The sequence below is a fragment of the Martes martes genome (assembly GCF_963455335.1).
Source record: "Martes martes genome assembly, chromosome: 9".
Taxonomy (NCBI): domain Eukaryota; kingdom Metazoa; phylum Chordata; class Mammalia; order Carnivora; family Mustelidae; genus Martes; species Martes martes.
The window spans coordinates 19,742,513-19,864,408 of record NC_137896.1 but is presented as its reverse complement, the minus strand read 5'-3'; the positions used below and the strand labels follow the sequence as shown (position 1 = coordinate 19,864,408).

The following is a 121,896-nucleotide window of genomic DNA, read 5'->3' as shown; positions in this document are numbered from 1 at the left end:
TTTGGGATGCATCATCTCCGCGAGGCCGCAAACCTGCCCAGGCCATGCTGCTGGAAAGACCACCTTGAACCCTCACACACCACACTAAAAAAGTCTTGAGAACCGCTCCCTTTTTCCCAATATGGCGGGGCCGATCACGTGGGTCAGCGGGCCGGGCCGGAGCGCTCCTGGAAACCTGCCGTAGGTCACGTGGATTGGGGGGGGCGGTGGAGACCACGGGGGCGTGGCCGTAACTCCGCCGGAACCGCCGGGGCCGAGACTCCCCGCGGGCCACGCCCCCCGGCCCCTCCGGGGGCTCACGCTCAACGGAGGGGTGGAGTCAACCTCGTGACCTTTCACCCCAGCATGGCTGCGCCCGTGGGACCGGTGAAGTTCTGGCGACCCGGTAAGGCCCTTGGAGAAACGCTGGGCAGATGCGGCGGCCTGACTTTGATCTTGGCCCCGCAGCCGGCGCCCTGGAGCCTGCGGACCTGCTCGCAGGCCTGACCTCGGCGGGCTGGCCACCGCCGCCTCAGAGCTGGTAGGCTCTGCGGCTCGGGCGCCCACCGTGGTCCCGACAGATTCGGGCGTCCGCCCCCAGCCTGGGCAGAAACTCTCTGTGTGACCTTGTTCGAGTCTCAGCTTCCCCGGGCCTCGTTTTCCTCACGCGTGATGCCTGCCTTGCCCAACGCTGGGGAAGCGCTGGAGCGCCCACGCGTGTCCTGTTACCGCCCCGGGCTGCGCTGTGGCTGGGCGAGCCATGCTGCTCAGGGCTTAGGAGCTCAAGTGTGGAGTCGGGTTACCTGGGTTCGACTTCTCGGCTGTGCCCTATAGTAGCAGAGTTCCTTTGGGCAAGTCACTTAATTTTTCTGAGTCCTAGCCTCCTCCTGTGAAATGGGTAGAGTAATAACTGTCCTGTGGGCTTGAATGACGAGCACAATGCCTTGTCTGACCCAGAGTAAGTGCTCATAGAAAAGGGAAAGCGGCTTATTTTGTTTTAGGGTAATTCTTGCCCATCTTGAGTGCCTACCAGAAAGTGACCGCCCTCCTTCGTATTGGCTGTCACCCACTTTCCCTCTCTCAGGCAAACAGGAATGTGAGTCACAGAATGCTTTGCCTGATGCGTTTTCGTTTCCTTATTAATCAGGATTTTATTGAATGTGTACGTGCCAGATCCTGCTAGATGCCTTCCTCTCCTTCCATCAGTTTCTTGTGAAAAACGAAAGTTTCTTATCAGTTAACCAGCTTGCCTTTTTCCACCACTTGCACTTCTGCAGGTGTGGGTGTGCAAAGTATATTGCAGCAAAAATGAAATGAGATGGAGAAGGTAATACAGGGAAAGCTTTTAAAGGGTATTTTAGAGTGGTGCCCTGAGATGCCAACCATGCATATATGTGATGTGGGAGATAAGACCAAGTAAGGGATGTTAATTCTTTTTAAAAATCTGTAGTTTGTCCCTTAGTGACAGTTTTATTCAGTATTTCAAATCATTAGCCAGTTATCCGTTCTGAATTTTATTTTCAGCCAGAACTAAGATTTCATTAGGTAATGAGATACCTTCTATTTTATTTACTCAAGCCTTTAATAACGGGCCGAAGCGTTAAGTATAATAAAGGCGTGAATGAATTGTTGCAAATCAGAACAGAATACTATTTTGGCTAAAGAACATGGGGTTGCTGGAAGACTTCTGTTCCGTTTTTCAGTTCGTTTGTTCAGAGTATACGTACTGAACACCTAACCGAGTGATCAGGAGGCAAATACAGATGACCAGACCGCTGCTCTGCTCTCAATATTTATTCTCTCTCTCTCTCTCAAGTTATGATGTGAAGTTAGATGTCCTTTAGAAGAGGTATTAAAGTGATGCAGAAAGAAGTGGTGGTAAGGGAGATAAGTTCTATGAGTCAGACTGTAAAGCTATCCTTGATTGCCACTTGCTAACCTGGTGACTTGGCAAACTCACTTAAGTGTGCAGAGTCTCAGTGACCTTATCTGTAAATTGGGCATAACAGCACCTACCCAAAGGATTGTTTTGAGGATTAAATGAGAATGCATGTAAAGCTCTTAGTACTAGATACATGGTAACTATTTTAATTACATTGAGGCATAGAAGAGAGGGAAAGATTCAATGTGTGGATAAGAAATACTTCATAAAGATAGTGATATTTTTGAGGTGAACAGTGAAACACAAATAAGATTTGTTCCTTGGAAAGGTAGGAGTGTGGAGCTCTGGGCAAAGGATGCAGCATGACCAAGGCAAAGTGTGATGTGGGTATGCCTCAGGAATGTCCAAAAAACCAAAGTAATTGAGTAGCGAGATGGTGTTGAGTAATAGGATATATTTTGGGGTAAAGCAAGAGATAACGCTGTTCTGTTTCCAGTTAATTATTTTTAGAAAAAATGCTGTTTGTGACCCCTCTACATTCATTCCATAACCCACTAATGGGGCATCACTCAAATTGAAAAACTGAAATGAAAAAATTGAAAGGTGAGGGAATGCTCTGTGGGGGTGGTTGGGGGCTGCTGTTTCCAGCCTTGTTTTGTAGATGGAGAAATGAAGTCATTTGTGCTTTGCGGGATTATGAACTTGTTACTCCCTTAAGTATAGAGAATGCTCCCGAGGGAAGCATCAGAATGGACTGTGGGATGTACATAGAGGGGAGGCAGTCCTCACTTGGCTGAATGAAGTCTTTTGTGAGGAGGAGACACACTCCTTATTGATTGATAGTAGCTCTTGTAAAAACATCTCATGACAGAATATACTGAGGAGGACTTGGCTGTAGGGGAGAGCCAGGAGGGGTAGTGAAGAAGACCCTTGGGTCAATTAAACCCTGGTGTGGGAGCAAGGAAGAGACCTTGCAGGAGCGATGCTAACATGGCTTTAAGACAGCCTGGAAAGGTTTAAAACGTGTTTTAAAATGGAGGGAATTTGTGACAAAAGCAGCGGATGAGGATGAGGTATTCTTTGCAGTAGTTTTCTTGGGGAAAGGTTATAAGAAGTTATTTAGATGTGGCGATAATAAGGGAAGAAAGGAAACCTGCCTCTTTGAGCACAGGCTTTGTTCCAGGTCCTGTTCTATCTTTTATCTTGTTGAAAGGAAGGTCAGCATTTTGGCAAAAACAATACGGCAGTGCCCCACTTACACGATTTTTGGCAATCTTGGACCTCTGGAACACAACTATGTTCCTAGAAATAAATAGAGAAGGGATTAGAGATCTGTGACAGTGACTCTAAACTTAGCTCTAGGGGGTTTACGGACCATGAGCATTTTCTATCCTGATACATTACATTCAGGTGTATTTTTCAGGAGAGGGAGTCCATAGCCTTTATTAGATTGTTGAGGGGATTTGGGACCTGCAAAAAATGTAAAAATAAATCACTGGGACAAAGGTGCTTCTCATAAAGCCCCTGTACTTTCACATGGCATCAGATTCTGAGTTCAGAAGTCCTGGGAGATGATGGTTTTGGATAATCACCCCTTTAGTGCCCCCATGTTTGATCTTCCAGGGATGGTTTTTATGATTCACAGAGGCATTACACCTCAGTGCTCAAAACTCTAGCCTTTGAAAATAGCTTCCTGTGTCGCGTTGAATTCCAAACCCTGTGTCACTTACTACTCTGAGTTCTGTCCAAGGGGTACACACACAAATCGGCACGAAAAGTTCTAGAAACCGATCATGAAAATTGAACCCATGTTCCTCTTAAGGCATTTTCCTTCAAAGGCTAAAATCCATGGTACCTTTAAGAGTTTTACATGATGGGATATGGCCATTTTTCACCATCCTGAGCACCAGTTTGTCATTGTTCTTACCAAGCAGCCATCGTGGAAAGCTGTCATTTAATCTACTCGGCACAGTGGTTTCTTGGAATGGTACTTCACGCCCAACCACTCCAGGTCTGTGGTTCAAAATGGGGGGTGCTGTCTCCTGCATCCCATTCCACTGGCCATGGTTGGTTGCATCAGGCTGGGTACTGGACCTGCGCTGGGGGAAGAGGACCCTTCCCCCGCCTCCAGACCCCACATACCAGGGACTCCCAGCCCCCCTCGCTGAGTCTTTTACTTTCTCCTTAGCATGTGTTACCACCTCCTGCACGAAGCTGTGTTCTGGGAGGAGGAGTAAAAGAAGCAAGTAAGCTGCTTGAGGGTAGGGGCTAGCATCGGGAGTGTTCCCTGTGGTATCTCTTGCACTTCAGTCCTTGTGGAGTGAGTGAGTGGATGGCCCGGAGTTGTGAGCCTGAGCGGCCTTGATTCCAGCTCCGACCCAGAAGCCAAGCTGAGGGATCGAAAGGAGCTGGTGGAGAGGTGCTGAGACGAGAGAAGGAGCAAGCCCCGGCAGCATTTGCGTGCCTGGTTCCTGTTGTCCCTCGTCCTTGCCGCCCCCCCCCTGCAGCAGCAGCACTCTTCCTGCGCCTCAGCCAGCTCCCACTGGGTTTCTGTCGCTTGTATGAGTAGTAATTGGTAGTAACCGGAAAACATTGTCTTCCGGAATACAGTTATGTGTGGCCAATTTGGAGCCCAGTGGGACTCTTCCTCTCAGTTCTTGATGCTTCGGTGAAGCTTTTTAGGGAAGATTTTTGTATTCTCTCAGTCCTTCCTAGATGCTTTCCTGAAGCTAAAGTCGAGTATCTTCTAGTGGTTTAAGGTCAAAGGCGTTGCTTGTGTTGTACCTTGCCTTTGAATTTGTAATGTCTGCACATTTTTCTGTCCATTGGTTGCATCAGAGAATCTGAAAAAAGCATTTCTCTTACAGGTACCGAGGGACCAGGTGTCAGCATCTCTGAGGAGAGACAGAGTCTAGCTGAAAACTCTGCAACAACCGTTGTCTACAATCCCTACGCTGCCCTTTCTATCGAGCAGCAGAGGCAGAAGCTGCCCGTGTTCAAGGTACACCGAATAAGCATGCGCAGTCGGTCGGCCCGAAGCAGTGTGCAGTGGCCTCAGACTTGGTACCGAAGTGAATCATGTCCTCTCACTCTTAGCGATTCTTTGTAGGACTCAGTGAGCTTGGAGCCACTCTTATCTGAGAGGATGAAGCTCAGAATACATGTGTGTTACTTAACCATATAAATCTTGAAAGTCCTTAATTTTTTTTTTGTTAGATATTGTTACAAAATGAAAAACTCGAAGAGATGGAACGACATTCTTTTTCCCCTTCTTTGCTTTCAATTACGGACAAATTCAGACATATGGGAGAGTAGAGAAAGCAGAACAATGAACTGCTATGCCTCCAGCTTCAACAGATTACTAGCCTATGGCCAATGTTAGCTTTCTTTTTAAAGGCGAATTTCTTTAAACAAGACTCATTGGATATATGAGGAGGTTTCTGTGGAAGAAGTTAACTCCCACTGACACAGGGATGGGATTTGGGTGGATATTATGTACTGTGTGCACATCTAGCACTTGATTTTATTGGTCTTACGAAATGGACGTATGTTCATTTCACAAGGGACCAAAGCATAAGCTAGAATTCAGAATACGTTTGTTTATAGCCATAGTTCTCCAGTGCAGACACACATGGTCCATGGGCTTGCTTTCTCCCTGTTGCCAGGACCACATGGGAAGCCAGATTGTAATCAGCAAGGGAGCTGTAGACCAAGGGCCATTTAGATAGAGCTGAAGAATGTTTCGTATAGCCCCCGAGGAAGGGCGATGTGCTCTTGAAGCCTCACATGATGCCCCTGGAATGACTCGAGTAGGTGTGGCCACTAGCACCCCTGGCTCCCTATCTCCTTCTCTTGGACAGTGCGGGGTTGGGGGGCGGGGGGAAGCTCCTAAGTTTTCACACCAAGGGTGTCCCTTTGTCCAGACAATGTTAATCATTCCTTTTCTCTTAATATGGGCTTTCTCCAAATTGATTTGAAACAGAATCCTTCTTAACTTAGCCAAGTCACCTAGATTAGAGTTTTATGTGGCCCTGAACATTTTAGTCACTCAGTGACCTTTCTGGGTTTCTCTCTCAGGTGATTAACTTCATATGTGAAGGTAAACCAGTTTGCCCATCAGAAGATAAGATTATAGGTTCACTGTTGCTGCCTTACTGTTGAGGGATGTAGTTTGAGCTCTGGTGATATATCAGGATTCTGGAGCTAGACTTTAGAGCTCAAACCCAAGCTTCTTTGTTTTTGTGCTGTTCTCGCAGCACAAAACACCATCTGAGCTTCTGTGTTGGTATCTGTAATATGGGACTAATAGCACCTCCCTCACAGGATCATTATGAGGCCCAGATGAGATAATCCACACAGAGCATTTAGCAAGGTCTCTGACATATTGTGAGTGTTCAAGTACACAGATAATTATTGTTTACCAAGTATTTAATTTTGGCCTTTTCTTGAGTGTTCTTCATCCTCCAACTGAACTTACAAGAAACTATAAATAAAACAAATGAAAAAGTAATCAAGGTTTAACATATTGATGGAAATTAAAATCGTACGGGTTGTTGGTAAAAAGCAAAACAGAAGTTAAGCATAGTTAGGTTCTCATGAGATGTTAAAGATAAATCTAGAAGATGAAAAGGGTAAAAGGGACCCATTCACCAACCCCTCCCCCATTAAAACTAAAAGTAGCTTTAAAAACAGAAATTGGAACTATAAGGGGCAATACCTATAAAGTTACTCCCTTTTCCCTGCTGCCATTACAAGGCAGCCTTCTGACCGCCTTCTGTAGGCTGGTGTTCTTGCTGGGGCCTGGACACGGCTATGCGAGGTGGTCCTCTCACTCCCTTACACGCCGCCTCCCTGAAGCTCTGTCCCCTCCTCCGCACCAGCCCTTGTGCATTTCTCTCCTTGCGCCCGTGGGTGCTGCTGTCATTTTTGCAGTCTCCAGACTGGAAATCTTGTCATGTCTCTCTCGAATGTCACACGTTGGACCTTCTCCATGTGCAGCCCTTCTTATCTAGTATGTGAAGTGTGAGTTACGGCCTTCAGTTTTCTCCGGCTTGGTCTCATCCGGTAGGGCACTGACAGCCCAGCCAGTGCCCCAGGGAAGGTCCAGACCCTAGCTCTGCTAGGGAAGCCGGCACTACCTGTCTTGTAACTCATTTCCCGACCACACCTCGAGCCTTTTGTGGGCTCTTGATGATGCCCCTGGAACAGAGTTTGTATAGTTTGCTTGTTTCCATCTTTTCCCTTTTTCTGATGTTATTTCCCTTTCCTGGAATGCCTTGTCTGTTTCTGTCTGTATTCAGATTGTCTTTCAAGTTTTCCTTGACCATCCACCATCCATCCATCTATCCATCCACCCACCCACTGGTTGGATCTACTATTCACAAAGTACCTGCAAAGATCCCAAACCTTTCGCCTTCCCCTACCCAAAATGAAAGAAAGCCCCAAGTCCAGGCAACTGACAAAAAATGTTTAGATTAATCAAGAGAAACCACCTGTAACAGGATCTGCAATGTGGGGTTGAAAAATGCAGATTCCTGGGCCCCACCCTACTCCTACTGAGTCAGAAAGCCTAGGAATAGGGCTAGGAATCTTCATTTTTAACAAATATCCTAAGTGGATTTTACACTAAAATGTGAGAACTATATACTTAGACCCCAAAGAATGCCAAATTAAAAAACCCCAAGCAGCCAGTACTTTAGTGAGGCAGTTAGGCAGCATGTTCACTCTCCCAGTCCTCACCACGTTGTCGGGGCCCAGTCAGACAGGCTGAGCAGTAAGGGTGGGGGTCTCGGCAGGGTTCGCGGCATTCCAGACCAGGGATTTACGGAATACCTTCATGACTTTCTAGGCTGTCAGCTGTGTCTCTTAGCACATGTGGGTACAAAAATACACTCAGAGCCTAAGTGGATAGGATGTTGGAATCATCTCTTCCGTTTTCTGCTCACAGTGAATGGGTAAAGAAAGGCTCAGTTGAAATACGGGTGTAGCTTTATTACGAACTTGGATTTAGAGGTAGAGGTGAAAGCATATTCTTTTTGTCTTCCCCCCCCGCCCCAGTTAATAAATGAAAGAATTTGTAACTAGATAATACATCACTTGTAGGAAATGTAAAGCTCTCCTTCACACCCTTGCTCCCTGGCCACCCTCTTCTGCTGGAGATGGTACAATGACCAGTTTTTTATTTTGTATTATTTCCTGCCAGGATAGCTTGTCATAGCATGTGTGTATCCTTTCTTTAAAAACACAAATAGTAGAGTATTATTTATACCGTTTTGCACCTTGAGTTGCTCCCTTAACATATCCTGTTGGCCGTTCCTTATCAGTGCAAATAGACATTTGTTCTTTTTTAAAACTTATTTATTTTTATTTATTTTTAAAGATTTTTTTAAATTTATTTGACAGACAGAGATCACAAGTAGGCAGAGAGGCAGGCGGCGGGGGGGAAGCAGGCTCCCTTCTGAGCGGAGAGCCCGATGTGGGGCTCGATCCTAGGACCCTGAGATCATGACCCGAGCTGAAGGCAGAGGCTTAATCCACTAAGCCACCCAGGCGCCCCTCTTTTTTTTTTAAATTCAGTTAATTAACATATGGTGGATTACTAGTTTCAGAGGTAGAGTTCAGTGATTCATCAGTCTTATATAACACCCAGTGCTCATTACATCACATGCCCTCCTTAATGTCCATCACCCAGTTACCCCATCCGCCTGCACCCCTCCCCTCCAGCAACCCTCATTTTGTTTCCAATAGACATTTGTTCTTTTTAGCACCCAAGGATATTCGATTGTTGGAGTGTTTCATAACTAATTTAACCCTGTTGATGAACATTTAGACTGAATTTTTGGGTATTATAAACAACACTTTAGTGAGTATGCTTGTATATGTACCTCTTCGTTCATATGTAGTGTTAGTATGTGTAGTATAACTTCTTGTAAGTGAAAAATCTTGAGTTAAAGGGTATCCGCATTGTATACTTTGTTAAGTTACTGCTCTCAGTTGCACTTGTTTCAACATGTATGGTCACCAGCACTGCAAACTGGGAATCTATTTTGATAGTTTTTTTTAAGACTTACTTTCCTTTGGCAAACAGTTCAAACAGCTCATTTAAACATTTGTAATGTTTAAATATGTTTGTTTAGGTCTTTAAAGAAAATGTATGGCTCTTTACAATGTATGTTTCTATTTTTCAGCTTAGGAATCATATATTATACTTGGTAGAAAACTATCAGACAGTGGTGATTGTTGGAGAGACGGGATGTGGGAAAAGCACGCAGATCCCACAAGTGAGTATATGCTCATATGTGTCTTTGCACTTATATTTGGCTGGAAGGGTTTTATAACTTGAGAACTCTCTTTACTATAATTTGCTTTTTAAGATCTTCTGTCAGAGAGAAAATATTCAACCCAACTAGATATTTTTTTTTTTTTTTTTTAAAGATTTTATTTATTTATTTGACAGACAGATCACAAGTAGGCAGAGAGGCAGGCAGAGAGAGAAGGGAGGAAGCAGGCTCCCTGCCGAGCAGAGAGCCCGATGCGGGGCTCGATCCCAGGACGCTGGGATCATGACCTGAGCCGAAGGCAGCGGCTTTAACCACTGAGCCACCCAGGCGCCCCCAACTAGATATTTTTTATTCAGCTTTTGGCTCTTGTGATTGATGACCATCGAAGTAACAGCTGTCTTTGATTTATTGTAATTCCAAAATAATGACTGAATAGCCATACTCTGAAAGGAACGTTAGGAACTCCCTCAAAGGGGTATAATGCCTGGGTTTTTGTCCTCAACTAGTTACAGTTGAAGAGGAGGGTGAAATGAATGAATACTGCTCTAGTTGTAAATAAAATGGACTACCAAAGAATTTCATGGTGCTGTGGAAGGAGCCCCTGTTACGAGGCAAGCCGCTGTCTGGTGTGGACAGAAGTGGACAGAAGGATCGGGAAAGGCTTTGTAAAAGAAATGACATTTGAAGTAGACTTTGAACGACCCATGGCCAAGAAGATGTTCTTATCCAGGAAATATTGTGGCAGAGATACTGGGGTGTGAGAAGTGTCTGGGACTCAGCAAGAGTGGAAAGACAGGGTGAGGTCAAAGTGTGTCTTACAGCCGTGACTTGGAGGGTGAAGAATGATACGTCAGTGGTTAAGGATGACAGTCACTGCAGGCTGTTCTTCCCTTTTTAATGTAGATTTTTATTGAAGTATAAAACAAGGTACTTATATCACAAGGTACTTATATCATAATTGTACAGCTTGATACACTTTCACAAGTGAATACACATGTGTTACCAGCACCCAGATCAAGAAGCAGAAGAGAACATTACCAGAGTCCCGGAAGTCCTCTGTGTCCCCTTCTGGTCTCCTGCCCTCTCTTCCTGGGGAACACACAAGGGTATCTCTCATTCTGGCTTCTAACACCACAGATTAGTTCTGTTTTTCAACTTACAGAAAGAGATAATACAGCTTCTTTTGCCCAAACCAATAATAGATTTAGGCTGTGGCCCAGACATAGGTATTTCTTAAAAGGTCCCTGGGTGATCTCATGGGCAGCTAGGGACAGGTAAGTGGAAGGGAACGGACAGCAGTAGAGAAGGGACAACAGTACATGGTGGCCTCCAGGCAAAAGAAGCTGTATTATCTCATAAAGGTTTATTTCTTCGTCCTACTCTGTGGTCTTCTTGGGTTGATGACCCAGGATGGGAGATGACCCAAGATGGGGCCTGGGAGTCTTGGGGTACGTGGCAGGATTAAGAGATGGCTTAGGTTTTAGAACTTGTGACTGGAAGTGGCACTTCTGCTCACGTTTCATTGGACAAGGCAGGTTTCATGACCGGGTAGTGGTCGGGTGGCGGTACGTGTAATCCTCCCTCGGTGGGGGGTGGCAGGTATTTGGATCCGCGATACAGTAGGGCACAGTGATCTGGTCATTTCTCCCAGCAGGGCTTAACTGCCGGGGAACAGAGAGGCCCTGCTGAGGGGCAAGTGCAGGGAAAGAATGGCCTGGAGGCAGAAGAGCAGGGTCTGAGGATCCGGCCTGGGCAATGTGGAGAACTAAGGAAACTTTTTTCTTGAATTTTGGAGAATTATTTAATAGGTTCACGTGGTTTACAATTTAAGAGATGTGAAAGGACATAAGAAGATCTCTCCTCTGCCCTGCCCTCTGATGCTCAGTTCCTGTATGCGGATACAACTGATGTCATTAGTTTCTCAGAGATTTTCTTACTGCATTTACAGAGAACTATGTGTGTGTGTATATCCCCTCTTTTTAAAACACAAATAGGTAGCATCTGTCCGTGCTTTTAAGGTACCTTGTTTTTTTTCCCCCTTAATGTATCATTTTTCATTTGCGTAGATCGCACATAATTTATTTTACCAATTCCCAGCTGAGAGGCATTTAGGTTGTTTCCAGCTTTGTATTATCACAGTGATACAGTGAGTCAGTTTGCATGTAATTTAGCACATGTGTGGGTATACTTACAGAATAAATATAGTAGTTAGGGAGTTGCTGGATCAGAGGGCAATTAATTAATTAATTGCTTTTAAGGAACTGTGTTTTCTTGCAAGCACTGTGTTTCTTGAATACATTCCCATGGTGCAGAATTCAGAAAGCACAGAGAATAAATGATGAGGAGTGACTCTCCGAAACTTTGCTGGTGAAATTGATGAATGGGTCATTGTGTGGTAGTTGATTATATTATTGGTCCGGATACCTGCCACCCGTCGTTGTGGAAGGACCATCCCTCTTCCCCGCACCACGCGGTTCTTCCCTGAGACCGCCACAACTCCTGGGGACGCTAATTTGAGTTACGGCCTAGGAAAATTGGACAGGCTGAGGAGCTGAAGGTCACAGCGAGAATGTGGAGCAGGTTTTTCTCAACGCACCGTCTTGCTGGATTTATATAATGTCTTTCCTTGGAAAAGTACCACATGCTAAAGCACCAAGCACCCGTTTGAAATTTCACAAACTATTTGTGGAACCTAGATGATTTTTTTCCCCCCAGAGCTCTGTCAAAACAATGGACAATGAAAACAAGTTCTTTGCTACACTTTTTGTTAGTCTGTTTTTGATGGAGTGCTTCCTTATCCCACTCCTTAATGAGAACACCAGATTTGGTGACCCTTAAAAAGAGCGAAGATGGAATTCAGCGTGACATCCACTTCCTTTTGATAGCAACATTCTTCCTGCTTTTGCAGCATCTTTAAATTTCCATCTGTCAGCAGTCATAAGCATGTGGGAGTCTGAATCACAGGTGTATCGAGGAGAATGGCTTCATGGGCAGGTTGTTTATTATTAAGGAAATTACTTTTCTTTTGCTTAACACTGTTACTAAGAGATTGACCACAAGTATGTGTGTTTTATTTCGGGTGGTAGAGTCGTGTCCTGGTTATGTGGCACGGCCGTGATTTGCCGAGCTTAAATCCCAGTTCTTAGATTTTTATCCAGGTCCTTGGACAAGTTATATGATCTCTTTGTTTACTTATCTCTAAATTGTTGATGATGCCATTATCTTCCTCATAGATTTGTTGTGAGGTTTGAACGGGCTTATGCATGCGAAGTGCTCAGCACAGTGTCTGGCACCTAATAATGTAGTCCATGAATCTTAGCTATTATTTCTTGTAGTTTTGTTTTTGCCTTTGTGTTGATTGGTGTGGTTGGTAGTGTTTTGCTTATGCGTTTAATATAAGAGAGAGAAACTTTACAGTTTTTATAGCAAAAACCTACATTATCTAAAACATGTTGTTCCTTACAGTCATTTTTTAAAAACTATTATTTCTAGCTAATTTTGGACTGACAGAACAGTTGCAAAAATAGCACAGAATTCCCTTAAACCTCTCCCACCACTTCCCCGGGTGCAGTAACCAAAAGCAGGCATCGCCATGGGTACAGCGCAGCCGTTGGGCTACAGATCTTAGGCATCTCTTTAGTGTTCTCACTGGTGTCCTTTTCTAGCTCCAAGGTCCAGGACCTCACTTTGCAGTGAGTTGCTATGTCTCCCTGTCTTCTCTGGGTTGGGACAGTTTCCGCAGTCTGTCCTCCTCATCCTTCAGGACCTTGACAGTTCTGAAGTGTGCTGGGCATTTATGTGATAGAACACCTCTCAGTTTGGATTTGTATGATGTTTTTCTCATGGTTAGAATGAGGTGGTGCATTTGGGGAAAGAATACCATAGAAATGGTGTGTCCTCCTCACTGCATTGTATCACGGGGTTTGAGATGCTGATATTTGATCACTGGCCAAGGTTAACCTTGGTTCAGGTGCCAGGTTTTGCCTCTTAAGTTACTGTCTTGCCCTTTGGTAGTTGGTAAATATCTTGGGGGGAGATATTTTCAGACCGCAGATACTCTCCTTCCCTTCAAGCTTTTGCCTCCTAATTTTAGCATCCCTTAGTGGATCTTGTCTGAGCACTTACTCAGGCGTTTGCTTGATGCTTTTCTCTTTCCCCTTTTCCTTCATTAAATGGAATCTTCTCTAAGGAAGAACTGTCCTTTCTCCCTCATTTATCTATTCAGTTGTTTCTGTACATCAGTGTGGATTCATGGAGATATATTTTGTTCTGTGGCCTAAAATCCAATACTGTCTTTTTTAGTTTGTTACTGTGATCATTCAGAGCTCCTTTAGTTAGACCCTATGTTCTTTCCTAAAGCCTCTGTCCTTTTTTTTGAACCTTTCCTTACTTTCTAGTACTACAGGGCATTTCAGGCTTGTCTTCTATTTTCCCTGCACTAGCCCTGGGATCAAACACTTCTCCAGGGAGCCCTGGTTCCCTTATTGGAGAATGGTGTTTAGAAATCAAGAATTGGGAGCTAGGTGCTCGTTGCTCTGAGGTGTCATTGCTATAAGTCTCAGTGGGCCGATTTAGGAAATATAGATGGGACTGCTAATCCCCACACATGAAAACATCTGTATATCTGTATCAATCTGTATATGTATTAAAAACCATGAATTTATGCTGATACTTCTGATTGTAATCCATTGCCATGGGGCTCATTTTAGCCTTTCCTTGTTTGTAAATTTCTCCCACAGTGAGAAACTCATTCCTCATTATTTTCAATATGTTAACTTATTTGTTGAATTCTAATGTAAACATAAAGTAATTCGAGAATTACTAACCCATACCCCCATTTGGTTGTTTACCCACATTGACTAACTAGATCACCGTTCTCTGTCTTTGGCTTTACAGCATCCAGGCCAGACGGTGTTTTCCAGTTACTTAGGTTGTGTCTTCTCTGCCCCCTTCGGGGTGATCCTGTAATTCATTTGTACTACAGGAAGGGCCATTTGTTAGTGGATTTCCTCCTGGTTTCCCTTCATGTACATCTTGGTTGGTTTTGTTTATGTTTTGGACACTTGAAGAGCACGTGGAACATGCCTGGGTCTGAGTCAGAGCTCCCCAGAAACATCGACTCAGCGCATCATCATTCCCTCTTCATTCCCTGCTGCCTGTTTCCAGTTCTCCTCCTTCCTTCCCAATCCTCCGTTGATAGCCATTCTCTTCAGCTTCTTCCCTTGTTTCTTTTGAACAAGTGAGCAGATTACATGTAGTAGGATTTTTAATTTTTGTCCTACTGTAAAATATATATTCATTGTGAAACAATTTAGACATTATAAAAATATGTAACTGATAACAGCTGTTACCCACTTTGGAGTTTAAAAATGTATACAATCAAATGGTTATATAACAAATGAATATATACATATATATAGTAAATAAATACATAAATAAATCAGATAAATATATACCATTGAATTTTATGTGTACTGATATAATGGCCTATATACACATGTACAAAATCTAGTTATTTTATTTAATTAATTTATTTTTTAAAGATTTTATTTATTTATTTGACAGAGAAAGACACAGCTAGAGAGGGAATACAAGCAGGGGAATGGGTGAGGGAGAAGCAGGCTTCCTGCTGAGCAAGGAGCCCAATGTGGGGCTTGATCCCAGGACGCAGGGATCGTAACCTTAGCTGAAGCCAGATGCTTAATGACTGAGCTACCCAGGCGCCTTAGTTGTTTTTATTTAATCTGACTAAAATGTTTTGTATAGTTGATATTTACATTGAGATGTCTCTGTGTGTACTTTAAAATTCTTTGTTCTATAGATTTAGCACTGTTCTGTGTGGCCTGTGGATAGAAGTTTATTCCTTCAGGCAGCTCTGGTACTTGGAAATTTGAAACACTGGGGAGTCAGAATGTTGAACTTGGGCCTAGGTTCTTCTGATTATCAGCTCTGGTGTGAGTGTAAGCAAGTTACTTAAGATTGCCAAGCCTCCGATCCCTCATTTGCAAAATAATTTCCAAAGTGTCTACCGGGATAAGAACCATCTGTTACTAACTTTCTCAGTGATTTTAATACAATATAGGGTTATTTTGGGAGAAGTTGTTTCTGGAGGAGTGGTGTCAGATGCATACTTAGGTGTGGTTTTATTTGCAGTACCTTGCAGAAGCTGGCTGGACCGCGGAAGGAAGAGTGGTGGGAGTGACCCAGCCTCGAAGAGTGGCTGCCGTTACAGTGAGTTTCTTTTCCATGTTGTAAAAACTCCATCTGCGTCTTCTGTTTCAGTGACTTCTTTTTTTCTTGTTTCCTCAAAGCCCCAAAATGAATATGGGGTGGCTCTTGAGTGTTTAATTCTTTGGTTGAGAAAGAACTACGAGCTGCTTGTTTTTGTAAATTGATACCTGTACATTACAAATTTTTAAGTAGTAATAAAGTACACGGGAAGTCAAAACAAAAAATAATTAAAATAAATAAGAATGTCACCACCCAGTGAAAACCTTGTGAACATCTGTGGACATCATTCTGAGCTTTGTGCTTCCGTTCACACGAAGATGAGTGGTAGCGTTGGATGGATAGAAGTAATTCTCCAAAAATGGGATGCCAGCTCTACCTTTGCTTTTGTTGAATTTCACAAAAGGGGAAACCGAAGTGAAATAGGTGTAGTTACTGAACTTTGGAGTAATATTTGTTCACCACATGAGAACGTGTGGAAGTTTGAAAACCAAGAAATGAGATTACAGAAAGCTTTACCGTTACTTCTTTTTGAAACCATTCCAGGTAGTTTTCTGTTACAAAAGAGCAGAGGCCCACTTATTCTTTCTGTATTTTCTCCCCTCTTTGTTATAGATGCAGCGCTATGACTTTCATTTCAAGGGTATAAATACATGTTCTTTTCTGTAATCATAACTCCCACAGCTGACTAGCTTTATTTCTAGTTTAAAGAGAGCCATTGTTCATCACTAATTCTTTGCCATGGTTTTGCTGACCTTGAATGGCTCATTTTGCCTTATTTCTTGATTGGCTGAGTTGTACATGCCTGAGAATGTTTGGTTGTGGTCTTTGTTATGAAACTCTTGCTTCGCCCAGTCTTTCCCTGGGAACTGTGCAGACGTCACTCACTGCCTTTTGACAAGAGGATCGCTGTGCAGAAGGCTGAGTTTCAGCGGGCTTTTCCCCTCCTTCCTTTCTGGCTCACTTTTTCCTGCTTGGATGCTTGTAAGCTTGTTTTTGTGCCAGGACATATATCGATGTTGATTGTTTGGTCTCATTTTTTCTTAATACCGAAGAACTTTGAGTCTTCAGGTTCAAATCTCAGGTTTTCTTCTGTTCTGTCTTGGCATATATATTCTTTTTTCTAAGGGCATCAATTAAGTGTGTATTAGATCTCCTTTGTCTGTTTTGAGTGTTTATCACCGTCTCTGGAATCATCTGCTCTTTTCCAGTTTCTTTTGTAAGATGTCTCCAAACCTGTCCACAATATCCATGATTGTTTTTAGTCAGATGTATTCTGTTTTGGTTCCTTTATCTCTCTTCCTGGGTCTCATAATCACTTCTTTGAATTTTTTTTTTTCTTTAAAAGAGAAGTGAGTATCTAGAATGGAAGGAGATAATTGCAATACGTTACAGATTAAAAAAGCTGATAATATTACAAACATTAAAAAAAATCCAGAAAAATAATGGAACATTTTTATTAACTGCTGACACATTGCCTTTTTTTTTTTTTAAAAGAGAGAATGCGTGCACGGGGGTACATAGAGAGAATCTTAAACAGGCGCGATGCTCAGTGCAGAGCCCAGTGTGGGCCTTGATCTCATGGCCCCGAAATGACCTGAGTCTAAACCAAGAGTCAGCTGTTTAACCTATTGAGTCTCCCAGTTACCCCCTGCCTGGCACGTTTCTGTAAATCTTTTTTTTCCTGCAGTTGTTGGCTACATTCCCCTGGGTCATGTCTTCACATGAGAATGATTTTCTGTTCTTTTCTTATGGACGGAGTAGAGCAGTATTTTAGTGTTTCCCTGGCATAGTTGATTCAGATTTGCTTTTTATTATTGCCACAGTGGAAAAGTTTCTTCAACTTTCTAACAGTTCTTTGTAGCATTATATAAATTTGGGGATTATTCTCAAATTTGAGAAAAGTCTCTCAGGTGCCCGTCATGCCCGAGCTGGCAGATTTGGGGGACCTCTGCAGACTGGCTTCTGACCTGTGCATTTCAGACCTTGTTTCTCCTTGACCCTCCTTTGACTTTGTCTTTCTGCCTTAAGCTGTTTTTAGCTCAAGCTTATGATTTCTTCGAAACTGGATTCCTTTAGCTGATTTCTACTTCTTTCTTTGGAAAATACTTTTAAAGTTTCTTTTTAAACTGCAGTTTACTTCTGTTCCTGTCTTTCTTTCCTTCTTGGTCGGCTTTACTGCAGTGGGCTGACGTTAGGATTTTGATGATAATAACTCATCTTTGAGTTGGACTGCAGATGGCTGCAGAGTCGTGAGGTTGTGCTGGTCTGGTTAGTGCACGGCCTCCCACCGAATCTCTTCGCCTCTTTTGCCAGGGCAGGATGAGGATCTGGAGGTGCTCTCTGTAGTGATTGCAGAGGTCTGTAATGGCTTATGATAAAATTCTGTGGGCTCTCTGATTTAGGGCTTGATTACTTGCTGCCTGCCTGCCTGCCTCTCTGTTAAATCTCACTCCCTGGTGATTGTTTGCTATCAGAATGGGTCTCTGTGGAAACATTTCCCGTGTCTTCTGGGCCTGAACACACTGCTGCTTCTTGTCTTCCTAAAGTGAGTGTTGTCCGCCCTGCCTCTTAGGGTGGTGACACCTACATTAAGAGAGAGCCAGTAATATGCTGGGCTTGGGAGCAGGCTGGAGCCTCACTTCTGGAGTCAGACCTCACAGTATTTGGCAGCCGTGCTTCCTAGTTTGTGTGGGCTTGTGTCTGGCTGTTTCCTTCTTTCATCGAAGATGTAGGGTTTGGTTGCTGATATTTTTTATTTCTTGCTTTAAATGAGCTCTCAGAGGAGATGGGGGATGCCTTTATTTTGTCATCCTTACCCGGATGAGAAGTTAATTCTTTGCCTGCAGTTACTTTTGCTCAGTACTGAGTTTTCGTTATTATGTAATCCTTTCCCCCAGAGTTCACTTTCTAATTGTCTTCAAGGTAGAAATTATTGATAGGCATTTTCTGAGTCTCGTGTGTGTAAGTAAATATAGAGATAACAGTTGGGAAACTACACTATAGTGTTTAGACTTAACCTTTTATATCACGGAAAGATGACTCAGTTGCTTAGGAATTAGAACAGTTTTTTCTCTTTGTAGTTGGGAATCTTAGCTCTTAATCACTTTGCATTTAGCTCCAAATGTTACTGTGGATAATTTCCATGAAACGCCGTGCCTTCTCTGGAAAGAGCAAAGAGTGTATACATTAACGGTGGAGTATTAATAGAGCTGTCAAGTTTGAAATGCTATATCTCAGAGAGTACTTTGTGTGCAGCCTAAACTCTGAAAACAGTCTTAGAGCCCAAGAACAGATGGCGTGAGCCATTGCTTGATCTCCATGAGAGACACCTACTAGCGAGCATGTTCACTGGGCTCAGAGAGTCGGGGTTTGTCTTCCAGACCAGGCCGTGCCTTGACCTGTGACTCAGGACAAGCTCTCAACCTTTCTTATTTCAGTTTCTTTCTTTGTACCAACGAGGGTCTCTTGCCCGCCTCATAGGCTGCATGCATATTTAGTGAGATACAGTTTGTGAAAACTTAGAACCTGCAGGCAGAAGTGCTCAGTGAGTGGCTTCTCTTTTTCTCTTGACCTCCCTTTCTCTGTGTTTATTTGCCTCTTTCAAATAGATAGTATTTATCCAGTCCAACTGAAGAAGTTATGGGAGTAAAACTTAAATAGTAGAGGTAAAAATATGTTAGAAAGCCGATAGAATATGACCTTTCAAATGTCCAGTGGTGCGATCATACATGAAAGAATAAAAGAGTTTTAAAATAAAATATATTTTATAGCAAATGTATACAGTGAAATTGTAAGAATAAATATGTTTGGCTTTTACCTTCAAGACCCATAAAATGATCATATTTTTATAGCGAGGGTTGGTCCATTTATGCTCATTGTTACAAGCTTGTTTTCCCATGAGCACATTTTCTATCTGTACCGTTTTCTGAGATTTATAGTATAATCTGTGGAGTTGGAATTGAAATAATAACAAATTTTTTGCCGTGAAATCCTGGTTGGCAGGAAGTAGAACCTGCAGAGGTAGAGTAATAATGTAGGATGGATTTCTGATTTCATAAGGTGGTTTCAGAGACTGCGTGGCGTGGACCAGCTACGGAATGATGGATTCTTTTGGCCTACTAGATCTGTAATTCCGAGTCATGAGGTCGAGCCCCTTCCAATCCTCATCTGTTCTTCAGTTTCTTAAACACCGATGGCCACATGATGCCTAGAAAGCTGAGTGCAGGAAAGCCTTGGGCTCCTGACCCTGGGGCTGTCACACCAAGGCGGGAGTGGAAAGTGCCTCAGGACACCTCCTGTGCCAGCCCACGTTTCAGACTCAGGACTCAGAGTCCATGGAGAGGTGGCCTCACCTGTGGAAGGGGGGAATTAAGTTTATATCATGAATATTCAACTCTTTAGTTTCTTTTTATTGCTCTTCCACTTTGATTTATTCATTGTTCAAATATTTTGTGTTACTAAGTTGATAACTTTTGAATAGCCTTCTAGGGGTAGTAGTAGATCATGCTTTTGGGTTTTATTTTCACTTTCCTCTGTTCATCTTTTGTCATGTATATATCTGTAGTTTGTGGTCTTTGTAATATATTATTATGTATTTTGTTTTCTGCTTTTACTTCATTATGTTAACTTGGATCCTTTATTTACCTTCTCATCCTCTTTTCTGCCCCTTTTCATTGCTTCATTTTCTTTATTTCCCCTTTCAGTGCTTTCGGTAGCTGGGGCACTGTTGCGATTGTTTTAGGTTATCTGGCTCAGGTTAAACATTATTTTGCCTCCAAATAGAAGATGACCTTGGCCCTATTCTCCGCCTTCATGGTCCATTGGAAGTTGCTTTATTTCGAGGCACAAAGATGTGAGAATTTTTCCCCAGCTGGTGTGTTAAAAAAGCTTTACTGTGGTGAGTTTTGTCCTTTCTTCCACTTTTTGCTTCGGCTGCCAGGAAATGTTGTGCTGAATTTGTGGCTCACCTGAAATAATTTTGGCATATCTGTGTTTTAAAATTTTCTCCTTAGCTTTTATCTGCCGTTTCTTTGGTCCTGATCTGTAACATCTTTGTTTGATTTCCATTCATGTTGCTTATTGTTATATGATACTTAATTATAAGTTGCCCCATGTTGGTTGTAGAAGGAGTGACACAGAGTAAATAAATCATGCTTCTTCTCTAATGACCTCCCCCTTTTCTTCTCATTCTCCACTGTGTTCACATACTTATTTTTTAAAAAAATACTAGATTTTCCATAGTATGTGCTCTGTGCAGTAATTTCTGTGTCTCTATTTTTAGCATGATCTTTCTTCCCAAAGGTTGCAGGGAGAGTAGCTGAGGAAAGGGGTGCGGTGCTGGGCCACGAGGTGGGCTACTGCATCCGCTTTGATGACTGCACCGACCCGCTGGCCACGAGAATCAAGGTGATGTGCTCACACTGCTTTTCCTGCTTCAAACCGGGAAGAAGATTCTCTGGGGGCGGAATTAAAAACATGCAGCATCACTGCTGACTGGGACCCTGTGATACGAGGGCAGAAAGTGTATGAAATCACCTTGTCTTGAGGGAGTTTAGTCTGTGGGGAGGTGTGGAGCTCTCTCAGAGAGTCCCTGAACCGTGGCCAGAAGGGAACCTCAAAAAGAAGGTTGAGTCCTTGGTTCTACAGATGAAGAGCTTGAGGGCCCAGGAGGTTGAATGACTTGCCTGACGTATGTGCCCATTGGTGACAGAATCAGGACTCGAGGCTGTCCTTTCTTGTATGTCAATCCGCATAGCTGTCAAAATGTAGAAACCTGCCTCTAAAAGACTGAAAAACAGGGACAGGGTAGTATAAATTGATAAAGTGTAGAATTGACAAATATTATTTTCACAGGTTAGAACTTTTTCATGTTCACGTGATCATGGATTTTACTTGCACATTCTTTGACCTAGTTGTTACTGTTGAACTAATTTGCGTCCGTAGTTATCGGTGTTTGTCGCCGAGCGTCTGCCCTGTGGCGCGGGGCTGCAGTCCTGCTCATCAGGACTCTGCAGAACAGTGCGATGGAAATTGCTTGATGAGAATCTCAGTTTCCTCTCAATTTCCACAGAGGAAATTTGAAAGTAATCAGATGAACCAGACAAGGTAGTGATTTGTAAAAATAGAGATCTTATTTTCTAAATTTTTGTACTTTGTTACCTTTGAGGTTCATTTTGCTGGGCAATGAGAATATTCTTCTGTACCACCAAATATATTTGAAGTAGGTAATTTTGAGTGGGTTACAGAACCAAATGGTCATTTTTGACTCTTTCACGAGAAGTGTTTGTATTCCATTTGGTCATCATTTTAGGTGCTCTGCTCGTAACTGGTGCCTGTCATCAGTGGCATGTCCTCCTTCCCACTGCTGTATGTGTGGCAACTGGTACCGGGCCCAAGAAAACTGAAGGAAACATATCCTATAAAAACACTTAAGCTACAGTGTATGGGGCAGATGGTTACCCTTGTTCAAGTCCTGAGTTATTTTGGATGGCAGTAATAACTACTGCATATTTCTGAAGCATTTTATAAATATTCATTAACCGTAAATACTAATAGCTAATACTCTTTTTTTTAAAAGATTTATTTTAGAGAAAGAGAGGGAGAGGATGACAGGAGAGGGAGAGAGAGACTCTTAGGCAGACTTCGTGCCCAGCATGAGGCCTGACATGGGGCTTGATCCCATGACCCTGAGATTATGACCTGAGCAGAAATCAAGAGTTGGCCGCTTAGCGGACTGTGCCACCCAGGTACCTCCCGATACTCTGGAACCCTGTGTGCCAGGTCCTGTGCTGAACGCTTCCCCTGTACTGTCTCTCTGAAGTCCCGCAGTAACCCTCTGAGGCAAATACTTTATTATTATTTCCATTTTACAAATGAGGACTTAGGCTCAGAGAAAGTAGGTAACTTGCCCAGGCTTCACACAGCTAGTCAAGGCAGAATGAGGATCAGGGCTCCCAGCCCACTGACACCGCAGCCTCTGTTTTTAACCACAGCCCTATCCAGCCTCTCTAAGGTAAAAGCAGTCGAAGCTGAGGTTTAGTAACCTTAAGAGCCGCAGGTCTGCTGTCTTTGGGACATTTTAAGAACAATGATCTGAGACTTGTGGCCTTCCTTTGTGCAGACAAGGTATGTCTTCACTGCCTGTTCGTCCACAGTACCAGCAGCGCAGGCCCAGAGGAAATGGGGCTGGGCCAATGTTCAGATAGTAAATGCCAGGTTGAATTCTGCTGGAAGATTTGCAGGCCCCGGCTGAAGACCCTATGATTAAAGTCTTGTTTGTGTCCAGTTCCATTGCTTGATTGCTAAAGCGTTGGGGCATTTCCTCATGGTCCTTTGTGGGAATTGTTTTGTACACACACTGGTGAAGACATTGTATGCATTTGGTTACACTTGAACTTTTTTTCTTTTTTTACACTTGAACTTTTTGAAAAAATCATTAATGTACAATGTAAATGAATTATTTCTAAAACTTTGTGTTTTTGTTTTTTAGTTCCTGACTGATGGAATGTTGGTCAGGGAAATGATGGTTGATCCATTGTTAACAAAATATAGGTAAATGTGCTTTCCCTATGATAACTTCCCCGAAGTTTTAAAAAGCACCCAAGTAGTTGTGTTAATAGCTGGGACTTAATGACTGCCTTCAGCCTGCCCCAAAGCTTTTTTCTTTACCTGGGCTGTTGTGACCTTTGGTGCTTTCTCAGAAGTTACTAACAGTAAAAAATGGGCACATTAAAATCCCTGTCATTTTTGAATAATCTGTCGACTTGTCCTACTGCTCTTGGCCCTGTTATGACCCAGAACTGATAGTGACTGCAGATCACAGCACAGAACTGGGCAGTGTTTTGTGTCACGTGATATGCAGAGTCCAGATAGTTAGTTACACTGTCTCCCTCTTTGTGTGTCTTTGTCCGTTACTCATGGCATTAACTTTGTGCTACATAGGCTCTATGGTATTTTGGGGAACGGCATTAAATTTGAGTCCTGGGCACACACACAGGACACAGCTGTGATCACGTGTCTTTCTGCTGTTCTCTGCAGCTTGAGTCTTCGCGTGGTGGGGCCTTGCTCCGATTTTTGTGTGCTCTGTGGAGTTATGTGTTATATTGTAATTTGAAATCAGATATTAGGTCCTATTAGAATCCACTATGGGTTATAAAGCTCTTTAAAGATAGCAATACATATACTGTTTCCTTCACCAAGATATGTTGGTGTCACCGTTTTTATTAGCTTAATAGTTCCCTCCTTTTCGAGGGGGAGTTACTTAGCTCAACTTTTGATAGAAGGTGATTGCACGGGGACTGGACACACAAACGTCCCTTTGATGATCTGGGTGGGATTATGTGGGTGGTTTGATTGATGCTTACCAGGGCCTTCCCTTTGCTTCTTAGTGCCATCATGCTGGATGAAGCCCACGAGAGGACCTTGTACACAGACATTGCCATTGGCTTGCTGAAAAAGGTGTGACTTTGACGCCAGACTTTTGTTTCTGTGTTTTTGTTTTGTTTTATTGCTTGATTAGGAAAGTCATTGTAGAAGTTTGGAAAATCCAATCAAATATGAAGGAAAAAAATTAAAATGATCTGTAATTGTACCCATCCAGAGAAAATCACTGGTGGAATGTTGCTATGTTTCTTCTTTTTTTGTGTGTGTCTGTGTGTGTGATGTGCATCTGTTTTGGCATAAGAGGGATTGGACTGTATGCACTAATTTGTATCTTGCGTGTTTCTCTTAATATTACATCAAAATCATTTTTCTGTGTCATTAAATATTCCTTGAAGACACTGTATTTAATAATGTCTGTACAATCATATGTCTCTACCATAAAGTATTTGACTCTTCCCTTATTCTTAGGCATTTATATGGCTTCCAGATTTGAAGTATTTTATTTTTTTTATTTATTTTTAAAGATTTTATTTATTTATTTGATGGAGAGAGACAGACACAGAGAGAGCACAAACAGGGGGAGCAGCAGAGGGAGAAGAAGAAGCATGCTCTCTGCTGAGCAGGGAACCTGGTGTGGGGCTTGATCCCAAGACCCTGAAATCCTGACCTGAGCCAAAGGCAGATGCTTAACAACTGTGCCATTCAGGCACCCCTGAAGTATTTTAAATAATATTGCACCGAGCAACACCTTTATAATGAAATCTGTTGCTTTTTTTTTTTTTTTAAGTTTTTATTCATACTACAGAATTAGAGAAGGGTCTAATGACCCCTCTATGCCCATTATCTGGGTTCAGCTGTTACAACTCATGGCCAGTCTTATTTTAGTCTTACCTCTCCTCCCTTCCTCTATTTTCTAATTGTCTTCTTTGGACATATTCCCAGTCACAGGACTCTAGAAAGAGAGGGTAGACCGAGGTGATTAAAAGCATAGGCTCTGGGTCAGACTGCCTGGGTTCAGATTCTGACTGCTGAGTTTACTCATCTCTGAAACGGGGATCATTGAAGTTTCTACCTCTTTGCTAGTACATTTCCCTCTATGGCAGCCGCTAGCCACCTGCAGCAGTCAGTGAATTAAAATAGAATAAAATTAAAAGTACAGTTCCTCTATCACATTGGCCAAATTTCAGGAGCTCTGTCACCACACATGGCTGGTGGCTAGTGCATCGGACAGGACCTCTCTGTCAGAGCTGCTCTAGGTCATCATTTATTGTGAGACTTAAATAAGATCGTGTGAAGTTCTTTGGATGGTGCCTGGCACAGGGTCACAAATAGACTGAAGTCCCACCTATGTACAGATTAGAGCAAGATGCCCACACTCAGAGGCTGTCCACAGCTTGGGGAAGGGAGGATGTTCTGGACTTCAGATCCCCCTAACCTCCTCAGCCAGGCATCTCTGTGCAGTGTATATACTGCATGGCTGTGTGCATAGACCCAGGAATAGCCCATCACTTAATGCGTGTTAGTTGCCATTCTTTTTGTTTTCATGATGTTATTCTTTGGCCAAAGATTTATACTTTTGATACTGATTAGGGATTATCCCACCTGCTTATTATTCTCTGGGGAGCAGTATAATAAGAGGCTTATTTCGCTAAATCTTTGCCAGCCCCGAGTATTAGCCTTAAATAAGTCTTTGGCAGTGCAGTAGATGAAAAAGTAGTATCATGTTGTTATATATTTTTCCTATCCTTTATATGATCATTTCTTCTCTGCCTGTCAATCATTTCTTTCTTTGAATAGCTGTTAAGATCTTTTGTCCGTATTTCCGTCTCAGTGTTATCATTCATTGTTTGTTCGCTTTTAATGTACTTCAACTGGGGATACATAGATTCTGACTATCCAGAGATCCAGGTGTTGGGAAGAAGTGGTTTTACCTTTGGTAAATTCAAATTCAGTTTCTAAAGCTCCTTTAAACTTTCAATAAACATTTTTTTATCTTTTTATTTTGGAAAGTTTTACTGTTTAAACAATTAGGAAGAATAGTATAACGAACCACCTTTTTACCTATGACTTTAATAGTTACCAACTTGTGGTCAGTCTTATTTCATCTATAGGCTTGACTCCCCAGAAATACACACTGATTTATGCTGAAGTAAATTGCAGGTACCAGAACATGTCATCTCTACTTATCATGCTGTTTCATTGTTTCCTAATGCCTTCTTTTTTAGATTCAGAGAAAGCGAGGGGATCTTCGATTAATTGTAGCTTCAGCCACTCTGGATGCAGAGGTACGAACATTTCCCTCCTCACCTTGCTGTCCCCTGTAAGCACGGGGATTGTTGGACATGTCCTTGGGAAGTTACCTTTAGCGAGAGCCTATCTTTGACAGAATGGCCTACCTTCCTTATGGGGCCATCTAATGTCCTAGATTCCAGGTGATTGGAGGATACTCCTTTTTAGCTTGTGGGTGGAAATTAGCCAGTAATTAACCGAGTTCATAATTACATACTTGTCTTGTTTCTCTACATACTCTGTTTCTCCCCACATAGGCAGTTTCCTTTTATTACTTTTTTCAGTTATGAGGTTATATTTCTGAAATTTATTTATGATTGTAGCATTTAGGTTTAGATGTTTTGTGTCAATTGAAGTTTTCCCTGTGCATTTAATAATTTATCTTGTAATTTTTATGGCTCAGTTTATACTATTTTTCTCTCTTACCTTTAATATTTTAATTCAAAACAACAGCTCAACTCAAATAATATTGACCATTTATTATATAGAAATATATATATGGAAATACATAAATGTAAATATAAATATATAAATATATATACACATGCTCGGCGTGGTGCTGGCTACAGGTGCCTCGTAACCCTCCTTGACTTCTTGGGAAGCAGACACAAAAAATAGATCAGTATGTCAAGGAGCTGAGACAGCCAGAGAGGGGCTGCTTAAGGCTAGCTGGCTGGAGAACATCCAGAAGCTTTCACAGAGGTGAGGCATCTAATTTGGTTTCAAAAGATGCATAAAAGTCTGCCGGATGGGCAGGTGTGGGGAAGGGTGCCCTAAACATGCACAGAACCCCAGGGGCGTGAGACCATGTGTCCGAGGGGCTGGGAGGCAAGTGGACGTGGGGGTCTTACTTTGCCTGTAGGGCCTTGTGGGGAGCAGTCTCTGCCCCCCAGTCACCTCTCTTGTCACCTCTCTGACTTCATTTCTGTCCATTCTCTCCCATTCTCCTTACACTCCGGCCTCACTTTGCTGTTCCTCAGAAAAACCCAGGTACGCTTCTACTCCGGGGAGACCCTCTTTCTAGACCATTCTTAACCCACATATTCTCACGGCTCTTTGCTCATTTCGGTTCAGTCTTGACCACATATTATCCTCTCAGAGAGGCCTTTCCTGACCACCCTGATGGAAACAGCACCCTGCTGCTCTCCGTTGTCTTACTCTGTTAGTTTTTCTGTTTAACACTAGTTTCTACCTAGCGTTACGTGCATAGCCAAGTGTTTTTTTTTTTTTTTAAAGATTTTATTTATTTATTTGACAGACAGAGATCACAAGTAGGCAGAAAGGCAGGCAGAAAGCGAGAGGAGGAAGCAGGCTTCCCACTGAGCAGAGAGCCCGATGCGGAGCTCGATCCCAGGGCCCTGGGACCATGACCTGAGCCGAAGGCAGAGGCTTTAATCCACTGAGTCACCCAGGCACCCTGCCAAGTGTTTGTTTATTGTGTGTCTTCTGTTAGTGAAATATAAGCTCCATGAAGATGGGGACTTTGAATGTCTTACTCATTATTTTACACTTTCACCTAAAACAGTGTCTGGCACAGAGTAGATGCCCTAGGTTCAGTGATTTTTGAAAGAATGGGAAGCAGTGGGGAATTAAAATGGAGATGCTGGTAGGCAGCAGGTGATGGAGGGCCTTACAGGCCAAGCAAAGGAGGAAGGATCTGCCCTACACCTGGTTGGGAGCCCTGGGATGGTGTGAGGTGTGGCAGTGACTTGATCATATTTGAGTTCTAGAAAGATCACTCTGGGTGCTGTGTAGAAGAGGCAAGAGTAGTTGTGGAGATACCAGTCAGCGGGCCAGTTCTGTCATCCAGCTGAGATCTGAAAAGGGCCTTGGCTTCTGGCTCCTGGTCTCCATGTGGCTTCAGGGATGCAGAGCAAGTTGAAGAGAAAAAAAAACTCAGCGTGGCTGAGAGAGGTGTCTGCGTGTGTAGCTTGGCTGGTTTCTCGGACCTTCTCACAGGCTGTAGGAGCGTGTTATCTTCAGTCTGTGCATGATGACCTTTGGGTCAAAGCTCTTTGTTGTCCTCTTGAATTACTTTGCGCCCCCCCCCCCAAGCCATGGCACCCACTGGAACGCCGGTTTGAGGGCCACATCCAGTCTTAGGTCCCGCCATCTCCTCCATGCCCATGTGGCCCAGAATGCCTTCCTGAGTTTTACTTTTTACCTTTGTCACCCCCTGCAACAGTTTTTACTGTGTCTGAAAATTACCATGTCCGATTCTTAGAATTGTTAACATCTGTTGCTTCCAATATCCTTTGTCTTTTGTTGTGGCACAGAGACTTAAAAAAAGAGTTTCTTTCCATTATGCCTGCAACAGTTGGTCTAGATAGACCTTCTGGATTAGTTTTTTCAAGTGGGAAAGTGGAGTGTGGGAAACTTGGCATGGCCTGGGGGTGCTCTGACGCAGGGCATGCTGGGCCTTCAGCAGCCATCAGCTGGGCCTTTGGTGGCTGGGGCCTTTACTCCTTCACCCATCCTTGCCCAGCGTGCATGTATGAGGTGGGACCTGGCGGGTAGAGTCCTTCCTGTGTGACTGAGGGCCTGCAGGCATGGGAGTCCTCATGTGAGAGTAAGAGGATAAGGAGAGAAAGCAGGGGGCTAAGTGGGGCATGAGGGGAGAGTGGAGATGGCAGGGTATGGTTTTGGGCAACATTGGACCTGGAGGCCCGAGTGTGCCAAACCCCCTCTCTGGTGCCCCAGCTGCCAGGTCTGTGGGTGACAGACTAATTCCAAGCCCTGCTGCTTGCAGGGATAGATGCCCTCTACTCTGCTTTTGCTCGGGGCCCAGGGTGACCCAGGCTGGCGGTGAAGACACCAGTGACAGTGGCTGGGAGGCAGAGGTGGAGTATGATGGGGGCTGATCACATCGTTGCCTCGATTGAGTTAGCTGCTTCGTTAATGTAAGCCTAACTACATGAGCAGTTATAGAACATGACCAGGTATAATTATGAAGTATTCATTTTTTTTCAAGATTTTATTTATCTATTTGACAGAGAGTGCACGCAAGCAGGGGGAGCATCAGGCAGAGGGAGAGGGAGAAGCAGGCTCCCTGCTGAGCAAGAAGCCTGATGCAGGGCTCGATCCCAGGATCCTGGTATCATGACCTGAGCCGATAGCAGACACCCAGGTGCCCCTAACTATGAAGTATTACTTGGCCGTTGCATCACAGGCTGTTGTTTTTCTTTTATTTGCTTCCATCCACATGGCAGAAATAGGGTTGCTGACAACTGGAGAGAGACTAATTTCTCTTTTCAGATTCCTAGAGAAGGAACTGGGGATCAGCTGGGGTCAGGTACCTGCTCTGGACCAATCTGTGTGGATCAAGGGCTGTTGGCCCAGGGTGGGTGTGTTATGTAGACATGGCTGCTGGGAGCCCACTTCTGTGGGTCAGGTTTGAGCAGCTACCAGGGAAGGAAGATGGCAAATGTCCACATCATTTACATTCTGCTTCATAGACTGTCCTCTTGCTTTTTGTCATTTTACGTTCCTTGCCGTGTGTCTGTCGGTGTGATTCCACCTGTTTAAAACCTGACTCACTCTCCTTTTCCCGGTGAAATGAACTCGTGTTCACCTCACTCTTGCCTTTCCTTCACTGTCTCATCAGGCGTCTGCTGTTGATACTAGATTTATTTGCTCGTTAGCCTGTAATTTTCTGTATGTGCGTGTTTTATATTTCTAGGTAAAGATAAAAGATAAATATCTTCAGGATACAGATCTCATGCTTTCTCAGTAAATGCTGAATTTTATTTCCTGAAAGAGTAACTTCCGATCGTTCTGTTCAGCACCACATCTTCAGAAATGAGGCGTAGCCATCCTACCTGTTCTGCCTGCCTACTTGGTAACATTCAGCTCCGTTCAACAAGTTGTTCTTAAAATCTTTCTTCTCTATCTGCCACTTTAGGATACCGCAGTTCTCCCCTCTCTCCTGCTTCCCCAAGGCTTCCTCTTCAGACTCCTTTGCTGGCTCCTCTTCCTTCTTAAGGCTGCCCACCATGGGCCCCAGTTCAGTCGATGCTTTGTGCTTGTGGCCATCCTGACTGTGTTCCTGTGCTCCAGCTGGAGTTGTTAGCAGCTGGCTTGTCACCAGCCTCCTAAATTCACAGACTTGTAACTTGCCCTGTGACTGTTGGCTTTTCTCTCGCAGTCCCTCTCTCATCGTGGTCATTCGGGCTCGAGACTTCCTTTGCTTTAGGAAGTATTCTCCCTGGCTGAGAAGTAATCCACTCCTCCCCAGCATGCACTTGCAGGCGCTCTCAGTCTCCGACTGCCAGGCCCGGTGGCTCATACCTCTGGCACGCTTTGCTTTCACCCGGCCCCTGCCCAGTGTTTGCCTTCATTCTCTCCTCTGAGCTAGTCCAGTACCTTCCTGAATTAGCTTCCCTCCAATCTCCTATTGCCCTGGCCCTCCTCCAAAATGGCCACCTGAGCCAGGCATCCACAACACAGGTCTGATGATGTCATGCCTGTGTTCATTGCCCTTGTCTTGCCCATCAAATGAAGTGCCTGTGAAGCGTGACATTTGGGCCCCTTCAGAGTGATAATACGATCACTTACTAGGTACACATTCTAAGTCAGACTGGTGCTGACTGCACTCGCACCCAGGGTAGATGGCAGTGTGTCCTTTTGTAGAAGAGAGGACTAACTCGGAAGACGGGGGCCTGCCCTAGACCTTGGGCTCTCTCCTTTGTCGGTGGTCCCTTTATGTCTTAGTCTACACTCTGCTCTCAACCTGGGACTGGTTGTCCCGTCTCCTTCCAGGCAGGAATAGTTGTCCTCATCCATTCAGGCTTCACCAGGGGGCACTGCTGCCTCCATAGAGCCTTCCTGAAAGCCATTCAGTGCTGACCTTTTCTTTCTGAGTAACTTGTGGCTTTTTTCTGGTCATGTGGTCATTCTGCCTTGGTTTGTGTTGGGATTGGTTCTTGGTGTGCCCGTCCCCCCTGGATTATTCACTCTTTTGGGGTGCGGGGAAAACTGTCTCTTCTCACTTGTTTGCATCACTTGTAGCGTGCCTGTGCTGTGCACACCATGGGACACAGGAGGGCTGAGGTCACTTGAACCAAACTGAGCCAAAGGGGAAGTAAAGAGTGGTGCCGGGGCTTCCTCAGAGCACAGCATGGTTCTTTTGTTGGCATGAGGCACTTTTGCATCTGTGCTTACTCCTTACAACTTTGAGGTCAGTGTATCGCATCCCATTGTTCTGTAGGTCAGTCCAGTCGACTCTTACAGAAGTCCGTTTAGTGTACTCGATGCAGCCCTCAGTGCAGCCCAGGCTTCCGGTGTCCAGGAGCGGGCACCAGCATGTTTGTGAAGCTACACGGGGAAGTAAAGGAGGCAGGACTGTGGTCACATAGCCAGACCTCCCAGGATAGTAGGAAGCGATGCCCAGCCAGGCCTGTAGGGGACTGGAGTATCACTGGTGGGACTCAGAAGATGTATTCCACCCGGCAGGATTTCCATGTCCCTCCGCCACTGACACAGCAGCTTCCCCCCGGTGCTCACTCCCCTGCCAGCCCCTCTGTGTATCTGGGGTCCATTCCCTGAGAGGCAGTCTTTTTAGTGGACTCTCCCTGCCCTGTCTTTGGCCAGAGCTCTTGTGCCAGGCCTCCCTGTAGACTGCCAGTTTGGTGGCCAAGTGCCACTGAAGAGGACGTAGCCACCTTCCCTGGAGGAGACGCCAGGAGCTCCTTCTCTGCTCAGGGTACTAGGGGAGTGCCGGAGAAGTGTGTAATGCATGGCCTACCCTGTACGAGATGTTGTGCTAACTCCCACAGGGCATGGGAAGTTGGGGAAGACACTGTCCCTACCTACAGCCTGGGGAGCTTATAGTAAATATATAACTGTGACACTAGGACCATACGTAAGTGTTCCCAGAGATAAGAGCTTTTTAAATAAATTGATAACCTTGTATGATCAGATTTGTGCTTTTCAGATTAGAATCACACACCAACCTGATTTAATCTGTATTTAATTTGAATCACACCTTTTGGACCCAATTTGCTATTAAAATACAGGAGATAAAAATAAGTAATACCACAGCTACATGTTGACCCAGATGCATTAGTAATAATATGGTTTTAAAATCTAACCTTCATTATTTTTTTATTAAACCTTAGTGAAGAGTCTGGCATTGAAATGTGATTCCTCAAAATGGTAATAATAAAAACAGGATTTTTAATAGCTCTTTTGCAACTGCTAATCTGTGTTATATATATCGAGACTCTGCTACCCACCCCCTGTTCTGCCAGTTTTACATTATTTTCTTTCTTTCAATGAGTTACCATGAACCTTATTTTTTTTTTTTTTGAGAGAGAAATGAAGTATTATTTTTCTTTTTTTTTAATAGAAATTTCGGGATTTCTTTAATCAGAATGAAACGAATGACCCAACGAGGGATACTTGTGTGATCCTTACGGTAGAAGGGCGAACATTCCCAGTGGATATCTTTTATCTACAAAGGTTTGATGATACTTGGATTTGTGTGTGTGGTGTGTGGGGGTGTGTGTGTGTGTGTTTTTTCACCTGAATAGTCAGGGAATTTTCGCCTATTTTATTTAGGTTTTCATTTTTTCAAGTTCCAACCAGCAGCTTAATACAATTGGAAACCAATAAGCACTGCTCTACGCCAAAGAAATAGGATCGTTCAGATTTACTCCATAAAAGTATGCAGCCCTTAAGGATCTTACGTTTTTAATGATGGTGATTAGCAAACTGGGCCTGAGTTACAGAATGAGAAGCCCCGAGGGCAGTATCCCAGGCTGCTGAGAAGAGCATGTTTTGTGTCTCCTGTCATCGATGGGATGTTCCGGAACCCTGCTCAGTATCACTGCTGAAGGCAGTTGAAAATCTTGAACACTGATGTGCAAATTTCTATGAGTCTGTGGTCAGTAGCTCAGTTGGAAAGAGCAAAATGGTAACAAGATTACAATGAGGAGGCTTTTGATAATCTTCAGAACTGGGCTTTACAAGACTGCCTGTCTGGGAGGGCAGCGGTGATGGTTTGAATCATTTGGTTCTTAGCTCTCTACATCTTAGCGAGAAGGCCTGGTTGACATGGTTGGGAGGAGTCCCCTAAGAGAGGAAGAGACCATCCTAATTCCTCTACCTAGTCACTGGACAAAGACCAGGAATCTGGTACAGTGCTTGATAAATCCGAAGAGTTGTGGGTGTGACTCATGAGTTTTTCTTGCTGGAGAGTGTATCCATTAGCTCTGAAGAGCCGACTCAGACATGCTGTCCGTGGTCAGGAGGGAAAGGGGAAAGGGGGTGGGATCTAGCACCGGGACCGCCACAACCGATTTTCATCAACCAGGCATCTTCGCATGCTGAAGATAGCACCTTTGTTTGCATGAGTTTTTATTTCTTTGCAAATAAAGCTAAGAATCATGGTATACATGTAATTATGGATTACTTTTGAATGCTGCCTTTAAAAAAAAAAGGGGGGGAGGGAATGTTTGTTTTGTTTATTCATATACTGTTTATCTACCAGGCAGGCCCAAACTAACTTGCATGAAGCTTTTCTCCCAGATCATTAGGGTAATTAATCTCTAATTAATGAGCATGTCCTAGTGATGATTTTATCTCATACATCTTTTCAGTCCTGTTCCAGATTATATCAAATCAACTGTAGAAACTGTGATGAAAATTCACCAGACAGAGGGAGATGGAGACATACTAGCATTTCTGACTGGCCAGGTAATTCCACTGGAATTTTCTCTCATGAACAGACACGTTAAGACAGCACCAAAATTAAACAGGGGCCTGTTCCTTTACTTAGCCATTCATTTCATGTTTTATTGTATTTTGTGTTTACTTAATTGCGTAAAAAATTGTTTGGATTGATGTCATTCATCATTGACCAGGTTGTCAGGGAATCATTAGTTCCCACCTGTTGTATCTGCAGAGCGTTCAATATATTTTAAATTTATTAGTTGAGTCCAAAGTAAATGATGTAGTCACTGGGCTGTTTTATTTACCATGATGACATATTGCGTTAGGCACATTTTGTGCATGTGTTTGCTCCTGCAAGCCTCTTTCCCAGTGATAACCGCCCGTCCTGGAGGTGGTAAGTGGGCCCATCTCTGGAAGGACAACTGAACAAGCCCAAGAGCGCTTTTCAGAACCACCCTCCAGCCGTAATCTTTTCCACTGTCAACACTTTCCATGATACCGTAATCTCTTCTAGGGAAAGCTTCTAGCGATTTCTTATGTTACGGCTTGTCCATATATATGTATGACATACTTTGTTTGCCGCAGTACCTGAAGTCTGAGCAGGATAGGCTTGGGTTTTGTTTATCAGGAGCTCTTTTATTCACTGCAGATAGTACAGATTTCAGTAATGAATCTGACACTTGCAAATTTTCACCCCCGAGGCACCGCTGTTCAGTAGCGTTTGATTAAAAACCACCCCCAAGCGGAATGTGGTCACACTAGAGATCATGAACCTGGCCATAATTAAAACTTTGATCCCGACTTTCGTTTTCTTTCAAGTCTGATAAAATGACATGCTTCAGGTTGATCTCGGTTTCTTTGGTTCCTGGTTGGATGTTTTTAGGAAGAGGTGGAAACTGTCGTGTCTATGCTGATCGAGCAGGCTCGGGCGCTAGGTCGAACTGGGATGAAGAGACACCTCCGGGTTCTCCCCATGTATGCAGGACTACCTTCCTTTGAGCAAATGAAGGTGTTTGAAAGAGTGTCCCGCAGCGTCCGAAAGGTGAGACTAACCTGATGGTCAGGGCTGTTTGCAGCCGGCTGTGGTCATGCTGGTGCCCCTTCTAGGCACTGGGAAGATTTTTTTTTTAATTGAAGTGAAACTTGCTAAACTGGGAGGTTTCTTTAAGACCTTAAGGTCCGTGTTTCTGTGCGGTAGATCTAAAAGCACACAATAAATAGTACGTTGTAGAGATTTCTAAACCTGCCTCTCAGAGGGGTCACTGACAGTAATTCTCAGAGCAAGTGACTTTCCCTTTGCCTTTTTTCTGCCTGCCCAGTGTTTCCCCACGGCACAAAACCAGCTTGGCCTAAACGTCTCGGTGGTTGTGATCAGTCAGGAACAATAGATAAGTTACTCCAAGTGGTTTCTAAACCATTTGTTTCAGGCATCAGTTAACCTGTAGAGCCAGATTTAAATCAATTAATTCAGGGTGGGGCTTGAAAATATTTAGCCTTGAAAATGGCGTGGGAAAGGATGTGAAAAACACTGGTTGGAAGGAACCAGCCTGCAGCCAATCTGCATCCTGCTCATCACCCCCTGGGCCTTACTTGGCTTTCCTTCCCATTGGATGAGGAAGGCACAGAACTGGCCTGAAGCTGGCTTGTTGTAGCTGTTTATCAGCAAATGGCAGAGAGGACAGTAGGTGAGGAATGGTCTGAGGGTCCACTCCCAATTCAGACCACTTGGAAGAAGGTGCTCAGCCTCATGGCCATCGGGATGGGGCAACTCGAGTCGGCCCCGTCAGACTGTGGCCACCCAGTCAGGAGGCCTGGATTCTGTGCCTGAGGTACTCTGTGCCTGGGTGAGTTGCTCAGCCTCAAGCCTCGTTTTTTCAGCTGCGAAACATAAATAAGAACCTTTGAATCAGTGGTTCTCTGGTATAAAATCTTAAATGTCTATCATATAAAAAGGGTAGGAATATTTTTTTTTTTAAGATTTTATTTATTTATTTGACAGAGAGATCCCAAGTAGGCAGAGAGTCAGGGGGAAGCAGGCTCCCTGCTGAGCAGAGAGCCCGATGCGGGGCTCGATCCCAGGACCCTGAGATCATGACCTGAGCCGAAGGCAGCTGCTTAATCCACTGAACCACCCAGGCACCCTGGTAGGAAGATTTTTATAAGATGATAGATGTTAAAGTACTCTTAAAAAGTTCTGAGTGCTGTCTATCTACGTGTGTTCCTTGCTTCTCGAAACCTTCTGGGGCAGCACTCCGTGTACTTGAAATAAAATGTAAATACCTCACGGTGGCCCAGAGACAGCACGTGCTCTGGCCCTTGCTGTCCTCCAGCCTCATCTCGTCCTTCCTCGGGATTATGGCCTCCCTGGATGTTTCTCCTTTCTGTGAGCTGTCTCTTCTGCCTGGATCTCTAGGGCATTGCCTGCCTTTTGTTACTCAGCTCAAAATTTTCTTTTTAGCCATCCAAAGTAACGCAGCCCACTATTGAAACGTAATGCACAAGGAATGTTTTAAATATTACGTTATGTTCTTTTAGTGCTCTGTTGCATTTTATTTCAACTATTTGTCACTCTGAGGTTTTCTGCTTATTTAATTTCACCACTTCTCCACCCAAACACTTACACTCGAATGCAGACTCTGGGAGAATGGGGGCCGTGGGTTCCTTGTTCACCATACATCCCCAGCACTTTGAATGGTGCCTGCAAAGCCTGACTTCAGAAAATAGTTCAAATGTAAGTGAATGAATGAACATGTTCAAGGTGGTGATTTCCTTTAGTTGTGCAGAAGGCAGAAACTAACATTTGTTGAGTATTTATTATGGACCCAACACCAGGCTCTAATTGCTTTATGGACATTTCATGTTTGATGACCCCCACAACCCAGGAGGGGGTGAAATTCTATATAAACTGCCTCTTACAGATTCTGCACTGTCGGAAATATCTTTAATTAATCTGTTAGGATTTTGAGTAGTTTCTTAAAAGTGAAAAGAACTAAATAACTTTTCTTTCTACTTTTCTTGCTGTACGGACCTAGGTGATAGTGGCCACCAATGTGGCTGAAACGTCCATTACAATCAGTGGGATTGTGTATGTGATCGACTGTGGCTTCGTGAAACTCCGAGCCTACAATCCCAGGACGGCCATTGAGTGCTTGGTGGTGGTCCCGGTGTCCCAGGCATCAGCCAACCAACGTGCAGGACGTGGTGGCCGCAGCCGCTCTGGAAAGTGTTACCGCCTTTATACAGGTTAGTATGGCGTTCCATCAGGGCTTTTGACTTTCTTGTAGCTAGCCTGAGCACTGGAGAGGATCACAGGTGTTTCCTCCCTTGGGCAGAACTTCACATACAATCCAGACCCCGTCACCAGGCCCTTTGTCTCTTGGCCCCTGCTGCTTTCTTCAGGCTGAATGGAGCACTGCTTTGCTGCTGCTCCCTTTGGCTGAGGATGGCCCATGAGTCCCCAGTTACTGCCATCCCCGTTCCAGCCTAAAGTCTGGGTGTAGACCCTCCATGTAGCCTGGGCCACGTGTCTTGGGTCCTTTCTTTCTTACCTTTCCCTCAGCTTAATTTGCTGCTTTCTTGTTCTGGGAGGAATCCCGATTCCTCTGAGGCCTTGCAGTGAGTTCCATCTTTGCCTCTGGTTGAGAGCATCTTGTAGTGTGAAAATGGCAGGCTTTGTCCCGAGACCACTAATAGAAAGCAAATAGTTGTTCAGCTCCTGCTCTTTGCCACGCACTGTACTAGGCTTTGAAGGAGCAAGATAAAATTCTGATAAAGACTATCCCAGCCCTTCAGGAACTTTCTTGCAGCTTGAAGGCAGCCTTGCCTTCGACAGTGATATGTCCAGAGTGTCTCTCTCTCTCCGCACCCCCCCCCCAATGCCTCTCTTTGGTAGGTGATGGCCCCAAGATTTCTCCTCAGTTGTCCAGACTTAATTTTCACATCATTTTTGATCCTCTCCTCTGTCCAGCATCCATCTGTGCTCACTTCCCAGATTCGGGGGCTTTGTTTTTTGCCTCTCTTTTCCTGCTGGTAACCATCATCCTTGTTCAGTCCCTGATGCTTTTCTTTCTTGTAGTGAATGTGTTGGGGTTTGGGCATCTCAGGCTAGGTGAGCGTGGTCGGTGGAGGCAGCCCCACAAACAGGTCGGCATGTTACGGTATGATAGAGTTGCCATATCAGAGTGAGCCTTGGAAGCAGAGAGCAGGGAGTTATCCCAGCAGGGAGGGCTTCACAACTGAGCATTTGTGCCTGATCTAACTGGCCATCCATGGTTATCCAGGGGAAGGGATAGCACCAGACAGAGGGCATAGACTTTACAGGTGCGTGGTGGGGAGGAAGTGGGTCAGGGAAGTGTCAGCGGCAGGGAGACGGCAGAGCCTGAGGCCAGAGTGGTAAGCATCTTCCACCACTGAAGGCGCTAAGGAGGAAAGATGGGAGAGTAAAGAGAGAACTGAGGTTAAAAGGCATCTGGAAATTTAGGAGAAGAATAACTTTCAGGATACTTGAAAACAAATGTATTGGGGTGGAATTCATATCATATAAAGTTAACCATTTTATTTTAATTTTTTAAAGATTATTTATTTATTTATTTGACAGACAGAGATCACAAGTAGAGAGGCAGGCAGAGAGAGAGGGGGAAGCAGGCTCCCCGCTGAGCAGAGAGCCCGATGCGGGGCTCGATCCCAGGACCCTGGGACCATGACCTGAGCCGAAGGCAGAGGCTTTAACCCACTGAGCCACCCAGGCGCCCCAGAGTTAACCATTTTAAATCAAACTGTTCAGTGGGATTTAATTACGTCCACAGTGTGCATTACTGCCTGTCTAGTTTCATAATATTTCCCTCACTCTTTATCCATTAAGCAGTTTCTCCACACGCCTGCCTGCCTCCTGGCAACCACCAGTCTGTTCTGTCTCCGTGGGTTTATCCGTTTGGGATATTTCATATAAATGGGATCATATAATTTGTGACCTTGTGTGTCTGGCTTCTTTCATTTAGCATAATGAATGCTAAATGTTTTCCTGGTTTATCTCTGTTGTATTAGTACTTCATTCTTTTTGGGGGGGCGGGGATAGGGACAGAAGGAGAGAGAGAATCTCCAGCAGGCTCCCTGTCCAGCACAGAGCCCGACATGGAGCTCGATCTCACGACCCTGAGATCATGACCTGAGCTGAAATCAAGAGTTGGATGCTCAACCGACTGAGCCACCCAGGGGCCCCAGGACTTCATTCTTTTTTATGGCTGAATAATATTCCATGGATGGATATACCACAACTTATCTCTACATCAATTGATTATATTTACCTTTTGGCTTTTGTGAATAGCTGCTGCTATGAAAATGTGTGTTTCGAATGCGTGTTTTTAATTGTTTTGAGCAGATACCTGGCAGTGGAATTGTGGGGTCATACAGTAATTCTGTGTTGAACTTTTTGAGAAAGTCAGGCTATTTTTAAAGAGGAAATAGCCAGGGTTACCTCGTGTTCCAAAGAAACAAAGTCACAGAATGCAGACTAAAAACAGGCAGGTCGATTTGGTTGAAAGGTCACTGGCCTCCTTAGCAGGAGCAGTTTAGTGGAGTGGGGTTGGGTAGGGTCCCCCTGACAGTGATGGGGTGCACTAGCATCCAGCCCGTAGGCTTTCTTGGCTGACTGGCTTCCACGTGAGCTTTCACAGAATGGAATCCTGAGCAGGATGCCACCTGCTCAGACCCTGGGCTGTTTCTCAAAACCCTGCAGGACTTTTCCTGGCTTATGTTACCCCACTGTCCACATACATGCCCTACACCCCATCCCAGCTACACTCTGCCCTTCCTGAACTTACTTTTCTGTTTTTCCACATCTCGTATCTTTGATACATCTCCTTGGGCTATTCCCTCTGCCCAGCAGATCCCCCTTATCCTTCAGATCCTCTCTCAGATGACAACTCCCTCTTGAAGTGACCTCACATGCCTTTTTGCAGTGACTGCTTCCTCATTCCCTGAGCCTCCATCCTCCTTCAGGAGGACTGTTCACTGGGACCCAGCCTTGGGGGGGACTGTTTTTGGTCGTGGTCCCAGACCCTTTCATATCACTGAAGCTTCTGGAGGCTGCTCCTGCCACTCCTGGCCCAGGGCCTCACATACTTGGTCTTCAGTAGAGTTTAATTGAACGTCACTAACTCTTGAGCAGCACCTGCTTCCTGTGAGTGGCTTCTTAGCAGGCTTGTCCTGGTATCCCAGAACTTTGCTTCTCCCTCTGTCAGCAGTGTGCTTGGAAAATGTGGCTATTCTACTAAAAAGCCATCCCCAAGATGCTCTTGCAACTCAAGAAACTTCAGGAACTTCTGCTGCTGCCTGTTCTTCAGCACCTCCCAGTTAGACCCGTGCCTGTGGTCATTTCTGTCAGTCCATCCTCACAACACGGTTGTCTGTTCGCTCACAACCTTTTTGAAAAAATTCTTCAGTGATAAGTGCTATTTCTTCATGACAGCTTTTTTTGTTGTTTCCTTTCTCTAGTTAACGAAAGCCTTACGATCTACATGGAGGTTGGGCCAGCCTCGTCTTGAGGAGGGTGTGCGCAGTTAAAATATTGACTGACGTGAGAGGGATTTTGTGGGTGGAGCATTCTCTGTCTAATCCATAAGCTTTCTGAATATATACAAAAGTGATTTAATCCCTTCTTCCCTCTCCCTGTCTCTCCCCCCCCCGCCCCCCACCAAACCGCCCTGTTTGTCAGGCTTTTATGAAAAGGCCTCCAAGGTCTCTTCCTCCCTATCCCCTTTTCTGCCTCTCCCATCTTGGCACTTCTGTGCCTCGTGCTTTTTTCTGTGGGAGGTCACCTGTTGTTCCTGAGGGGGCCCATGAACATTTTCGTTGATCTGTTTGGGGCAGCATCAGATTCTGAACGTGTTGTGGGCCTGGCTCGTTGGTTTTAAAAAAGTTAGATTTGGACAATATTTGCTCTTTATAAGATTGGCTCGTTTGTTATATTCTGGTTACCATTTTGGTGATTTACTTGAGACTGTTCTTTGCTTATAGGTACGGTTCTTGCCTTCTAGACTTGCCGCAGCCCCAAGCTGAGGTCGTGGGACCTGGTGCTGGTCGTGATCCAGCACATACCTGTGACTTTGATTTCATGTTCTCACAAAAAGCATGTTAAAAAAGCATCCTAAAGTAAAAGAACAGACTTCTGTAAAGATATGTTGTTCATAAAGATAGAAACTGCTAAGGTTAAGGTACTTTTTAAATGGAACGGTCTTTTCGAAATATGAAACAACTTCGCGTCGTGGTATCTGCTCCTAGAGTCTTCGAGCCTCTCACTAGAGAAGTAAAACTGTCCTGTGGGCATAATGATTGCGTTTGATTGTGGCATTTGACCCCAAGCAGTTTTGATTTCTTATCCTCAGAGGAAGCCTTTGACAAGCTGCCTCAGAGTACCGTCCCTGAGATGCAGCGTAGCAATCTGGCACCTGTCATCCTCCAGCTGAAAGCGCTCGGGATCGACAACGTCCTCAGGTTCCACTTTATGTCGGTAAGTCCCGCTTCTGTCCGGAATGCCCACGGGCGAATGTCGGGACATTAGCTAGAATGCATCACTTTCTAAAAAAAATTTTTTTATTTCCACTTAGCTCATGTGTCATGTGCCTGCTTTGCACCAGGCCCCGTGAAGGGTATGGGGATGCAGGGCCAGACAGGGCAGACACAGTTCCTGTTCTTGCCTGCCGGGGGGTGACAAGTAAGTGGGTAATTGCCGTGGGTGGGTCCACTGCTCTGAGGGACAAAGGAAGGGCCCCCAGCCCGGCTGGTCTTGGGTGGAGTGAGACCTGAAACCCAAGTAGGATTTCACCAGGTCAGGAGGTGGGGAGATCCGGGATGGCGAGTGTGCGGAGGACTACGTGAGGGAGTGTCACTGCTGGGGGTGCCAGGAGGGCTGCGGCAGAGCTGCGGGGGACGTCCTCAGGGCTGATCACCTTTCTGCTTATTTCCTGAGGCTCATTCCTGGGAGGGGAATTACTGGGTCAAACAGCCATAGTCGTTTTGGACATCCTTGATGTGTGGCCAAACCACTGTAAGCTTCAGCAGCACACTCTGCCCCATGCACTGTGCCCCCGTCATGCCCTGTTACTTTCTTTAGAGGTTTGCTAATTTGATTGATGTCAGGAAAGGAAGGGAGGACAAATATCTGTACCTTATTATTTGATTTCTCGAAGGACAGTTAAAAAAACCCCATTTATTGTCCACTTTATATTTCTTCCGAATTGTGAAGCCATTTATCTGTTAGAATTAGTGTTTATTGTGATTTTTAAGAGTCCTTTAATTAATTAGACATTAACCTTTGTCTGTAGTATTTTTTGGAAATGCTTTTCTAGTTTTTTGTATTTTACTATTTATTTATTTATTTTAATGCGCAGACATTATAAGTATTTCCATGGTGAAATCTTCCTGTCTCTGTTTCTGTGATTTGTTCTGTTACTCCTGTCCTTATGAAGCACTTCCCCACCTCTAGGTCAGTTAGTAAACATTCAGTCTTACTTTCTTCTTGAATTTTTATGATTTGAAGATTAGTGTTTTAATTCTTGTTCTCTCCCAGTTGCATTGTTACATGGTGTGATGAGCCTGGGTTCTCAGATAATAAAGTCCCTCATGTCATATATGTCATTACGAACTAGGTGAATGAAGGAATAGAAAATGCCAGTCTCTCTCCCAACGAAAACAACTGTGTGTTTATCATAAGTATGGAAAAAACATACTCTTTGATTATTGGTGTATGCAAGAAATTATAGAGAAGATAAACAGTATATACAAATTAAAAGCTTAGGAAAAGCCTCCCATCTAAGATGAAAGGAAAACATATAATGGCAAAAATGACATATCAGCATCTTGAAAAATGCAGTTTTTCACGCATCATTTGGAATAAATATCCACTGGAAGAAAGAGCCAAAGGAAAGGAAGCAGCCAAAATAGTAAACAAACATTGGAACATGTTTGGCTTCTCCAGAAGAGAAATGAGTGTAGATTGAAATAGCTGAAAGGTACCACTTCGCATCAGTTAAGGGATCAAACATGAAAAAAAAGGAGAAAGTCCAAAGCCGACATAGTTTGGGAAAGTGGTTTTGTACTCTGCTTCAGTTCCGGATGGCTTTCTGACATTATTTTATGAGGTGTAGGAACTCCTGGTATTTCTTAGGGAAATTTCTCCTGAAAAAATAATTCAAAAGAAGAAAAGAACATACATAGCGTGATCATGTTTATAGTATCATTGTATATTAAATTTTTAAATAGAATATAGAATAGTGAAAATCATAAACTTTTGGACAACTGAAGAGTGAGGAAAATATGTACAAATTCATCTTCATATATTCCCTTCATGTCATTTTCTCCCTGAAACTGTGTGTTTTTTTTTTCTTTTTTTTTACAGTTGAATCAGAGACCACATATAATTTTGTTTATTTAGCAGCATTAGTTCAAGTAGCAAAGAACTGAAAAGGACTGTGTATTTTACGGAGTGTGACCTCGTTGAACTATTATGCAGCCATCCCAAGTAATCACTGTGAAGTTCCTCTGGGCTTAAAAAACCCAAAAAAGCCCCCCAGAAAACCATACAGAAAAACAAACTAAAACTATACATATGCAGTCCTTCCAATTGTGTTAAAACAGTGTTCACATATGGTCCCAAATCAGATGAGGCCAGGGAGACATACTAGTCAGTGTGTGTTTAGGTGAAAATACTGGAGCTGTGATTTGGACCAGATAATCACACTGAAGGTCACAGTAGCAGCTTTGCTTAACTAATGTCAGATTGCCTAGCATTCTCTCTCTTCAGAATTCAGATTCCGTGCGTGTCAGTTGCCCCCTGTGGGGGAAGGCCTGGCACCGGGCTCTGGGCGGTGCAGTGTTACCCACCAGGGTTGCTGGAATAGAAGGTTGAAGGATAAAGTCAGAAGTGTCTGATGAGAGTGTAGGAAAACAGGGAGGTTGTTCAAAGTAGGGACCCATCACTTCTGGTGGAGGGGAGCATAAGGGAGGGCTCCAAGGGGCAGAGTTTAATCAAGCTGAGATTGAAGACCCAGTAGCAGTAAGGATGCTATGAAGGAGAGGAAGGCCATTGCAAGGGCACCAACGTGAATACAAGCACGGAGGCTGGGATGTATGGGGAGACATAAGAGGGAAGAGTGATTTGAGCAGGAAATCGTCACATTTCATGTCTGTTACCTGGAGAAATTACTTCAGGAGGATTCTTATGTTTTTACAGCCACCCCCAGCCCAGTCGATGGTTCAAGCGTTGGAGTTACTCTATGCTCTGGGAGGTATGCCTGTCTCTTACATGTTCTCTCATCTGCTTACTATAGATGATACTGGTTTGGTTGTATTCACGGTCGGGCTCTTAGTATCTTCAGGGATGGGACTGCTTCTCCCCATATATATAATCCTCTTAACAACCCTTAAGCTTCATGGATGTAAAAAGGTGGGACCATAATTAGATTAATAGTACATGAAGTCCAGTTATGGCAATGAACTTATAAAGCATGTTGGTACATCAGGAGCTGTTAGAGCCTCACTCCTGAAAGACATCTTGAAGATTCCCTACCAGTATTTTGGATGTTACCTCTTCAGGCCTGTTTCTCAGTCTCTCCACCCCATCCTGAAATCTCTGGCTCAGCATTCTCTTCCTGTCCCCGCTCATTCCATTCTTGGAGTTCCCTGTGGAGAATTGGGTCGATAACTAGCCCATGGAGTTCTTTGGGGCAAGGAAACACTGTGTTTTGGAAGAACCTTTATTCTATTGTTTAAAAATGTACTGTTTTCTCTAAGATAGAGAAAACTGTAGCCTTGAATTCACCTGCTCAGGAAGTACCTGCCTTCTGTGAATATTGCCCCAAACGAACATATTGTCTGGTTTGGTAGTAAGTTTAGGTAGAGGTTTTGTCCTTTAAGATTGTTTTGTTTGTTTTTAACATCTTTGTTGAGGCATAATTCATATGCCATGCAATTTACCCATTTAAAGTGTACAGTTCAGCGGTATTTAGTATATTCACAGGGTTATATGACCATCACCCCAAAATTAGAACGGTTTTATCACCTAAGAAAGAAACCCTGTACCCATGAGTGCTCCTTCCTTACTCCCTTTCCCCTGCTTCTCTCAACTCCAGGCAACTAGTGATCTCATATATCTCTATAGACTCGCCTATTATGGACATCTCTCATAAACAGAGTTATATCATCTGTGGTCTTTTGGCCTTCTCTCCTTCAGCCAATGTTTTCAAGGTTCATCCATGTTGTAGATGTGTTGATATTTCATTCCTTTTTATTGAATAATACAGCATTTCTTGGATTGGATATGCCACATAGTATCCTTATCCATTTTGGAGTTAAGTTTTTTATATGGGGTCCATCTTCATTCATTACATTTGTGATACTTCCCCCCAAAGGAATAGCCAATTACTGATTTAAAAGATGGATTTAGAAGGCCTTTATGTGGGTCTGAGTCAGGTCAGCCCAGAGTGAGTGTATGCCGAACAGGTTCCCATCCCTGTTCTCAGGTATGTCGTAGGACCCTGAAAGCAAGGTTTCCTGGGGTTGTCTGTAATGAGTATGAGAGAACATTGACAACAGAGAAGTTTTTCATTTGGATTGATTTACCTCTAATGCAACAGAAAGTTAAAATATTTTCTATTTCTTTACTGCCCTAAGTAAGCCGGAGAAGGCAAGCGGAACCACCCAGCTTAATTTCCAGCTACAAGCTGAATTATCACCTTCCAAGAGATGATTATATGGGAACTGAAGAGAAATTACCTTTCCCGTCTTACTCTGAGCTCTGCAGCATGTATTTTAATGGCATGCCTTGGGAACAGTCTGCATGGCAGCAGCTCCGGGATCCCATACCTGAATACTGGCCAGTGGCACAGGGGCAAGGAGGGACATGGGGAATTGGAGTCCACCCAGTTCATTGAACTGCCCAGGGGGTAGCTGGATGAATAGTTCTGGTGCTGGCACCCAGGAGAGGTCTGGGCAGACATTGAGATTTGTAGTCGCTGGCCTTGTAATTGCTCTTGTAATGTGCGAGGAGCGGAGGGTGCGGGATGCCCTTCTGGGACATCTGCACTTGCACTTGGAAGGAGCAGTCTCTGGGGTGGGGGAGGGGAGTGGGGAGCAGGAGGAGGCTGCAGGGCTGTTTCCTGGGAATGAAGTCCTTGAATAGAAGCTATGCGAAGTGTCAGTTTTTCAAAATTGGCTTTTCAGGAGCTCAGAGTGGGTCTTTTCTTCTTTTAATGTAAGAGCATTCTGATGTAAGATTGAGTTTGGTAGCGAGATTCATCTTTTGGACACCTTTTCATAGCGTCCATCGTCGCTTATCCTCCTGGTACCCGTATATCTTCCAACGGAAGGTACACGCCTTCTGATTTCTGTTGTTGTTCTTACGGCAGGTCTGGACAAAGACTGTCGCCTAACTGAACCTCTTGGCATGAGAATCGCAGAGTTTCCTTTGAACCCCATGTTTGCAAAAATGCTGCTTGAATCAGGTAGGTGGAGACCAGTAATTCTCACTGATTCTGTCAGGATTAGCTGTTTGAATTTTGTGCACCCTGGGGAAGAGGGCATGATATATTCTGTGTAGTGAAGGAGCTTTCCTCTAACGCTGTCTGACTTGGGGCATGTTGTTAACTGGGGAATCTGTGTAAATCACCATTAATTCATTCAGGAGACACTTTGTGTTTGTTTTCCTGGGGGCCTAGAACGGACGCCTGATTTTTTTTTTTTTTAAACAGGGAAGTTTTGTTTTTTTTTTTAAATTATGATAAAAAATACATGAAGTATACCATTTTAAACATTTTTAAGTGTACAGTTCTGAGGCATTAAGTACACTCACACTGTCAGTCAGCCTTTATCACCATCCATTTCCAGAACTTTTGCATCTTTTCACACTGAAACTCTGTCCCCATTAAACATCAACTCCCCATTCCCTCCTCCCACCGGCCTTACAGCCACCCTCCTACTCTGTCTTCATGAATTTGATGATTCTGGGAACCTCCCTTCAGCGGAATCCTATAATATTTGCCCTTTTGTGAGAGATTTAGTTCATTTGACGTACTGTCTTCGAAGGTTCACTCGTGGTGTAGCCTGTGTCAGAATGCCCCCTTTTAAGGCTGACTAGTATTTCCCTGTGTGTGCCGTTCACCTGCCGATGGACACTAGTGAATATAAAAGTTGCTTCCACCTTCCAGCTGTTGTGAATAAGACTGCTGTGAGCACTGGCGTAGAAGCGTCTGTTGGAATCCCTGCTTTCCCTTCTTTTGGGTGTGTGCTTCCAGTGGAATTGCTGAATCATCCAATAATTCTATGTTTAACTTTTGGAGGCCTCACCGTACTATTTTCCCGAGGTCACACCCCTTTCTACTCCCACCACCAGCACGCAAGGGGCCCAGCTTCCCTGATGCCTTCAGATGTCTGTGAGGATGGGAGTAAGGGGCTAAAGTTCTGAAGTTAGAGGTCAAGTCAGAATCATCTACCCACCACCTCGACCAGGAAAGGCAATTAGGATTTTTTCTTGCTTTTGGCTAACTTTTATATTCACTAGCAATTTACAGAGCTGTATTTCAGACTAAGCGTGGTGAGAGGTTGCTTTAGTTTTGAAACACCCGGATGACCTCAGGCTTAATTGAGAAATGGGACTCTTCAGTTTGGGGTGGGGACGCGCGTCAGTCACAAGGCTGGAAGCTGTGGGGAGGAGGACGGACGGGACAGTTCGCTGTCACCGTCCAGTGTGCCCTGGATGCTGATGGCTGCAGACCCTGTTCCAGGTGTGAGCAGCCACTGCCCGAGGAGGGCTGCCCTGGTTTAGGTGTGCCTGGGGCTTGCCAGGTCAGGTGAGCCCTGAGAATGGTCCAGGAAGAGAGATACTGCAGAAGGGACACAACCCATATACTCTCTGCATCCCTCCCCACTCCCCCTCGGATTTTGGCCAGGATCCTAGCTGTTCCATTGAGAGTAGGAAACAGGTGTGGAGTGAACCCGCCCTTAGTGACGCAGCTCCTCTGGCCCCACCATGGTGCATAGCCGGAGTTCTCAGAACCCTCCTGGGCCTCTGTTCATCTGGGCCCACACGTGGGACATTACATTCAGAAGGGTAAAGTGTTGATATGTTACAAACTTAAACAATCAAACTGTATATACATATATGACTTTAGTTTGTAGTATGGTATAAGGAAAGTAACGAAATGTCTTTCACTTCTCATTGATAGTACATGTTTGAACTCAACATGCTTTTTGTTTTATAGGAAATTTTGGCTGTTCTCAGGAAATTCTAAGCATTGCAGCCATGATGCAAATCCAGAATATCTTTGTGGTCCCCTCAAACCAGAAGTCTCAGGCAGTAAGTCTAGCCTTTTCCCCCAGCCATTCATACCAGTCTCTTCGACTGTGGCTTCCCTTGTTGAAACTCTCCGGGAACTGCTGACGACAGGGCTGTGCAGATGGGACCCACTTGCATTCTGAGTGTTTGCCATGTGCCTGACATTGTGCCAGGCATTTTATGTGTGTCATGTTCCCCTGTGTCTTCACCATAATCCTGGGAGGTAAACACTATTCTCATCATCTTTAGAGGTGGAGGTGCAGAAAGGTTATGTAACTCACGTTCGTGATTGCACAACCGTGGGGCAGTTGCCTTTCATAGTCTGGAGCCCCCGGTCATAACTGTGACCTGCTGATCTCCGCATAAGGGAAACAGGCCTTCATGCCCCTCTGGTAGCAAGCTGGGTGGTGCACTAGTGATGTAAGAAGCAGTGCCTGGGCACGGCAGGCTGATTTTGGTGGCAGAGGAGGGGTACTCCAGAGAAATCAGGCTACGGAGAGCACCCTGGAGGCGAGGCGCACTGACAGAGGCAGGCCAGGGTGGAATCGGCTGGTTCCTGCTGGAGGAGTGGGAAGCGGCAGCCTTGCACACTCAGGAGTGGAACTTGGACCTGTGGTGGGGAGAGAGACTTTCTTATGGGTGGTTGTCTTCTTCCCTGACAGTTGTAACATGATAGATTACATTTTCCAGCCTCTGTGCCTGGTGTTATGTCCATTTTTTCCCTTTTTTGTTTGGTTTTCTGTTAAGCTTTCTGACAGTCCTCCCTCAGAGTAGGCAGCCTTGTTTTCAAGATGAGGAACCTGAGGTCCTGACCACTGTCTGGAATTATAGTGTTTCCCCTCCCCGGTCTGGCCTCTCCTCTGCTGTGTTCTCCCCTAGGCCTTCCTCCCACCTGCTGTACCATATTTGGCTTGTTGGCTTGTTTGGTTTTTGCTCCCACCGCTGCTTCATTCACTGCTATATCCCAAATGCTTAGAACAGCCCCTGGCCTCTGGTAGTGTCCCGGGAATACCTGTTAACGAAGGAACGGACGGAAGGCAGGAAGGTGGGTAGGTAGGCTTTAATTATGTGATATTTGATGCAAAGAGAAAATTCTAGAGATACTAAGTAAATTTGTTTGCTTACTTATGTATTGTATGTGCTGAGTTCTCGTACTTGTGAGGAGAGGATGGTGTTGCCCAGGATCATATAGAAAGGAAAACTGAGGGATGGGGTCTGAAAGGATTGTGTGGGTGGTGGTCGCCTCTGAACACAAAGTTGTCTCCCACGTGCCAGACAGCTGGCCACTTGCCCTCCCGGAACATGCATTCTTCTAGGGGCTGCGGTGTGGGGGGTGGGTGGAGGTTCTTCTGAAAGAGATGGTATGGACTGGGTAGAGGAGGAGAGAGATAAGAACACTGACACTTCCCTAATACCTCTGGCAGGTGTGAGAGTAAATCCTCTTAATCCCGCAGCAGTCTTGATAGGTTTAATAATCCTGATTTTACAGATAAGGAAGCTAAGGCCAAGAAAGGGTATATTACCAGTCTGAGGTTTTGGGGAGCTGGTGGAGTCAAACCGGGTACAGACCGGGTACAGACCGGGTACAGACCAGGTGTTTCTGACTCTGCAAGCCATGAGCTCTTCTGCTTGTAGTGTTACCACCCAGTACCAGAGGCTCACGGGAGTTGACTTCTAAATGTTGCTTTGTTCTTTCCAGATTCGAGTGCACCGAAAATTTGCTGTGGAAGAGGGTGATCATCTCACGATGCTCAACGTGTATGAAGCGTTTATCAAAGTAAGTACAGCTGCCACTCAAAAGGCCCCTTCACCCAACTCAGGGTGATCTAGGAGTGAGGGTTCCAGATCAGTTTATAAAGCGATGGCCGGGAGACCTCGGCATTTCTCTGTTAGATTATTGCCAGTACTTGTAACCCACGGGTGGGGCCCCTGCTTCGGTTTGTGATATGATTTTGCCTGGAAGAACATAGGAGTTGCTCCTTGCTGTCCCCTGCCTGGAGATGTGGCTGGCCAGCAGCACGCTGATGGCTCGGCCTGCCCCCTCTCCCTACCGTCTCACGCCCACCAGTGCTGCTGGACAGCACTGGCAGACATCTGAGTAGCAAGTCCTGTTCTATTTTCTGCCAAATAAGTTGAGGCCAAGAGTGTGTGGTGTGGAGTTGAATTCTTCAAAGCAGTCTCTTTGAGATTGTGTCAGCCGCCACACCTCCAGCGGGGACCCGCCGTGAGGGACGTGTGGTAAGGACCGCATCTGTTCACTCACCCTACCCGGATTTAGCCATAGACAGTGTTAATTTTTATTGTGTTTTTCTGTAACATTTTTAACATTTTGTAAAACTAAGCAAATAATACAGCTTAAGAGTCTTACCAAAAATTGCTGAAAAAGAGTTCTAAAGATGAAAACTGTAAGAAAACTCTTATGTAGAGGAAAGGGTGGGAGGGGGAATTAAATATTTCTGATTTTAGGAATCTTGTATTTGTTTCTTAAATACTTCTAGAAGAGGAGAACTACTAGGTTTTTGTTTCACCGGAGATCTAAGGGAGATGATTCAGCTAATGAACAGTCTTCAGAAAAGCCTGATCTCTTACTGAGATCATGAGTTATGAGTTACAGGAGGTAAAATTCATTTGTACGAGCGCAGCTTGCCCTCTGCACTCTGAAGCTCGCTCTGCCGGTGGAAGGCAGGCGCACGTCTATACCACATTAGTGTATAGTCGCCTTCTTGGGAAATCTGTGGATGACATTTTCTTATTCAAAATGCTTTCCTTTTTGGCTGGGAGTAGAATTTCAGAGATACATCCCCACAGCAGTAATTTAGTCTAAGACATAATAATCCTACTTAAGAATGTCAAATAAAATTAAGTACTATTGATAGAAAAATTAAATGTTGGGGATAAATAGTAGTCATTTGCAAATTATTTCTAAATTGGCAAGTGTCATTGCGCACCTGTAGTCTCCTACAATGATGAACTCACAGAAAGTTGATTTACAAAGTTAATTTATAAGGACCCACAGGGAGGTGGTTCTTTCTGATAACTCGCCACTTGGGTGGGTATTTCAGATTGAAAGTAACTGTCAGGAAGTTCTCCTTTGCCCTTTGGCACGGGAAGCTAGACAAAAGAGCAGTCAGATGGTATGTGTGGCGGTCAGCATCTGTTGAGGAGCACGGGGCAGAACGGGGCCAGGACGGGAAGGTCTTGTCCCACTGAGTAAGCAAAGGGGGACAGAGGAAACAGTGCACTTTGCAGTGTAGCCGTGGTCGAGAACTTGTCTGCGTTTCTCTCACTCCTCCTCTGTCTGGGTTGCCCTGTAGCACAATAAAAACTCTCAGTGGTGTCAGGAACATTTCCTGAATTACAAGGGTCTTGTCAGAGCGGCGACAGTACGAGAGCAGTTGAAGAAGCTTCTTGTCAAGTTTCAAGTGCCCAAGAAATCTAGCGAAGGTAAGAGCAAACTTTCACACCTCTCACACCCGGCGACACCCCGTTCTGTGCTGTTGATATGTGTTCGCAGATGGTCCGTGCGAGGCTGGTGCGAGGGCATGGCATGCTCCATACCTCCTTTGGGCACATATGGAATTGCCTGTGTCGGTGCAAAGCTGAGCGTATAAAAAGTAACTTGTTTTTTCCAGGGAGGTCCATTTGTATTTCTTAGGGCTATTCTTAGTGGAGAAGAAAAAATTGACAAGCCCTGACAAGACTTCAGGATCATTAGCATTCACATCATTGCATGTTACGTAGTTATTAATTTCTGCATGTAGGCTTTGCAAGAAAAGTTGCTTTTAAGTGCACAGTATTTAGGGCTCTACCATATAAATTAGATTTTACATTCAAATGCAGACATGACTCATGAAGTCTGTGTGTTGAGCCTCAGTAGTACTTAGGATAAGACAGGAGTGCTGCGTAAGCCGTGGTCGCTGGCTTCTGGCTGTGACCGTGACTGCCATTAACTGAGGACATGCTTGGTTACACCACGGCAGGTGTGGTGTCACAGGGACACTTTGTGTGGTGTGGGTGATACTCTCCTTACCTTACAGATGGGTTGTAAAGTCCTAGGGAGAAATTTGTTGCATTCAGGACAGCACAGCTGCTTCAGCTGATCCAGTTCTGTGTGGCTTATAACCTGTGCTCTTGAAGGGTGACCCCTCTGCTCATTCACTTGGCCGTTGCCCATCGAGGGCCAGCCACATGCCTGGCGCCCTGCCACCCTTGACACTATGAGTGCCTGCTAGCGTTCCCCAAGTGCCGAGAGCAGGCCAGCCGTGTGCTGAGCGTGTCCGCTGTGAGTTCATTTAGTGCTCACACCGATCCAGTGACTAGGTGCCTCTCGTATCCCTGTTGATAGATGAGATCAGTGGGCGAAGAGGCAAAGAGAAACTTGCTAAAGGTCACACGCCGAGTGTGTGGTGGAATCAGAAGTTGGACTCGGGCAGTTTCATTCCTGCCACTTCAACCTTATTTTTGCCTCTCTCCTAACAGCACGTGATTACAAAATGGCCAAGACATGGTTCTGACTCTCAGAAAACAGTGCAGGAAAGGGAGAGACTGATGCGGGTAGACTGAGTCCTACGGTGTGAGGTCTTCAGTTCCCTTTGAAGTTAGAGGAGTAGACCCATCAGTGCTTGAGGCAGATGAGTGCGGATGTGATAGGAATGCAGGGAGGCGGGAGCCCAGCGGGGCTGGGCCTGGGAGGTCGCACAGCAGGCCTTGAGTGGGGGTCAGGTTCAGTCCAGCAGCAGGGTTGCCCTAGCAAGCACAGGGCAGGGAAGCTGTGGAGACAGGTGCTCGGGGTGAGGGGCATATTAGATGCTCAGAATTCTGACGAGTGAAGATGCTCCCAGGAGAGGGGAGAGTTGAAATTGGGTGATTGGGTAAAGTTGTTGTCATTGATAGAAATGGGAAGCTTCCAAAGGCGGCTGATTGGGGGAGAAGTTGATTTAGTGCTTGTCACCTAGCAGATGACAGCCTTATTTCTCCATCTGTGTTTCTTAACCTGTTTTGCATTATCAGCCTCTCACTCAGGAGAAAAGTGACATTAAATTTAAATTCTTCCAAATGAGAGAAATTAAACATGAGGGAAAATAAGATTTTGTAAGGCAGGTTTGGGCCTTGCTGGGCCACAGCCATTGCAGTATCTAAGATCTGCCCCTTCCCTGCCCAAGAGCCAGTTTTCATCCCTTTGGAAGCAGTGTTACCCTAATAAGAATGTGTGTTCTACATAGAAGTTTCTTTTAGGTAGCAGTTAGAGAGAAGAGACTGAATCTTGGATCAGACCTTGGTTAGAAATGTAGATTTGAGATTTATCAGTTCTTTGCTGAGAAACAATAGAGAAAATCGTGGAAACAGTAAATTATGTACAAATTTAAAATTTCTTTTCCCTTTTTTTTTTTTTTTAAGATTTTATTTATTTATTTGACAGACAGAGATCACAAGTAGGCAGAGGCAGGCAGAGAGAGAGGGGGAAGCAGGCTCCCCACCGAGCAGAGAGCCCGATGCGAGTCTCAATCCCAGGACCCTGAGATCATGACCTGAGCTGAAGGCAGATGCTTAACGACTGAGCCACCCAGGCGCCCCCAAATTTGAAATTTCTAAGATGTTAAAGAAAAAGCAAATAGTAAAAGTATTTTTAGCAGACATAAGAGATGAAAAATTAAAAACTCTATTATAGAATGAGTTCATTTAGCATGCTTACAAAAAATACTGGTTTCAAAAAAAAAAAAAGAAAAAGCACACATAGTCATTGATAAATGTGCAGTAGAAGGGGTACCTTTTAGCCAAAACATTGCCAGTAAGAATGTGGTGACACTGACATTCTTGTGTACTGTTGATGGCTTAATAAATTATACTGCCTTTTGGAAACTTATTTACCAAGATACTGTATTTCATTGGCTCTAAGATGCCATCATTCGTAAGGCACACCATTATTTTGTGTACCACTAGGAAAAAAGTATTGCCGTTTATAATTACAAAATGCTGTCCTGATTTCAGTAACTTAAAGGGGGAAAAAAAGGGTAAGTCTTAGAATTGATGGAATGTCCTATGTTGTAAGCCACACACATGGCATTATTCTTTGCATAATCACTTAGAATGTTTCCTGCGAAAATCATCTAACATATGGTTGGGCTCTATCCTTTGAAGATGTTTACTGTAGCAATACAGACACACCAATTAAAATGGGACATTTGAAAAATTGTAAAGAATTACGTGCTATAGCTTATTACAACAGAAATAATGTTGTAATGTTGTGTCTTATGGAAAAAACACTAAGGTTTTTTCCTAAAAAAGTTCTTGGGGTCCTGGCCACTTGTGGTGTGCTGTCTTGGGTTCTGGTGCCTGACCTTGGTCCTGTCACCCTGTGGCCAGGTGGGGTTGGGGCATCCCGAGTTGAAGGAACAATCTGGTATGCTTCCTTCTACAGCCATAGATGTTGCCAGGGCCAGCATCCAGCATCAGGAGGTGTGGGACTGGTGGGGCTGGTTCAGGGGAAGTTTGCGGCTTGATGCAGCCTGGGCTGGAGCCTCACAGCACCGGCCTGAGCATGCAGAACGTAGGGCAGGCCAGGGGCTCACCCATCACTCTGTTTGCCGCCTCGTGCAGGTGATCCAGATCCAGTCCTGAGGTGCATTGTTTCAGGATTCTTTGCGAATGCAGCAAGATTTCATTCTACTGGAGCTTATAGGTAATGCAATACTTTGTGAAGTCCTTTGCCAAAAGAGAAATCTTAAAAATGATCCAAACCCCATAGAAAGCTGATGTGCTGGGAAAGTACAGAAATTAAGTTAAATAGGTTTTCTTTATCTCCTGCCTCCTTGCAAAGATGAGTTGAGGTTAACTACATAGCTTTCAGCATAATATCTTAAGTTGATGGGAATGATTCTCAAATATTCAGCTCATCCGTAGGTTGTGGAAGGATGATAATTATAAGCCTGGAGGCTGGAAATATTTCCATTCTAGTAATGGAAGAAGAGAAATGGAAAGGACCGTTAGAGATGCTCTTTCCTGGAGAAACAACCCCGGCTGTTGGCATTTCATTGTTTCTAGAGACCTGTAGGACATTGTGGCCATAGTTGCTCTCTGGATGTTGGGAAGTGTTTCTTCATGTGCTGGATGTGCCGCCTGCCACAGACCGAAGCCTGTTTCATCCAGTTCCACTTTCTGAGCAGAAAATCCCTGGTCATCCATGCCCTCCTAATAACCTCAGGACTGTGCCTTGTTCTGGTCCAGAGTGTCACCCGAGCCTGTTTAAAAATGCATCTGTTCTTTTCATATGGAAGCTGTCCAAAGGCTTCCTCCCCAGCTTTTCTTTGCATTTCCTCCATATATTATTTTGTCATGAGCCTTTTCCCCTCCAAGAATAATACATTCCTGTTTTCGGAGGGGAAGTCGGCTTCATGGTCAGTCAGTCCCTTTGAGGCAGAAGTTCAGTGTTGATCAGTTCAGGCCAGCCTGGCGTAGCCAGGACCCTGGGGTGCTGGTCTATCACAGAGCTGGAGATGAGCTCGATCTTGGTGCTCGAGGCGCTTCCCTAATGCACCCACAGCAACACCCCATAATTAGGGTTTGGGCAGCAGCATCCTAATCTGTTGCTGCTCTCTTGTGATCTGAGCTTACCAGTAGTTGTGTGCTGGGTAATTACTTTTTGATTTAAATTGAATCAAATCTGAGTCGACATTTGGAATATTATCTTAGAGAAATGGATAGTCCAATACGGAGCTTTCTTTTTCCCCTATTATTATATCCCCCGTAGCCTTTATCTTTACTATTTAATTTTGTTTAATAGGAAAGTTTGTACAGGTAACCTTATGTATTATTTCTGTCCCTAAGGAGATTGGTTTTTTTTTTCTTAATTTTTTAAAAAATTTATTTATTTGACAGAGATCACAAGTAGGCAGAGGCAGGAAGAGAGAGAGGAAGGGAAGCAGGCTCCCTGCTGAGCAGAGAGCCCAATGTGGGGCCCGATCCCAGGACCCTGGGATCATGATCTGAGCCGAAGGCAGAGGCTTTAACCCACTGAGCCACCCAGGCACCCCTAAGGAGATAGTTTTGAAAGAGAGTGTATGGAAGATAAACATGAACATGGGCAGAGCAGTATATATTTTCCATGTTTTTTTTCCTGAATAGCCACATGCTGTTTTTTTGTATGATTTGTTCTTGACTTTGGGGTGGCAGTGGGTGAGGGGACATTCAGGGCACTAGAGAAGATGGAGAGAATAGTTTGTTCGATTGAAGTACCACCTGCATGCAGTTTTTGATAATATGAAACACATCTGTGGGAGAGTCCCACGCCAAGTATTTCAGACTGACTGCGGATAAAATTCTTCTCTTTGCAAGGACTATCCGTGACGATCATGAATTACATATCCACCCTGCCTCGGTCCTCTACGCAGAGAAGCCGCCTCGCTGGTAAGGCACCGCCTGCTTCTGAGCCTTGTAACTGCTCAGAAGGCAAGGCCTGGTTCTTGTTCATCCCTGGGTCCTCAGGCCTGGCATGCAGCTGGCATACATGTTTGTCGACTTTGTTATGCTGAGTCATCTACAGAATTTCTGCTCTTACCAGATTTCCTTATGCAAATGGTGATAACTCCTGTCCTCACTCATGTACTCAACAACTTCCATCTTCACCCACAGACTAGGTGCTAAACCCTACACTGGGCACAGCGATGTGGAGGCGGATTGGGGTTCCGGGCCACAGGCCTGATGGAGACACAGATGCAGACACATTCCAGCAGCTCAGGAGAAGGGCCTGCTGGGGGGGTGGGCGGGTGTAAGGCACAGGGCCTGCTGTGTCACCTGCCAGGGAGAGTCAGCGGTGGCTTCGTGGACGAGATGACATTTGCTCGGGGGCCTGCAGACAGGACTTTTCAATCAGAAAAGGAGGTGCAGGGAGTACACACTTCGCGGAAGCGAAGCCGCGGGAAGATGAGGGAACCTCCTGGCTGGGAAGTGGGGAGTCCCTGGTGCGGCGGGCGCAGGCCAGCCCGAGGTGGTGGGTGATGGGGGGTGAGTCTGGGACTGTGCCTGTGAGGGAAGAGAGGTGCACACAAGAGGAGGCATTTAGACCTTTAATAGCACCTCTGTTGGTTAAGTTTTTGTCTGTCCAATTTGATAAAAAATTGGAGCCTGCCTTTTGTCTGTCTTCTTAGAATCTCATTTTTTCTAGCAATTCATTTGTATTGTGTTTTAGAAAGGTACTGCTCTCACAGTGGTTTGGAAAACTTAAAAACAATAACTGGTTCTTCCCCACAGATTGGTGGAGAAGGCGGAGGAGAGCGAACGGGCCTGGGAGGGAAGATAATGGTAGAAGCAAGAGAGGCAGAAGGGTCCGCTGGGAGGTCCTTGGCACCCTGGAGTAGTGGTTTCCAGAGTGTGGACTCTAGGCGAGCGTCAGCATCACCTGGAAGCCCATTAGAAATGCAGATGTCCAGGCCAGGGCCCAGCCCTTCTGAATTCAGAAACTGGGAGTGGGGTCCCGTCTTAACAAGCCCTCCAGGTGGCTCTGATGGGTGGTAAAGTTTGAGACCCTTTCCCCGAGACAAGGGATTAGACTTTATCCTGTAACGCCTGCAGATCCAGAAGCTGCTTAGCTGGGCGAGACGTGGTCAGTCAGTTCTGGGTTTAGAAATGTTGCCCTGTGTCCATCAGCATGCCGAGTGATTGGAAGAGGGAAGCAAACCTCGGTTCTAGATCCTTTCCCAAGGGTTGGCCGACTTTGGGTTGACTAATTCGGAAGTTGCATAAGTGGGGAGACTTCTTTTTCCTGCCTCATTCCTAACGAGCCCTGAAGGGCAAAGAGAGCGTGGCGGAATAGAGCCAGTCCTGAAGCAGCCCCATCACCTCAGGGTGCCAAGGGAGCACCCTTCCCCTCCGGCCTCTGCAGAGGGCCCCTCCCTCTCATTCGGTCTGACCTTCAGCAGCTGATCATTTGCTGGCTTCGAGGAGGGCACAGTGGCAGTGTGACCGGGTGTTTATCGTTATTAGGGAAGCCCTGTGTCAGCACTTCAGATAGCTCAGAAACCGATGACTGTCTACTGTGTGCCCTCAAAAATCTGGGGATTTGACACTATCTTCTTGGCTTTTTGGTGTCTTTTACCTCAGCTTCAGGCAAGGCCCCCACCTCTCCTGTTTTCCCATAAGTAGTGGTATAATTCGTGTACAGTGAGAGTGTTGACAGCTGTGTATGCCCATGTCACCCGCTCTCCAAGTAAGATGTAGAATATTTCCAACTCTCTAAAAAGTTCCTAGTGTCTCTTTGCAGTTAATTTCCATCCCTTTTCAGAATCAGGCAAACCTTCGCTTCTCTTTCTACATTTTGTAATAAAGTCATTGCTCTGTTGAGAGTTCTGTAAATACAGACTGAGAATCCAGAAGGGTCCTGCACCGAGAAGTGAGATGTTCTGGAAGTGATGTCAGGCTGATCTCCCCTGTAAAGTGAGCACGTTACCCACCAGTCAGGTCACGAGGCGAAAGTGCTTTTGGTACACACAGGAGGTCTCCGGGAAAGGGGAAAACTTGCCAGCTCTGCTTGCTGTGGTTCTGGGTTCTCACCATAAGGTATAGGAAATTCCTGTTTTCTCCTGCTTTTAGGGTTATCTACAATGAAGTTATACAGACCTCCAAGTATTACATGAGAGACGTGACTGCTATCGAATCCGCTTGGCTGTTGGAGCTGGCTCCCCACTTCTATCAACAAGGAACGGTAGGATCAAGAGACTATCCCTCAAAACACCTGTTAGCTGCCTCTTTGTATTTTTAAGTACACATCGATTCTCCAGTTTCATGCCCTCAATTTCGTCCCCCCAATAGTGCGTGGGGTGGAAAGGCCGCTCCCATATCTCTCCCCCATTCTGGGTGAAAGCCCTATACCATTTGCTCATAGAGAAGTGCATTTAGAAATATATCCCTCCGGGGCGCCTGGGTGGCTCAGTGGGTTAAAGCCGCTGCCTTCAGCTCAGGTCATGATCCCAGCGTCCTGGGATCGAGCCCCACATCGGGCTCTCTGCTCAGCAGGGAGCCTGCTTCCTCTCGTCTCTCTCTGCTTACCTCTCTGCCTACTTGTGATCTGTCAAATAAATAAATAAAATCTTTAAAAAAAAAAAAAAAAAGAAATATATCCCTCCAACTTAAAAGACAAAAAGAAGAATGTATCTTTGGCTCTTCCTCTCCCCCTCTGCTTTTTCTTTCTTCAAAAGAAATTCTGTCACACTTTGGACTATGTTCACACGGAGTGGCACAGATATTCTCTGATGAAGATGGCCTCACCAAGAACGTAAGCTGGTGTGCAAGCTTACGCCTGAGGTGGTTTGCACCTTGGTGGGTGCTGCCGAGCGTCAGCGTTCTGTGCATACTCTTCAGTGGCAGGCCTTCGTGGGGGACCAGCAGGGTAGTGAGCCTTATGGAGGGAACGCATAGTTTGGTTTTCTTCGTTTTCACAGAAAAAATTGTTCCTTGGGATGGGCGGGGAAAGCCATACATTGTTCTGACAAGATCTTTAATGGAGTGGTGGTTATATTTGGAAGGCTGGCGTGAGAACAGGTAAATCAGGACTCACAAACTTCCATTGACTCATTCCGTTTGGTCTGCATCATGTTTTTAATTGGGGTGCTTAGTGCAATCACTCCTAATGCAATTATTGATACGGTCAGATTGAAGTCTGCCACGTTGCTGGTTGTGTCCTGTAGTCTGAATTAGTTCTTTTTTCTTTTTTTACTGCCTGTGCTGTATAATGCCCAGTGCTGGAAAACAGTTGCTTCAGCTACTTTGTTCAGTTTTACGACTATTTACCCCAGAAAGGGGAGTCCAAACCTCTTCCTTCATCAGGGCTTGTAACCAGACTGCAGTGTTTTCAACCCAAAACTTGGATTGATGGGTGCGTTTAAAAATTGAGAGATTTCACAGGAAATACGGATTTCAGGTTTCTCTCAAAAGAAATGGTAAGTCTGCCAGCACTAGGGGCGCCTGGGTGGTTCAGTCTGTTAAGCGGCTGACTTCTGCTCACATCCTCTTCTCTGGGATCCTGGGTTTGAGTCCTGCATCGGGCTCCCTGCTCAGTGAGAGGACTGCGTGTCCCTCTGCCCCTCCCCCTGCTCCGGCTGTGTCTCTCTCTCTCAAATAAATAAATAAATAAATAAAAATCTTTTTTTTTAAAGAAAGTCTGCCAGGACTGGGCCCACCTTACTGCTTGGCAGCCATTAGCGGGGGCCGGGGAATGGCTGCTCACTGTGAGTGACGCTGTCTGGGTGCCGCAGCCCTTTGATTTGTTAGCTCCTAGAAACATTTGAGTCATGACCCCCTAAATGGAAGGCTCTTCTCGTCCCTCCAATGTTAGGGGAAATTGTCCTTTTAAAACCGTCTCAAAGTATTTAAATCGTATCCAATCAAATGAAAAGTATTTCAAGCCTGTATGGTTCTTCACATATCCTCATACAGACGCTTCAGCTGGAAACCAGGTCAGTCGCAGGCACGGAGTCACATTCCGAGCGTGTCGTCTGTGCGGCGTTGAGCTGACAAGACCACAGCCCAAGTGAGAGAGTGTCTTTCCCCCAGAACCTCTCAGGTGGGAAGCAGCGGACTTCCGAAGTCCAGGAGGAGTGAGGGGAACCGCCAGCTAGAAGCCGAGAGACGCTGGTGGTTCAGGCCGGAGGATGCAAGCATTCAAGGGGGGGTGAACCCGAAGTTGTCCTGCATCCATTTAGACTCTTGGAGAACAGGATTAACCTAGAGGCTGAGTCATTTTCCCTTCTCATCTCAAAACCGCAGTTCAGGCCCACCAAGTTAGAGCAAATAGCCCCGGGAATCCGAAGAAAATGACAATCCTAGATTTCTGCATTGGTCTCTTCTCTCCAGATGTCTGTTGTTCCGCTCATGATGCATTCCGATCACAGCCTGTGATCAGAGTATTTTTAGAGATGCCAGGATCTTACAAGTCATCTGGTGCCACGGCTTCACAGGGCGAGGGCCCTGAACCCCCTCAAGAACCTTGGCCCCTTCTTACCTAAACAGTCCAAAGGTACTTGTACTGTTAACTTGTCTGGAATGAATGGAGTTCCCCAAGAGCCCTGCAGGTCTACGCTGGCCACCCATGTATGGTAGACGCTCCTTTGTTCAACCCATGGTCTCCCCATCCCTCCCCCCCCCCACCCACAGAGGGTCCCTGGCGCTGTTCCTGGGACTGTGGGTGACTTTCCATTGCTATTGTTTTCTGAGTATCACTCTCTCCCTGTATGGAGGCCTGAAATGGTCCAGAGTCGGCTGTGTTTATACTCTGGATTCTTCTAAGAAACGAATACCAAAAATGGCCCTGTGCACAGGCACGATGACATCAGCCCCATGCTCAGGCGAGGGCTGGGAGTGCCTAATGGTAGCTGGAGGGGTCCTCTCGGGTAAAGTGCAGGGAGGAGAGAAATGACGGAAATGCCGCAAGACTCCCAGCTGGAGGGAACAGGGTGGCCTGCTCAGGGAGTCACCTTCTAGTCCTTAATTTTGTGTCCTGATTCTCAGAGGTGTCCTTGGGATCTAGACAAAACCCTCTTAACTGGGGCCTTTGCAAGAACCTGTACTGGTTGTTTCTCCCCCACACGCGGTTAGAAAGGGACTTCCTGCAGCTCATCGAGACACCTGTCCCATTCCCTCCGTCATTGGGTACAGGTTCTGGACAGTGTGTTATGTCTCCTGCACCCTGTGTCCTTCCAGGGCCCATGGTTCCCCATCAGCAGTGGCCTTGCTGTCTCAGCCCATGTGGGTGTGCAGGTTTTGGGCACCGAGCATGTTAGGGACCAGCAGGCAGCTTGGGAGGCCCTCATGTGGCAATTCCGCTGCATGCTAGGGTGTCTCTTGGTTGTTTGCTTATGATTATGAGGGGGTACTCGGTATACCTCAGTCAGTGAACAGAGGTCCGTTATTAAAAGCTTCTGTTTACATACTCTGCCTTAAACTAGTGCTTTAGGATTACTAGCACTTCTGGGATTATTTTAGAACATAAAGTATATTTGTATCCCCAAGTGGCTGTTATCTGATGCCCGTGATTATAAGGTTATGCATCCTGTGTTCTTTATACTGGCGGGGGAGTGGTGTTTCTGAAGGGAAAGGGTGGCACTAGGACGTGTTCTTTTCCTGTGTGTCTTCCCTCACGTGCATTTGCCAGTGGTTTGTGGGGACCAGGGCCCCGAGCACATGTGCCTGCACACGGAGGTGCTTGGTGAAATGATGGGTCTCCTTGTTCCTATGGGGAGGGTACCTTTCCTTGACCATTTGCAAGAAATTCGTAGAAACATGAGGTGATGTCCAGCCTGAGCCTAGTCCCCTGAGCTCAGGGGTTTGGCTCTGATGCTGTCCTAGGGGCTGGCGCAGAGGGAGAGCGTGTCCCACCAACACCTTCCCACAGAGCCCTGGGTGACCAGGGTCGGCCATGCCAGGCTGGGCCTTGGGCTGCTGGGCCTTACTGAATGCCCATCGTCTTTGTTGGTTCCTTGGGCTTTTCCTCTCCACATTGCTTTCTGAGGGGCACGGCATCTGCCGACAATACGTGAACCAGAGGGCTGTGCTGGCGTGGTCATTGATGTGGGGGTCCTGCTGAAGTCCAGTCTGTCTGTCTGAGCGACCCCTAATGCTGATGGTTTCTCTTCTCTTGCAGCACCTGTCCCTCAAAGCCAAAAGGGCCAAGGTCCAGGACCAGTGAGCAGAGCTCGGCTGCATCCACAGGGGACTTGGCGCCCTCTCCTCCACACTGTGGTCTCCCGGCCCTGGGCGGCGAGCTAGCCCCGGCTCACGTGGAGTCTCCCGCTGCTCTGAAGTGGGCCTCAGCCCGTTCGTTAGCCCCTTCCTTCCCGCTCCCCTCGGCATCTGCGCTCCTTGCTGGGAGCCCGGGGAGATTGCACAGGGGCAGGCCCCCCGCCACACTGCACCCAGGCAGAGCGGGGACAGGCAGGGCCATGCTGTCTGTTCATGCAGTGCTCCTGCCGACCTAGCATGCCACTTCTGCCCGGCGCTCGGTTCTGGCCCAGCTTCGTGGGGCACGGGGAGGAAAGCTGGCCGCTGTGGCCTGGAGCGTGTGCGGGGTGTGCGGGGGTTGTGCGGGGCTGCCTTCGCTCGCCCTGGCGGGGCCCCAGCTGTGATGCCGGGTGGAATGAGCAGGAGGCTCACAAGGTTTGGTGACTGACAGGCGGGACTCATGTGCACTGTTCTCGGTTAGCGAAGGATTTCTGTCTCACAAGCAGGCTTCGCTTTCTCCGCGTATGACACCGCATCCCGACGCCGCCACTAGCTGAACGCTGGTGAGCTCTTCTGCTCACCCCCGGCGGGAGCCTTCTGCCGCAGGAATTCACAACCGTTTAGAAGCTCTAAGCTTCTGTAGCTCAGGAACATAAATTGTCTATTTGTTTTTTGTTTCTTTGCTTGGGTTCGGCGAGAACCCAGACGCCCTCTCAGCAGGCACTAGTTCCATCGTTGCCCCTAGGTGTCCTCATGGGGATGATATTTGTATTTCAGCACATGAGTGATGCAGGTTTCTCCCCTGTTTCAGTGAGCTTTATTTCAAAAACACGTGGCTTGAAACTTTATTTTTGTACTGATCTTAGTTTGGATGTGCCACTTTTGGCACCAAACATGTATGTCATTTTTATTTCCATTTTGTAAACATGTAAATAATAATAGTGATAACTTGTTAATAGTAAACCTTTGTACCTCAAGTAAATGTGTTCCCTCCCACCCATGGTACTTGTGGTCTGTATTTTAAGATGGTCCAGTGACTTCTGCGAGTGGGCCTGATGTTAGCTAAGAAGCCTCATGTTCCAGTGCCACGGCAGCTTTTGAGGCTCCGTGGACAAGACCAGCGGCCGTCCGCCCTTGGGAGCTCATGGAGCAAACCATGGGATGCCGTTTAAATAAAGGCCTAAAGAGGTGCTAATTTTTGCCGGTTTCTGATTGGGATCTTAACGTAGAGAGGTCCGAAACACTTACTTTTGTGAAGTGTGAATTTAGAACCAGGGCTGATTGTGATAAGCTGCTGTGGGAGTGGGAGAAGGAAAAGGTACGGGGGTCCACACCCTCTGCAGTGAGACTGGAGATCCCCAACGGGAGAGCCAACAGCTGGGGCTGGGCGAGGGGGGCTGCGCGCAGACGGGAGGGAGCATGGTGTCACCTCTGCCCCAGAGCCTGGATCCTGCCCAGCACATTGGCCCCGGCGCCTCCGCCTCCTGCGGGCAGCCCTTCCGGGTGGAGAGGGGTCTTCACTCTCAGAGGCTGCAGCCTCACAGCCCCGGCCTGGCTGAGGCCCCCTTCCTGTGTGTGAACAAGTGCACAGCCTCGTCAGCCAGCCACGTCCTGGCCTGGTTCCACAGGGCCAGATCGCCTGGCTCCCCAGAGTCTCCCTGCAGAGCTCCGCCAGACCACTTGCCTCAGGCTCCTCGTTGGTTTTCAGGTGTTTTTAGTGAAACTCCGACAGCATTGGGATGCCTTCGTTTGAAGCCGGTGGGAGAGTGGAGAGGAGCTGGTGTGAAAGCACGGGGGGAGGGGAAGGTGGTGGTGTCCCGCAGGCCTGAGATGGAACTTTCTCTGCCAGTAGCTCTTTCCTGTAGCTGGTCTCCCGAGGGTGGGCCAGTGCTGCCCACTCAGTCCGTCAGCAAATGCTTGGGCGCCCGACCTGTCTGCTGCTGACATGTGACCGCACAGGCAGATAAGAACCACCCAGCAGGAGGGACCGCAGAGGCCAAGGTGGTGTTGGAGGCCAGGGCAGCACCCAGAAGAGGCTTCCCCACAACAAGACCCTTTCCTAGTGGATGTAGATCGTGCTCATGTTCTGCTCCCTCTGTCCTGTAGCTGCTGAATGTTTCTCTTTGGCTGTGAACTTGGCGGGATGCATGACCCCAGCTCTGTGCTCGTCTGTTGAGGTCCCATGTTAGCACTGCATGTGCTGGGTGCTACTTTCCCTCAGTCTAGGGTCCCCTTGCCTTCTAGCTTGTTCTCAGCTGTGCTTTGCAGGGCCCAGTGCTGATGGGCTGGTCAGTGAGTTCATGGGGGTCATGTGGTGGTGGTGGTGGTGGGGGCACCACAGCTTACCTGACTGCCCTTCCAAGATGAGGAACATGCAGTAGTGAGCATTTCGGAAAGCTTAAGTTAGACTGTCAAAGTCTTTCCTTGGGTTTAGTTTTTTTTTTTTTTTTCCTCCCTGGTGCTAAACTTTCTTTCTTTTGGAAAATGGTGATGATAATTAGATGGTACCTTGGAAATGTTTTCCCTGGAAAAATATAATTCCAATAATCCTACAGTAGTCTCCCCATTAAAAACTAATCCAAAACAAAAATGAAAACCGGTTGACGAAATCACCAAGGCGGGGAGCCCCCGGGTTGTGGGCCACACAGACTGGGGCCCTGCTGGTGACAGGAGCACCACGCAGCACAGCTCCCAGTGAGGTGGGGGGCCGTGTGCATCTGCCTTGCCAAGCAGCTGACTTTCTAGTGAACTCTGCAGCAGCTGGGAGACTACCCACATTTACATAGTTGGAAGGATTCAAGTTAGCGGGTCTCGGCCCCCACATCCCTTACCTCACCTTTAGATAAGATCAGATATTTTCCACTCTCCAGTGACTCATCTGGATTTTTCCTCAGCCTTCCAACTCATGCTGAAACAGGGTGTGGAACTCTGGATTCCCTGTCAGTTTCATCTTTCTGCCATTGAACCTGGAAATAGCCAATTCAGTCGTTTCACATACAGCTGGCCACTTGGGGTGAGTAGCCGGAGTGTGCACGGCAGGGCTTGCCCCTGTGTCCTCGTGGTCATTGCTCCCTACGGCAAGCCAGGGTGACGTTCCGCTAGCTGGTGAATCACGGAGCTGTTACCCTGTGCCCTCTTGGGTGGTACTGTGCTTGTTCAAACAGGCTGTCTCCCTGCTTGAAGAAGAGATCCCAGGGCAGCACTTTTCCCAGGCCCCGGGGCAGACATGGCTTCAGCCCCTACCTGGGTTCTATGGAAGGCAGTGAGCAAGCCAGGGAGGCCGGGATGTTCACGAGGGAGTCAGTGTGGTGGCAGGGTCCCAGCGGTGGTGCCCCAGAATCTCCAGAGCTGGGCAAAGGCCCTGCGTGGCTCTGCCCAGAGCTGGTCCACTGACCGTGGCCCGGACAGTGGCTCTGAATGCGGATGTCCAGACCAGGCTCCTCACTGGCCCCAGACTCATGGGACGAACATTTACATGATCTAAAAGTAGCTCCGGTTGCCTGCCTCCTGCCCTTCCCTCTGGACCCCAGGGGCACTGAGGGCAGGATCGACTATGGACTTACCATTCTGCCTTCAGCTGGCTTATTTTAGCCTTTTCTTTAATTCCTGCTTCTTTCTGTTTTGGAATCCAGTGAGGTTTTCTCAGTATCTGGCGTTACTGGGCTTACTCTCAGCTCTTGTTGCTTTGTTTCCCCTCGTGCATATACTTTGTCCTTTCAATCTCTATCTCTCTGACTTCTGCATTTTTTGCCCTTTTTACCATGAAATTGGAAAAAGAATACACACATGTTGGATCTGCTTCATTTTCATACTCTTTTTAAGAAGTGTTTTTACCTTAATCCTGATTTTAACTTCTCGATCTTTTATGTTTTACTGCTTTGTTTCTAGCTTTTATTTTGTACTTTCAGGTATAAAAAGGAATCTCAGGTTTTCGGTTTTGTCCTGTAAATATTTTCTTCCATTATTTTTCTGATTTTAATATTATTCACTTTAAACTCACCCAGACAGTTTGCGTCCCACTTCATTTCCTGTCCATTACCCACCTTCTGTTGTATCTTAGTCTGCTTAATTTGTTTTCGTGGTTGGCAGGAGGCTTACCTGTAGGTGTGGGAGCTGAGAGAAGGTGTGTGCAGTGGTTGATACCAAAGGATTAGCTGCCAAGAATATACAAGGAGCTCCTACAGATAACAATAGAAAGACAAGTCCAGTAGAAAAAAATGGGTAAAGGGAATGAGCAGTTTATAAAAGCAGGCCCCAGAGTCTACCAAGTGTGTGAGGAGCTGTTCAAACTCAGGCATCAGAGGAATGAAAACTAAAGGAACAATTAGAGAACGTTTTGCACTTGTCAGCGTCAGATTAGCAAAAAGTGCAAAGGCGGGTCTTGCCAGGTGTTGGCAGAGATGTGGGGACTCAGTGCAGTGTTGGTGGAAAACCACAGGGCACCGCTCATTAAATGAAGTCTGTGCATGCCCCACAGTCCAGAAATTACACGTCTGGGTGAATGTTCCCAACCAGATGATCGCCTGGGTCCGCAAGCAGGCATGTGTGAGGGTGCTCCCGCCGTGCGAATGTGGTGGGAGGGGTAGCAGTGATGGGGGTTGGGGTGGAGTGTTCAGGGAAAGGTCCGAGGCTGACACAGGCATCAGAGTACTACAGAGCCGGTTTCCAGCCACAGACAACACACTGACAGGGACCTTAAAAATAACTGAGTGAAGAAAGAAATAGATGCAACAGTATCTTACATACATTAAAGATAAGTACGCACAAGAAACAGGACAACGTTTGCAAAACTGTGTACAGATGCGCCTTAAAAGGGTTGCCTGTGGGGGTGGGGGGATGGGAGTGAGGAATGGGGGTAAAAGAAAATTAACAAGTGAAACAGGGTAGCGTGGAAGAGGGAGCCTCACGTGTTCCCTCTTCCAGAGCCCTGGATCTGAGGTCACGCGTCCCTTCGTAGTCAAGGTCGGAGGCAGGTTTACCTGTGGCCCAGACAGGCGGGGGGGTTATGTGAGGTTGGCCACACTTAAGTGTGTTCATCTCAGCGAGCCTGCTGCGGGCTTCCCAGCGTTATCCCTGCAGGAGCCGCTTCTGTCCCGGATGTGATGCTCTGATGAACACCACGATATATGTTGTTGTTGCGATGCCCATTTAACTGATCCCCTGCCTCCCCTGCGGTGTGCTCGCTGGCAGTCGGAAGGCAGCAGCAGTAGCCGGCCTTGTATGACCACTGAGGAGTGGGAGGCATGCAGCCCCGTGGTCCCTTTCAGTAGCGGCAAATGAAGCTGCTGGAAAAGCCCTCCCCAGACTTACGCATAGACAGACCACTGGGATGGATGGTGGCTTGTGTGATTTATCTGGGCAGAGTTCATCCATGTCTCTGAGACAGGAACTCGTGGGACAGATTGCATCATTGGGACGCCTCCCTACTGGGCAGCATCCTTAAGATGAAATGTATGCTTTCAACCCATGGGGACTGTTGTCCCTTCGTTGCAGCTCTTGGCACTCTGCTTCCAGAACCTTCCTGCTCTCAGAGCTGGCCTGGTTCATTATGAGGCTAAAAAGAATAGGATATGCCAAGGCTTTGGAAAAATCCCTTGATGATCTTTTATCATCCAAGGAGTGTGTAAACTTCAGCTGTGTTTGCTGCCCTGAGGTGTGGCTCTTCTCTCCTGACCGTTGGCTTGCTCGGTCATTTAGAACCAGTTTCATTAGCGCTGGTGTCTGGTTTTCTAAGAATTGCCTTGTAGGGTGTTGGGGAGGAGAAATGTGGGCCAGGTTAGGGAGGCACAATGCAAATTCAAAGAGGCCACTAGGGATCTTATTAAATTTAAGTCTCATTCTAAACTTTTTATGGCTTGGGGAACGGGTGTTATAAATCATCCTGGCTTGGGCTGCAGATCCAGAAGGAGGGCAGATTCCGGAACAGTGACCTGTCCCAGCAGTGAGTGGGGTCATGGGGACCCAGCTTCTAGGGAAACAGGGCAGGTCTCCTGTTCTCAGATTTATAAATCAAGGTCAGCTCTCCCGAACTGTGACGATGCCTTGCCCAGTTCTGAGTGGGTCCAGGTGGAGTACAATGTTTACGTTTGGTTTTTGCCAATCGATGAGTATATCATTCCAGCCAGAGTTGGGATTAAAGGCCCTGCCTCCCAGTGTCCTTTTCTGGCTGCTCTCCTGCCTCCCGTGCAGGTGGGACTTGGACAGCCCCTGGGTCTGGGGATGATTCTTGCAGGAATCACACACCAGTGACAGCACCATTGGGTGTCTCCTGAGTGGTGGGGGCGAGAGAGCCGTGAAATCTGAGTCACAAGACCTGGATTTAAAAAGCAATGACCAGGGGCGCCTGGGTGGCTCAGTGGGTTAAGCTGCTGCCTTCGGCTCGGGTCATGATCCCGGGGTCCTGGGATCGAGCCCCGCATCAGGCTCCTTGCTCAGTGGGGAGCCTGCTTCCTCCTCTCTCTCTGCCTGCCTCTCTGCCTGCTTGTGCTCTCTGTCTCTCTGTCAAATAAATAAATAAAATCTTAAAAAAAAAAAAAGCAACGACCAAAAACCTTTATCGAAGTATAATTTACATAGGATGAGTGCACTCATTTTAATTGGATATTTCAGTGAATTTTGACCAATACATGTACCCCGAATGACTGCCTAAATTGAATATAGAACATTTCCATCCAAAAACCTTCCTTATGATCCATCGATGATCTCCTTTCATCCCCTCTACCCCCACTGCAGCCCCCAGCCTCAGGCATTGCTATTCTGCTTTCTTTTCTTTCTTTCTTTTTTTTTCTTTTTGGCTATTCTGCTTTCTGTTAATATGAATGACTTTTGCTTTTTCTAGAATTTCCTATCAGTGGAGTCATTTGTGTCTGGAGCAGACCAGGTTTAAGCCCTGGCCCCACAAAAAAAATAACTAGGGGACCCTTGACAAGACACAGTTACCCTCTTCACCTCAGTTTCCTTGTCTGTAAATTGAGGATAATAGTAACTTACAGCATTCACTCAATCACGTGTACCCTGGCTCCGGGCTTAGCTCCGTGTGGTGGTGGGGCCACGGCCCCTCAGTGATAGGGCTTCAGCTCTTCAGTCCCACTATGTCCTAGAGGGCCCCTTGCTGCCGATCCTGCCACACCTGTCCTAGCCTCCCTTGATCTCAGGTCCTGCACACCTTTCAAGAACTCCTTTTATTTAAATGAGAGGTACTAAGACACCCCAGGAAGACTGGGATGAAGTAATGAGGTTCCCCCCTGCCCGGTTGAGAAGAGGCAGTCTGAACCTGAGCACCTATAAGGAGGTGTTCACAGAGGCCTGGACTGGGGGCTTCCTGGCCTTGGCGCTGGGGCCCTGAGGACACTGGGGCCTCCCCAGAAGAGAGTGTGAGCAAAGGCATGCATGCGGGTCTGCAGGACATTTCCAGGTGAGCGGTGATACCGGGGACAGATCCACACACTCAGATCCAACAGGAGCATACCTGGTGGACCCCCCCAGACCCTACATGATAAGGCACACACTCATCTCTGGCACACCCAGGAAAACTTTCAGATCAGACAACTGCACACACACAGGCAGAGCCAACATTCAAATGTGTATTATTGATCATTTGCATCCCAGGCTCTGGGAGGTGCATTCCTGAACACAACCAGGCCCCTGCTCCCCTGAAGCTCACATTGCTAGAAAATGATCTCACATTTACGATGTTCCCCATCCTTAGCCAGGGGTATGGAGGGTCCTCAGTGTGGCCCTGAATTCCATCAGGAGACACAGACCCACTCATCTGCTCTGCTTCTGATGCCTCAGAATGTGCCTGCACCGCCCTCTGCTGGCCGTATGGTGGCAGTGACACCCCAGACCAGCGGTCCCTGTTAAGGTGAAGGGAGGAGGTGCTCTTGGTCCCTTGCTTCTGGGAAGCTGGCATAGCAAATATGGAGGGGCAGGGACAGTGTGACGAACTCTTCCCCTGCACTCTTTGTAATTTCCTGCGTTCACCTTCCTCTTACCTATCAGTACTGTAGCCAGGGCACTGGGGTGTGGGAGCACCTGGCTCTGGGGGACCCAAACAGACCAGGTTTGGCCACTCCCTGCTGACCAAATCCAAAGGCAGAGAAATGAGTGGTAGCAAAACAAAAAAGGAATTTATTTCAGTGAGGCCAACACTGTGAAGACGAGGACTAGTGTCTCAAAGATTGTGTCTGAAGTGCTGAAAATACTTTCAGGTTTATATGAAGAAAACGCGGGACAGACATCTGTGGGTACCGACAGATGGTGAGTGAAGGTCAAGCCCGTCATTGTCTTGGGGTCAGTCCTGCTGGGTCTTGCTGGCCCTGGGCAGACCTTCGCTCGAGGGGGTAGTTTCGGTTCCCACGATGGGACACTTAGCCTGCGGGGTCTTTTGCGTGAGTTAAAAGACAAGCTGGAAAGGAAAACTTAATCAATGAGAAAGTTTGAGGTCAGAATGGAGGTAGTCCAAGTCCTCTTTCAGTATTTGGGTTTGAAAAAAGTTGATCCGAGTCACGATGGTTTTTGAGCTGTCTCCTGCAACAGCCCCTTCCCACGGCACCATCCTCACGGCCCCCAGCTCTTGCATTTGGTTCGGAGACTCCTTTCTCAGCCATCTTCCATCCGGCAGCGATGGAGGGACCCACATCTTGAATTTGGAGGTGAAATCCAGCTGACCACTCATGGAGGCCAACTCTCTGAGGTCTGGTGCTGGAGGGGTCCAGCCAGTAGGCCAGGGAGCCTGGCCTCAGCCATCCCAGTCTGGGGCAAGGATGCATGTGAGATGTCATCTTGAAGGGGATGCTCCAATGTGAAATCGTCCAGGCCCCAGCCTTTCAAATCATCTGAGCTCAGCTGAGGCCCCAAGCCATCCCCACTGTGCGCTGTCCAAATTCCGGGACCGTGAAATCTGTGGGCATTCTTGTGCCACCGAGTTTCGGGGTGGATTATTCTGCAGCACCGTGCCAGCCGGCCACTTACCACCCGGGCTGCAATACCCAGGCCGCGACAGACTACACAGGCTTCTGAAGCCGGAGCTGGAAATGAAACCCACTTTGGTAATGCTGTTTCTTCGGAAGAATGACCTCCTCCACCTATTCTAGCTAACCGTCTTGGAGGTCTGGGGGCCTCCATCCCCTGTGATTGCTAGGGAGTTCGTGACATTGACTTGGTCTCTCTGTGTTCCTTCAATTTGGACTGGCCAGGCCCCTGTTTATTCTAACGGGAAAGCAATGTTTTATGCAACAACCATTTTGCCTGCAGGGTCTGAAGCAGAGGAGTTGGCACATGGGGACTTGGAACTGCACAGAGTCAGGCACATGGGGTGGGATAGTAGTGGGATTGGAAGTGGACCCCGAGGGAAGGCAGGGACACTGTCGAGGATGACGTTGTGGGGACATGGAGGCTCAAAAGGCCGTGGGCCTTGCCCAAGGAGGATACAGCTTGCTGGGTCCACGCCCAGAGGCTTGCCTGTGTGCTCAGGGCAGCCAAGTCCTGGCGGGGGTTGAAGGAGCGCTGTGTCCCGCTGCTGAGCGCGGTAGCCGGCAGGGGGCGCTGGTGCTCTGTGTTTGTGCCACCAGGATAAACCTGTCCAGCTCAGGGCTCCTGTGTGAGGCTAGTGCCCAGAGCCCACCAGACCCTCCGGCACTCGTTTGCCACCTGTCCACCAGGCGTGCTCCCAGCTGCCCTGGCCCTGGTCTGGGCACCTCGGAATGGAAGGAGTCTCCCTGCACCGCCCATGACAGCCCCTTCGTATGCCCACTGTGCTCAGGGCTGGGCAAGACCCATCAGGTCCTTCAATCCTGACCTCCTCCTGGAGGAAGGCATGAGTCTCCCCAGTTTACTGGTCTGGTATATGATAATAACAACAGAAGTCAAATTATGCCAGCTAAACTTTATGGAGTTCTAATTACTGACTTGGCTGGCCAGGGAACTTCAGAGTGGAGTCAGGGCAGGCAGCGGAGGGGTGTAAAACCAGCCCGCAGGAGGTGGCCATCCTGATAGCTCCCTGTTCTACCATCAGGATCCCTGCAGACCTGAGGACCTGGGGGGAGGAACAGATGTGCCAGAGTAAATCTGAAGGGCCAGGGGGAATGTCCAGACCCTCTGAGGCTGCCCTGTATCTGCATTTCTGTCCTTTGCAACCATCCTTCCTGTGGTCTTGAGTGGCAGAATGCCTAGGTCACTGCCCAGGAACAGGAGGACTAGCACCTACCAGGAAGCATTGCCCAAGTTCATGGTACTCAGAACTATAGCCTGATCCTGGAGCCGTGTCCATCTGTGCCAGGGCCCTGAGGTTGAGGTCATGGCCACAGCTTGACCCCATCCCAGTTGAGGCCCTGGGCTATTGGAGTGCAGCGAGTGAGCAGCCCCATATGGAGGCAAAGGTCCTGGTGTATGGTGGTGTAGTGTGGTGAAGTGCCTGGTTTGGGAGCCATAAGGTCTGGGTTCAACGCCTGTTGTCACCAACCTACCAGCGGTGGGCCTTGGGCATGATTCTTCAAACCCCTGCTTCCGTTTCCTTGTCTTTAAGATGAGATGGTAATAATAGTGTACCATATCTGTGTTAATCATGCTTTTAATTTTTGGGTTTTAGGATGCACTGACACCCTGAGGCTTTGGAGACCCCGGTAGGGACTGTCCCTCTCAGGGCTAGCCAGTTTCTAGAAATAGTGAACAGTTTGCCTGGAGCACACCTTTCATTTACAAACAGACCAATCCAAGCCCAGACGCCCGCCTTCACCTCCACCTTTTTCTAAGACACGTAAGCCAGTGTTACTCCTGCTCCACATCACCCCAGGGGCAGTACCAACTAGGGACAGCGCCGATAGCCTGGAGCCTGCAGGGGTTCCTCAGACTCCGCAGTCCTAGGCTGCTTACCCTGCCTTGCCCATTCCTTCCTGTAAAAACCACAACAAAGCCTCTGGCCCAGGCTCTGCCCTGTGCCAGCTTCCTGGGGACTCTGCTCTTCTCCATGGGGCCCTGCCATCTGGGAATTCCTCTTGGGAATTGTGAGTAAAAAGGCTCTTCTTTCAAGGAAGTCGTCTTTGTCATCGTACTCCACCTGATTACGACACAATCCCGGGGACATTTTAGAATAGTCACGTAAGATTGTTGCAGGAATGAATGACTTCCCTTTTCTAAAGTGCTGACAGCAGTGCCTGACTCCTGGCGGCTGCTGAAAGAGGAGTAGCTCAACTGTGCTGTTTGTACCAACAGCCTCCCTCTGGGTGACTGAGTGCGCGTGCAGTGTGAGAAGCAGCCAATGCCAGGTGCCTGGGCGAAGGTCATCCAAGTGCTCTTTGCCCTTGACAGTAGCGCTGAACCTCCAAGCTGCCAGTGAGAGTGCCAGGCGCAGAGGGTTCTGGAAGCCAGCAGAGGGAACTGTCCCCCCCACCTCCACCCCCATTTGGCTGCAGGCACTAAATCCCCAATCAGGGTCTCCTGCAACTCCCCTGCCCACCCACTGCTCCCCTGAGAACCTCAGCTAAAGTCAGGAGACCGCCCATTGATAATTACATCCAATAACACTTCCCCATGTGCTGCCAGTGACCAGGCACTGTTGTTAGCACTTTGTGTCAGCCATTCTCAAACTTTTTAGTCTCAAGAGCTCCTTATACTTTTTTTTAAAAAGATTTATGTATTTATTTATTTGACAGACAGAGATCACAAGTGAGCAGAGAGGCAGGCCAAGAGAGAGAGAGAGGGAAGCAGGCTCACTGCTGAGCAGAGATCCCAGGACCCTGGGATCATGACCTGAGCCAAAGGCAGAGGTTTAACTCACTGAGCCACCCAGGTGCCCCAAGAGCTCTTTATACTCTTAAAAATTACTGAGAATCTCAAAGCCCTTGCTACTGTGGGTCATGTCACTATGTACCATTTGAAGAGTTAGAACTGAGAAATTGTAAACGTATTTATGGTTTATTTAAAATTGCAATAATAAACCCATTATTGTGGGTTAACATAAATATCTCATGAAAAGTAACTACATTTCCTAACACACACACACACACACACAAATGAGAGAAGGCAGCGTGGCAGTGTTTTATGTTTTTGCAAATTTCTGTCATGTCAGGCTTCATAGAAAACAGCTGGGTTTTCATAGCTGTGTCTGCATTCAAGTTTTCAAGATCTCACATGTCATGTAGTCTGTGGATCATTCTATTGAGTATTAAAAAAACAAATCTTTCATCCAGAGTGAAAAAAGGCAGCATATTCCTATTATTATGAACGTAGTTTTTACAGTAATGGACAATCTGCAAGGGTCTCAGGGAACCGCAGAAGTCCCCAGATCATACTTTGGAAACCGCTGCCTTGTAGACTTGATGCGTAGGTTCTAATATGCCCCTGCTTTACATGAATGAACTGAGGCACAGGGGTTGAAGCGACTTGCCCAGGGTCATGCAGCTGGAGTTCAAAGCCAGGCTGCCCGGAGAAGGGGCTAGTTACCGAGAAAAGACCTTGGCTTTGGTGTCTGTGCCCAGCACTCAGCCCTGAGAGTCCGGGCCGAGGCTGGACACAGACAGATGGAGACAGGCAGGATGAGCCTGTGGGAAGGGGAGTTGGGTCGGGGGGGGGGTGGTGGTGGCTGGGGAGGGGCCCCAGAGGGATCCGTTAGTCACCAAGTGGTCCTGGTGACAGGGCTGGAGATGGCAGCTGCTGGCGGATGCAGCCTCCGGCTGGAAAATCAATAGGTGATCAGCGGTCCAGGGGCACCGCTGTTCATCAGGTGCGTGCACAGGCAGGGGCGGGAGTGGGGGGCCCGGAGGAAATATCACTGACCCCCGGCAGGATTGATCAAACAGCCAGACACCCAAGGCCAAACTCACTAATAAAGTGAGACGTTCAGCTCAGCCAGGCGACTGCTGGCTGAAGGTCTTAAAAAAACCGCTTAGCTGGGGAGTTCTTGCTAAACTGTCTTTGTTTCTTGAGGCCAGTGGGAGGGAGGACTGGCTGGTGAGGGGGGTGGGGACTGACTTGGCTGCTGTTGGGCCGGCATTTCTTGGCTTGACACAGGCCTGGACCACAGAACCCCAGGGCCAACACAGCATGTGTGTGTGGGCGTGTGCACGTGATACAGCACACACAATTTACACACAGAAGTGTGTGCAGGCATGCACGTGCTACAGCCAGTATGGAAAGCACGTCCCGTGTGCACACGACATGCACGCACACGCATGCATGCTACAGCCCACGTATGCACAGATGTGCCTTGCACGTGTGCCTATATGTGTGCGTGCTATGGCTCACGTCATTTGCATTGGGGGCATGAGCTTGTGTGCTAGTGGGTTACACTCTTCACTTTTTCATGAATATCACCGCTTCCTCTGCCTGTAGCTCCAAAGATGCAACAGTTGTAATGACAGTCATGGTTATTACGGGGCGAGTGGAGGGGGCAGTGGGGATTAGGAAATTATATCTAAAAGGCTTAGAGTCTGTGGACGTGGAAAGGAAGAAGGAGGGGGTGAAAAGCACGAGGGCTGGGTGGGTCGGAGTTAAAGAGTGTTTCGGCCAGGAGTTGAGAGAGAGGAATTGGGGGACTGGGAGAGGTGCCAAGGGAGCTACAGCGGGGCGGGGGGGGGGGGGAGGGGGGGAGGGGACGTTAAAGGATGAAAGGATATGCAAATGGCATATTAAGAAGTGATGTGATGGCTAATGCCCTTGGCATCCCTTGACCCTCCTCTGAGGGATGTGAGCAGAGGAAGAGTAGAAGGACCTCCAGTAACCTTCTGAGCATTGGGCTGGGTTTCCTTAAAAGTCCTGCCAGACTGAGACTGGGCTTATGGGCACATCGGATTTATTTGGGTTAAATAATGAAATCATTCAAATGAAGGGTTACATTTTATGGGATGTCTTTGTGGCTCAGACATTGTACCAAGAGCTTTCCAAGTGTCCTCCCCTACGAGCCTAGCCCTCAGCTCTCAGGGATGGGAATTAGTTTTATGTCGGTTTCCTTGATGGGTTCATTGGAGCTCAGAGGTGTAATCGCCTGCTTAAGTGGTGTGGCCAGGAAGGGGCGGGCTTGGGATTTACTACTGCTGCCCCAGTCATTATTTCAGAGTCCTTGAGGGGTGCAGTGTGGATGCCAGGGGACCCTATTAGGTAGACCACGCCAGATATACTGGAGGAAGGTGCATTTCCCATCCTTGTACCTTGCCCTGAATTCAGAGAGCCAGGCGCCTGTGTGGGGGTGGAATGTTTGACCTCCACACCATTAGACCCTTCACCTGCCAGCACTTACAGCCTGTCCCACCCCCCACCCCTGAATCCCAGAGCCTCCAGATGGGCCCCATCTTCTGTGGGTACTGCTGAAGGCCAAGTGCAGAAGAAGGTGTTGGGAAGACCCTCTGTGCTCTCGTGGTTGACTTCACCTAGCATGCATGGGTTTTAAACCCTGAAGCTGTTGGGGTTTTATAAAAGCATAGAACAGATTCATTGGGAATGATTGGGGATCGAAACGATGGGAGAAATATAAAGCCGTATTTTCTCCAAATATGGTCCTTGGGCCACCTCTATGGTGGGGATAACTGGGTCCCTCCCAGACTTGCTAAACCAGAATCCCGTCTGTGGGGGACCAGGACCAGGAATCTGCATTTAAAAGACCATCTTGAGTACATTCTAATTTGACCTTTGCACTTTGGTGTGAGTGTGTGACATGCTGTCCCTCGGGGTTTCCTTGGCTCCCACTGGGACTCCTGCAAGTCTCTATTCAGATGTGACCTTCTCGGCCAGCGACGTCTCTCCCGCCTGACTTACCTAAAATAACACTCTTTCATTCTCAACCCCCTTACCTGGCTTTATGATTTATTATTTATTTTCACTGCATGGATCACTAGCTAAACTTTAATATATAAATAAGTTATACACAGCAGTATGTATCATGCATTATATTTTATATGTCACACACTGTATTCACATTTATGATCTTTTCATCTGTCCTTACTTGTCAAGAGTTTGGGAATGGGAAGTGCTACAAGCCAACCATGTCTAACTACATTTTCCACGGGCAACTCTCACGGAATTTTAAAATGGTAAAACAGACTTAGGTCAGAGTCTTAGGTCCTGGCTTCCTTCAGGCCAGGGTATACAGAGATGGCGAGATACAGAAAGAAAACCGTTTTCTGCCTGTTTGCTAGACATTTGGTTTTGTTTTTGTTTTTTGTAGTTTCTGCTCACTCATGATTTCGAAATGTAACTATAAATATAGATTATAAACTCAGAACAAGATGATGACAACTTTGTGAAAAATACGTGTGCATATACACATAGATACATAGAGGCATACTTTTACTCCAAAGGAAATAGAACAGACGTGACATTTTGCCATCTGAGGCATGGCAGGAAGATAGGCTGTCTGTTGGCAGATTGAAGAATTTAGAGGATGTATTGGCTTGAGTAATGGAGCCCCCAAAGATATGTCCCCCTAGAACTTGTGAATGTGATCTGCTATGGTCTAAATGTTTATATCCCCCCCCCAAATTCATGTTGAAATCCTAACCCCCAAAGGTGATGGCATGAGGGGGTGGAGCCCTTCGGAGGTGATTTGGGTAGAGCCCCCCTAGATGGGATCAGTGCCTTTATAGAAGAGACTGCACAGAGCTCCCCAGCCCTTTCTAGCCAGTGAGGACACAGCAAAATGATGCTGGCTATGAACTCAGGAAGAGAACCCTCACATGACTTTGCTCAGTACCCTGATCTTGGGCTTCCAGCCTCCGGAACTGTGAGAAACAAATTTCTATTGTTTATAAGCTACTCAGTCTGTAGTATTTTGTTCATGGCAGCCACATGGAGGCATATGTAACCTTATTTGGGAAAAGGTCCTTCGGAGCTGTAGTTAAGGTAAGGGTCCCAAGATAAGATCACTCTGGATCATGTGGGTGGGCTCCAAATCCCATGACCTGTGTCCTTATAAGAAGAGGAAAACAGGGTGCCTGGGTGGCTCAGTGGGTTGAGCCTCTGCCTTCAGCTCAGGTCATGATCCCAGAGTCCTGGGATCGAGCCCTGCATCGGGCTCTCTGCTCAGTGGGGAGCCTGCTTCCCCCTCTCTCTCTGCCTGCCTCTCTGCCTATTTGTGATCTCTGTCTGTCAAATAAATAAATAAAATATTAAAAAAAAAAAGGAGAAGAGGAGGAGGAAAACAGAGGAGGAGAAACACAGGAGAAGGACACGTGAAGTCAGGGACCCAGATCATACAGATGCAGCCACAAGCCAAGGAATGCGAAAGATTTTTGGCAGCTGCTGGAAGCTTGGAGAAGCTTGGAACTAATTCTCCCTCAGACTGTCCAGAAGAAACCAATCCTGCTGGCACCTTGATTTCAGACTGGCCTCCAGAACTGTGAGGGAATGATTTTCTGTGGTTTTAAACCATCGAGTTTTGCGTAATTTGTTATGCCAGCCCTAGGAAACCCACATGGGAGAGGGTAGGATGCTGTTCTGGAAGAAATGAGTCTTGGCATGTGAATGGGGGTTGCACGTGCTCTGTGTGTTTCTGGAGAATCATGGAACTTACAGATACCAGCTTCTAGCTCTTAAGGAGGACTTTCTACACCCAGAGGGTCCAGGACGGAATGGGCTCTGTTGGGAAGGAAGGAGCTCTCCATCACTGATGGGGTCACAGGGAGTTAAAGCATCTTGACATCTAAAGCAACTTGACAACTTTGAGGTCTCCCCAGCCCTAAGAATCTATGCATTGGTGCAAAGAAAGAAGTAAGCCTGACTGATGACAGAGGACCTAGAGTAGATGCCCAGGTTGGTGTCCGGGGGCCTGAGAGATGGAGAAGGTAGGGCTGGGAGAGAATGGTTCTGTGGCAGAGGGACATGTTGAGCTTGGCTGCTGGGTGGGGAGGGGTATTTCCCGGACTCTGGAGGGTCTGCAGGGCTCTGTCCTCCGTGAGCCTCATAGATCATCCCGCAATGCACTTTCCCAGCCACTTTCGGATAAAATTGTCTCCCGTGTGGATGTTGCCCTGGACACGATGTTCACAGACCCTCAAGGAACAACATCTCTCAATGAGCCCCAGTATTTTCTCAGCCAAGACCTTGGTTCCAAGTTCATTAACACTGGTTTGATACTCTCTTCTCATTCTGTGCCAAGAGCTGGTGTGGACAGAATTCGTAATGCCATGGACTGGTGTACGGAACTGACTGTTGGGTTGGAAAGGGGTGAACTTTATTATGTTTTAAGTGCACTTTTTGAATTGGGAGTGGATGTTGGCATGGGTGTGGGGAAACAGTACACTTATCTGTTTATTGGGGAGCACGAATGTGCGTAGCTCTTATGGAGAACGGTTTGAAAATGCCATTGAGATACAAAATATGAGCGGTGGTTTGGGATTCTTAGTTTTCAAAACTCAGGTGGGCAAGAAATGCAAGTTTTTGTTATTTTGTAATTGAGTTTGGTTTCTGTCTCAGTACCTCCCACTCCCTCCCAAATAAACATACACTTTCACCATCTGACAGGTAATGAAATCTAACTAATTCAAGATAAACTCACCACTGGAGGCCCTTCTCAGCCAATTAAATTTTTTCCTCTTGCCCCTTTCTTCCTGGGGGTGCACTGCACTTGGGGGTTGTGGGTGCTTATGTCGTGGGTCCTTGCTGGGTTGTGAGCCTCACCCCTAGATTGCTGTCCATGGAGGTGTCTATGGGACTGCCCTGGGTTTGTTGGCTGCATTTGCTCATTGCCACATGACGCTGAGACCCCTTGTGGGGTCTCAGCTCACTTCTCAGGCCTTCTCAGAAGCACAGAGATATTCAGAGCAGTGAGAATGTCATGACCTTAGGCCGTGTGTCTCCCTCTGCCATCACTGCCAGTATGACAAGGGGAGCAGGTGGCAAGTGGGTCCAGGTCCGCTCTGCTGTCAGAGCTCCAATCTTGTCCGAGGTACCAGTGCTCCTTCCCCGTCCTGTCCTTGGCATGAACCCTGAGCAGGTGCCCCATGAGACCTTTTCCTGGAGACCTCCAGCATCAACTTCTTACTCTCCACCTTCCCTACCCCTCCAAGCTTTCCTGGTTTTAATTCCCTCTTTGCAGGAAGAGCTGTTCCTTCAGCACACACTCTTCTGACTCTTACATCTTAAACCTAAAAGCCAGAATTTCCCACTCTGTTCTCTTCTCCACTCACCCCCTGGGGCAGGCTGGCACCTGAATGGGGAACGCCCTCCAAGGCAAAAAGCAACAGGGCTGACATGAGGTTTGTCCTTTGTGTTTCAGTGTTACGAAATCTCTAGAAGGGACAAAATCACAGAGTCAGAAGATGGACAAGAGGTTGGGGTTGGGAGAGAGGAATGGGGTGTTACTGCTTAGTGGGTACAGAGTTCTGTACGGGGTGCCAAAAACACTTCTGGAGATGGCTATTGGTGATGGTGCACCACAGAGCCAACGTCCTAAATGCCACTGACTTGTAGACTTAGAAGCGGCCAAAATGCCACCTGTTACGTTCTGTATCGTTCACAAGAAAAATAAGTAAAATAAAACAAAACAAAAAAACCAGGCAGAAGAATCCCATCTTGATTCTGACCTTGACCAGATGTTCCAGTTGGGGGACTGAGTCTCTGAAAAGTTCTGCCGAGGTCTCGTACAAGGTGCTGGGCGAGGACGCAGGTCGGAGCCTGGCCTGTGCCGGTGAGCCTCTGGGATAGCCTGCGTGTCCATCGCTGAATGTGGTGGAGCTGCGCTCAGAAAGAGAAGGAATGAGCCTAGCTCCGAGCAGACGTCCACACGGAAGGTGCTCACAATGCATTGTGTCGGGAGCCTGCTTGTGCAGAAACTCCTCTACGTATGGAACGGGGATGAACTTGCCCCATGTTTGAGAGAAAGGCAGTGTTAACTCCCTCCTGCTCTCCTCCCTGCCATCTCTCTACCAGACGAAGTTTTATTTACCTGCACTGAGGCTCTTTCCTCTTTCACGAGCTGGAGGGCTTCTAGCCTCCCATCTTTGTAGGGCACGGTAATCTTTGGTCTTTTTTTTTTTTTTTTAAACATTCAAAAAAGTCACAAGTAATAACTCATGTGCAGGCAAGTGCATAACATGTAAATGTCCAGTTTAAAGCAGACATCTAAAGCAAACATCTGGGGACCCAATACCCAGAGACCCAACACCTGGGTCAAGAAATCAAACCTTGCTAACACCCTAGCTTCTTCTCTTGAGTCAATTCCTCCGAGAGGTAACTGTTACATTTAGTGTTATGGTAACCATCGCTGCTTTTATTGATTTTTTTAAAGATTTTATTTATTTGAGAGAGAGAGAGAGAGAGAGAGAGAGAGATCATGAGTGGAGGGGTGGCAGAGGGAGAAGCAGACTACCCCCTCAGCAGGGAGCTGGATATGGGACTCGATCCCAGGACCTGGGATCATGACATGAACAGAAGGCAGAGGCTTAACCCACTGAGCCACCTAGGAACTCAATCATCATCGCTTTAAAAAAATAATCTTTGGGGGGGCAATATATTTTTAATTTTTTCTAAGTTTTTATTGAAATTGCAGTTAAATACAGTGTAATAGGAGTTTCAGGTGTGTAATATAGTGATTCAACACTTTCATAGGACACTCTGTGCTCATCACAAGCGTGCTCCTTAATCCCTACCCCCCATCTGCCTCCCCTCTGGAACCATCAGTTTGTTCTCTATAGGTGAGAGTCTGTTACTTGGTTTGCCTCTCTCTCTCTTTTCTTTCCCTCTTTACTCGTTTGTTTTGTTTCTTAAATTCCACTAATGAGTGAAATCATATGGCATTTGACTTTGACTTACTTCACTTTGTGTAATAGTCTAGCTCCATCCATGTTGCCACAAATGGCAAGAGTCCATTCTTTTTGATGGCTGAGTAATATTCCATTGTAGATGCAGACCATATCTTCCTTATCCATTTATTATCGATGAACACTTGGGCTGCTTCCATTATCTTGACTATTGTAGATAATGCTACCGTAAACATCAGGGTGCACGTATCCCTTTGAATGAGTGTTTTTGCATTCTTTGGGTAAATACCCAGTAGTGTGATTCCTGGGAAGCAGGGCAGTTTTATTTTTAGCTTCTTGAAGAAGCTCCATACTGTTTTCCAGAGTGCCTGCACCAGTTTGCATGCCAAACAACAGTGCATGAAGGTTGGGCAATAATTTTAGATTGTCAAGATGATTGCAGAAAGAATACTGAGACTTCCGCCATACCCCTCACCCAGCTTCCTCTATTAAAGACCTCTTCCACAGCCACGGCGTGTGGACCCAGTGAAGGGCGTCACATCAGAACAATGCCATCAGCTGGACTATGGATATGATTTGGATTTCAGTGCTTTTCCCACTAACGTTCTTTTTTGGTTCTGGGGTCCAGCCTGGATTCCCGCATTGGGTTCGGTTGTCACGTCTCCTTTGGTCTGTGATAGTTCCTCAATCTTTCCTCGGTCTTCATGACCTTGACACTTGTGAAGAGGACTGGTCAGAAATCGTGTAGGTGTCTTACCTTTCTTTATGCTTTTCCTCTCCTAAGTATGTATCCTTGAACATCATCATTGAGTTTGACCTGTTTGGGATTTTATGTCCGTGAGATTCCATCACATATATTCTTTCATGTCTTACCATTTTTATTTAACTGTATGTTTTGGGGGGTGCGTCCGTGTTTTTGTGTGGAGTCACAGTTCTTTTTCTGTGCTGAATGTTATTCCATTGTCTGGCTGTGCGGAATTATGATTGTAACAATACAGCGACTATAATTGCACCATTTTACTAGGACGGACTTCCGGGGTATTTGCAGTTTGGGGCGGTTGTGAACAATTCTGCCAGGAGCATTCTTTTATTTGTTTATTTATTTATTTATTTATTTTTAAAATTTATTTATTTTTAGAGAGAGAGAGCGAGCGAGCACAGGCAGACAGAGTGGTAGGCAGAGGCAGAGGGAGAGGGAGAAGCAGGCTCCCTGCGGAGCAAGCAGCCCAATGTGGGACTCGATCCCAGGACGCTGGGATCATGACCTGAGCCGAAGGCAGCCGCTTAACCAACTGAGCCACCCAGGCATCCCACTGCCAGGAGCATTCTTATCACAGGTCTCCTGAAGTACACAGACCACACTTCTCTAGGGCATTTTCCAGGAACGGACATCTGGATCACACGTCTTACATATCTTCAATTAGACGAGGCAAAGCCAGACTGTTTTCCCAATGGTTGCACCCATTTACAGCCGGACCTGCAGTACCTGAGCGTGCCCAGCGCGCCACACCGCTGGTTTTTGGAATCGAATCGAAGGAGTCAGGGTCCTGGCAGGAAAGAGATGTACATCACAGGCTTAGAAGAGAGGCAGGGTCTGATTTCAGAGAATCTGATGAAGAGGCTATTTATGGGGGCGCCTGGGTGGCTCAGTGGGTTAAGCCGCTGCCTTCGGCTCAGGTCATGATCTCGGGGTCCTGGGATCGAGTCCCACATCGGGCTCTCTGCTCAGCGGGGAGCCTGCTTCCCTCCCTCTCTCTGCCTGCCTCTCTGTCTACTTGTGATCTCTCTCTGTCAAATAAATAAATAAATAAATAAATAAATAAATAAATAAGAGGCTATTTATGGGGAGGCGGGCAGGATTAAAGGGGCCAGGAAGGGCTGTCTGGGTGCCACTGACCACCTGGGAGTGACCAGTGACCATAGGGGAGCTGTCACGCCCTAGGCTGATGTGGCCGGGAGACAGGAGAGGAAGCGGGCACCCCCAGGAGCGGTGGGTACAGAGGTGTGCTTCTCAACTGGTTTTCCTCTCTGCCCCATTGTAGGTTGATTTGTGTCCCCCTTCCCAGCCCCCATCTGATGCAGCCGACCTGTGAGTGTGACCTTATTTGGAACTAGGGTTCTTGCAGATGTCATCAGGTTAAGGTGAGATCTGTCTTAGTCACTTGGGCTGCTCTAACCAAAGACCACGGATTGGGGTGCTCAATAGCAGACATTTACTTCTCGCAGTTCTGGAGGTGACAAGTCCAAGATCAAGATGCTGCAAGATCTGGTGTGTGTTGAGGACCACTTCTTGGGTTGTAGATGGCAGCCTTCTGGCTGTGTATGCACGTGACCGTGACTGTTCCTTGCAGAGAGATGTGGAGAGATCACTCCGTCTTCCACTTCTGATAAGGACATGAATCCCCTCTTGACCTAAGCTAGACCTAAGGACTTCCCAGAGGCCTCCCTTCCTGACAGCGGCACACTGAAGCTTGGGCCTCATGTGTGACTGGCTGAGGGATGCGGACGTTCAGTCCATCACAAGGCATACTGGATTGGGCTGGTCCCTCATCCAGGGACCAGTGTCCTTGTAAGGACCAAGACACAAGGAACGACGGAGTGGAGCGGGGGCTGGGGGGATGTGGCCCCCAGCTAAGGCACTCGAGGAGAGGCAAGGAAGGAGTCTCCCTAGAGCCTGCAGAGGAAGTGAGGTCCTGCTGACACTTGGCTTCCAGACTCCCCACCTCCTGAACTGAGAGAGGGGACACATCAGTTGTTCAAAGTCACCAGTTTGTGGTTTTGTGTCGGCAACCCTAATGCACCCCTTCTCAGCAAGGAAACTTTTGAGACATTTGTGTTCCCTAATTCCTCTCTCCTTGCCCTGGTGAAACATCAGTGCTGTGGATATACTATTTGTCTGTCTTTGTGCTGTGGCACTCTGGCGGGGTGGGGGTGGGGGTCACAAACCATTGTCACATGTGAGGTTTTCACTCCCAGAGAACCTGTGGTCACACCCTTGGGTGTCTCCTTGCTCCTCTTGAGCCTGCAGGGACTGGGGGTGGGGGTGGGGAGCAGACAGACAGAGGGGAGGGCAGAGGAGGAGCTGGAGAAGGGACCCCTTCCGGATTGCCCCACTGCCTCTTGGTTTCCTTCCCGGGCCTCCTGCTGGCCTGGGAAAGGAGTCCTGCTTCCTGGGGCAGAGCAGGGTGGAGGGTGAAGGGATGGAGTGGAGGGAGGTCGGTGCAGACGACAACCAGCTCGCAGACAGGACTGGTTCACAGCCTCCTGCTAGTCCTTCAGGGATCTGTCCATCCTCCCTGGAAATATACGAGAACTACCCCTCCCACCCCAACCAGGATGATGTAGGGCAGCAAAAGGGGAAGACGGGTCTTTCCAGGATTCCTGAATGGTGCGGGCATGTGAGGACGGACAGCTCCGTCTGCTCTGTGCCAAGCCAGGGCTCGGGCATCTTCCGGAGGCCCTGGGGTGATGGTGGTCGATGTCACATCCTGGGCACTCCCCGGCCCTCCTCCCCAGGTTGCAGCCCCCGTTTCCCTCTTCCCCTGCCTCCTCCTCAGCAAACCTTGGGGCCCTAACCCTCCGACAGTCCAGTTCTATCATCGCAAGGGTTGTAGGCAGAAAGACAGAAAACAGGATGGAGATCAGTGTCTTAGGGCTTACAAGAGACGGTAAGGTATCGTAGAAAAGAGTTTGGATTCTGGGCCAGGCTCCCTGGGTTTGGATCCTGGTTCTACTACTCATTGGACTCTGTGCCTCAACTTTCTCTTCTGTAGAATGGGGGTACAATGGGATCTACCTTATATGGTTATTGGGAGTATTAAGTGGCCTCATGGACATGAAGTGCTCGGAACAGTGTGTGGTAAATCATTGTGCTAGGTTAGCTCTACCACTGTCCTGCAGGATGCATGTGTCTGTAGGAAGGTCTAGGGTATCCATTTCAGGGGAGCAGAGTGGGGCTTACAGGTGAGAGACTTCTACTTTTTATTTTATATATATTTATTTATATATTTTATTTTATTTTATATTATATATTATATTATTTTATATTTATATTTTATATTATATTATATTATTTTATATTCTTTCATATTATTCACATTTTTTTGAAACAAGCAGCTAGCACATATAACAGTTTAAAATATTTTTCTTAAAAATTTTAACTCTTTGGAAGCAAAAGATAAGCTTTTAAAAAAAAATGATAAGATTTGCACCATTTAACGTCAAACATAAGGTGTGACAGACCTTCATCCATCTCCCTTTCACTGCATGTGTGCTTCAAAAGAAAAATTTATGAGTGTGCCTGGGATTGGGGTTGGACTTTCCTGGTCCCCTGGAGCCAGGGTTCTCGAAACTTCTGCTGGACACACGTGCAGGGACTGAGCCCTGGCCTGCAGCTCTCCACACCCACCTCTTCTGGGCCTTCCAGGACGGGCCCCGCCCCTGCCTGCCTCCCAGCACCTGCCCTGGTTGCCAGGGAAACGGCCCTTTATTGAGTGGAGCCATCCCCAACTCAGCCCAGTGATTTGTCCTTGTCTAATTATTATTACTCTTTGCATTTTCCCTTTGGATGAGTAATGGGGGAGGGTCGGGGGGTGGGAGGGCACAGGAGCAGAGGAGCAGTGATTTGTGCGGTCGGCAGCTCATCTCTGAGAGGAGGACATTCATCTTTCTGGAAGCAGAAAACAGCCCAATGGAGACAAATTCAACAGTTTGGATCTGTGGGTGCAGATCTGTTTGTGTGTTCACACGCCAGCCGGGAGTCCCCTGCCAGGAGCGTGTTTGCACATGGACTTGTGCTGGAATGAATGTGTCCCCTTGTTGCCATGAAGCCTGTGTGTGGAGGGTGTGGTTATGGTGGCTTCCGTGTGCACGGCTCGTGGAGCTGTGTGTGTACACACCTGTGTACGCCTGCCTGTGTGTGTGCCCTTCCTACCGTGCTTTCCAATCTGGGTGTGCCTGCTTATGTTGGCTCCATCGCCCACAAACCTGTACGCCCCTGTGTGTACGCGGACTCTACCTTCTGTTTTCATGTACGGCTTGTCCTCGAGGCTGGGGGCTGGGCGCTTGCCTGTGTGCGAACACACTGTATACGTTGTTAGGAAAACTCAAACCCAGGCTTTTAAGTCAGGGTGCTGGCCCTGAGCCAGAGTCCGCAGAGCTGCAGACTGAGGGGGTGGGGAGGTTCATACACCTCACCTTTGGGCAGCTGGCACAGGTTGCAAAAACCTTTTCACTCCTTTGCTTCTGCTGGAAGTCACGCCTTTCGCACGTGACTCCCACAGTTCCTCCTAATAGAAGGTGAAGTGTATTTCCCCACCCCCTGGGACCGGGCTGGACTTGAGGCTTGCTGTGGACAGCAGAGTGACGTGGAAGGGACAGCGAGCCTGTTCCAAGCCTGTGCCTCCAGATGCCTGGTAGCTTCCGGTGGCTGTCTGAGGACAGTCACCACATGAACAAGCCTGAGCTAGCCTGCTGGAGGCCGAGGGACACTTAGAGGCCAAGTGCAGAGGAACCCAGTTCTCCCAGCTAAGGCTGTCCTCGACCCTCTTACAGCTGTCTCCCCGGCAGTCCCGTGAGAGCACCCAGCCCGGGCCAGCAGAGCTGCCCTACCTTCCTGGCCACTAAGCACAGGTGGCCCGAGTGGGCACTGCTGACCTGTAGGCCCCTGAGCAAGAATATCCATTTCCAGGCCCTTGTGTTCCAGTGAGATTTGTTATGCAGCCTTGCTGTGGCGAAGTGCACCTGCTGATAAATAACAAGCCTGTAGGGGCTCCTGGACCGCTACACGCGGTGGCAGCGTGCACTGCACAAGGGCACGAAGGATGGGGAGCTCTGGATACCAGGATTACCTGTCAGTTTTCTATTGCTGTGCGGAAAATCACTCCCTGATTAGGAGGCTGAAGTCCACAGACATTTACCTCCGAGTTCCTGTGGGTGGGAAACCAGGGCTTGGCTCAGCCGATCGCCTCTCTCCGGAGCTCACCGGGGAACTCTGGGGGCTGTAGCCTCACGCTGGCTGAAGGCTCCCCCTCTCTGGGAACCTGAGGATTCCCGCCCCTCCTCCGGCTTCAGGATACACTGTCTGGACCCCGTGTTGGGAGGTCGAAGGGAGGGCTTCCTTTGCAGGCAAAATGGCCTCAGTGCCAGTGCCGGAACCAGGACTCAGGAGAAATGGATGCTTCTGTCTGTCAAAAAGCAGACGTGCATGGGTGTTCGCCGCAGCTCTGTAACCCAGACTGGAAAGAATCCTAACGTCTATCAAGAGTAGAATGGCTAAGGTGTGGCCTGTTCATTCACGGGAGTGCTACACAGCAGTGAAAATGAAGTATTGGGTACAACACGATGAATCTTGTGGAGTTAATGTGAGCCTCACCAGCCAGCGACAAAGCATGATGCTCTGAGGACATCGGTGTCAGCTTCCAAAAGCAGGCAGCGTGATCTAAGGCTGGAAAATGGGAACGCGTTTACTCGGGTTGTGGGCGGGGCAGGGCTGGAGAGTGTTTGGGGTAGGGATAGTGTTCTGCCCCCCTTAAACCTGGGAGCTGGTTTCACAGATGGGTCAATGTTGGGACGCTCTATGCGCAGCTTTTGCCCTTTTCTGTACATGTGCTGTGCTCGAGTGAAAAGTGTGTGGAACAAAAATCCACCCTAGAGAGAATAAAGCAGTGGGGGTGCTGGGGTGTGGTGGGACGGTGACAGGCGGTGCTGGTGCATCAGCAGGGAGTAGGTCATGTTCCGACTGTCAAGGCAGATTAAAGATGCTGAACATTCTTCTGGGAGCAGTGGGGAGGGGCGTGTGTGTAACAGGCAAATAGCCTATTTCCACTTTCATTTCAGAAACTTGCCTGGAGCTGGGGCAGGAAAGGATACCGGGGCGAGAGTGGAAGCTGAGAGATGGGTTAGGAGGTCCTTGATACGGTTCCAGGAAAGAGGACAGAGGCTTGCGTTCTGGGGAGGCAGTGGGCACAGGGAGAAGTGCAGGATTCAGGGGGACATCTCGGAAGTTGAGTTGACCAAGCCGGAGGAAGTAATGCAGGGGCTGGGGGAGGAGACAGTGCAGGAGGAATTAACGAGACGTCATCTCTTCTGCAAAGTTCACAGAGGATAACGAGCATGCCTGGCATTTGGCTAATGAGTGTGGTGGCTTTAGTCCCCAGTCTGGGGGTGGGAGGCTGGCTCTCAGGACCTGCTGATACCGGTGCACTGAGATTTCAGAAGGGCGGGCAGAGCCTTGGCAATGGAGAGGCAGCTTTCGAGCAGAGTGGCAATGTGTCCCCTGCATACTGTCTCTCTAGGAAGTTGGATGCTGGGCATCCTGAGACTCTGGGGGGGACAGCCCATGTTCTACCCTTCTCCCCCAGCCCCCCACTCATTCAGATCATCTCCCAGGACTGACCCCCCTCCTCTTCTGTGCCCCTCAACTCCATTGCTTCATTCTGGTTCCTGCTTTGCTCCCAAGCTTTGAACTCTGTATTGTCAGGATTTTGTTGACTTATATAACTAAGATAGCTAGAGATATGTCTGCCTTCAGGAAGAGCTGGATCCAGGTTTCTGACCAGCGGCATCAGAATCTGCTTCACCTCTCAGTGCTCCTTTCCTTTCTGTGTTCTTCTCAGTCTGTATGGCTCCTATCCCGCTAGACTTACACCTTCACTGTTCAGCAACCCAGAGCTGGGTTTTTTTTTAAATTTTCATGATAGTTCCAGCAACTATCCTAGGACTGACTCTCATTGGTGTGAACTGGCCACAGGTCAGGCTGAGTGTGTGTTTTGCCAGCCAGGTGTGTATCAGTGCTCACGCGGAGGGCACGCTGGGTCAGCCTGGCTCTAACCACATGATATCACATCAGATTGGAGTGCTAGAGCCAGAGCGAAGGGGAGTACAGGTAGGCGGACAGACCCCACCTCGTCCCTGCCTCCTGGCTGGCGTCCCTGACTTCCAGGATCTGGAGCTCGCCTACTTACACGGCCTCATGTTGGGCCCTGACACCTTCCTTTGGTTGGTTGTCTGGAGTAGAAAATTTTGTGTTAACCTCATCAAGCCCTGTTCCCATGCTGATGACCAAGGAGCACTGTCTTAGGGTTCTCCTGAGAAACAGAGACAGGATGCATATGCATGGCTAATTTACATATGATGTATATATACAATATATGAAGGGACTTATTGTAAAGAATTGGTTCACACTGTTATGGAGGCTGACAAGTTCCAAGATCTGCAGGGTGAATGTGTAAGCTGGAACCTCAGGAGAGCCCGTGGTGTCGTTCTAGTCTGCAGATCCGCAGGCTCAAGACCCAGGAGGAGACAATATTTCAGTTTGAGTCTGAAGGCAGGAAAAAAAGCTGCTGTTCTGGTGCCGAGACCATCAACAGGAAGAATTCTCTCTTACACGGGGGAAGGTCAGCCTTTTTGTTCGGTTCGGGCCTTCACCTGATTGGATGTGGCCCACCCACATTAGGGAGGTCAATTAGCTCTACTCAGGTTACCAGTTCAAGTGTTAATCTCATTGAGAAACACCCAGAATACCTTTTGGCCAGGTGTCTGGGCACTCTGTGGCTCAGTCAAGTTGATGCAGAGAATTCACCACTGAAGGTACCAAGGTTAGCTCTGACTCTATAAGGCTAGGTCAGAGAGCTGGTCAGAGGTCTGGGCTGAGTCAGAATGCTGACAGGACATCCTCTGTGCCCAGAACAACCTTCTTGCCCACCTCTGAGTGGGTTGTGTGGCTCCTCTGCCTGTATCTCACCCTTAAATAACGTCTTTATTTTCACCAAGGCCTAAGTGGAGAGCTGGGGGGCTCAGGGAAGGCCGATTTCCAGATGTTCTGCATGTGCCCCAGCTCTGTCATCCCTCTCCCCGCTGTTCCGTGCACCAGGGAAGGCTGATCCCCATGAACTGTAACTCTGGGGCTCCTTGTGCTCTGGCTTCCAGCACTGGAGGGGCCACTGGTCCCTGCAGCTGTGGCCCTGCTTGTGGGCTGTGGTCCCGTGTCCCCGCCCCCACCTCTTCTTACCCCTCGGACACAGGGACCAGACGGGCTCTTGCTGGCTCCACTGTGCCTCTGTGCCCTCTCTCCTGTCCACACCTCCATGCACATTCCCCTCCTCCTGTCTCCTCAGCGTCCCAGTGGAGTGTGCTGAGGGCAGCCTTCCTGTGGGGAGGCCAACTCGGGAGCAGGTGGAGGCCTGCCGGGGTGGGGGGTGGGTGGCTGTTCCCTTCCCACCCTACCCCAGGCACTACCAAATGTGTGTTAGTGATTTCTGTTCTGAGAAGGCTCCAGTCAGTCCAGCCCAGCAGAGTCACTCTAAGGGAATCCCACCCTCCTTCATCGTGATGATGATTTGGGGCTGGTAGCTGAGACTGGGTCCCTTTCTTTCACTGCCTCTTACTAGTTGTGTGACTTGTGGCAAGTCGGATGAACTTTCTGAGCCTCACCTGCCTCACCTGTAAAGTGGGTATAATGAAACCTTCCCAGGGCCGCTCTGTGCAGCTTGCTTTGTTTGAACACTGGACTCTGTCTTTGGGGAGTTAATTTTGGCCACTCACTCACTCACTTACTCAGGGACCACTGTCTGGGTTCCACAGTGGGCTAGACGGTGTGTTTGACCATTATCCATCAGGATGGAAGCCATTCCCTTCCCTTTTTTCTTGTCTTCCAGTCCAAGAATTAAAAGAAAAAAGAAAATCAACATTATTGAAATACAATTTACATAAAATAAAACTCATACATTTTATTTATTTATGTTTATTTAGAGCTTGCATGTGCACAAGTGAGGGGCAGGGAGGGGGCAGAGGGAGAGAGAGAATCCCAAGCAGACTCCCCACTGAGCACGGAGCCCTACTGGGGCTCAATCTTGCCATCCTGAGACCATGACCTGGGCTTTGACAAAGAGTTGGATGCTTAGCCGACGGAGCCACCCAGACACCCCTAAAGTCAGACATTTTGTTTTTAGGTCAATGATTTTTGACAAATGTATACGGCTGTGTAACCCCCACCCTGGTCAAGACAGAGAACATTTCCACGACTCTGGAAGTTTCCCTGGACGACCCCTTTGTGCCATCTCCCACCCACCCGCTCACCCTCAAACACCCGCTGATCTGATTTCAGTCACTTTCCCTGAGCTTAAGTTTTCATTTTCTTCAATTTTTGCTGCTATGTTTCTTTTTCCCCTTTCTCTTTAGGGCACACATCTCCTCAGTAAAAAGCAAGATTCATTTTTCTACCATCTCCTCAAACTGTTGTTGATAATGGCCAGATACAATACATTGTACGCAAATACACCCACCTACACACTCATTCACACACACACAAAATACACACATTCACGCATACCCTCACACATATATTTTAGGTCAAGGAAACTTTTTCGAGGCTCAAAGAGACCTAGACCAAGGTAAGGCAAAAAACACAGTTTTGTTTTTATTGAAACCCTTCACGCTGGTGCGCGCGCGCGCACACACACACACACACACACACACACACACAGAGCCCCTGAAGCCAAGAACCATTTGCTAGCACCTTCTGCTCCCCTGTCAGAGTCGGAGCAAGAAGAGAAAAATCAGAATTCTTGCCCTGTCTCAAAAGTAAAAGGGACAAATTAGTTTCTTGTCAGTGCACTGCAATAAATACGTTGTCATTTTTATCCCCCGGTGAATCATGGTCTCCATTTCTCCCGTAACTATTATACAGTCTGCTGGCACTATATCATTTTTTGGTAATTTTATTTTCACCAATTGTTTTATGAAATTTTTGAGTTTTATGGACACTAAAACAAATCTAGCCCGCGAGTGTTATAGTCCTTTAAATCATCGGCAGGAAATCTCAAGGTTCCTCCAGACTGTGGCGAAAGGAGGCTTTAGGGAAGAAAGATTGCCCCTAGCTTATAAACTGAGCAAAAACCCAGAGATAAGTTTGTAAAAGGGACATAGATCACGACGGGTGAGAACCGGGGTGTAAAACATCTTCCCGCTCAGCTCCTCGAAGAATAAAAATGGACTTTTATTTAGTAGAAACACTAAAGAACCAGGAGGGAAGGAATACACGGTTCTGCCCCAACAGCCTGGATTTCCCTCTGAGTCTGTGTGAGCCCCATGCCAGCTCCTCACCACCGGGGAGGGCAGTCACGTTAGGGACCCCCCCCCCCCGGGGCCACTGAGCATGTCGTTGTCTGCAGAGCATAGCCTGGCCCCCTCCCCTTGCAGATGTCAAAGTCATATCCCTGTGGTGATCAGTGAAAAAAGAGATAAAAATGAGTTCTAAACCATGTTAGGAAAAGAAGACAAGGAAAGAATGGGTAAATCAATTTGGAAAAAAGGCTGGCCTTCCCAAGTATTAAAATGCATTATAAAGCTACAATAATAAAACCAGTATGTTACTGGCATAAGACTAGACGGACAAGTCAATGGCATGAAACAGATAGCCCCTGAATGAGAACTGGGTCTGTGAAAAATGAAGGGTCACATATCAGCAGAAGAGGGATGGATTATTCAGTAAATGCTACCCGTAAATCTGGTTATTTGGAAAACAGTCGATTTAGAACTCCAACTCATTCTAGAGTCCACAAAATAAAAACTAGATGGTTGAAATGGTGGAAGGTAAGAAATAAGACAATAAAAGTCTGGAAGAAAGGATAGAGAGAATTATTTGATCTCTAGCTGAGGAGGGTTTTATCCTTGACCTTGGAGAGAACTGCCAAGGGATGGGATAGACTGATTTAGCTTTGAAGATGTTTATGTGCCTATATTTTCAAGACGTAGCCCCCAAGTAAAGATCAAAAGTCAAAGTGACAAAGTCTTTTTTGACGTATGTGACAGGAGAGGTTAATGTCCATAAATTCATAAAGAAAATCACTGGCCCTTAATAGAATAGGCATAGGATAAAACTGTATCATCCATTGAAGAATAAATATAAATACCTCCCAAGTATAGGAGAATATTTCTAACCATACTAGTTGTGACGGTTCATTTTATGTGTCCATTTGACTGGGCCATGGGGTTGTCCAGGCATGGTCAAATATTATTCTGGAGTGTGTCTGTGAGGGTGTTTCTGGATGCGATTAAGATTTGAATTGGTAGAGTGAGTAAAGCAGGTGGCCTTTTCCATTGTGGGTGGGCCTCACCCAATCAGTTGAAGGCCCGAATGACTTGAAAAGACTGACCCTCCCACGAGTGGGAGAGAACTTCTGCCTGACAGCCTTTGAGCTGGGAAATGTGTTTTCCCCTCTGCCTTTGGACTCGAACGGAAAGAACTGAAATATCAGCTCCTCTTGTGTCTTGAGCCTCCTGGCTTTCAGGCTAGAACTGCGCCATCAACTCCGTAAGGTCTCCAACTTGCTGACTGCAGATCTCGGGACCAGTCAGCCTCCATGATCATGTGAGCCAATTCCTTATAATAAATCTTGTTTTGTATATATCTCCATATCCTGTGGGTTCCATTTGTCTGGACAACACTGACTAGTAACCTAGTCATCAGAGAAATACAAACCAAAGACCTGAGGAGGGGCGCCTGGGGGGCTCAGTGGGTTAAGCCTCTGCCTTTGGCTCAGGTCATGATCCCGGGGTCCTGGGATCAAGCTGCACATTGGGCTCCCTGCTCAGTGGGGAGCCTGCTTCTCCCTCTCCCTCTGCTCCTCCCCCTGCTCATGCTCTCTCTCTTTCTGTGTCAAATAAATAAATAAATACAATCTTAAAAAAAAAAGTTCTGATGATATGCTAGCTTTTCTCGTGCCTCTGGATTTATTGTGGATTCCCTGGGATCCGCCCCATCAGCATCTAGACATTCTCAGGACCCTCCCAATGTCAAGAACGTCTGTCTCTCGTCCCTCTCCAGCCCTCTCCAACTGCTAGTCTCTTCAGTCTCTCCCACAGTCCACTTTCTTTAGACATGGATCTTTAGTTTTTTTTTTTAGTTATTATTATTATTATATGTTATTATAGTTAATATTATTATTATTTAGTTATATATTTAGTTATTATCTTTATATCTCAAGATGTGAGTCTCCCCTCTGTGCCGTCCCATTGTCAAACTCCTCGCCCTGGCTTCCCTGGCCCCTTCTTCCACCGGAACCCAGGTCTTACCAGTGGCTTGGTGTCCAGCCACACAATTTCAGGAGGCGCCCCTGGGCGTGGGCTTCCACGGGAAGGACATGCTGCCGTGTGCCAGAGCCCCCTGCCAGAGAGTCACAGGACCAATGCAGCCCTTCCTTATTAGAGCTTTCTGGTGCCCTTGCCCAGAGGCAGGGCAGAGATGAGATTCTGCAGAGAGAGAGGAGAAGGGTGTCAGAGACAAAGACCCTCCAGGCAGGTTTTGAAGCTGGAGTTTTGCCCCCAGTGTTTGCAGGTCAGTGAGCATGTGTTCATGTTTCTGGCTGTCTGTCTCCAGTAGGAAACAGAGCCTCCAAAGAGTCAGCCTTTTTTTGATTTTATTTAACGTTGCATTTAGAAAACATAGCAGATAGCCCGTGAAGGCTTTGAAAACGTGAACAAGCTTTCCTCCTTGTCCCCCCACGCCCCGCTGGGCTTTGCGTGTGCACACGGCGGCATCCGGCGCCAGAAGGCTACCTGCGCCCAGGTGACCTGGCTTTGAAGCCCGTCACTGGTCCCCGGACACTGGTTGCCTCCAGCCCAGCCTGCTCTCTCCCTAGCTGCCAAAAGGAGCTTTCTGAGACATTGCTGAGATCCCCACACTCCCCCAAGTTCGGAAGCCTGCGGAGGCTTCCGTTTGCATTTATGGTAAAATCCTCACTCCTTCCATGCCTTGCTCCGTGCCTGGCTCTCTAATCTGCTTGTCCCCAGCCTCCTGGACCCCTCTGGGTCAGCCTGACTGGCCTTGTTCATGTTTCCAGAATGCCCCATGCTTGTCCCGGGGGGCCCTCTGCCTCCAGTGCTCCTGCCTTGTGCTCCATAGCCTGATTCCTGCTCCCAGCGGGCTCCGTGGTCCCCTCGCTCACCTCAGAGTGACCCCCGCTGGCCACTGTTTCAGGGTGTGAGTGCCCCTTTTATTTCTTTTTAAAAAAACTTTTTAAAAAGGGTTTATTTGAGCAAAAATCAATTTGAATTAGGCCAAACCAAAGAGTGGTGAAGAGGGCTCCCCCATTTTATTCTTTCTCCCAGTCTCCTTTCCTCTTCAGCACTCCTCAGAATCTGTGCTTTTTAATTTATTTTTATTTTATTTTTAAGATTTTATTTATTTATCTGACAGAGAGAAGGAGAGCACAAGCAGGGGGAGCAGCAGGGAGAGGGAGAAGCAGGCTCCCCACTGTGCAGAGAGCCTGATGTGGGGCTCGATCCCAGCACCCTGGGATCATGACCCAAGCTGAAGGCAGCTGCTTAATGGACTGAGCCACCCAGGTGCCCCAGAACTTGTGATTTTTAAACAGTTCATTTGATTGCTCACTTGCATCTTGCCTGAATGTCCATGGGACAGTAAGCGCCTCGAGGACAGGCATATCTCCGTGGCACACCCAGCAACTAACACAGCACTTAGTACATCGAAGACACTTGATAGAAATTTCTAGACAAACTGATAGAATGAGAATAAATGATTGAGATAAAGTGGTTGGAAAATGCTATGGCTTTTGGGAAGCATGCCTCCCCTCCCCTGAGCTCCCAAGAAAGAGCGGTGCCCGGATGGCACTATTTCCAGGAGGGGGTCAGAGTATGAGGACGACAGGTGGAGGACCTGAACTGGCCGAGGCTGTGGGTGGCCGGCTGGCCGTGGCCAAGCGGGCAGGTTGTGCCAGGCGTGAGCACTGACTGATTTTCGGTTCTGCGGCGATGCTCTTGGACCTCTGATGTGCACAGGAATCACTTTGCTAAGATGCAGGTTCAGATGCAACAGGTCTGGGGCGAAGCCCTAAGTGCGATTTTCTAAGCAGCTCCTGGGGGGTGCTGATGCTATTAGCCCAGGGGCCACACTTAAAACATCCGGGGCTCAGCCACTGGTTCTCCAACGTGTCCTTCCATGGAATCACCCCTAGAGATTCTGCTGGGTTGGTCTGGCATCGAGATCTTCTGAAAACCAGGTGACATTCCCGTGCAGCCAAGTTTGAGAACTTCTGTTGTGCACAGTAATTTACTTCATAAATAATTGTGACAAAATGAAGAAATTTGATTTGTCGGAATTCTTTTCGGAAAGAGCACTGCATTTTTGTGGAAAAAGAAACTTCCTTGACAAGCCTGTCTGGGACGGGTCTGGGTGGGGTGAACACTTCTGCAAGATGAGGCAGAGACGGACCTGCTGCCTGCCTGTGGAAACAGGTGTGAGCCGGGTGGAAACAGGTGTGGGTCCCAGAGATGGAGGAAGACCTCCTGCTCCTTCCTCTCACCTGTTCAGAGAAATTAATAAAGTAGTAAAGTGCTTGAAAAGAAGGACATTTATTTCAAAGGCTGCCAGGGAAGGCAGCGTTTCCCAGGCTCACCTGTGCATGGGAATCACTTAGGGATCTTTGAGACAGTCCGGGTGAACTCACAATCTTGGCATGGGACACAGGCGCCCGAACTTTCTGAAGCTTCCCTGGGTATGCCACCGCGCAGACACATTTGGGGACCAGTGAGTTCAGGTAATGAGCCTCCAGCAGCCCTGGTGGATGAGTGCAGGGCACAAAGACAGGGAAAAGCCAGGGTGAGTCAGCTCTGGGGGATCCCCCCAAAGGCCGGGATGTTTTTGGATTCTAGAATTTGTTGAGGCTTCAAATCAAATGGAACCAAAATTCCAAGGCCAAGAAGGCCCCAGCCAGCCACCATTAGGGAGGCACTTGGTTTGAGAAGAGAACTGCTTTTGTAAACCTCAGTTTGCTCCTCTGTAAAATGGGACTAATAATTCCTGGGCAGTGGAAATGTTTTGAGGAACAAAGGAGAGGATGTGGGTGGATGTGCTCTGTGATATGCTGTATGAAGAGAAAGCTCCACATACATTTTTAAGTAGGACGTTCTATTTGACGGGTATGGCTTTTGGTAGAAAGGCGTAACGGAGGGGAATAATTTGTTAATTTAGGTTCAGAATTATCCACCAATATAGAGATGTGCTAGCTCGAGCGTCACCTCGTGGTAGAAACTGGAGTTGTAGGAATGGGAGCGGGATGCCTCCTTTGGCGGATGGGCTGGTTTAAATAGGTTTAAATAGTCCGAACTCAAGCAGAGTTTTTAAACCTCTGCCCCAATGACATATTAGGCCTAATGATTCTTTGTTGGGTTGGGGGTATCTTTTGCAGACTAGGCCGTTAAGCAACATCCATGGCCTCTACTCACTAGGTAGCACCCCTCCCTGCAGGTATGACAACCAAAAATGTCTCCAGACTTTGCAGGGACTGAACCGCCCCTGGTTGGAAACCACTGAGCTACAGCAAACAACAATAGTAATAATAATAGTAATATCCGCTAACAGCGTGGGCTAAGGCAGCAGGCCTGTGGGAAGGGGACACTGACCTCCCCACCGCAGCGGCTGGCAGGACGATGCCCCCGGTGGCCGGTGGGCTGTGCATGTGTGTGTGTGTGAGGGTCTGCCCATGCCTAGCCAGGGTCCCTGTGCCCATAGGAACACAACATTGAATAGCAAATCCCAGCACTGCGACAGGCAGAGACAGAGGGAGAGCCCATGGAAGCAAGGAAAAATTGTATACTTTAGTACTTTTAGTGGCACATTTTTCTTGCTTTCTGAACAAGAGGTCCCATATTTTCAGTCGGCACCAGGCTCTGCCAAGTCTGCAGCTGGCCCCGGTGACAGAGACGGGTGAAGGACCACAAGGGTAGGGGACTTCTGCATGGAGGGGGAGAGTGGTAGCGCTTGGGTGCAGCTTTGGGGGGGTGGCTGACCCCAACCTGTGACCTTGGGCAGGCTCACCCCGTAGGGCCTCGGGCAAGAGTACAAACACTGCACAATGAAGAATGTTGTTTGCATGCGTGTGGATGCCCCAGCCCCAAATCCAACCTCTGTCTACACCCCCAGACTGCTGTTCTGGGGCCACCCCCCAGACTTGGGACAAGTCTGTCTTGTGCATGGATCCGGGAGAGACCCTGAAAGTGAGCTTGAAACCATTTGGGCAGAGAATTCTGGGATGCAGATTGCTGGAACATGGTCTAGGAGGAGGGTGTGGGCTGCCAGAGGGCATGACCCGTTGGTCCCATGGACTCGACATGTGGAAGGTGAGACTGGAGGGATGGGCGGGGCCTGGGTCCAGGCGTGGAACTGATGCTGAGGGACATAGGATGTGAAGGGAAAGACAGTGGCTCTTGCAATTTGCTCAAGGCACAACTCTGGGAAGGAGGGGCTGGGAGGCTGGTTTCCGGGAGAGGAAGCCGGGAGCCTGGGAAGCCTGGGGGTTGCAATGGGCCAGGTGTGGCCTCACAGGTGTGGATGCAGGTGCAGGAGCCCGCAGTGGTCTGGGGAAGGGAGGGCCCTGCTGCCTCGCCCAGCAGCAGGAGCCCCTTCCATTCCCACGGGGACTTTCCTCTCCTCCCCCGGCAAAGTCTCCCCTTCTTCCTCGGCAGCTCATTTTCTAAGGAGAGCAGGTGTACTTTTATACATATGGAAAGGTGGGAAAGGTGTTCCAAGGGGAGGCACAGCATAAGCAAAGGCCCCGAAACAGGAGAACACGGGGGCAAAAAGAGGAGTTGCTGGAGAGGAGAGTGGAGATGTGTGGGCCCCATGGAGACGGTCTCCCCGTGGGGATGACAAGGGACACTTGCCGCGTGGGTGACGGGGAGTCAGGCAGTGTGGGAGCAGAGGGCCGACACAGTCAAATGGGGTGATAGTGGAGTGTGGGGGCTGCATGGGGACACGGGAGGGATGCTGGAACTTGGGAGGTGGACTTGAGAAGGGGGACGGAGATGATGGAGACATGGGGAGAAACGTGGAGGGGAGTGTCCACGATGCACCTTGGGGTTTTGGGTTAGGGGAGTGTGAAGGGCAGGTGTACGAATCCCATCCAAGTAGGAACCCAGGAACCTGACGCATTTTCAAACCAGTTAACTGAGAGCCGTATAATGAAGGGGCTGTTTGCACGTAGGCAAACAGACTGAGGAAGCCATGGGATGGTGCGGTGCCCGTCCGCAGACTGGCAATGCTGGGGAGCCTTTGCCACCTGCAGGGGAGGGGTGAAGGGGAGTGGTTGCCCAGGAGGGCTAGCTAGAGAGGGCTCCTTGGCAGAACCGGGGCCGTGGATGAACCCATGTTTACCTACAGGGATCCCGCAGGGCAGGGCCAACAAGTAAATACCCCAGCCTCTCTCTTGCCGGCGTCTCCTGTAGTCTGAATCCAGCCAGAAGCCAGAGTGCAAAAGGTCCCTATAAGTCACTCTCCTCGCTCACCTGGCAGGGTGGCCCAGGCTGCTGGTGAGAGGACCTCTGGGGTCCAGGGGGCTTCTGGCAGGAATCCGGAGAGGTTGGGGGAGTGTACCATGCTGAGGTCTGGGCTGGCCATTTAAGGCCCATGGAGAAGTCTGGGAAGAGCAGGATTTGGGGGAGGGGAGGGCTCTCAAGTGTTGTTCGGCCCCCTCCCGGCTTGCACACCTAGGCTGGGGCAGACCCAGATGTGGCAGGGGGTGTGTGTGCCCCTGCAAGTCTTTCCCTAGGGACTCACTTTCTGCTTCGCCCTGGTGGACGCCGAATAACAGCATCTAGCTGGGGAGGGCTTACTCTGAGCCTCCAGCCACCGTCCCCGCTGGGCCCTGGCCTTAGCCCCTGGTCCTGGGGGTGGGGCAGTTTCATCTCTCCCTTGGCCTCAGTCTGGCCCAGCCAGCAACAGCTCTGTCTCCCGCTGTCAGGGCTGCCAAGATGTGACAAGCGGCAGATGCGGCTCTGATCAATGGACCCCGTCCCTGAGCAAGGACGGTGGGGCTCGGGGCAGGACGGGGGAGCGGCCGCTAATGGATGGGCCCGGGAGCAGTGATGGATGGGCAGGAAGGAGCTGCCATTTGTCTTGGGAAGTGAGTGGCTCCAGGGAGGAGGAGAAGGGAGGGTGGCCGATGGGCTGGAGGGTGGAGAGAGAGCCGCAGGGGGCTGGGAGCCTGGGGGTGGGTGAGGGGGGAGGAGGTGGGCGTTCTTCCTGTCCCAACCCGGATCCCCCGAGCCTTGGCCAAGAGGACCCTCCCCACAGGGTGGAAAATCAGAGAAGGCCTGCAAAGCGGGCAGTCAGGTCATGCCCTCCCTGGGCGTATTCAGTGTGAGTCAGGTTGCTGCAAGATTTTCCTCTGGGACCCTCGCAATGCTTCTCACCTCCCTCGTCTCCTCTCTGCCCTTACCCCCGACCAGTGCCACCCGCTCATGCCCCACTCTAGCCAAATGACTTGCTTGTTCTTCCTCAAAGGCCTCTAGGCCTGTGCCCCGGCTGTACCCCCAGCCAGACCGCCCTTCCCCAGGTCCCTGCTCGGCGCTCTCCCTTCCTGCAGGCCAGGTGTCAGAGACGTCTGCCCTGCGCACTCCTTGTCGAACCGCAATGGCTCTGTGCCCGCGCCACGCTGTCACCCTTACCCTGCCTTACTACTACCTTAGTCACCATCGGAAATCCCACTTATTTACTTGCTGTGGTCTGTCTCGCTCACGGGACTGTGGGCTCCGTGAGGGCAGGGAGTTGTCACTTCTGTTCGCTGCTGTGTGCAGGGCTCACAATAGCACTCCAGAGGGGCTCCACAGATATTTTCTCCCAGTACGGAAGAAAGGGTTCACACTCTTGCCGGCTTTGTGAGTCTGGGCCGTCTCACAGCTTCAGTGTCCTCACTTGCAAGAAGAGGGGGACTGTCCCTCTTCAGAGCCCCTGTGCAGATGACACGGGAGAGGTGCATCTGCCTGGGGCCTGGCAATGGCCAGCATCCTCCATGGACCTGGAACACAGGGTCGTCCTTCTGTCTGTTCAACCCAAGTCTCTACCCCTCACCGTGGATCCCCCCTGGAAAGCCGGCCTCCTCTGCCCCCCTCCCCGCCCCCAGCTCGCTCTGAAGGAGATGCTCTGACCTTACTCCTCAAGCCATGGTCTCCCCCTGAGGATCAGCCCTGGTCCTGGTGGCTCCCATCCCTCCTCCACCCCAGACTAGAAACCTCCATATCCCAGTAGCATTGTCCAGATGGAGGGCTTTGGAGGCTGGCAGAGCCAGATTCAAATCCTTCTCAGTCCCACCCTAGTGGGTGCAAGCCTCTTCTTTGAGTATAGTAGACGCTGTTGGCCACTCTCCTAATTGTAGTCAACTTTATAGGTCAAAGCCTGCTTTCTGCAAACACCTGACACTGCCTATGGGCATTTTTTCTGGCCCTGGGGTGTTCAGGGTGCAGGAGAAGTCAGAAGTAGCAGACCCTCGGGGTGCCTGGGTGGCTTAGTCAGTTAAGCGTGTGACTCTTGGTTTTGGCTCAGAGCATGGTCTCAGGGTCATGAGATCAAGCCCCGCATCAGGCTCCATGCTTTGTGGGGAGCCTGCTTGAGATTCTCTGTCTTCCTCTCCTTCTGCCCCTCCCCCCGCTCATGCTGTCTTGCGTGCTGTCTCTAAAAATAAATAAGTAAAATCTTAAAAAAAAAAAAAAGGTAACAGACACTCAGTGTTCCTGGAACAGCGCTCGGTTGATGGCAGATGGTTGGAAGACCAGTCCCCCGGCTCCCTGCACCCCACCCGCCAGCTTTGGGGCCGGTGGGTCTCTCTGGCGTGTTGAGAGTCAGTTGCCCACACTGTGACCTGCTGGGTAATTCTCTTTCCTGCTTTCCTTTCCTTCTCTTCTTCAGCTCCTCCCTCACCCATGGTGTTTCTACGGATCACCTCCCATGTCCGTCAGTTGCACTTGGATACCGTTTCAGGATCTCCCCGGAGGGAAACCCAAACCACAAGACCTTGTGCCTCAGTCTTTCCACCATTAAAATGAAAAAGGACGGAGTTTTAACCTCCTGCACTTGTGTGGGGTTAATTTTGTGTCGACTTGATGTCCCCCGGAGCCCAGATTAAACATGCCTCTGGGTGTGTCTGTGAGGGTGTCTCTGGGTGAGGTTTGCTTTGGAAAGGGGTGGACTGAGTGAAGCAGAGGGCCCTCCCCAGCGTAGAGGGGGGCATCATCCAATCCTTTGAGGGCCTGAATAGAACACCAGGCAGAGGAAGGAATTTACCTCTTTTCTTCTAGCCCTTTTCTCCTGCCCTTGGAGTGGGGTTCACACCATCAGCACCCCTGGCCCTCAGACCTTCAGACTCGGATTGAATTATGCCGCTGCCCCCAGCTCGCAGATTGCGGATTGTGGGATTTCTCAGTCTCCATAATTGCGTGAGCCAGTTCCTCCAAACAAATCTCCATGTATATACATATCCTACGGGCTCTGTTTCTCTGCAGAACGCTGACACACAACTCACTATAAGGATTGACAAAAAGATGCAGGTACAAAGCACAGAGCCTAGCCTGTGTGCGTTCTAGCTTAAAACAAAATAACTAACCCACTAGTTCCCCCCAAAAAGCAGCTAAGGTCCAGAGCATTGGGATCTTACCCCTTGGTCTTCTCCTCTTCTGGTTGAACTGCTCCCAACCAGTCCCTGCTGTCTGATCCTCCCTGGGTGACATTTTCTGTCCTCTCACTGTTGGGTCATGTCCTTAGTGTACTCAGGTCTGACCAAGTACCTCTTGAAGTTTGGCATCCAGGTTCCAGGTGAGGCAAGGGCAGTGTAGAGCCAACTGTCACCTCCTTGTTTTACACCTCTGTTGATGAATCCCTCTGTTAATGAATCTCCCAATGTCAGAGCCCATTAGCTCCAGTGGTTCTTACTGCATTAATGAGAAAACTTCTAGCACTTGTCTTCTTGTCCTTGTTGTGCTCTTTTTAGTCCCAAGGGCCGAGCTTCTCACACTTCCGGGGCACACTGGTAGACTTATGACAAGGCTTAGAGCTCCAGGCTGTCAGGGTTGTTACAGAGTCTATCATCCTGGACAAGACCACCAGCAAGGGTACCTGTCAAACTGTAGAATTGTGAGAAATAATAACTCATTATTATTTTAGACCACTCAGTTCTGAGATGACTGGTCACACCACATTAGATGATTGGTACAGAAGTTGGTACAGGAAATAGAGTGTTGCTGTAACAAACACCTGAACTCTTTGGCCTTGGCTTAGGGGCTGGGTGGTGGGAAGACGCTGTGGGGTTGGTGAGGGGCTGTCAGAGGCTGGAGGAAGGGCAACTTGTGTTATATTGGGGGTGGGGGACAACTGGCACATCTCCCCGTGGCAGCTTGGAAGATAGAAAATGGGCTTGTGCACTTGTGGGTCTACCTAAGAAGATCTCTGGACAGAATGAGAAGAACTTGGAGGGTTGCTTGCCTGTTCCTAGCTGGATCCGATGATGCGAGAGGAGAGACATAAGCTCAGTAAGGAGCAATGTGGTCTGTGAGCAGAAGGTCAAGGACTTGCTGGCATTGAAAAACAAAACTAGCTCTTTTCTCCAGTCTCTCCAACTAGTAAAAAACTCAAGTGAGATGAGACCTGTCCTAAAGATAGAGTCTGGGACACCTGGATGGCTCAGTTGGTTAAGGATCTGACTCTTGGTTTCAGATCAGGTCATGATCTCAGGGTCATGGGATGGAGCCCTACATCAGGCTCTGCACTCAGCGTGAAGTCTGCTTGTCCTTCTCCCTCTGCTCCTCCCCCAGTGCTCACACTGTCTCTGATAATAATAAATAAAATCTTAAAAAAAAGATAGAATCAATGATGTGGCTCTAAGACCCCTTGTTCAGGTGTCTGAAAGATTTAAGATGGTACTGATATCCTCTTGGTAACACAAAATGACTTCTAAGATTCTTAAGGCCCTATAGAAGGGGGAAGGGGAGAGGGAAAGAGAGAGAGAAAGAGTTGGAGGGAGGATGGGGGGTAGAGAAACTGTCTCAACTGGAATGAAACTCAGCAGCTACATAGGAAACCCATAAAGTTTTCAAGAGAAGTGTATCGGTGAAAACACAGCAGGCTTGGACTTAAAAGTGCCCATAGTTGTCCCATAGTTGTTCAAGGTGAAAATAGCCCTCTGAGTCCCCAACTTTTCTATGAACATGAAGCAGGCTGAGAAAACCATGAAGCTGCAATTGCCAGCCATTTCTGGAGGAAGAAGAGTGATGAAGAGGGAGAGACTCAGGAGTTCAGAGAGGAAAGCCAAAAGCCACAGAGAACTCTTGATTCTCCCCTCTTTATCATCCTTCTTTTGGACTAGGGAATTACTCCCAGGGAGCCGAACCGGCCCCTAAACATGGGCTGTCTTCTGCCCCTGGGAATGCGTTGGGAACGTGAGCTTGCCTAGACTGTAGTACCACTATGAACCAAGGACTTTTCCTCCCCTTTTTGGTTAGGAGTGTCTACTGTGGATATTCTGCCCCTTTTTTTCACCTTTACATGCTGGGTCTTGGTGGGGGGCAGGAGGAGCTGCGCCCCACAAGCCTCATCTACCCATGGCTCTGGTTCAGAAGTTCTGTGGATTGAATCCTGCCTTCCCAGATTCATATGGGGAAGCCCCAACCCTCAGTGTGACTGTTCTTGGGGATGGAGCCTTTAGGAGATAATTAAAGTGAAGGGAGGTCATAAAGGTGGAGCCCTAATCTGATAGGATCGAGCCTCCTAGGAAGAGGAAGAGGGAAAAAGCCCTTCTTCTGTCCATGTGTGTGCACTGAGCTCAGGCTGTGTGAAGACACAGCAGGGAGGTGGCTGTCTGTAAGCTGGGAAGAGAGCCCTCCCTGTAATCCAGTGGGTCTGGTGCCTTGATCTCAGAATTCTAGCCTTTAGAACTATGAGAAAACAAGTCTCTGTTGCAACCCCAGGCGACGGTTGCTGTTGCTATGGTATTTTGTTACACAGCCTGTGTTGACTCAGACAAGCAAGTGAGATCCTGCACACTGAGCCTGAGTGTGAAGCCACAGGGGGTTGGCATTTTTTGGAAGAGAGAATGAACATATCTTGAATGCAGGAGGGATGGAAGTCATTGTGGCAGGGAGCGGACTGTTGATGAATTGAAGATCATGGACACAGTATTGGGTTGTCCCTCTCATGAAGAAACAGAGTCTATTTTCCCATCCAGTCAGTCTAAGCTGTGAGTCTCTGCTGGCCCCATGACCTGCTTGGACTCACAGAATATGGTGGAAGTGATGCTGGAGAATCCTAGGGTGTAGTAAAGTACTAGAGACAATCCATAGCGCTGTCATGAAGGGCTTGGGCTGAATCAGCAATGTTATGTCCACAATGAGTGCCTGATAGCGGCCAACGCAGTGGGAAGGATCTCTTTCATCAGGATGGATGAAAATATCTTCCAAGCTTACCATTAGGTTATGAAAGCAAGTTTGCTGAATGGCAACTTGAAGTAAGGTTTCATCTGTGTCAAAATATAAGCACATGGAACAAACCATATCTTTTCTTGTGGCTACATATGTGTGTGTGTGCGTGCGTGCGTGCATGTGCGCCCACAAATGCACTCATGTGTGTAAGGTCATGAGAACAAAAGTGAGACAGAAAAGTCTGGTAAGAAACACACCAAATGGAAAAGAAGTGTTTACCTCTGGGGAGGGGGTGAGATTGTGGGTGGGTGGGGTTGGAGCAAGAGGGAGCTTTATCTTCTTACCCTATTTATCTCTGCTTTTTTTTTTTTTTTTTGAAATAGAGAGAGTGTCTCCATACATTAACTGTGTAATTTAAAAAGTTAAAAACTGAGGAAAAGAATTATCCAGTAACCAAATCCAGAATCAGGCCCAGGATAAGACGCTATTCTCCCAGCCTGTGGTTAGTGGAAAGCACGGCATCTCTTGGAGGGCACCTCTCCTGGGCTTGGAGTGATTCTTCTATGACCCTGGCTACTGTCACCTGCACTTCCTGCCATCCTGGCTGTCCTTTCCCTCCCCCGAGCATCCCTTCTCCCTCTGTTGCGGGTGGGCTGGAAGATCACTCTCTCTCACGCAGGAGGCACAGACGTTCCCAAGGTGTGGGTGTGCTCATGTGCTCGTGGTGTCTGCCATCCATCACAGGCACGGCTTCAGCCCCAGCCCTGGCCTCCCACTTCCTCGGGAGCTTCCTGCCCTCCTGTCACTAAAACATCGCATTGTCTTGTCCCGAGAATAATGGGGGTTGGCTTTTCACAAGGCCCTAGGGCTTGTGCAACCTTGGGCCGCCCACTTAAAACCTCCCTGCAGAGTTCACTTTTCATGAAATGGGAACAAGAGTGTCTTCCTCTTGAGGCTGCTGTAAAGAGCAAATGGGGTGATGTAGGTAAAGCACCCCAGGTAGTGGCTGGCACAGTACCAATGCTTATAAGGGATTTCCCTTTTCTCTTCCCTCTGTAGCTGTGTGACATTAGGCAAGTCACTTAACCTCTCAGAGCCATTCCTGTCAAACGGTAATAAAGACACCTTACCCCAGAGGGTTTGTTCATTCATTTAGCAAATGTTTATCGAAGACCTACTATAGATCATGGGTCATGTACTTTTCTATGTATAAGGGCTGTAGTGTTGAACAAGACAGACAAAGTCTATGGTCTTATGGTGATGACTGTCTCATGGGAAAGACAGAAATAAAACACATGGCGGTGCTGACAATTGTCTCGAGAAGCAGTGAATTACTTGGGACCTCGTAGGTTCTTGAGGGAAGCAGCCCCCCATCACTCACAGCCCTGGCCATGTCTGAGCTTCGTGAAACTGTTCTTGGTGCTCGAGTACAGAGCTAACTGCCCCCATCCTGGTCCTGGCTCATCACGGCCCAGGGATCTTTTGGAATATCCTGAGTGATGTCTTAGAGGATGTGGCTTCTACCCTGGGCTGGAGTGCTGCTGTTCTGAGTAACCAAGATCTTCCTCCCAGCCTTCATTGCCCTTTGCTGCGGGCTGTCTGATTTCTTGTGAGACAGTCCTTCTATTCTCTGGGAACTTCTCACCTTCCTTGCTGATGCAGAGTGTGGAGAGGTCCCCTGGGACCCCTCCTCCTTGCCTACAGAGTAATAACCATCCGCTGAGCATTGTGACGTGCTAGGGCACTTAACATTCATTATCTCTAATCTTACGGCAACCCCGAGTGATATCATAATTCTCTTTTTACGGAGGGGGAAGTGGAAGCTCAGAAAGGTTGAGTAAATGGCAAATGGCCACACAGCTGGTTAGTGGCTGTGTTGAATTCAAATCCAGTCACTCTCTGCCATTCTGAGGATGATCTGCAACAATATGATTGAATCAGAGTTGGGGAGAGGGGGGATGGGGTCAGGACAAAAGAGAGCAGTCTAGAGGCTGGATAGGAAGAGGTGGGACCCTGGCCTTCATGTCCTCAGCCCCTTTGGGAAGGTAACTTCATGCCCAGGGAAAGACAGGAGGGGATGGAGAGGAGAACAGATGAGACATTCCTTAAATATTTTGGTTCCAAGACAGTATCTGAACAGTTGCACAGGTTGTACACTGCACAACTCCAGGCGGCATCATTCACACTAGTCCATGAGAATGGCACCCTGTAGGGATATGTGGTTCACTTCCTGTGTTATAGGAGGACTTCTCAGCAGTCCTAGTTATGATGCCATGGGGTCAGAGAAAGTCTCTTACCCTGAAACAGGGACCCTTAACTCCTGCAGAGGAGAGAGATCAGAGAGGGATAGTCCACAGCAGCCACTGAGTATCCCAGGAAGAATGAGGTAGAAGTGTGACGCCTTTCTCCCCCAGCAAGCTATCCTGGGTCTCTCCTTCACCACAGTGCCTGCTCTTAAGTGCCTGGTGGTCTTACCGCCTTCTACCTCCTCTTTGCCCCACAGTAGCCTTGGGGACCTAACCTGTCCCCTTTCTCCAGAACCCTTCCTACAGCCAGCTTGGGGGTTAGGGAGGCCCAGAGTGGCTTGAGGGAGGGACTGATATGTCAGCTGAGCCATTGATCTGCCTCCAATCGACTCAACTCTTAAGAGGTTTACCTCTTTAAAATGCAGGGGAGGGCTTTGAGACACTTTTGAGACACTGGGCTGTCTCACTGCCCAGTGGCCTCCCCCCCACCCCAGTGTAAATCCCCAGGCCCCTCCCCTCCCTGTCAGGGACTTATTTCAGCCCACAATGGTGATGCTTTATTACAGCTCCCTTCCTGCTGTGAGTAAATAAGTTTGTCTCCTTTATATTCCCTGGGCAATTAGGAGAATGAAAGACTGAGCTTTGGATTAGCATTTATTTCCTCCAAACGTTTATATGAGGCCATTTTCCCACTGACAAATTGTGGGGCAAATTGTTCTCGAGAAAGTCTGTCTGCGCAAAGGTGCTATGATTAAACGGCTGGTGTAAATTTGGGGCCATAAATCCTTTCCCTGGGTTAACGGGATTTATTCTCAGCAACTGCCATTATGGGCTCAAAGAAATAATAAACGAGGTTGATTTTGCACCTGTTTCAAGGTAATTAATATGCACACTAAAGCGAAAAAGAGATGATTTTTACAAACTGCCTGGTTGGTGGCTCAAAGTCTGGAATCGTTCTGGGGTCCTCAAGGTCAGTGGACAGCCTCTTTTAGGACCGAGGGCCGGAGCTCCAAGGAAGGGGTCGTCTGGGATCTATCTGACCCAAAGCTCTTGTGTAGCAAGTAACGGATCCCTCAGTCAGCTTGAGGAATGGGGAGTTGCCAGGAGGCCAAAGGCGAGAGCAGGACTTTATGAAACTCAAGCATGGAGTGCTGGGCAGAACTCAGTGATTGCAAGTGACAGAGACTCACAGCAGAGCTCCCAGGACTGTAGGCAGTGCTGCAGGAAGCCAGTCCCTACGGGTTGGGATGGAGACTTAGGACCATCAGGTGTCTCTCTCTCTGCTCTTCTGCTCTGCTCCTCTTTGATCCCTCAGAGCTGGCCCTGCTAAGAAGCCCCTCTGAAGGAATCCAAAGTTCTCGTACATGGACGTTCACTGGGCAAACCCCACTCGCTCTTCCTTTGGTGCCCCCATGCAGGGATGAGGGTTAACAGTCCTGAGGTGTCTGGTAGGGACTTGGCCTTTCTAGACTCTGCCTCAATCCTGGCTGGAAGGGGTCTGTGGACGTAGAGGGATCGTGTCCATCAGGCACTGACCTCCCACCAGCACCACTGCCTCTCTTTGTCCCATGTCTAGATGCCCTGCCTTCTGCTTATAGATCTCTTCCCGCTCCCCAGCCCAGCCCTGGTCAGATCTGCCCCTGGGAACTCTGAGCCTACACCCCAGCCACTGCCTGCGTGATTGCTCCTGACAGACTCCCCCTGAATCCCGTGATCTGAGCCCTTCCTGGGTGGGGCTTCCTTGGAGGGGAGTTTGGACCCCAGACTTGTGGCTGAGAACAGGAGCTCTTCTGATGGCCTCTGCCTCTTCGGGGGCTGTCTGGTCCCCTGCCCTCCTCCCACCTCACAGGTGAGGTCCCAGGGGTCTCCCTGGATGCCGAGGGGAAAATGGTTGGGGTAATCTGTCTGAACACACATGTGATGGGGGCAGAGAAAGTGTCTCAAGCGTGGGCTCTGGGACCAGATGGCCTAGGTCTGAACTGAGCTCACTATCTCTGAGCTGCGCTATCCTGGCCAAGTCCTTTCACCTCTCTGGTCCTCGGTTTCCTCCTCTGTGAAGTGATATGACAGCACTGTCCAGCTTGCCTGTCTTTCCCCGCCCGCAACTCCCCGCCAAAGTATAAATAGGCTGGATTTTCTGACTGTGCCGGGGAAGGCAGAGAAGAGAAAGATAAGGAAGTAGAAGTGGGGAGTGTTGCTTATCCTTGAATTCTAACTGGAAAGGCAGAATAAGTGGGTACCGTGGACTCAACCGTACCTTCTAGAAGCTCCTTGGGAAATTTGGAGAGTGGGTGGCCCAGCCTGGGGGAGCTAGAGAAGCATTCACAGAAGAGAGGACACGGGAGATGGGGCTTCATGGGTGAATAGGAGTTCTTCAAGTGCAACAAGGGGAAAGGACATATTGCAGGCAGAGGGAACTCCTGCGCAGAGTGGAAGAACCGACTGTCTGCGTTCAGGGAATGCGGGGCAGGTAGGGGTGTGGCCCTCGAGGGGTGTGTTGTTTTGAAGCTCATGGCAGAAACTCAGATGAGGAGAAAATATCCAGTTAAATCTTCTCTTTAAATCAATGAATTCTGACTCTAATCCCTGCCCCGTGGCCCCCTAAACTCGCAGGAAATTCAGTCTCAGTCAGAACCCAGGCCCTGCCCTTCTGGGATCCTACCAGAAGGGAGGTGGTTCCTCAGATCTCCTCAGATCTGGGGCTGGTTCCTCAGACCTCCTTTCTGTGCGGCCGCCTCAGCGGACGTCCTCCTGGTCAGGGCTCACAGACGTCCCTGAAGCGCTGTGACCTTCTCCCACGGAGGATTCCCATCTGTGTATAAGCTGGGTGTTATGGGGCTTCGGGTCTTGCTCAGTGAATGACACAGCTGTCCCCTTGGTTGTCTATGGCGACTGGTGGCTGTGATGGATCCCCCCCACCCCCTCACCCTGCTCCTTCTCCAAGCTGGGAGGAGACTCCTTCTTCCCTCCTAGGCGAGGGTCACCTCTCCAATGGCTCTGAGCTTGTTGCAAAAGCCAGGACAACAATGGGCAGGGACTACGAAATCCCAGGCTCAGGGACCTACAAAAGGCTCTGGGTACAGGCTCAAAATGCACAGAAGGAAAAAGAGGAAGGAAGGATGGAGGGGGGCATGGAAGGAAGGAGGGAAAGAAGAAAGAGAGAGAGAAAAGAGGGATCACGCACAAAATGAATTTCTCAGGTACGGGTCCGGCCATGGTATGATGCCGGAGGGCAGGTAGAGGAGGGCGGCTGGGCCTGGCACCAAAGCCTGCACCTGAAGGGGCTTAGGTGTCAGGCTTGTTACCAGTGAGGATGTGACCCCGGGAGGGGGATGATGGGGTCAGGCGTGGGGCTCAGCTGTGAGACGGGAGAAGGTCCCGAGAGGGGCGGCTTTAGCAGCCACGTGGGGTCCGGCTCCTGAGACCATGTGGTCCTGTGGACAGAGGCAAAGCCAGGTGTTCAGGAAGAAGCTCTTGAACCTCCTCCTTTTGGGTCAACCAGGGCCGCCCTCGCCTCTCTGCGTCTGCAAGTTCGCTGATGTCTCAAACCTCCAGGAATTGTCTCCTGGGGCTGCTGTAACGAAGGACCACGGAGAGAGAGCCCTCGATCACAGAGACTTATTTTCTCCCAGTCTGGAGTCCAAAGTCAAGATGTTGGCAGTCGGTTTCTTCTGAGGCTGTGAGGGAAGAGCCTCTCTGCTTGGTGTGTGGATGGTCGCCTTCTCTCTGGGTCTGTTCACGCCGTCTTCCCTCTGTGCCTGTCTCGGTCCTTCCTCTGAGGACACTGTCCTGTTGGCTTCAGACCCACCCTGGTGTCCTCATATGAACTTGACCCCCTCTTTGGAGACCCTCTCTCCAAACACTGTCACATTCTGAGATCTGGGGGGCTGGGGCTTTAGCATAGGAATTTGGCGGGGGGCGGGGTGCACAATTCAACCCACGACCCCTGCAGACCAGCCCACGGAAGATAGACATGACGATTGGGAACTGGGGGTTAAGAGAGGTCAAGTAAATTGCTGGGGGTTGCAGAGCCAGAGAAGGAGCAGAGGAAGCTTACCCCCTGCTGTTGAGTGGCACTCTGGCCAGGTCCCAGGGTCCCTGTGAAACCCAAGTGCTCCTGGGGGGGCTAGGAGGAGGACGGAGGAGAGAGAAGATACTGTGTTCTGACAGCCACTTTGCTGGCCTTTTGTCTCTCTGCTCGTTGCCTGCAATATGCTTGCATCTTATTACTCAGGCTAGGTAGATTTTTGCTTGGCTGAGCTGAGATCAAAAAGTAATTTTTCTTTTTTGCAACAGCCAATTAGAAATTCATTTATTTTCACATTACGGACATTTGGCAAAAATTTCTTTGGCAATTTAGTTCCATTTATATAGTCTGCATAAAGGGAGACAGTGAGACTGGGGAAAAAAAAAGGCAAGGCCCCGGGCAAAAATTAAATGCAGAATCATGTATTAGAAATGAGATGTATTTACTATTGTTTTTGAAAATTAATGGTGCATTTTTAGCTTTTATAATGTAATTTAATGATGCAATTCATCTAATAAAAAAAAGAATGCATTTTAACTCAGTCACACAGACCTACTGGGGCACAGCACAGAACACCTTTCTTGTGGAAAGGGTTTAGAACGGAATGCTTGGGGCCTTTCTCTTTCTGTGAAAGAAAAAAAAAAGAAAAATGATCTGCGTGCGTGCGTGTGTGTGTGTGTCTATGTGTGTGTGTCTGTGTGCTCACATCTGGGGTATCAGCAGGAATCCAAGAGAAAGGACATTTTTCTTTTGCTGTATTGGTGTTTGTGTTATGTTACCACAGTGTGGGAGCAGCTACTGATTCTGGAAGCTTTGAGGGTGTTGGCTGCCCCCACCCTGCCCCCTGCTAAGTGAGCCCCAGTGCTAAGACCCTGGTGGGCTGGATGGAGAAAGGGGCCCTGGTGCTCTGTGGGACTCTGTCCCTACTGGGTTGTGGGTGGGGGTGGACAGACTGTGGTCTGGGCGTCCTTCCAAAGCATTGACCACACTTGTGAGTTTGGTGTCCTGTTGGCTTCCAGGCTCCAACACATCTCTCTCAAGTTCATGTCAAAGAGCCTGATTTCCACTTGCCATTGGTCCCATTTGGGCTTAAGGCAATGGAGGTCCATCCTGTGATGCACAGAGTGGCTGGGAGACAGGGCAGGAGAGGGAGGAGGGTGGGGGTGGGCGGGCACTGACTTTCTTATCACCAGCTGGGCACTGTGGTGGCTGTTTCTTTGCCCCACCACCCACGAGAATGACAGATCCTTGAAGTGGGTTCATTCCTGTCTCGTTCATGCTGTATCCCCAGCCTCCAGTGTACCATAGACATTCTCCCCAGAACCTTAGACTGGCAGACTGACAGATGGACCCTGGGCCAAAGGCATTGTATTTAACCCTTGCTCCAATGACGTGAGGAGGTAGGGCTCCCTGTCTTATAGGAGACATGTTGGCCCAGAGGGGTAGAGTACATTCTCAAGTTCACTCTGCTAGTAAGTGGCACAGCGGGGACCAAACTGGGGCTGTCTCACTCCGGGGCACTTGCTCTGAACTCCGTGAAGGCATGCAGTGAATGAATGAATGAATGAATGATGAAAGCATGAAGGCATGAATGGAAAGATGGGTGGTTTTTCCCAAGGCTACCCAACTAAGGAGCTGGGATTTGAGCTCAGATTTTCCGATTCCCAGTTGAGAACTTCTTTTCTCCAACCCCTTTACCTTTAGCAGGACAGAGGAGACCATAGAGAGAAAAAGGGGCTTGGCGGTTTATTGTAATTGTGGAGTGGGGATGAAGGTCATGAGTGTAGAGGAGGCCTGGGTGTCTTCTGGATGTTGGGGTCCCTGGGGAGGTGACTAGGGATGGGTTACAGAGTTGTCCCAGGAGTCAAGCAAGTGTCCGAGTCATTTCTATTCATCAGTTCCATGGTTATTGAACATCTACGTGTGCCTGGAGCTCACCTGACCTTGTTGAACCTTGAGCCTTGGTTCTGGAAAAGGAAGCTAACCCCTCAAAGTGTTTCTCAGTAGGGCCCCACAAATGCCATTTCAAGCACTTGACTCAGCTGCTGTCTGGTCAGGCTGCCAGCTCACCCCTCCTGCCTTCCCCTGTCCTCTCCTGCCCTTCCCTACCAAGCCTGTGTCTGACTGCAGCCATCAACCTTGACGTTCTGCAGCTCTACCCGGCTGCCTCTGCCCTGAGGCCCGGACTTGCAGCCTTGGTGGGAGGGAAGGAAAGGTATGTTCCTGCTTTCCAGGAGGGCAGCTTGCTCTGTGCCCTGTGCTGGGCCAATTCTGCATATTGGAATTTGACATTTTGGGGCTGCCTAGAGAAGTTACCGGCTGAACATAGTAAATGGGCCTCTCTGTTTTTGGAAGTCTAGCACAGCTCTGTCAGTATGGTGGCCTTTGGCCACATGTGGCTGTTGAGAACTCGAAATGGGAATTGATGTGTGCCTTTAGTATACAGTTGGTGCCAAGTTCTGCAGATTCTGTGCCCCTGAGTGCAGCAGCTGAATGCCACCCCTCTTTGTTTTCCTGGGTCTAACTGGAGGGGCTCCTCACTGGTCTGATGGGAGAGGGGCCCATCATCAGTCATGTCGGGTGAGCCTTCTTCCTCACTGGACCACGTACATCTTAAAACTCAGACGTACCCTTACCAGACTCCCAGAGCTGGGATTCTGACCACCTGTCCTTAAGTGCCCAGTGTCAGCTCGCCTTCAAGGAGCAGAGAGGCTTTGAGGGGGCGCACAAGCCTCTCTTCTCCCTGGGCTCCTAGGGCTTCTGTGGAAATCCTTTCCACTGCCTGAGGCCATCCTGGAGAATCAACGCTTCTACAAAGCCATTCCACTCCTAATGTGGGGTTATTTCTTCCGTGGAACCGCAGAGCGCCTTAGGCACCCTGTGTATTTCATTCTAGATGTTCTGCCCACCATCCTCTCCGTGACTTAAGCTCCCGGCGGCTACATGCTGCCTGACTCACCTTTGCACCCCTGCACAGGCCAGGCGCATGTCCAACACCCAGCAGCATGGTTTGGAGCGAGTGGAGGCTGTCAGGTCTACAGAGATGTCTGTGCAAAGGTCCTGCGTGGAGATAGCAGGCATGAAACTGATTCAGATAGCAAGCTGGAGCTCCAGCAGGTAAGAGCTGGTGATAGGACTTCCCATCTCTTGGTGTGGGGCCGCCACCTCTGACACATACCAAGAGTCACTGTGCAGTGACTCACGTGGCCTGAGCGCTCACGAGGCCCCATGCTGCCCGCCTTGTGCACTTCTGCCCACTTAATCCTCATGCTGGTGCTGTTCGGTCAGGCTGCGTTATCCTCACTGAGCAGATAAGGACTTGAGTCCCAGGGAGTTTAGGAAAACAGTCCATGGTCACACAGAGCACGAGGTGAAACTAGGATTGGTCCCCAGGCTTTGTGACCCTAGAACGGAGGTTCTTAACAACATGGCAGGTCTGCCTCTTACGAACACACGTAGAAACCCAAGAACATGTGCAGACATGAAGACACAGAGGTACACATGGATGAATATGCGTGCGAAAATGGATCCACATCGGGGCACCTGGGAGGCTCCATTGGTTAAGCATCTGCCTTTGGCTCAGGTCATGATCTTGGGGTCCTGGGATCGAGCCCCATGTCGATCTCCCAGCTCAGCGGGGAGTCTGCTTCTCCCTCTCCCTCTGCTGCTCCCTTTGCTTGTGCTCTCTCTGTCTCTCTCTCTCTCTCAAATGAATAAATAAAATCTTATAAAAGGGAAACATCCACATTAATATGGAGACAGACATACAGATGCACCCACCCTTATGTGGCTACACAGCTGTAAAGATACACCTACGCACACTCCCATGCATGCCTACACTTGCATATGTCCCTAGACACACACCCACGCGTGGACCTGCAGCAAATACACGTGTGGCCACCCAGCCATGAGGCTAGCTCTCTACACACCCCCATATACACCTGCCCACACAGCTCCTCGTCCGTACATAGGTATCCACACACATTCCTGTGCACACGCCTGCAACTATGCTTGCAGACACACCAGTGGACACGTGGCTAGCACACATGCAGGTGCACGCACAAGGCAGGACATTTGCACATGGGCGTGCCTGCCCATAGGCAGAGCTGGAAGTCCCCCTCCCCCTCCCAGCTAAGCATGCAGAGAAGTGTGTGCACACCCCACTAGACACTCTCACTTATGCCGGCAGGGAAACACACAAATGGACACACACACTTTGAAACACACAAATGGACACACACATTTTGACGTGTTTCTAAAGGCACCCACTCCCAGGTACGCAGAACGCCCACTCCCCAGGCACGCGCTCGCAGGCGCTCACTCAAGCACGGTGATCCAATTTAAACCGAAAAGGGAAAAACGGACTTGAAAATTAGAGGGGGGGAATAAAAAGTCCTTCAGAAAGTGTAAAGCTAATAAGCTGGCAGTGGAGAGCCGGCCGCCTTCACGATATCAATAACTCAGTATTGGGTTTCCAAAAAGACATCACATAATTTTTCAATGAGAAATCCACGAGGCCCCGGAGATGCCGTTGTGGTGTGAATTACAATGCGCACCGCTCCTCAGCCGCCCCCGTCAGCACTTTCTCGGCCGCTGCGTGCGCGGGAAGTGCTGCGGCTGCAGCCCAGGACAGTGATCGTCGCTATTATTTCTGTTTCGGAGCCTCAAGTGAAGAACTGGGGAAGCCAGTGCGTCCCCTTGCTCCGCTGGCCCCTCCTCCCGTGGTGCCCAGATGGAGAAGTTTCCCCACCTGGTGTTTTCTCCAGTGGTTTTAAAATGCTCTTTGCATCCCCTCCCCTGTCCTGGAGCCCTCATTCTGGGCACGACTGGCCCCTGGGGCTTGGGGACCAGGGTCAGGATGTGTGGAGTCAGAGTGTGGGATGCCGGAGCCCCCCTCGGGTGTTGTGCAATGCAGAAAACTGTGTTTTCTCGTTTCTATCAGCTGGACCCGGGATTCAGTTTAGCGGAGCCGGCTTACTGGGCAGTGATTTCTGCGAGTTTGCCTTCAGGGAGGGATTTCAGTTTAAGGAGGAGGGCAGGGTGCGTGGGAGGGACAAGAAGGGGTGCTCTGGGTGGAGGGTGGAGGCATCTTTTTTGAGCAGGGAGCATATTGGGAGGAATCGAGTGGCTGTGGGGAAGGCACTGAGCAGACAGGACACTAGGAGTAGGGAAAGGGGGCCGTGGGGCAGAGATTTGACTGACCCAGGGGCCTCTCTGTATTTCCGTGACGCCCTGGACTCAGTCCACTGTCGTGCTTATCGTAATGGGGCTCAAGGTCTAGAACTAACCACCCCCCCCGTTACTAACCAGTATGACTCTTGGGGGTTAAGAGTTGGACCCCCAGAGTCTGGGTTCAAATCCTGGCCCTTCCATTGCTGATTGTGAAGTCTTAGGTAGGTCATGTAACCTTTTTTTGTGCCTCCATACCCATTTCATAGGGTTAGTCCCTTCTCCCACACTTCACTGGGGTGGTGACCAGGAACACTTGGCCGGAGCATCAGGAGAAGGCCAACTCCTTCCCTGGCAGCCACCCTAGCGTGTCCACCAGTGGGACACCAGCTCCACATGCCTTTTTGTGTCTCTAGGCCACTGCCAAGGCTGTTCCCTCTTCCTAGAACTTCTTTCTTACCTGGACATGCTTTTATGGGACACTCGGGACCTGGACTCAGATGTCACCTCCTTTCCCTGAACATCCTGAAGCAGGTGCCAGGACCTCAAACACGTCTTTGCCACTCCTGGGTCACACCGTGGTATGATTACTCACTCATTCATTGCTTTCAACCCAGTGGGGCTTGGGATGACCAGTGAACCCTTCTGGCTTCGCTCCAGGGTTTTCAACAGGAGACACAGAATCCTATGCCCTCCGTATCATCCTCCCATTCTTAGAGTCGATGTGTCATTCATCAAGGGAACACGAACAGGTTCTGCCTGCGGGGTTACTCGGTGCTAATCACATGCCTGTCATGGCACGGGGCTTTCCAGGGTGTGTGTACTGGACAGAGTGGGTGAGGAGTGCTGGGCCCTTGTTCTGTGGGGGGGGGGGGGGGGTCAGGAAGAAAAGGTCCTGAGGCAGGGGGGCCCTGGGAGGGAGAGGAGGGGGCGCTAGTCTGCAGTTTGACAGGAGCTCGGGTTCCACACCGGCAGCTTTCGGCCTAGCAACTGCGCAGAGACCTCAGTTCTGTTCTGGTCTGAAGCTACCTTCAGATGTTACTTCCTTTCCCTGGGCATCCTAAGCAGGTATCACCTCTGTCTCTGGGGTCCCCTATTCCTTATATTCTTCAGTGACACTCAAGTACCATATTGTAGTATGGGGGACATCAGAAGAGCCTAGAGCCTTGGTTTCCAGACTTCTACTTTCCACAGACCAGTAGAATTAAACACACAAACAGAACACACATGGGAGATTGACATAGTTGGCCATGTCGTTTCTATGTAAAAACACTTATAAACCAACTATTCTCATTATCATGATCAGCTCAGAAAAGAAGGGGTATTTGAATATCCTTAGGATATTATTTTAATAGCAAAAACTAGGAAAGGGTATGATCTCAGAATTAAGCAGAAGTCTCTCAGGGGAGGAGAGATAGCCATGGTATACAAATATGAGTATCTTCTATATTGTGGGGAAGAAGTTAGAGCAAAAGGGAAATAGGTAAAGTATTTTAACAGACAAACATCAAATGCCCCAAAATAGAACTTATGGAGAAAGAAATTTTCAGTGATTGCAGAAACAAGGATGATAATGAATGAAAAGGGTAATGATGGTGATGGTGGTGATGGTGGTGATGGTGGTGATGGTGATGGTGGTGATGGTGATGGTGGTGATGGTGATGATGGTGATGGTGGTGATGTGATGGTGGTTATGGTGGTGATGGTGGTGATGGTGATGGTGGTGATGGTGATGGTGGTGATGGTGATGGTGGTGATGGTGGTGATGGTGATGGTGGTGACGGTGGTGATGGTGATGATGGTAGTGGTGATCATGGTGATGGTGATGATAGTGGTGATTATGGTGATGATAACAGTAAAGAAACGTGGATTTAGTATTTTGTTGTCCTGTGAGACATTCCCCTTTATCCACAGTAGCTTTGTGCAAATTCTATCCTCTCTGAGATCCTTTGGGGTAAGAGCGGGCAGAGTGGGCCAGGACCTTCTGGAGGCAGCCCAGGCATTTGCCCTCTGGTTGGAGATACTGCGTTGGGGAGGGGAGGAGACGGCTGGGTGCATCAGGCGTGGGAGTGGTGCGAGAAGGAGTTCACACTTTCTGCCTTGTGGCCAGGGCAGGGATGGTGTCCTCTCAGGGTCTTCAGAAACCCAGTTCAGCTTGCAGGGAGCTCAGATGCTGTCGGCACTGCAGGCATGTGTGCCCTGTCCATGGTGCCCGTCTTTCCTGTTCTCCTCACCCTCCAGGGCCCTGGCATCCACCAGGGCTGGCTTTGCCGACTATTCTACGTCAGGGGAGGCGGCTCTTCCTTTATGTGTTGGTTTTCATGGGAGATTGTATCTGCGGGAAGGGTTGAACCAAGGTTTCCAGAGCACTGCGCGGCGGTGATCTGTCTGGGAGTGCCTACTTGCCCTGCCTGGCCCTGGCTGGAGCTGGGGGTCTGTGTGGTTACAGGGGCTGTGCCCTGCATACCCCTGGGGGCACCCTTCCCGTGGTCGGTGACGTGAACTTCATTCCCCAGAGATGTGCACTGCACCGGTCCTGGGTCTGCGTCTGCTCTGTAAACCCCAGCTGCTGGCCTTGGGTGCCTTCTCCAGGGGCGGGCTGGCTGTGGTCTTGACCTTGTAGCTCCATCAGGAGTTCTGGAACTGGGAACAGGCATTGCAAAGCCTGAATCCCTAGGCTGACTTTGGGACATCCATTCGTTCACTGAATAAATAGTTATGGACTACCTTACTCTGCGCCCAACACTGCGCTTGTCACAAGAGGAAAGGGCCTCTCCCTTCACTCTCCTTCCTTGAGGACCATCTAGTCTATGGGGAGAGGTAGTCTATGAGGAAGAAAACAAGTAAATGTATGATTAGAAATTGAGATCAGTGCCCTAAAGAAAATAAACAGGGTGCTGACCTAGAGATAAGGGGATGGGGTGCCCGCTGAGACGAGGTAGGAGAGGAGACCTTTCTGAGGAGTTGATATTGAGCTGGGATCTGAGGGTCGAGGGGGCAGCGATGAGAAGAGGGTGGGTAAGAGTGTCCGAAGTGCAAGGAACAGTGAATGCAGTAAAGGCCCTGGGGCATGAAAGAACTTGAGTCTGGGGAGCCAGGGGCATGCCGTTGTGGTTGGATGGTCATAGGTAGGGAGGGGTGTGAAGCTTTAGAAAACATCTGAAGGCTGCTGCAGTCAGGTGGATGCTGGTTCCAGATGAGCCCTCAAGCTCCGTGTCTGAATTCTCACTAATGGACCAGAGTGTTAGGATGAAGGTCTGGTAGTGTAGGCTCTTAACACATCCAGGAATTACCACACATCTCCCATGGAGCCTGTGAAGTCCTGGGCCCAGTCTCCTAGGGCGTGCTCCAGACAGGAAATTACCTTAACACGAGTTAAAGTACTTTTAGACCCTGTAACTGAGAACCTTCCAAGTGTCAGTCACTTAACAGCACAGAGGCTCCGTTCTCAAGGGAAGCCCAACCCGGTGTTGGCAGGTGGCTTTCCCTGCGCTGATGCAGGGACCCAGGCCTCCTACCCAGCGGTTCCACCATCTCTGGGCATCTCGGCAGTGAAAAGAGGGCGTGGACTGTTGCGCAAGAGGTTGCTGTGGACTGGGGAGGGGCGGGGCTAAATGTGTGTCTTTTCCCCTCACATTCCATTGGCCAGAATTCGGGTACTTGGCCACGCCCAGTTGCAAGCTCAACCAGGGAAGATGTCTACCTGGATGGCCTCCAGGTAGGGGAAGTGGGTTCTGGTGAACACATAGCCATCGCTGCCCCAGGCCTCTTACTTTGAATGGGACTGACAGTGTGGGCCGAGGCTCTCTGCGGTGACTT

The 121,896-nt window shown here is 48.2% G+C and overlaps 1 protein-coding gene across 3 annotated transcripts; it reads left to right on the top strand.

The window, feature by feature from the left end:
- Positions 1-336: 336 nt before the first annotated feature.
- On the top strand, positions 337-63,939 carry DHX35 (DEAH-box helicase 35; the record flags this gene model as incomplete). Of its 3 annotated transcripts, none has more annotated exons than XM_080813714.1 (22): positions 346-385; positions 4,729-4,862; positions 9,049-9,141; positions 15,295-15,372; positions 20,674-20,778; positions 22,862-22,923; positions 23,760-23,829; positions 25,980-26,039; positions 32,390-32,502; positions 33,642-33,738; positions 34,598-34,756; positions 36,747-36,957; positions 41,097-41,221; positions 43,943-43,997; positions 46,116-46,211; positions 47,967-48,061; positions 49,740-49,817; positions 51,355-51,484; positions 54,638-54,719; positions 56,372-56,443; positions 58,625-58,736; positions 62,670-63,939. In XM_080813714.1, 22 exons carry the CDS (start codon positions 346-348, stop codon positions 62,712-62,714), a joined length of 2,112 nt encoding a protein of 703 aa, XP_080669840.1. In that variant the 3' UTR covers positions 62,715-63,939. The 3 variants fall into 3 exon arrangements, with proteins under 3 accessions (XP_080669841.1, XP_080669840.1, XP_080669842.1); XM_080813716.1 differs by lacking the exon at positions 62,670-63,939 and adding an exon at positions 59,230-59,434; XM_080813715.1 differs by lacking the exon at positions 62,670-63,939 and having other exon boundaries at positions 337-385; positions 58,625-60,140.
- Between the last annotated feature and the right edge of the window lie 57,957 nt (positions 63,940-121,896).